This window comes from Archocentrus centrarchus, chromosome 22, assembly GCF_007364275.1.
Source record: "Archocentrus centrarchus isolate MPI-CPG fArcCen1 chromosome 22, fArcCen1, whole genome shotgun sequence".
In the NCBI taxonomy this organism is placed as follows: domain Eukaryota; kingdom Metazoa; phylum Chordata; class Actinopteri; order Cichliformes; family Cichlidae; genus Archocentrus; species Archocentrus centrarchus.
Genome location: NC_044367.1, coordinates 1,783,402 through 1,924,109, shown reverse-complemented (window position 1 = coordinate 1,924,109; position 140,708 = coordinate 1,783,402). Strand labels below are relative to the sequence as shown.

At 41.0% G+C, this 140,708-nt stretch overlaps 9 protein-coding genes and 1 long non-coding RNA gene across 16 annotated transcripts; 5 read left to right on the top strand and 5 right to left on the bottom strand.

Moving 5' to 3' along the window:
• Window positions 1-2,827: 2,827 nt before the first annotated feature.
• On the bottom strand, window positions 2,828-5,618 carry mrps26 (mitochondrial ribosomal protein S26). The gene is made up of 4 exons (XM_030719026.1): window positions 5,255-5,618; window positions 4,481-4,627; window positions 4,237-4,360; window positions 2,828-4,150 (listed from the first exon to the last, which is right to left on the bottom strand). The coding sequence occupies exons 1-4, from the start codon at window positions 5,473-5,475 to the stop codon at window positions 4,019-4,021; spliced, it is 624 nt and encodes a 207-aa protein (XP_030574886.1). The 5' UTR covers window positions 5,476-5,618; the 3' UTR covers window positions 2,828-4,018.
• Window positions 5,619-7,482: 1,864 nt separating this feature from the next.
• On the bottom strand, window positions 7,483-10,091 carry neff2 (neuronal intermediate filament family member 2). The gene is made up of 3 exons (XM_030718252.1): window positions 8,961-10,091; window positions 8,318-8,442; window positions 7,483-8,196 (listed from the first exon to the last, which is right to left on the bottom strand). Exons 1-3 carry the CDS (start codon window positions 9,966-9,968, stop codon window positions 8,136-8,138), a joined length of 1,194 nt encoding a protein of 397 aa, XP_030574112.1. The 5' UTR covers window positions 9,969-10,091; the 3' UTR covers window positions 7,483-8,135.
• Window positions 10,092-12,909: 2,818 nt separating this feature from the next.
• On the bottom strand, window positions 12,910-14,834 carry LOC115772213 (nanos homolog 1-like). The gene has a single exon (XM_030718253.1). It carries the CDS (start codon window positions 14,703-14,705, stop codon window positions 14,022-14,024), a length of 684 nt encoding a protein of 227 aa, XP_030574113.1. The 5' UTR covers window positions 14,706-14,834; the 3' UTR covers window positions 12,910-14,021.
• Window positions 14,835-35,578: 20,744 nt separating this feature from the next.
• Window positions 35,579-39,645, top strand: LOC115772820 (uncharacterized). The gene is made up of 5 exons (XR_004019051.1): window positions 35,579-35,872; window positions 36,522-36,592; window positions 38,242-38,313; window positions 39,292-39,355; window positions 39,435-39,645. It is a non-coding gene; the product is annotated as an uncharacterized LOC115772820 (long non-coding RNA).
• An 87-nt stretch (window positions 39,646-39,732) lies between these two features.
• LOC115772819 (uncharacterized) lies at window positions 39,733-41,913 on the top strand. Its single transcript, XM_030719218.1, has 4 exons — window positions 39,733-40,427; window positions 40,510-40,671; window positions 40,752-40,847; window positions 41,023-41,913. The coding sequence occupies exons 1-4, from the start codon at window positions 39,822-39,824 to the stop codon at window positions 41,329-41,331; spliced, it is 1,173 nt and encodes a 390-aa protein (XP_030575078.1). The 5' UTR covers window positions 39,733-39,821; the 3' UTR covers window positions 41,332-41,913.
• A 4,243-nt stretch (window positions 41,914-46,156) lies between these two features.
• LOC115772582 (hsp70-Hsp90 organizing protein 1) lies at window positions 46,157-57,229 on the bottom strand. Of its 2 annotated transcripts, none has more exons than XM_030718915.1 (18): window positions 57,088-57,229; window positions 56,778-56,830; window positions 56,012-56,087; window positions 53,826-53,959; window positions 53,486-53,569; window positions 53,335-53,394; window positions 53,032-53,235; window positions 52,637-52,831; window positions 51,304-51,358; window positions 51,118-51,208; window positions 50,893-51,034; window positions 49,763-49,867; window positions 49,379-49,487; window positions 48,875-49,112; window positions 48,602-48,676; window positions 48,359-48,461; window positions 47,303-47,409; window positions 46,157-46,905 (listed from the first exon to the last, which is right to left on the bottom strand). In XM_030718915.1, exons 1-18 carry the CDS (start codon window positions 57,107-57,109, stop codon window positions 46,761-46,763), a joined length of 1,998 nt encoding a protein of 665 aa, XP_030574775.1. In that variant the 5' UTR covers window positions 57,110-57,229; the 3' UTR covers window positions 46,157-46,760. The 2 variants fall into 2 exon arrangements, with proteins under 2 accessions (XP_030574775.1, XP_030574776.1); XM_030718916.1 differs by having other exon boundaries at window positions 48,875-48,974.
• A 1,621-nt stretch (window positions 57,230-58,850) lies between these two features.
• Window positions 58,851-86,743, top strand: rab3gap2 (RAB3 GTPase activating protein subunit 2 (non-catalytic)). 5 transcript variants are annotated; one of them, XM_030718193.1, is made up of 36 exons: window positions 58,851-59,208; window positions 63,355-63,446; window positions 64,412-64,529; window positions 66,491-66,572; window positions 67,045-67,092; window positions 67,171-67,246; window positions 68,290-68,391; window positions 68,552-68,651; window positions 69,309-69,329; window positions 69,853-69,951; window positions 70,392-70,540; window positions 70,630-70,709; window positions 71,489-71,581; window positions 71,680-71,819; window positions 72,284-72,479; window positions 72,597-72,740; window positions 75,171-75,253; window positions 75,334-75,398; window positions 76,034-76,124; window positions 76,263-76,384; window positions 76,476-76,686; window positions 76,775-76,872; window positions 77,659-77,767; window positions 78,082-78,242; window positions 78,398-78,572; window positions 78,910-79,086; window positions 80,238-80,344; window positions 80,751-80,817; window positions 80,905-80,975; window positions 81,075-81,110; window positions 81,222-81,311; window positions 82,041-82,256; window positions 83,002-83,091; window positions 83,180-83,386; window positions 83,625-83,789; window positions 86,189-86,743. In XM_030718193.1, exons 1-36 carry the CDS (start codon window positions 59,100-59,102, stop codon window positions 86,339-86,341), a joined length of 4,143 nt encoding a protein of 1,380 aa, XP_030574053.1. In that variant the 5' UTR covers window positions 58,851-59,099; the 3' UTR covers window positions 86,342-86,743. The 5 variants fall into 5 exon arrangements, with proteins under 5 accessions (XP_030574053.1, XP_030574056.1, XP_030574054.1 ...); XM_030718196.1 differs by lacking the exon at window positions 69,309-69,329 and having other exon boundaries at window positions 63,358-63,446; XM_030718194.1 differs by lacking the exon at window positions 69,309-69,329.
• iars2 (isoleucyl-tRNA synthetase 2, mitochondrial) lies at window positions 86,731-101,072 on the bottom strand. 2 transcript variants are annotated; one of them, XM_030718198.1, is made up of 24 exons: window positions 100,662-101,072; window positions 100,195-100,317; window positions 98,360-98,513; window positions 98,132-98,280; window positions 96,173-96,222; window positions 95,973-96,082; window positions 95,797-95,884; window positions 95,479-95,594; window positions 95,180-95,349; window positions 94,907-94,997; window positions 94,303-94,454; window positions 94,009-94,169; window positions 93,778-93,880; window positions 93,383-93,476; window positions 92,431-92,508; window positions 91,171-91,279; window positions 90,984-91,086; window positions 89,988-90,110; window positions 89,771-89,902; window positions 89,584-89,690; window positions 89,363-89,508; window positions 89,084-89,274; window positions 88,745-88,889; window positions 86,731-88,218 (listed from the first exon to the last, which is right to left on the bottom strand). In XM_030718198.1, exons 1-24 carry the CDS (start codon window positions 100,935-100,937, stop codon window positions 88,073-88,075), a joined length of 3,117 nt encoding a protein of 1,038 aa, XP_030574058.1. In that variant the 5' UTR covers window positions 100,938-101,072; the 3' UTR covers window positions 86,731-88,072. The 2 variants fall into 2 exon arrangements, with proteins under 2 accessions (XP_030574058.1, XP_030574059.1); XM_030718199.1 differs by lacking the exon at window positions 92,431-92,508.
• Window positions 101,073-117,235: 16,163 nt separating this feature from the next.
• Window positions 117,236-118,671, top strand: LOC115773036 (transcription factor 7-like 1-B). Its single transcript, XM_030719533.1, has 6 exons — window positions 117,236-117,355; window positions 117,595-117,656; window positions 117,741-117,803; window positions 118,016-118,166; window positions 118,282-118,389; window positions 118,511-118,671. Exons 2-6 carry the CDS (start codon window positions 117,625-117,627, stop codon window positions 118,604-118,606), a joined length of 450 nt encoding a protein of 149 aa, XP_030575393.1. The 5' UTR covers window positions 117,236-117,355; window positions 117,595-117,624; the 3' UTR covers window positions 118,607-118,671.
• Window positions 118,672-132,568: 13,897 nt separating this feature from the next.
• On the top strand, window positions 132,569-134,338 carry LOC115773067 (transcription factor 7-like 1-B). The gene is made up of 7 exons (XM_030719574.1): window positions 132,569-132,688; window positions 132,928-132,989; window positions 133,074-133,136; window positions 133,349-133,499; window positions 133,615-133,722; window positions 133,844-133,886; window positions 134,143-134,338. The coding sequence occupies exons 2-7, from the start codon at window positions 132,958-132,960 to the stop codon at window positions 134,178-134,180; spliced, it is 435 nt and encodes a 144-aa protein (XP_030575434.1). The 5' UTR covers window positions 132,569-132,688; window positions 132,928-132,957; the 3' UTR covers window positions 134,181-134,338.
• The last annotated feature ends 6,370 nt before the right edge of the window (window positions 134,339-140,708 follow it).

The following is a 140,708-nucleotide window of genomic DNA, read 5'->3' as shown; positions in this document are numbered from 1 at the left end:
TCATTGTTATGCAGATGATACTCAGCTTTATCTATCAATGAAGCCAGATGACACACATCAATTAGTTAAACTGCAGGAATGTCTTAAAGACTTTAAGGCCTGGATGACCTCTAATTTCCTGCTTCTAAATTCAGATAAAACTGAAATTCTTGTACTCGGCCCCACAAATCTTAGAAACATGGTGTCGAACCAGATACTTACTCTGGATGGCATTACTTTGGCCTCCAGTAACACTGTGAGAAATCTTGGAGTCATTTTTGACCAGGATATGTCCTTCAATGCACATATTAAACAAATATGCAGGACCGCTTTTTTGCATTTGTGCAATATTTCTAAAATTAGGAACATCCTTTCTCAGAGTGATGCTGAAAAGCTCATTCATGCATTTATTACTTCTAGGGTGGACTATTGTAATTCATTATTATCAGGCTGTCCTAAAAGCTCCCTGAAAAGCCTTCAGCTGATCCAAAATGCTGCAGCTAGAGTACTGACAGGGACTAGAAAGAGAGAGCATATTTCTCCCATATTGGCTTCTCTTCATTGGCTCCCTGTTAAATCTAGAATAGAATTTAAAATCCTTCTCCTCACATACAAGGTCTTGAATAATCAGGCACCATCTTATCTCAAAGACCTCATAGTCCCGTATCACCCCAACAGAGCACTTCGCTCTCAGACTGCTGGCTTACTTGTGGTTCCTCGGATACTTAAGAGTAGAATGGGAGGCAGAGCCTTCAGCTTTCAGGCCCCTCTTCTGTGGAACCAGCTCCCAGTTTGGATTCGGGAGACAGACACCCTCTCTATTTTTAAGATTAGGCTTAAAATATCCTTTATGATAAAGCTTATAGTTAGGGCTGGATCAGGGGACCCTGAACCATCCCTTAGTTTTGCTGCTATAGGCCTAGTCTGCTGGGGGGCTCCCATGGTGCACTGTTTCTTTTCATTCACCTCTTTTCACTCTGATTATACCAGATGGCACTCCGTTTGGCACTAGTTCTTGGCCCTGTACAAAATCAGATTTTTTTTTTTCTGGATTTCTTCTCTTTTTTTTTCTTTTTTTTTTAACCTTGACTTTGACCCAATTAGGGCAAAAATGTAATAAAGTGATCTAGGAGTCACTGGCCATCTTTCGTGCTAATTTGGTGTCGAGGAGCCAAAAGCAGTCACAAAGTGAAACTTTAAAGCAGTCGGAAGCCTGAGCTTCACAGGGGTTACTTGTGCAAACTTCACTATTTGAAAATGTGTCCATGTTTCATGAGCATTAGAGATGGGAATCACCAGACACCACACGATACGTCACTCACAATATATTATTGAGAATTTTTGCAACTACAAATTGTGTCCTCAAAGTTAAACTGTCAGTAAGATAAAGTTATCTCATTCATTTGCTGCAAAATGAGATTGTCAAGTGTACTGTCACTAAAATCTGCCACTGATGTTGCCATAAGATGGAGTCAGTCTGCTATCAGTCTGACATCAGTCTGCAATTGAATGGGGCCAAGCTGGCAATTATCATGCAATCTGTTTCTGATAATAAAGCAATTAAATCATTGAAAATCGCATATCAGTTGCTGTCTACACAAACAGAAGATTAAACTTAAAAGAAATTCACACCAGAATACAGCCAGCTGGCAGCCATTTGAGTCATGTCCCCTCAAGTTAAGCTCATTGACAAAGACTCATGCAGACTGATGGCAACATGTTGGCAATATATCTGCATTTATAAACAACAAATCCTGCCCCCAGAAAAAAGTTTTAGCTGATTTGAACATTGTCCATCTCACAAACGCGTCGTTGTCCACTGAATGACACATAGGTCCTTTTGTCCATGCCTATAATTTTCCTTTGACCTTTACCTTGAGGTGAAGGTCACTGAGATTGAAACTCATCCAAGATTTTTAGTAGATGCATCTAATGGTGTGAATTTGAACATCTCCAGTGGCATCATTCTCAAATTATCATATTCACAAGATTTTCAGAAAACCTGACCTCTGACCTTGACCCAATTGTGGCAAAAATGAAATCAGGTGAATCAGATTGGTATGAATCAGATTGGTAGTTTTGCTGTAATATTGTTAACAAATAGACAGACAGACCAAAAACAATACTCGTTCCCTCTCCGGGAGCAGGGCAATGAGATGGCAATTATTTGAAAACCTTTGACCGTCTCTCTGAGAGGGATTGCTCTTAGTCCAAGTCAGACTGCAACTGTTTGCAGAAAGGTTACCCCCCATCAGGTGACCCGTGTAATCGCCCTGTGATCAAAAGTGGTCGTGAGTGTGCAACACCCTCAAGCTCAGGGCAAACATTTAGTCACCATAAATTCCAGTCAGTCACCAGGCGGCCACAGTTTGGGTTTGTTTTGTTTTTCTGAGATGGAAGGAGGTCCTATTTTTATTTGTGTGACTGAGCCATTAGCTTGCTCTGAATTAGGAGCAGCTTTGTCAAGCCAAGCGTGTCCAGTGTTGGATGGTTTTTTTTGGTTGAGCCGATTTAATGTAAGTTTGCTCGGCTAATGTTATCTCAGTATGGTGATGAGCCCTCTTGTTAGTAATATTCCCAGAATATTTTAATATGTTTAATAAAATATCGATAAATAGATATTTCGCGTTCCTGTATCGATACAATATAGCCACACAATATTGTGATACTATTGATTCTTTTCCCACCACACCCCTAATGAGCATCTCCCACTGTAATAGTGTATAGACAAACACACCACCTACCCTTTAAGGCAGATGTTTTTAATTCTGTAGGTATGTCTTCTCTGTCTAGGCCAATCTGCACATACTCTGAATAGAAAGCATAAAATAAATGAGCCTCAATATTATCTATTTAGCATGTTTTAGAGACTAGATTCCCACAATCTGATGCCATGTTGTAAATGAAAAGCTATTCCAATTTCCAAGCAGCTGTCATTCAGTTTTGGAAACCATTGTACCCACATCATTTATCAGGTTAAGGCACAGTGCGTGTCAGAACAAACAGAGACAATTTCAAGGTTGGAAAATTTACATGTGATCAAATCTTAGTAGTTGCAAATGTATTTACCACCTAACTTCTTACACTAGTGGTGGAATACTACAAGTACTCAGAAATAAAAGTAGCAAGATCACCCTGCTGAAATACATTCAGTTGTTTTTGAAATCAGTGGAGTACAAAAGTAGATGCATTAAAATATACAAATTCCTAAAAGTGAAAGTACTCATTATGCAGAATGCATCATTGTAAAATCACACTGATTATTTTACTGGACTACAATGACTGAAATGTGTGCATCACCATAGTGATGAAGCTGCCTGGAAATGTAGAGCTAAGTTGAATTATCGATACTTTGTACCTCAGATGGTACTTATATAGTTCAGGGTTTTGGGCCTTTAGGGTGTCAGTACCCACATTAGCATAAGTTCACATACAGTACAGCCAATGACTGTTTTAACTTATTTTAATGTATACATTTTAATGAAATTTTTAACTGATTAAAAACAATAGAGTCCTAATAGCAACTTTACTTCCTCAGGCCTGTGATGTTAACTGATTTGCATACTGGGATCAGATTAAATGTCATGCACAGTCAAGGTACCCACAAGGCATTTTAATACCATGGTTCAACATAAAGAGCCATGGCTCAGTTATCATCATGTGGCCGACATAACCAGATACTGACCATGTAGGTGCAGCTGTCCTTAGCCTCCAAAATGAATAAGAAAAATGAAGTCCAGTTCTTATATCATTTTTATCCTAAACTGTTCAAAAAGCTTCAACACTGTTTACATTAATTTACTCTACAAATCAAGACAAATGCCAGTAATGATTTACACGTTGTGGTGATGGCACATGACGGGGACACTGTCAGGTCCGGGCGTGAGCAGGCTTTCTCGTGCCACACTGGAAATTTCAAAATCATTTCTCAGTTTCAAGGTTTTAAAACTCCAGAGCGAGTTAGACCACTGAAGCCAGATCACAGTCCGGGCCGCAACAGAACGAAGTCGTCCTTCCACTCACAGATCGACCAGTCGTTTCACTGCAGCGCTGTCTGTTTGACTACTCTCCCTTCTTTGTCAACAGCAAAGTTGTAATTCTTTGGATTGTCCAGTGCCTCCTCAATTCGCTGATCCAAGTTCTCCACAGTGATGAAGTTCTTTACTTCCTCCTGTAAGAAGATGAAAGCAAACATCAGTTTACGTCAGCGGATCGGGATCAGTATTTGGAGGCAGCAACGCTTGGAGCAATCCCCACCTGCAACTGCAAAATCTCCCTCTCTTTTTCTTTGATGAATTCTTGCTGTTCCTGTTCCCGCTGAATGGCAGCTTCGATCTTCTTACGCTGAGCTTCCTCTGCTTCCTGCTGAACCCTCAGGATTCTGAAAGGATATCCCAAATCACTTTTAGAATAAGACAAATTCCATTCTGCAAATCCCACGCATGGAAATAAGACACAAAAAGAGATTTCTTGTCATTCTGCTTTCATTTAGTCTGCTCACCTGGCTTTGAGCATGCGCAGGTTCTCCTCATTGTTCCAGGCCATCAGGGAACGGTGCTCCTCCGCCTCCTGCCTCACTCTCTCCTCCGCCTGCGAGCCTGTCTCCTCCTCGTACTTCTTTCGCAGAACCTCCTCCTTAAACTCCAAACTGACAAACGCAGAGAAAACTAACTATTCCAGTCACACCTGTGTGCTGACTCCAAATCTAAACATATAATTTATAGTCTTTAAAAGAGGACAATCAGCTGAAACCAAGCATCACACAAAGCATTTATGTTTTTATGTTTATGAAGCAGCCTTAGTCACAGAATGGTGTGTAAATGGTAAATGGACTAGTTCTTATATAGCGCTTTTCTACTCAGTCAGAGCACTCAAAGCGCTTATACAACACGTTTTTTACATTTACCCATGCACACCCATTCATACAAGCACTTCCATGTTTACTAAGCTAAGTGCTTTTTAATTATATACCATCCACACACATTCACACTCCGATGGAACGGTCGGAGAGCAACTTGGGGTTAAGTATCTTGCCCAAGGATACATTGGCATGTAGCCTGGAGTAGCCAGGAATCGAACCCCTGACCTTCCGATCAGTAGGTGACCTGCTCTACCTACTGAGCTACAGCCAGTAGGTAGGTTTAAAATGAACTGTGCAATTACGCAATAATTAATGTTACAAGGAAACTTACATTAATTATTAAGTGTTTGAAGTAATGTTGGAGAAATGGTTTAAAAAGCTGCAACTTCATTTGTTCGGTGAAACAACACGTACCGGAGCGCACTCATGATCAGCTGGTACTCCGTGTATCTCTCCTTGAGAACCACCATCTCCACTGGATCGACCGGGGGAGGCACTTTAATTCGCCCCTCTTTGGACTTGGCTACCGGGTCGGTGCGGGACTTTCGGCCCCGGACAGCCTCCACGAGCACGGCGCTCCTGGGCGCTAAGAGCCGGGCCGCCGGGACGCTCCTCCCGCCGAGCACCTGGAACATGTCAGCGTCGAAATGTGGTAACAGGCGGCGATTCCTAGTCGCTAAATGTGACGTTTAATAAAAAGCACCTGCGGTCTGGGTTAACATTGAGGTATAAATGTTATCGACATAACGCGGCAGCCATTTTGTTGCCCTGTGACCAGCGGAAGTGATTAGCAAAGACTGAGTTGCGCACAGTTTACTGACACCTGGAGGTCAGCGAGAGGCGTTTGTAGCAGGGACTTCTCTTCATGGAGGTTTACAAGCAGAGTTTTCACCGTCGAAGTCTCGTTTACTCTTGTAATATTGTAGTACAGCGTATATAGTACTGGTGAGTAAATTAGGTAGGTACAAAATAAGCTATTGTCAGTTATCTATATAGCTAAATGCCATCTGTGAAAATATTTTATATTATTTTATTCATTTGTATTAATTTCACATTTTGTAAGTTTAACTTCCTCATAAATGTTTTCACATAAGAGACCACCGGCTTGTTACATTTAAATAGTTTAATGAAAATGTAAATTTGCATGAACTGAAAAATAGTATCAGGTAAAAACACCAAAGTAGTGCTTTCTGCAGACTTAATATTTCAGAGCCAATTCACTTTAGAAGCCACTGAAACCATTATACACATAATCAGAGCCCAGGAAGAGATGCAGGCTCAAAGGCGTATTATTTGATACACATGTTGTCTTCATGATATGATGGTAATCACCTCTGTACACCCTGCCACTGATTTCCTCTTCAGATAGAAACAGATTGATGATAAACTTAAATATTGGCTGTTTAATGTTCCTCCTCTCTGATTCTTCCACTTTAAAATCATCGGGGTTTGTTTTGGTTCACCGAGTGAAGTGCATGAAATGTTTAATGTTCCAAACAGATGCTTAAATTATAGAGTCCCACTCACAGTTTTTGCTGCATTTTAAAAACTATGCGTATTGTGGCTTTTTCAGAGCTTAGCAGCAGGATGCCCGGTGACATCCTGGTGACTGATGATCCTGCTGAGGCAATATATCAGCCGGGAACCGGGAACATGGAAGAATGGGAAATGGTGCAGTGCGCTGTGTGTTGGTGGGTGACATTGAGAGCTGTAAGTAAAGAGAACTTTGGCAGAATGTGGCCTAAAGTGTGACACAGATGAAAAAAACACCTGCTGTCAGGTAACAAATGGTAGTTGCAGTTTCTGTTTGGTTTCCTTAAAACTGAAAACCTTCGTGTAAATCTTTTCAGTTTCACAGTATGTCTTTCATTTTTTTATGAAACCTAAAATAGAACTGAACGAGGCATTATTTTGGGCACATTTCTGTCACTAATGAATGATGTTTAGCTCAGTAAATTGTTGTGAACTGATTAGAGTCAAAGAGTAAAATTCCACAAAGTAAAATGTCCTTGAAATGGCATTAACACTTCAACCAATGAGCCTAAACAATATATGAGTTTTGGTCTGTTTTTAAAATCTATTTTGGACATTAGAAGGTGTCATTCAACTGCTAAGTTACCCTCTGAACAAATAAGCATTAACTTGCATCTGGGGCTAAAGTGAGGCTGTAATTGATCAGAGTGTGTGCCTCAGCTTTTCATGCCCTAAATATCCTTATGGGTGTGAAATGAAGCCAAAAACATCTGAAACGTGCTGCAGGTGTGTTATATGTTTATTCAGCTTGTTGCCGGCTGTTACAGGTACACCAAGTGTAATGGTGCAGACTTTGTATTACTTTCACAGATGTAAAGCACCGTGTAGATCTACGATCAGCAGACACACAACAAGGAGCTCCTGCAATTATCTTTCAGTTTCAATGTTTAGCTGTGAATGAACTTACAGGACAAAAGAAATTTAGTGTAGACAGGCTCAGAGACACACTGCATGATCATAAGGAGGAACCAGTAACAATTAGTCTTCCACAGCATTTAAATGTCCAGAAGGGTTTTACTGAAAAGCAGGAAGACCCAAATTCACTCTGATTTGCTGCTTACAGCTTGTAGACGTCAATGCAGAGGAAGACGAACTAAAAAGGACACAAATGGGTCTCTAACGTAATGAAAAGAAATTTTTAAGGTTACTGGTTCACTGACTACTACGACTACTACTACAAAACCAGGGATGCAGGACAGTAATTGGTTGGAAGAGTTCCGTGTGGAAAGTCGGCTCAAACACAGAGGAAATCCAAGCATTGAGAGTTGTAGGAGTGTTTTTTTAATCCTCAATCACAAACAATTGGTCAGGTGTTTGCACAGTGAGGGTTCAGAAGGGGTCAAATGGTTAACTCTACCTCTTGGACTTCATATGTGTCTGGCAGAGAGGAACTCCGCCAAAACAACGTTGTTGTCCGGCACGTCTATGTAACTAATGCAGTGCAGCCACTCTGCCCTTTGCAGTTTGCCTTCTATTTGATGTGTGGTGTCAATGTGTGTAGAAGAAGGGGGACTTCTGGTGGACCTCTTGTTTAGCACAAGGGCACAGCGGTCTTGAGAAAGATGAGCTTCGGTTTGCAGTTTGGTTTTGGGAAGATTAAATGAATTTTGTGGGGAAAGAGGGGAAAAGGGAAGGGAAGAGTGTTAAAGAAATGAGGGAGGGAGAGAGGTCATGTTATGGAGGGATTCTCAGGATGTTCAGTTCAAAGATGAACGGGAAGGGAAAATTTAGATTTATGCCCGGATTGGTGGGATTTAGGTTTTTAATTTAGAGCAGGAAGGGAAGGGTACGCCAGACGAATCTCCTCCCCCTCCAGGAGTTTCCTGTGAAGTAAAGGAGAACAGATTGTTACTGTTTATGTCTGAATATGTATGTAGTTGAAGTAAGGGGGGAAAAAGCAATATTAAGAGAAACAGTGTTGGTGTATATGAGCCTGTGTCTCACCTGTACGCTGCAATTTCAATGTCAAGGGCCATCTTCACATTGAGAAGGTCTTGGTACTCTCTCAGGTAGCGCGCCATCTCCTGCTTAGCTTCAGCAATGTCCCGCTCCAGTTCACTTATCCTCACCTATAAAACAAACAAACAAAAACAGTTCAGTTCAGTTCAAATGTCACAGTTACTAACAATTTGTTTAAAACAGGGAAATGATAAACAAGAGCTTTTTGTGCTTTGTGTGTGTTTGCAGCTTTGACGTGCTCTCCCATTCATTTTATTCTGACTTTAACCTTGCAGATTTTCACCTGTGCTGTGAGCCTGCCATTATTTCCTGCTGAGCAGCAGAGCATGAGGAAGGTTAGTTGCTGCTAAGAATACACGTACATGTCATTTTGTAGATGAAAGAAACGTTCTTTCTTCTTTCTGTTTCTCTGCTTTCTGAGAGTCTCCTTTAATTTTAGCTGCACTAGTTGACCCTGTAACTGTAACACCGTCTTTCTGTTGCACTGTTTCAGAAGAAAGGCTCTAAAAATAGCCAAAGGAAGAAGAAACTAAAATGCGTTTTGGAGAATAAGGCTGGCCACAAGCTACATTCCCCCTGTGCAGGCCAAAATCCAATTGGCCCTAATTTCCCTGGTTCTTTGCCTCACCTGGTACTTTGCAACCTCCTTCGCCTGCGTTTCTTCCAGATCCTCCAGTTGTTTATTCAGGGAGTCGATGACATTCCGAAGGGCCTCAATCTCCGAGGAGCGGGACTGAAGCAGTCTCCGGTACTCCATGGTCTCCTCTCGGATGGCGTGTACGGCCTCGTTGTTTTTGCTGGCCATCTCCGCCACACTTGCAAACTTGCTCTGGTACCACTCCTCGGCGGCCTGCATGTTCTTGTGTGCCAGCCGCTCGTATTGAGCCCTGATGTCTCGCAGCGCGGTGGACAGGTCAGGCCGGGACACCTCCACATCTATGCTGATGTTAGCCACCTGCAGCTGGGCCTGCAGCTCTGCTTGCTCCTCTGCAAAGACTTTCTTTAGGAACACCATCTCATCACACAGGGAGGCCACAGTGGCTTCTGCATCACAGTTGTAGACCACAGCCCTGCTCGCCTCCTCTTTAGCCCCCTGCAGGGCCTCCTCAGCATCCATACGCCGCCTCGCCTCCTCCTCATAGCGCTCCTTCATCTGCTCATACACATCACGGAGGTAGTCCCTCTCCGCCTCCATCCTCATCTTCTCCCCGTTCTCTGAGTCGATCATGGCCCTCAAACTCCGCGCCTCTCCTTCATAGAGTCCTTGCAGACGGGATGGGTCGTTCTGCCGCCTCTTTAGCGCATCTAGCTCAGCCAGCAGGGCTCGGTTCTGCAGCTCCAGGTGCCTCACCTTCTCGATGTAGGTGGCGAATCGGTCATTCAGATCCACAAGCTGTGCCCTCTCCTGTGAGCGCAGGCCCAGCAGCTCTGTGTTTAGAGAGCTGGCCTGAGCCAGGTCCATCCTTTGAGATCCATCTGGGAGGGAAGAGGAGGACATTCTTAGTATCCTCTTCCCAGATGGAGGAGCTCGTGAAGAAGAGTAGAAAGAGGAAGACATGGAAGATTTGGTGGTGGTTCGGGAGCCTTTGTAGCTGTCCCAAGGGCGGCGGATGGAGTAGAAGGAATCGTAGCTCATGATGACTTTTTGTTGTGGATTTTTTGTTTGTTTTAGAAAAGGAAATGTATGTTTCAGTTTCAGAAGGTTTTTTTTTATGTCCCCCTTGTTCTGCACACCATCGGTGTGGGTGAGCGAGCGTTTTGCACTGCACCAGTTCAGTGATGCTGCAGATCCAGTGCTTTTATAGAGTCAGGTTGCTCCCCCCCCTCCACCACAGAGAAACATCAGTGCTGTCAGCATTCACCAGGCCAATAGCAGACTGCTGCAGTGAAGACAGAGCAGCTTGGTTTTGAGATTCTCTCTCAGCCCTGGCAGGCAGTGAAGGTGTGGTAGGGTGGATTTTTATTAATCTGCTCCCAAAATGGCATTGAAATCAGTTACTGTTAGCCCAAAGGTATTTTACTTTACTTTATGCTGCCAGTGCAGGCGCCATTGCATTTCTCACTTGCACTTCCAAAAGAAACCTGGGATAAAACATATGAAAATGTCTTGAAACAAAGACTTCTCCCCAACCCAGTCAGAGAATAAGCATTAACAGCCAGGCTTTTAAAGCATTTAAGGGTCCAGGGAACAATATGTATTAATTATTATAGAGGTTAATATACAGATTACAACACAAGGATCTATGGTAGATTTGTGCCTACTACATTTATCAAAATAATATGAATTTCTTGCAAACTGAACAGCGGACACACGAGTCATTGCTGGTTTACTGCTTTTTGAGATGTTTAACAAAAATGATTTATCCACTTTTCCTCTAGATTGTCTTCTTTCTTAACTGCCGTCTGCATTGCTGTGAATGACCTTTGGTAGATACACACCCTTCTACAGTGTCCTGATACCGCTACTGTTTCCAGAATATCTTTAGACGTATCTGATCTAATTAGATCGCAAATTGATGAGTCACGGATGTTCTTCAGCCGTCCTGGCTCTGACGGCGTGTGTGGGAGATGTCACTGAAGAAGAAGGTGCTACGGTATTAGTATCTGCTGACACACAAAAACCCTCCTGCTGTTTAACACTCAGAGATGAGTCAGAGTTTGTGCCTAATCAGCCTTAAGATTTGCTTTAAAAGAGACATCAAGCTGATCCAGTGAAAGGTTATGATTCCTGCTCATGTTAAGTGTTCATTAAAGACAGCCAACATGAAAAATGTAAACAAAAGTCCCACAAGCTGCTGAAATTTCTGTTTGGGAACAAAATCTGTTACAGCTGGGAGAATGCATCCAGCATCCTGATAATGACAAGCACCCAGTTATTGAGTGCACACTGTTTTTCTATTTTAAGTATCATTGACCTTGATTTTAACCCCATATGCAATCCCAACCTTGCTCTGGTCATAAGCTTTCTAACCATGAAGTTTGGTGAGTGTAGGCCGAACAGTTCTTGAGTTATTGAGCAGACATTTGAATGGATGCCGCCTGGACGCCGGCCTGCCGTGGGTGTATACGTACCGTCTTTCAGCACAAAAACACTGATAAGCTACATCGTGTCTCTAGGTGACAGCATTCGGCCTTCATCGCTGAGGAGCAGAACTCTTGATACATAGCAAACTAAAAGATTAAACCTTTTCTGTGTCTCTGATCTACTTAATTCTTTAGACTGTCAGTAACATTGTTGGTAAAGTTGCAGTTGATAGTAGATTCTATTGGATGCTGATGAAGCTTTGCTTTACAAGGAGTGCAAACCTAATGTCCAAGTCCCAGCTGTGGTTAGTGTGGTAGTTGGATTATCAGTATATGATGTTCAGATTGATTTGTAAAAATTTAAATTATACATTAAAAATGTTACTGGTGATATTTTTCTTAAAATTTGATACAGTTATTATGGAAATCTATAGATTTGACTGCAGGAAGCGTTGGGGTTTCTGTCAGATACCTACCAGCTGCAGGTCTTTGCACTTTCTTTGCAAAGAAAAAAACTCTCAGCTTAAAGGTCTGTGAGTAATCGTCACATCAGGGTTTTTGTCCTGTCATGGGTCGCTGGGATGGTTGAACACAGACATTCTCAGTGATATTATCAGCTTTCTCAAAACACCAAAGTCAAGAGGACTTTTATGAGTGTTTTTTTAAATTAGTGCTGATAAGGTGGAGGTAAAAATCAATACAATCAATTGATTTCTTAATGATTACATATTTAAAGTTGTCACTTAACCGACAAACAAAAGTCCTAAACTGCTGAAGATTCCCTCCACACCACCCGAGTCCCTGGATTCATTAGTTGGATATATTTTCTCAAGAACATCAAAACAGTGTCTCTCAATTTTTCTTATTTCAATTTAACCTGTTTGTGAAGAAATTATACAGAACATCCAATTTTATTCTATCACACAACAGTAAAGAATCCTTTCAGAAATTCCTGGATCCAAACTCAAAAGTTTCATACAAATCTGTCCTTCATCTTTTTGACAAATCCTGCTAACAAAAAGATGTCCAGGCAGACAAACTGAGCCAATCACATAACTTCCTTGGGGGAAGTGAAAAGCACAATAATATTCTCCCCTTAACCCTGCGACAGGCTGGCAAACTAAGGGTGCACCCTGCCTCTGCTATGGCAGCTGGGATAGGCTCCAGCACTCCCACCCCCACACACCCCAGTGACCCTGAAAAGGATCAGTGGAAGAAAATGGATGGATATCCTCCCCTTAATCTGAGTGTGATCAGAGAGATTTGGTGCGACTGCCTGATTGTTTGTAGTACATACTCCATAATGAACATGGAATGACTTTAAAAGATGTGCATAGAAAATCATCATAGATCCAAAAAGAAAAAAAATGCATGACTCACGTTTGCATAGTGTTGCAATACATCACACAGTTGTATCCATTTAGTGACAACATTTAAAAACTTTTTGTGCTGTGGACATTCAAGGCTTTGAGCACTAGGTGGCACCGTCGCATTGCTTGTCAGTGTGGCAACTGCAGATGGTTCCGTGGTTGCGAAAACATTTATTTTTTCCCATATCTTTGACAACTTAAGATGATGTTGTCATCATCTGCTGCAGGCTCTACCTGCAGCCACCATAATCAAGTGACTGACTCACGGATCAGGTAAGCTCAAGTCTCATATAGTCAAAGAAAACTGCAAATTACATGTTTATTCAGAGGTCATTTACAGCCAATATATTTCCCAGTGGTACATAAGGTAAAAATAAGTACATAAAACATTTTAGTTGACAGATAGAGACTTTGGAATGTCAGGCTTTTCATTGCTAAAATCGTTTATACATTTACAAGAATCGTGGGTGCAGATTTCCACGCGAAAAACAAGTCAGCGTGTGTTTTTTTTTTTAACTATGAGACAGAAATGAAGGAGCTTGGAGCGACCTGCGGTGTTCGTAGCTGAAAGGCGAGTCAGATCTCCCCTCCAGTGTTTTTACATTCAGTTGAAATCTGTAAGATGCGTATCTACACAAAATTACATAAAGAATATCAGACATCAGCGACGTATAAACAATACAGAAATTTACCTTTAGGCTAAGTTGCAATACAAAAGTGTATTCCTTTGGTAGAAAACATTTATCTCTCAGGACAAAATGTGCAGGATATAAAGAAGCAGAACTTGCATCTTGCACGGCCTGGCACACCTCTTACATCCATGGGCCAATGGACTGTGGGACTAAACATTCACCTCAGATCAGGAGTGCTGCATATTCATTTATGTTGGCAAGTCATGAACCCAGAGCAGCCATGCTGGCACACTCTGGGCTGTTTGCACTGGCACTGCATTACTTGAAACACAGCAACTTCTGATTATATCATGAAGGCGGTCATTCACGGGTCGATCTGTACAGTACTTTGGTTCTTTATTTTTATTTTTTTTATTTTTTTTAATCACCAAGTCATTAAGAGTGCTGGGGGTGATATTACGCGCAGTGCGTCCAAGTGTAAACTATGTGCCCACAGTTACAGCAGAGACAGAATCGTTAGGAATGAAGCAGTGACATACAAAAGAAATCTTGTTTTCTTCAAATCGGTTTTTTCCAGACTTGTCTTGTGCGTGAAACAGAGCAAAATTACTGCCATACATATTAGTAATTTCAGACAGTGCAACTCAAACTTCATCTGCTCGCTTAGAAGATTTTCAGCCGTTTGCCAATCGCTCTGCCTCCCTTTGCCACTCTCTGGCTCGACTGGTCTTTAGAAAGCGGGCAGTACTTGATGGTGTGCGCATTGTCACCGTTGGCACTGCAGAGGGGGCAAGTGTATGCCCGGAGGATGGGGCAAAGGACTCTGCCGTCCGCTGTCTTCAGGATATGGGTGCCGTAAACCTCCTCGGGTGCGCCGTTATTCCGACAAAAGACGCACACTTTTGGCTCCGGTTTGCCCCTCTGAGTCTGTTTGCGTCTTCGCTCCATGGTGAGCAGGTCGAAGCCAGCGAAGCTTCCCTTGTACGAGGGTGAATCTCTGTTCCCCACCTGCGAATCACCAGCGAGGTGTTCGTATGGCCTGAGAAGCGAGATGCGCTCCTTGAGATCATAGATGGAGATTGGCGGGGAGCCCGGGGCCGCGCAGTAGCAGTCCAAGGGTCCGTCGTTGTCCCTGGCGTGCCCAATTACGCAGGAGCAAACCGGGGAATCATCCTCCAGCCCCAAAGTCGCTTTGAGAGACTCGGTTATAGAGTTGGGGCTGCAGGACGGACTGTTGATCTTATTTTTGGCGACAAGTGTCGACAGCCCGAGGTAGTCATTCCAAAAATTAAAGGTGTAATCATAAGGAGACCGCGCTTCCAGGTAACCGCGGTCTAAGAAATCCATCCTGTCAGAGCTGCTGAGTTTAACGTCCACAAAAGTGAAAAGGCGTTTTGGACTGAATGTTTGTCAGCATGGGTTCCTCTTTCTCCTCCTGCTGGGTCTACTTTGCAGAGCATTGAGCTTGCAGGCGCTGATAAGTTACCCAGAATAAAACATGGGGGCGTGGTTTGGTTCAAGTTGATTTTCTCTGTAGCCCCATAGGAGGGTGTGCAGAGCAGGGAGTGACTGAGCTGGGAAATCATTTCCCCTCCCATCATATAACGATTAGCACTGAAATGTCTTTGTGTTAAAAGAAAGTAATCTACCCCGTTGGTTTAAAAAAAAAAAAATCAGCTGTTACTCTATTGATTTTACAGTTGGGATGTGACAGGTTTTTATTTCTGAGTTTAAAATTTGCTTTCAATAAGAGTAAAATTAATAAGATTAGATTGTTATTAAATGCTTTGAATAGTTTTGGACCAAATATTGGTTTGTGCTCAGCTCATAAAACCCCGATTTAGATCGATACAACCAAGAAGCATCACTCAGAGTGGATTTGAACTGCAGTGCACTCTTTGCATCCTCAACTTGTATTAAACTGCTGTTTAAAATTTTACTTGATAGAGGATCAAAGAAGGTATTAAACAAATTCATTTTGCACTGCTGAACTCTGTACCATCCTCCTGAAGGGAGCAGCTCATACTGAGAGAACAGACTGTGGGATGGATGACTAATGATTCTCTCCGGCTCTTTAACTCCAGACTGGGCGAAAACAGTTTGAATGATGTTTCTGACCTGTTTCACATTTAATATTAGGTGGTCTGTGTCACACCAGTGGACAAATTGCCTTATATCTGAATGATACATACTTGTATTGTCATTCCTGAAGAGCAGGAATGTTCTTCTGGGTTATTTTCTCAGACTTAACTCCTGCACGGCCACAGAAAACATTAAGCGAGTCTATTTGCAGGCTCAGTGGTGCTCACCCTGACTCATAAATTGAGCTTTTTGTTTGAAATTGTGGAATGATTTGTGGATAATTGGGCAGAACGGTGGCAGGAGTTCAGATTTTCCATCAGCGGTCTTTTGCACTTTTGATGACATTAAATAAGATGATTTGTTTTACTTCTGTTCTTTTTATCTTTGTCTTGTCAAAATCCACATAAAACAGTCTGAAAAGGAAAAGTCAGAGAAGGTTTTTTGTTTTGGGGGTTTTTTTTGGTGGGGGGGTCATAAGCTAATTAAGGTTGATAATCATTGCCCTCAACACTAGATAATGAAGAGTCTCATCCCATATTGGAATCACATTATGAATGAGTCTTAGAATCGGCAGTATGGAGAGAGGGACGACTGCAACAACCAAAGCCTCCTCCTGTGTGCACGTATGAGAATTGTTTTAATGTTTGTTCCTTAGACTAAAAATCCCAAAAGTTTATTTTATTACAAAGCCTTTTACAGCTTCAACAGGGATAACTTTCTGGTTTGAATGAGTAGGAATATATCAGTGGCTGAAGAGACAAAAAAAAAAAAAGAGTGCCACCTAGTGAAACAAAAAATTAACAGAAAATTAAAAAGGTCTAGGACACAGTGATGTAACGCCTCAACAACAGTGACCTTTTAATAATAAACGAATAAAAATGATCATCTTGTGCTTTAGCAGAGTCCATCCTTCACTGATGAACCCGTCACTTCCGCGTGAAGCTGCACCTGTTCTGCTTCCCCTGAGCCCACGGCTTTGTGCTCACAACCAGCCTTCCTCTGCTCCATTGTCTCCTCTCTGTAGCGGGCCGTTTAACTTCATTAATATGCATTAAAACGGAGTGTGCCACATCTGTGTGTGTGCGGGTGTGTGTCAGTCAAAGCCCTGTAAGGAGGGCTCCCAGAAAAAGAGCTTGATAACTGGCCCGACTGCTGGGACAATGACTGTGTTACTATTTTTGTCACACCCTCAAGTGAAATATTAAGGACAGCGAAAACTGAGACAAAAGTCATTTGCATGTCTTATATTTTAAAATTGGAGCTTAGATTAATTTTCTGTGATTGTGGTGCTTTTCATGGATGAAATAAATCAGTCTGCTGCAGATTTAGACTTAGTCTCTGGATATGATTCTGTGATGCATTTACAGGGAAACATGAACAGTGTTGCTTTGTAAACCGGTTTATTGCACCTTTTAAATGGGTTTGTTTATAGGTTTGTGCTCGGCGGCTATGAATATACATGCTGAAATAAGACCTGTATTTGGGTCACAAAAGGGGTGAGTTTCACTCTGAATCATGCTTAAATCTTCAAGAAAATATGTGTGTATCCAAAATTTGCATGGGCCTATAAATCCTGTGAAGGATTCTTTTAAACGCGATTACATTTGCTGCTGCTGTGAAAGTTTCCAGTGAGTGTAGACGGCACAAAGCATGAAGAAAATCATGTTAGCGAGACAGTTTCTTGTATGTGAGAATAAATTATCATCAGAATACGCCACATGGTCTCTTTTCAAGGTCACCTCCAGCTCTGCATGCACAAAGGAAATCATGAGAGAGCATTTAAAAGATGAATGGCTGCCATATCACAATGGATAAATTGCACGGGAGCCAATATGACATGTGGCTCTGCTGCTTTGGGCCTACCCTTTATTATTCGTAATGCAAAACGTGTTTGGCAGCAACAAAGGAAGTATCGATAATGAATATGAAATGTATTTATTTTTACATTTGAAGATTTTAATTCAGTAGGACAACAGCAGAAGGATTTCTGGCACGAGAGTAGAGTCGGCAAGTTTATTTGTAAAATGCCTTTAAAAGGTCAGCTGTACATAATTCAAAGACTATTTAAAACACAGGAAAACAGTAAAAAAGAAAAATATTTGATTAATTATTAAGGTATGGTGCAGTAAACTCCATCCATTTTCTTAACTGATTTTCCAGCTTAGGGCTACGGGGCTGCTAGAGCCTCTCCCAGGTGTCATAGGGCACGAGGCAGGGTACACCCTGGACGGGTCGCCAGTCCATCAAGCCCACACAGAAAGCGAGACAAGCACACACACTCACATCCACACCTATGGCCGGTTTAGAATCACCAATTAACCACTGAGCCTTTGTACTGTGGGAGGAAGCCAGGGCAGGCACAGGGAGACCATACAAACTCCACACAAAAGCAGCTTGACTATAGTTGTCTGCTGCAGCTTTACTATTAGTACTGGTACTATGCTGTTTGTTCCCCAAAAGATGGAAGAAACCTACAGTACTAGATTTATGTTATCATACATATGACAAAGTCACTGAAAGTCAGGGTAAAGTGCACCTTAAAGAACAGAAGTAATGGAATCAGCAGTTATCGTAGCATCATTCTGTACGTGCAGTTAAATGATGTATGTTTTACTTCATATTAACAAATATTGCCTACATGTAAAATTAGACTCAATTTTACTTTGCTTTTATTTTGATTCTTAAGATGCTCCAAAGAAGGTAAAGAGGGTAGCCTTTATTACGGCTATATTTTACATTTAAATGCTGTTCATCAATCATTATGTTTTTCCCAAATAAATGTGCTGGTGCAAATTACTAAACAGTTTCATTTGCTGGAGACAGAGTTGATATTTGAGACATAAGTTTTAATATTTAAATGTTTTTTGACTTTTTGTTTAGAATGAACAGGTAACAACAAGAAATAAAATGGGTCATTTACATTTTAAGCACTAAGAGTCACTTGAAAACACTGCGTGATAAGCTTAAACTGGTAACTAGCCAAGATAACAATAAGTAATCACTACTTCCTTTGTAGGCAAACAGCAGTAACAAATGTTGCTTTGTTCACACAAAATGTGGCCATTGTTTAACTGTGTTTACTTCACAGCCCTGTCTGGCTTCCACACAGGCTCATTACAGAGTGCAAGCCACATCTAGTGGGTTTTTTTTTTTTTTTTTTTTTACATGGACAAAGCTCCAATAAATGCAGGGATTCTGACTCGCAATGGGTTAAAAAAAAAAAACTCTTCATGCATAAATATGGCTTCATAGTGTGATGATGGTACCCAGAGGCCTCCTAGGCAGTTCTGTCTGCTCTACAGCCGAGGCTGAGACGGGCAGCAACTGCATCCCCATTCATCACTGTCAAGTTGAATAGAAAATTAACAAATCCGTTAATTAAAAGACCTCTCTAGACTCCTGTGTGTGTGTGTGTGTGTGTGTGTCTGTGTGTGTGTGTGTGTGTGTGTGTGTAGCACGTGCCAGCTGCACTGCTTCATTGTGCAATCTACAGCAGCCTGGCACAAGAGACACACACAACACTCCCTTCAATTCTAACGTACACATGCACACAAACACCCACCGCTCCTACCGACCCCTGCCATTCCTGCCACTGCATTAATTACATAAACTGCATAATGTGGCCAGCCTGTGCTTCATTTCATTCTGAATCTGTGTATGTCCCCAGACACAGACTTGGGTAGGGAATCAGTTGGGGCTTTGATCCCTGACCTCTGCCTCCTCTCATGGGAATATAACCCTGTGCCCCTAACGGTCGTCCATCTGCACATACCCCCAAGACCCCAGCTCCCAGATTCAGCCCAGCCCCAGACACGTGTCACTGTCACCAGCAGCAATAGGGAAGGCTAAACAAGCCAAGGTCAACCTGAAATTAGGGGGTGTCTTTCGGCCTGTCAAGTGCTTTGTCATGACCACCAGCTCGCTGAATGCCGCCTGCTATTACTTACCCCAAGACTCCACCTATTCCCCTTAGCAGCAGACATTCACATATTCACACACGTATACTTAATATCCTCTTGACATGGCTTAAGTAGAACGACTGAAAGGAATGCTCATTCGCATGCACAGCTAGAAATTTGTGGACTTTTTTTTTTTAAAGCTGATTCCATGATACACCTTTTAAAATGATCCATTTCTTAAAATTGAGAGCTGGACCAATAAATCAGCAATTAAATGGATTGTGGTTTAAAGTTCACAACATGTCTTTCATGCATCTACAGCCTTCACAGGTTCCAGCTTTACAGCCTTCACAGGTTCTAGCTTATCCAATGTGAGATTTGGCAAGTTTCTTTGTTTTATATCTGTTTATATAGCAGATAATTCATTGATAAATAAAAAAAAAACATTCAGCAGATCAATGGACAGTTATTAATTTTTCTTATTTTGCTTAAACACATTTTTGCAGATTTGCTGTTAAACAAGAAAAAGTGTGATTATTGCTAATTCCAGGTAATTGCTCTATTAAGAGTTTGTCTGGTGACAATTGTGATGCCCTCAGTTGTTTTGTTTGCTTGTTTTTTTGTCTGACCAACTGTCCAAAAGCCAAACGTGTTCACATTACTATAACATGAGATTTAAAAAAAAAAACAGTAGCAAAAGCAGCAAATACTCACGCGGTGCATGACTTTTTGACATGAAAATGATTTCAAGACTGTAGTAGAAACTATTTTCATTTTGTGCCTGCTTTGCAAAGTAGCTTCCATGATTGGTTTAAAAGTTACATACTTGTATTATTACTGTTGGGGACTCACTGCTGTGGCCAGTTGCTGTAACTAAACATGGCACCACAAGGAGAGCAGAGGAGGAGGGAAGTTGTGGGGCAGGGATCAGAAACTTGTTTAACTCACCCAAATCTGCAGAGATTAGAGCGGGAAGTGGTCAGAGGGCTTAGAGTGTATCAGTACAATGGGGCCGAGAGGATTAGAAGTGGATTCACTGAGCCCCTGCGATGCCCTTCATCTCTGGGGGTCCACAGCCAGAGCACCTTTGTTGGGTTAACTAACGGCACTTCCCATGAACGCAGTGAACACACCAATCCCTTTTTAATGATGCAGGGAAAATTCCATTGGCCCTGATTATCACAATGCATTCGAGAGCCACCATTGTCCCACACACCATGTCGAGCTTTTAAACTGTGCAGCCAGGCGAGTGGGCTGCATGGTGATTGAAGTCTGCTTGTAGCATTTTAGCCAGGGTGGAAACAACCGCCGCTAAAACAATGCTGATACGTACATCTATTTTATGGTTGGAGCATAATGCCTGGGCTTTAATTGCCACTGTGGCCACCGATGCTTTAAATAAATGCAGTCGTCTTGAGTTTAATGGTTTGTAACAAAGCGTTATAAGATGGTGAGACTGTAAAGGTAAAAGGTTTAATATCCTGTGGTTCCAGCGCTGTGCAGATTGAAGTCTTAGTGATGCATTCCTCAGTTGCAGAGCCGATCTGCAGAGAAACTGTCTACGTGATTGACCTGAAACTTAACAAGTAACTGCACAGAGATATTGTTTTCATTTGATTCAGTCATACTTTTCATGTAGATTAATTTCCAAGAACAGGCTTCCAAAACAGAGACACAACAATGAAAACGTATTACTGATGCCTCAGAAAGGGATGGAACTAGAGAAGAGAAGGCCTGTTTGTGTTGCACCTTCCTTGCTAATGGTGGCTGCTGTACTGCCCAGTGGCAAAGCTGGTTGGTTAGCCAAGTCCACCATTTTGGTTCAGGCTGGAAAACATCAACAGCTTTTGGATAGATTCTCATGAAATTTCATACAGACTTTTGTCCTCGTCTGCAGAGTATGAATATTAATAACGTTGGCAATTTTCCACTAGGAAAACCAGCAGGTCAGCGTTTTCCACCAGTTTCTTACCAGTTGCCAAATCTTGACATGTACTGAACACAGACTGATCCAAGGTGCCCAACCAATAAAAGGTATTGAGAGCTGGTGGATGATCCATTTAGTGCCATCATTTGGTTTAGGCAGTCTAGTATTTCTGTGGCATTCTCATTACATCTAAACGTGGTTACACTGCTAATAATGCCACGTGTATGGTTGATAATAGTGTCCACAATGTGAAAGTAAAGGGTTTATTGTAGTATCTATGAAATGTGACATTATGTGCTAATTGCAAGTTAAGTGTAGTCCTTTGTTTGCGCTGTACTGAACTCCTTTAGCTCTAAAATGCTGTAAACTCCACTCTCTTCTACCTCGTAGCCCATTAGCTCTCTGAGGCAGATGTAGCTCAGCTCTATCAGCACACGCTTGGCTGTCTCTTGTGATCTTTCAGCTATGCAGCTGCTGTCATGTCAGCGCTCTTTCTCTCTCTCTCATCTTGCATTTGGTTTCCTGAAAGTGAATTACAAAGAAACTGTAAACTTAAGGGGAACAGCTTTGGGTTCATTTGGGGTTGTGGCTTAAATAGCTGAACGGGAAAGCAACTCTCAGTTTGTACAGCTATTCTGTGATACTTTATAATGACATTTGTTTTAGCTTTTGTATTGAGATGGAGGTGTGGGACCTGATGGAGTTGATCTGAGGAAAAAAAATGCACAAAGAAGGAAGTTGTTTTGTTTTTAACTTATTTTTATTGTTTATGAACACAGCCCAGCTACACTTCCTGTCTATTCTGTTGCTGTTTATTCTTAAACAGGGAAATATAATTTGATGAAGCTTTGAATTTTTTTTTTTGTTTGTTTTAGTCTTTGTGCATAACAAAGTGTGAAATTATGTAACAAAAAAGAAGCTCATGACCCAATGTTTGAGGAACTGACACTAATCCTTAGATTTTCTGATGTCAAACTTTTCTATAGGTGGTGCAGATATGCCAACATGTTGGCTGTTTTTGACAGTAATAATGAAAATCTATAACTAAACTGTAGAAGAGTTTAGAACTACAAAATACTTACTGAATATTTACCTTTTCACCGTGTTAGATAAGAAGATAAGTTTATCTTTTTTGTCGATGAGCATAAATAACTATCTATTAGCTATACTGAAGCTCACTAATGAAAGTGTCAGATCACAGGAGTTAAATTAATTAATTAAGTTAAACTCCTTGTTTAATTCAACCCAAATAAAATGTAAAAACAGCTATTTGTGGCATTTAAATGCATCAGTCAGCCACAATATTAAAGCCACCTGTCTGTAGGTATGTCTACAGAATATACAGTCCATCAGGGTGGGGTGTTGTTGGGGTGTCAGGTACACAGACACTGACACCTTTAGGGTTCTTTGGATAGATCAGGCTGTTGTATCCCATAGATTCTCCGCCAGCCTGGGATCCTGGACGTTTGCAGTCTTGAATACTCTCCTCGTGTTCTTCAGGACGTGCCTATGGCAGGCTGCACTGTCCTGCTGAGGGAGGCCACTGCTGTCAGGGAGTGCTGTTGCAGTGGGGAGGGGTGTGTTTTGGTCTGCAGTCATCTTTACGTTGGTAGTACTTCATCAAAGCACCATCCAGATGAATGCCAGCACCCCAAGGTCTTCCAGCAGAACGTTACATTGTAACTAGTTAATCAATGTTATTCACTTCATCTGTGAGTGACTTTACGATTATGGCTGATTGTTGCCCCAAATGTGTACCTTTAACCATTTTAGTAAATGTTATCTTTAACCTTGTTACAGTTTAAGTTTTACCCATTTCATTTTCATTCATCTTCTGACATCTCACCTGAGTCCGTGTTGCTGCTGTGACTCTCAGCCCTCAGGTTAAAACAGTTACTAAGAGTGATTTGCTGCTATTAGTTTACCTACCATCCCATCTGCAGCACACACATATATACAGACCAGCGGCCCCATGTGCAGATGAGGACAGCCGTGGTGGTGTTATGGTCGATACCACACAGGACCACAGATGGGTCCCTCCACGGTGGAGCCGGTGGCTGGCGCCGAGGCTTGGGCGCTGGCCAGATGGGCCACCCTGAGAGAGGCTCAGCCTGTCAGGCCCAAACAGGCTGATCTTATTACTCTGGGCCAAGACTGGAGTCTGGTTCTGCAAACACACCCATACACACATCATCAGGGGAATCGACATTATCATGACAGACTGTCACCGGCTGGCTTCGCTCTGGTGTGTGTTTTCACCTGTGGTTTCATTCCTGTTTAAACTGGAAATATCAGATTTCATGTTGGTTTCTCATGTTTATCTGACAAAACTGTTTTCTCATCTCAGGAGAATGGCTCCCTCCCTGCTTTTTCAGAATATGGGAATAGTGCCTGTGCGAGCAGATGCATTATACAGTCCATATTTTCAGCTGGGTTTTTGAAGGCTAGTGGTGAAATTTATGTGATGTGTGATGACACAGTATTATATCTGGAAATTCATATTAAGTCCACACTCATTTCCACTGTTGTGTGAAATACAGTTTAGAATCATGCATAATCCTGACGAGGCTAGTTAGAATGTCAACTTTTTTGTAGGCAATGTTAAAATGTTAATACGCAGAGCCCAAAAAAATTAATTTGCTCTTGAAGCTTTTCGGATCAAGGTTGCTGTCAGAATCCCCACATATGGATGAGTGCAGCTGAATGTGAGGCAGGGTGTTCGTGAAATTATACTCAGTATGCTCTCCAAAAGATCTCCCAGGATAAATAAATGTTTAAAAAGCTGTTTTTTTTATAGGTCTGACAGCAGTGCTGCATTCCTGCCAATGTGGAGTATCAGGGTAACAAGAAAATGACTGTCCATATGGAGTCCTATCTGCTTTCACCTAATGGCTCAACTCCGTGTGTAGATTGTGTGTAGTTGTTTTCTGTTGTGGTGTTTCTGGTCATGTTAGCAGCGGCAGTGTCAGACCGAGATACAGTATTTCTGTTCATTTTTATTAGGATCACAGACTTTGACTTTAGTGACTTTTCCCATACAAAATGCTTCAATAGCAATTTGTTGACTGGCCATGAAATTTGTCATATCTGTGCTTGGTGCCCACATGTGCAATCTTGGTCACTTGTCCAACTGCCACAAGCAGAACACAAAAAATGTGAGCATTTATTAGTGATGTGTCCTAATGGCTTTGAGAATTCCTTCATTTTCATTTAGTGCAACCTGTATATCAGCTGTATACTGTGTTTGGAGCCATTAATGAGTGCTGGCTTGCTGCTGAATATCGTAAATATTTTACCTGCTAAAAATGTATTTGCATTGTCATTGTGATTCATACTAGCATTAGCCTAAATACAGTCTCACAGAGGCACTAGTCTGGCTGTTTTGAAAGGGAAGAGTTTTCAGTCTTTTAAAAACCTGTCACATTAATGGTGTGTGAGATCATTTACAGCGCTGTGCAAAAGTCTTGAGCCACCCCTCATCCCTTTCCCCTCATTTTACTAGAGAAATCAGAAATAGGTGTTTCGATTTACTGAAACGTACACAATAATGATATGATGATGGAAATGCAGTATATAAATTAAAAATAGAGTCTGCACAACTCTGAAAAGCTCCAAAGTTAATATTTGCTATGACAGCCTTTATTCTTTAGCACAGCCTGAACTCTCTGAGGCAGCTTCCTTGTAATTTCTTTAAGTAGTCTTCAGGAACAGTTCTTCAGGCTTCTTGAAAGCTCTTCTTTGGATGGTGGCTACCTTTCAGTCCATTCTCTGTGAAGATGATCCCGCTCCGCTTCAACAATGTTGAGGTCCAGGCTCTGGGGAGGCTGATCCATGACTGACAGTGTTTTTCTTCCATTGTGTGTTTTTGTATCCAGGTATGCATTTTTGATTCAATTCAATTTAGTTTTATTTAGAGAATGCAATATTACAACAGTTGCCTCAGGGAGCTTTGTACTACTATAAGGTAAAGACCCTACAGAATTCTAGAGAAAATTTGGATTCATCACTCCATAAGACCACTGATTTTAAGTCTGGTCCTTGTAGAGGTTGGCATACCTCAGCCTTTTCTCCCTGTTTCCCTTCCTTAAGCATGGCTTCTTGAAGCCACCCCTCCATTAAGATGATTTCTGATGAGGCTGTGATGTAGCTGAGGGTCCAGATTAATCTCTCAGCTCTTTGCTGGATATAACTTTCAGAGTTTGTTTATCTGCTGTAAATAGTTTTTTTGGTCTGCCACGTCTTTTGATTGTTATGATTATTGCTCACGATCATTTAAAAAAATTCCAACAAATTCTGTAAAATATGAAGGAATGATAAGAAGAAATGAGGGGTGGCTCCAGACTTTTGCACAGAACTATAAATGAAGGCAATAACTGAAAAATAAGTTGAACTAAAGCAGTTTTCTGGATGACTTTTCAGTTGTCGAATAAAAAAAAGTTCATTTATGGACATGTGAGAAGATAGTGTAAAATGAATGTTTTAATCTGTTCAATTATTTGAAACAGTGGTGACTAAGCTTGTAATTATAGTGTATGGAGGCTTGACTGGCCAATTTATGATGAAAAATGTGAGCGGCTGTAATCAGTGTTTTATTTTGCCACTGCCAAATCAGCTGCATTGAGCTGTCATTTACTCCAACCTTTAATTTTCGAGCTGCCAAATGATGTTTCTACATTAACAATGATAGACTTGCATCTGTGGAGCAGAGCTTAATGTTGCATGCTGCCAAAAAGAAATGGGTTTCTACTGCCTTAGCATCACCCACAGTAATATAAACCATCCTGGGTTTTGTTCTCACACTGACAGCTCTGAAACAGGATGAATGGAAACCATCTCCCAAGGTCAAGGTCATGGTTTGGGCTGATTTAGGCTCCAAGGCCCTTCTTATTGTCAGGAAGCATCTTCATTTGAAATTCACTTGAAATAAAGTCAGGTTTGACTGGCAGTGTGAACGGGGCATGTGGGGGTTGTAATAACCACAGAAGCGGAGCTCGATGGATGGGTAGGTTTTCTTACTGCACATTGATTTCCACATTCGGGTGATTAAGTTTATTATTTGGCCCACGGCTACATTAGCATGTAATTATCCCGGGTATCCTACAGAGAGAAGAATATTTAACTTCTGAGAACAAAGAGAGGATCGCGGCGGTCACCTGAGTCTCTTTCAGAATGCGGGAAGAAAAACAACATGGACGCGTTCGGCCTGGTTGCTTTGGCCTGGGACCGTGTTCAGCCCTGCGGTTTCTCTCTGTCTGCCTCCTTCCCTCTTTTCTCCCCTTTGCTTTCCTTCCCCCAGCAAACATTTCTACCCGACTCTTTTGTTTGCCAAGATCCAGGTTACCATGGCTACCAACTGGCGCTTTATGAGCACCTCATCCCTCATCTAAATATTCCTAGTTATCTATGGTAATGAAATGCACACACCATTATCTGGCTTAATGAAATACACTCTATTGTCTATGATTAGAAGGAGAAGGCTTTATACCTCAGCAGTGTTGTGCTGCAGTGTTGCCTGGCTGTGATGACTGCAGAGCTGCTGGAGCTATGGAGCTCTTTCGGGCTCTGTTCTGTTGTGAGCGTCGCACAATAAGGAAACAATGTCCAGCTTCTGTGAGCAGCCCTGCTCTCCAGCCTACTCTACGAGCTCCAGTAGCTGTTTGATTGCACTAATTGGCTTGTCTTCACTCTTTTTGCCTCGTGATGGACTCACTGGTGCTTTGAGTTTTGCTTCCAAACTAATGCAGCCTATTAAAAAAAGAGCGATTACGACAATAAAATCTTTACATGCACCCTGTTTTGACAAGGCTACCGCATAATAGGCTGCAGATGAGCCGCACCGAGCAGAAATAGAACATCATTATCTAACAGTATTCAAAATCCTTGCCTCTTTTGTGTTCCTCTTTTTTTTTTTCATGAAGAAGAAATAGCTAAACCTATACAGCACTACTTATCTCTGCTGTAGTTTCCCGTGGTTCTGAAATGCTTTGAAATATCAACAACACTGTAAAACAGATATACCAGAAAAAAATGTGCATCTAATATCACTTGTTCCTCCTCGGTGATTAAAAAAAAGAAGAACCGAGCCAGTGTGTATTTCTCTAAGAGCGCATCTGTGCAAGCGTGTCGGTGTCTATTTCCAATTGAGGCCAGGGTAATATCTGCAGATTGCATGGTTAAGCCGCTGCATTTCATGAGCCAGTCCTGTCACTAACAGTTATCTCCTCACTGCCCTCTGAGGAGTTGTCTAGGTGAAATGATTCTCTGAAGCTCTGAATAATGCATGAAATTACGTAATGCAAATGGAGGCTTTATTTCCCTTGCCTCTTGGAGACACCAGGGCCCGGGCCACTGCATTAGAGCAGCAAAGGAGAAACAGTGGGGAGTCCCCAGAGTAAAGGAACTACAGCAGAGAGCGAAAAGGTCAACAGTAAAACCCGAGGCTTCTCCTCACGTGCAGATTTATCAAGTACGAGTCGGAGTTATTGCACACTGCATGGCAGAATTGCACAGCAGAATGGGACCTTATTCACAGGGCTACCATGGGAGGCTTATTGTGTGGAGGCAGTGAAATATTCATTAAGCAACAGCCTGGCTGAATTCCACACTGCCTCACTGTAAACAGAAGCCCAATCAAATATAAATAATAACAGGGGAGGAGAGTGGTGCAGAATTTTATCAGATCATGAAATGTCACTTGCCTTATATGCACCAAATTAGGCTACACTAAACTGTTGTCAAGTTCCTGCTTCAACAAGTAGATGAACCTTCCCACCATCTTCCTCGCTCTCTCCCTCTGTGTGCAGACCTGAATGGCATTAATTGCCCCCTAAGATGACGGGCAGATGAAAGTGAGGCAGTGGTTTGCTGTGGGACATGGGGGCCGGTTACAAAGAGAAGCTGAGGACGGCTGGCAGGTCTCACCGACTTCAAAAGCAGATAAAGGGCCTTTTTACACAAAAGATTCCCCTTTTTTCCCCCCTTAATCTTCAGATTCGGGGTTTATTCGTGCCAGCCTCTTCGCCTTTGTCCACTTTGTGTCAGGTTTTAACGCCGGAGGATTAAATCGCTGTTGCGGAAATCATTGTTTGTGTTTTCTTCCAACCCACTGCCTCCTATTGTCATGTGACATAATCGACCGCTCTCTAACAATATGAGAGGTTCATCTCTTTCCTTTGGTGAGAAATGAACAGCGGATGGATCTGGTCACCTTGTTTGTCTGAGGAAACAGTAGGATAATATGTTGTTTTGTTTGGGTAGAGTGCTCTTAACTCTTAAGTAGCCTTTTTTTTTTTTTTTTAAATGAGGACAAGGAGGTCTTACTTGGAGGAGCCGAGTAATACACAGACCTGCCACCGAATATAACAGAGGTGAGGTTTGTTTGTCTTGTCTCTGCAAACAAAGAAGGACTAGGTGGAGAAAATTGGAGCAAAACCACATTGGCCTGAAGGAATATATCAAACATATTAAGGACTGGGAAAAAGACCTCTTGCACACAGAGAAAAATAACACTGGAAATAGCAATGTGAGGAGGAAATATAAAACAAACAGGTGCAGCTTCCTCTTGTTTACTCTTCTTCTCTGAGGTCCTTTAAAGTCTGCCCGGATCTTCACCTGCAGTCCAGATTCCTGTCATTCTCCAGTGAAGGTATTGGTCTCCAGCCGCACAGCCAGCCCTCCATCTGCCCATGAATAGGACCAGTCACATTTCTGATAGCATTTAATGAAAAATCCACCCGGGCTTTGGAGGGGAGCGAGGGGAGGGGTTGAAGGGTGGAAATGGAGAGATGGTTGTGGGTGTGTGTAGGGTGGGGGTGGGGGTGGGGGTGCTCAACAAAGAGAGCCTTTCACTGGAGTGGAAAGCCTAGATTGCTCCCTCTCTCTCCCTCTCCCCCCTCGTTCACTCATTTTGTCTTTTTTCTTTTTTTTTCTTTTTTTTTTTGATTCAACATCAAAAATGTGCCAAATGACTGGGCAGAAACCCCCACAGGGTTCAGCGGGTATGCGCGTGCACAGCGTGTGCAGAGTGCCACACAAAGGGACAGGTGTCTCGCGGTTTTAGGTGGCAGCACCGAGGACACAAAGGTAAAAGCAAACAGTCGGCGAGGGCCTCACTGAGAAAGGCGTTATCTTAACTTGTCCTTCCTGTAATGCTAAAGCCTGAAATCAGTGAAAGAAGCTGGAACTGCATTAGATAATCATCACTCAAACTAATGCCTGAAGATAATGTTTCTATTTGCTACTAATCTCACTATTATTCTCTATCATTTACATTTTAACAGATGTTATTCTTTATTACTCCTGCTGAACAAATCCCACAAAACATCTGTCTTTCCACTTTGAGCACTTTGAAACTGTGGATCTATGAATTTGGTGGGCTTGTGAGGGTGTAGAGGAAATGAAAGAGCGTGTCATTTAGTGCACCGCTGTGGCTAATTCACCTTTTTGTCTTTGTGTTTCAAGAGGCTTCATGGTTGGTGTTCATTGCTTTATAAAGTTTGTTGACATAAATTTCCTCCTGGGAAGGACTTTCCACTCTTTAAAAAAAAACCAAACATTTTAATAACAAACAAGTACAGCATGTCAGCTCCAAACTGACTCCCTTTCTGGTGTCAGGTCGGCGCGCCTCATCATAGCGATATCACTGGCGTTTACTGATGTCAGTGGCCAATATTTATGGGACTCATTCGTAATAAGGATTGTTTTGTTTAGGCCAAATTGTTATTCTTTCAATCGGTGTGATGATAAAAGAATAAGAGCATCAATATATTTGTACCTGGCTAGGAGCCATTTCTGTTTTTTACTATTATAAAAGAGGAAGTTTAAAGGGACAGTGGCAGATATCAACCAGGATGTACTTCCTGCGGCAGTTGAAGAAATTCAACTTGCCAGCAAGGACCATGGTGCATCATTGAGTCCATCCTTACCTCCTCCATCACTGTGTGGTACGCTGGAGCCACCACTAGGGACAAACAGAGACTACAGCGCGTTGTGCACTCTGCTGAGAAGGTGATTGGCTGTAAACTCCCATCTCTCCAGGACCTGTACACCTCCAGGACACTGGGGCGTGCAGGTCGGATCACAGCCGACCACTCTCACCCTGGGCACAGACTTTTTGACCCTCTCCCCTCAGGCAGGAGGCTACGGTCCATACGGACCAGAACCTCCCACCATAAGAACAGTTTCTTCCCCTCTGCTGTTGGACTCATGAACAATTACCCTAAGACTGTTACCACCACCCTCCACAAACGCTGATGACCCTATGTCTATGCACCTGTCTGATTGCACTGATGTACATATTAGTGGAATATAGCTTACATTCTTTTATCTTTTAATTAGTCTCTGCACTGTATATTTTGTAATTTTGTAATATTGTGTTATAGTTATAGCTCTAGTATCTCTGTATATTTGCAATTTGTATACTTGTATATTGTCTTATAGTTTTTATACTTATTTGTTTTTTTCTGTAAGCACGAAGTACCGCAGCAATTTCCTAATGCTGTGAACCTGTTCACCCATATGGCAATAAAAACCTTCTGATTCTGATTCTGATTCTGAGTTTGGACTCTAGACAAGAAAGATGTAACGAATACAAGAGCTATCCTTTAATGGGCCTGCCTGCCAAATTGTAGCCCTTCTGTGCAATCTGATGTGACCCAGATCTGGCAAGGTTAGTGGCTCTATGGGACAGACTGTCAGAAAATCTTCAGCTTCTTCCTCCTTTGTATACAACACACACACAACCCAACAGGTGTGAAACAACCCTGACAAAAGCCTTTTTTTTTATCTTATAATGGGGCCCTGTCTCCTTCGTGTCATTTCCAACAGACGGAACCTGAATGTCCTCAGCCTGCTCTGCCATCATTATGATCTCAGGGGTATTTTTGTGTGTGTGTGTTTTGTTTTGCTTTGTTGTGTCTTATCAAGCAAAGCAAGCATCACGGTCTTCTTTGAGTTAGTCTAAACTCACTTTTGTTCCCTTGAAGGAGGTCAGCCAGTCTGAAACGATCTCATTTGCTGCTGAAGAATTTTAATCACCAAGTTTATCTTCATTCAAATTTCAAACAACAAACCATTTGGGGCATGTTTTACTGGCAGAACAGCGCGCACTGCTTCTCTTCTTAGCTCACATCTAAAATGTTAATCAATACCCTGAGAGCTTGTGGCTTCTCTTTGGAGGAATATGTGACAGCTGATAAAGAGTCTTCGGAGGTTGTTTTTTTTAAAGCCTTTGAATGGGTGACTGACTGGATATTCTTTGGGGAATGTGCACCATTTAAGGGGGTTTTGTTGTAAAATAATAAAATAATAACCTTTCAAAAAAAGTGACTCCCAGAAAATGACTCATAGCAGAACAGGAAACGTGATTGGCTGTATTGTGATGATGAAGAATCTATCTTAAAGATGTAAAGATAACAAATACATCATGCATTGGCTTCTGTATGTTGCTTTACTTGGATTTTAATAAATAAACAGGGCTGATGACTAAAATGTCCACCACAGTGTTCCAGGTTAGAAGTACATACATTTAAACAGACCAACCAACAGACCTAGACCCAAAGATACATTTAATGAGGATTTAAGTATATAATCAAATACCAAAGTGATGGATCAGTTTTGATCTGAGGATAACCAGAGTCATCACAGTGCACCCTGAGAGAAACTGGAAATAAACTTGGTTAACACGCACAGAGATCACACAGAGATCACACAGGTCACAAATATTATTGTGATGATGCAGGTCAAGGTAAAATGCAGTCCTGGGTTTGAATCCGCTGGCCAAGTGGGGCTGAACCGGATGAGAAAATGGATTATGTGTGTATCAGCTGGCTGAGTAATATACATATGAGCATGCCACCCCCACATATAAACACAGTTTAATCTACCAGGTTCTCCCAGTTTTCAGAGACGGCGATAATGTTGAATGATGAAGTTATCAGCATGTCCTTCGACTGCGGGAAGCCAAAATACAGATGGCCTCTTTCTGCTTGTTGCTCCTAAAAAAATCATCCTTCTTATAATCCGTCCATTAATCACAATCATAAACGGCAGGTGAGCAGTGGGCTCCAGTAACCGTGCAGCAGTGACAGCTGGGTAGTGTATATATATTTGGAGGGGGGCGGAAAAAGCGGAGATGGGATGTTTAGTGTTGCGCGAAGCCAAATCTTACTGGACACAATTACTAAAACTCTGGCGATTCGGTTACAGGAAAAGCAAAGCGCTGCAGCTGAGTGCGGGCTTACAGTTAAAGGCAGGTAAACAACAGTGAGGAGAGATTCGCTCCTCCGCTGAGGCCACTGAGGATTCCGTGGTCCATGTGCATGTCTGAATGATGATTAACTGTAATTACCTAAGCAGTACCTGGCCTGCATGCCAGGAGGCAGCCCGAGATTAATGGGGCTCTGCTGAAAACGGAACAAAAGCTCACATTTCCAAGGTAATGAATCGCTCTGGTACTAAGGCGTCTTCACATGGTGCGCCCGGGCCCCCAGGGAGGTTCATTACAACGGGAGGAATAGATGGATCCTCTGCAGCATTTTCAAACAGGCAAAGCGGGCAGGCGGGCAGGAGGAAGTCTTAAATCGTCCCAGACATCCTGGTTGCTACACAGGCTCTATAACCAGAAGAGAGATAAACAGCCTCCTCAGTGCTTCTTAAATGGGTGGTAAACATTACACAGCAAACCGCCTTGTTCGACTGTTCTCACTTATACGAGGTGTTTAAACAATAAAGCTTGGTGTGGTGGTGGGATAAATTTGACTAGATTGGTGCCTTAGAGGGATGAGGGCGCAAAATCAGGAGGGAATTACTGCTCTTCACCGGTTTTATAAACACAAGTTCTCTTTAATGAAAGCCTTTAACTGATCTGACATGCCACTCAGGATTATCTGTATTAAAGGAAGCAGGTTTCATTTGCACAGGATGCATGCAGTTTAGTAAAAAGGAGCCTGCAGGGCGAAGTTTTATTACAAGTGTCTCCTGTTATAAATCACTGTCCGAGGAGTAACCCGCAAATGAATGGTGGCGTTATTTTTGCTCGGCGTCGTTCACGTTAATCTACGGGGTGTTTGAGGACTGAGTGACAAAAACAGGAGACAGCCGTGCAGCGGACGATGTGTGAAAGGGGTCGATGCGAGTCTTGGCATTTGAGTTTCGTGGGACTGAGAGCTGGTGATGTATGGAAGTGGGCATCAATTATTGGAAGTCAAACTCCTTCAGGCCACAATGAGAGGATTTACAGGCCGTGACATTTTTCGTGCCCTTGAACATGCTACCTCCAGATATGTAGGTCCATGGCAAGATGAAATACAACCTGACTGCATGTTTGAATGATTGCATACAAGCCACATATTTCTACCCCCATTAAGTCACGTAAATACTTGAAGGAAACGCAGGTGAAGGCATGCCCAGCTTTACGTCGCTCAGACTGCGGTGCCTTGAAAACCCAGAGGCCTTCTTTGTTTACAAGCCTCTAATCGTATTAATGCCGCTCTGCTCCGTACCTGCCATTTCCCGATCGATCACATTGACAAAGACCAAAACGCAGTGACGGCGCTCAGAATTTGTGCCTGTGCACGTCTGAAAGAGATGTGAGATTCAACCTTTAAACTGTCATTTATCAGGCGAGACAACAAAGGGAGTCAGTGCCATTATCCTCCCTGTCAACCTGTAGTCTGTGTGTGTAAACATAAAGATTATGCACATATACACATAAAGCCTCCACGCTTGAATAATTTATTTAGATGAATAAAACAGGAAGGGGCATTACAGATGCGAATGCAGAAACATAAAAAACACGGGGTTATAAAAAACCACTGTTGTTGTTTTTATGTTATCCATCATCAGCCTGTGTTAGAATTACTGACCATCGTTTAAAGAATTGTGTTTTACATTGTTCTTCTTAAAATCCAGGAAATTTGCTGAAAAAAAATGGAAATCCAGTTCATTTTTTATTTATTTGGCACCAACTCACAAGAACAGCCGCATGAAGGCACTTTATATTGGAAGGTAAATACTCTACAATATTAGAGATAAAAACCCCAACAATCACATGATCCCTATGAGTGCGCACTTGGCAAGGAGGAAGAACTCGCTTTAAACAAGAGGCCTCCACTGACAAGGGTCGGGGAAGCCATCTGGTTGTTGGTGGTGGTGTTGATGGTGGTGGGTCATTATATGCATAGGATGTCAGTGACTTTTTTTTTCAATTTCTCTTATTGTCAGGAGTTCCCATGAAAAGGCCAAAAGCAAACACGGAGCTCCACTGTAGTCCAGACACTGTGCAGCCACCTCTACCAAAACCCTGTGGTCCTCTAACACTGCTACTGCGTTTTCATCGTCCTTGCAATTTTACTGCCTGAACCACATTAAATAAAGAATAAGTAATTTTATTTACACATAAACACGGAGGTATACACAGCATGTAACTTTTGTAAAGTATGTTAAAAGTAATGTATGTAAAGTAGGTAATGTCTTTGTTGAGCCGATGGCTGCCCCTCCCTGAGCCCGGCTCTGCTGGAGGTTTCTTCCTGTTAAAAGGGAGTTTTTCCTTCCCACTCTCACCACGTGCTGCTCATAGGGGGTCATTTCGACTGTTGGGTTTTCCCTGTAATTATTGTGGGGTCTTTACCTTACAATTTAAAGCATCACGAGGCAACAGTTTGTTGGGATTTGGCGCTATAGTGTTAAAGCAGAATAACACAAGAACTATGCATGTAACACTTTTAACTGTTTATTTATCACAAGTTTTATTGTCATACAAGTACTGAACAATGTGTTTTGCCCTTCACAGATTTTCCTGGGCAGGTATCAGTAGAATCAGAGCAGAACTGTGTTTTTATTTTTTATTTTATTCTCCTTCCTTGTTAAAACTAGAGGCAAGCATGACCAAACAAATGCATTTGTTACTTTCTAAAATCTACAGTCCATGACTCCTTCAGGAAATAACTGCCTGTTTTTTAAAAAATTAAAGCCTTATCCAAAAGTTTACATAATTTATAGGCGCTAATGGGCTAGAGGCCGAGTGCAAAAGACAGAGGAAAGAGTGTTGAAAAATGGACAAATGTGTTGTTTTTGTGGCAATGCGAGAAGGTCTTCTTTAAGCCTCTTCTACCTATAAATCTCCTTTGAATAGTCTCATGATTAATGTTTGTGGATAAGCTTTAAAAAACAATCACAAAGGCTCATATTGTCTTTTAAATGATCCATCAAATTGTCCGAGCATTAAAATTCGTGGGGACCTTCAGGCTTCAGCACACTGTAAAACCCAATGGTGCTTCTTACAAAAATAAGTTAGTTATTTGTACTCAGATCAGCTAAATAGTTAGAGTAACTTTTATAAACTGATTTAAGTAGATCCAAAATGAACAGTTTGTTGTACTAACTCACTTGCAATAAGTACACATCTGTTTATCATTCATTTTGAGTATTGTTGCTTTGACCTGTTTGAGTTGTGATCACTGATTCAGCCCAAAGAAATAAAACCCCTCCTTTTTCTGATGTCATCACTGAGCTTTGTGCACGATGCAAGGTGTTTTGCCCGGACTTGTCCACCATTAGAGGCACGCGACACAGAAGAATTTTAGCGGCTACATTGTGAAAATTACAAGGTAAATGTTTTTTCTTTAATTAATGTAAATGCTTATACACAACTTGCAGGTGAATTTATCAGACTTGCTGATATTGCTGATATGCAGAAAAAAGATTCTTGCAAGCACACGGAGGTAGCTAGCTAGCACACGGAGCTTGCTAGCACAGCTCCCGCCTGGCTTTTTTTGAAGTCCGCCTGTTTTATACAGTGTTTGGTGAAATAGTTGTTAAGTAACCTACCTTTTCAAAGCTACAAAGCATAATGATAAAATAAAGTTCAATTATTTTTAACTAAACTTTCACTAGTCCAAATGTTTAAACAACATGTGTGAAAAACTCAGTGTACAAGCCCAACTGTAAAAAAATTTTAAATATAAGGGTTGGCGGCTTATTTGGATAAAACTGTTGGAGTGGTGAAACGTACTTTTTCAAAGCTTCATGGCAAAAAACTTAAAGTTAAAATTAATGTTTAGTCATAGTTTACCAACCTAAATTGAAAATTTGCTCTTACATAAAACCAAAACTTACTGTTGATAATGTTTTTGAAACTTTTATTATCCAACTTTAGCATTTTTGGGTGTAGTAAGAGTGTAAATGTAAAAATACCGCACTGCTAGCTTTCTGTTCAAATGTCAAATATATTAACATATTTTTTATGTGACATTACAGTGTTTGATAAGAAGCAGCACACACGGAGAGATCATCCACTGCTCTTCTGCCTCTAAAGACAGCCAGTAAAGGTGATATAAAACATTTGACATCTAATTGTGACCCTTTGATCTATGACAAAATGTGGAATTGCAAGTTGTGCAGTTTTTCTACTGCAATAAAAGTCATGTTGCTGAAGCATTATCGGCTTAACCATAGTCAGTACTCTACAATTTCACCTTTGCCCTGTCTCTACAACACCTGCACGTTTAGTACATTCAATTCATTAAAGATACATCTGTCAAGAATACACACTGCTACCCAAAGGAAAGACAGCTCTTATCCAGCTTTTAATGAATATGGATTTTGTTGCCCTGTGTGTAACTTTAAGCAGCCATTCACTGAAAGACAAGTGTTTATCCATCTCAGGGGGCATTTAAAACAGAAAGAAACTGTCCTATGTCCTTTCAAGGACTGCAATTTTAAAACCAATGTATACTCAACATTCAACGCCCACAAATGCAGAGACCACCAAAGTTCAACAAACTATGATGAAGGCATTGTACAATGTGTCATGAATGTAGACCAAAAAGATGAAATGCAGCTTGAATCACTAGAGTCATTACATGAAAATGAAGTGGCATCCACTAGCAGTATCGGTAGACCTGAGGACTTAAAAGAGCAGTTGCAGTACAATCTGGCTGGCTTTTTCTTGAAAATGCAGAGCATTCTCCATGTGTCCCAGAGAGCAACACAGGAGATCATTGAGCATATTGATCATCTGTTTTTGTTATCAGAACCTCTGATTAGAAAATCAGTTGTTGATGTTCTACAGAAGCATAACTGTCCATATACCGACGAACTGGTTGGTGAGATTTGTCAGGTAGTTTCTGATAGCAATGTTTTACACAAATGTGTAACATCTGAAGGACCACTGTCAACAGCTAAGATGAGAAAATCTTACTATGAAGCAAACTTTCCATATGTCAAGCCTGTGGAGTATTTAATTGATTCATCAAAGCACACCTACATATATGTGCCAATTCTTACATCTTTGCAATTGTTGCTGAAAAAAACTGATGTGATTGAAGAAGTTAAACAAGCACCCACACAGACACCTGGACATTTCATGTCATTTTGTGATGGATCCCACTACCAGGAAAATGTTCTACTGTCACAAGAGGGAACAAAACTGTCAATATTACTTTATGTGGATGATTTTGAAATCACAAACCCACTTGGTACCTCAAAAAAATACATAAAGTTTTTGCAGTTTATTGGACACTGGCAAACTTTCCAGTTAAATCCCGTTCTGCTCTCCACTGCACTCAGCTCGCTCTCTTGTGCAATTCTAATGATGTATGCCTTTTTGGATATAAGAAAGTGTTGTCACCACTCTTGAATGATCTGAAAACTCTTGAAGAAGTAGGTGTCTACATTGATACCCTTGGTGAATGTCTTAGAGGCACTGTCTACTCTGTTGTGGCAGATAACCTTGCTGCCCATGGGCTTGCTGGTTTCAATGAAAGCTTCAGGTCTACACATTTCTGCAGGTTTTTTCATGCCACACAAACAGAAATGCAAACAGAAAATGCTGTAACAGGAGATTACGTGATGAGAACAAAAGATTTTCATGATAATCTTGTACATCAGCTTCAGAGCAATGGCAGTGAGGAAAATTATGGTGTGAAAAACAGTTGTGTTCTTTCTGACCATCTCTCCTACTTCCATCCTGTCACAGGCTTCCCACCTGACCTCCTGCATGACCTGTTTGAAGGTGTCATTCCAGTGGAGTTGGCGCATTGCTTAAAAGGTTTGATTTCTAGAAAATATTTTACCCTAGAAGACTTGAACAGAGCAATATTGCGCTTTCCATACCAACATTCTGACAAAGTTGATCGCCCTCATCCAGTACCCTCAAATTTTGCCAGCCGGGGAACCATTGGTGGCAATGGACATGAAAATCATGCCCTGCTTAGACTGTTTCCTCTTCTCATTGGTTCAAAAGTCCCAGAAAGAGACAAATTTTGGGAAGTGCTAATGGACTTAAAGGATGTCGTTCAACTTGCCATGTCCCACACTTTTAATGAAGAGACCATTCAGTACATGGCTTGTAAAATTTTGGAGCACCAACATTTCTTCAAGGAAGTTTTTCCGAATGTTCGATTCAGGCCAAAGCATCATTACATCGAGCATTACCCACACTTAATAAAGTGCTTTGGTCCCTTAGTCCATCTCTGGACAATGAAATTTGAGGGAAAGCATAAGGTTTTCAAAAAAATAATTCATGACACTCACAACTACAAAAATGTGTTAAAAACTTTGGCAGAGCGACATCAGAGCATGATGGCATTTTACTTGTCGTCATCAAAGTTTTTCAAACCACCTGTACAGACATCCAAAATGGAGTCTTTGTACATTGCATCACTACCTGCAGATAGACAATCATTTATCTCAGGTATTGCTGACAGCGACACCATATATGGAACAAAACAAGTAACAATTGATGGTACAAACTTTGTAATTGGCATGTTTGTATGTACTGGTGCTTATGCTGCATTGCCAGAGTTCAAAGAGATTCTAAATGTACTACTCATCAGAAACAACATTTATTTTCTCTTGAAAGACTATGACACATTGTATGTTGAGCACTTGAGGTCATATGAACTAGTGGAGCATCAACCGAAGGGTCATAGTATAAAATCTCTGTGCCAGCTGTCTGACCACATGCCACATTTTGCTTATAAGATTGCAAATGAACTTATTCTAACAACAAAACATTTCATTCCAGTGTCTGACTAAAGAAGCAGAACTGAAACATCAGCAGATCTCCCCAGCCTTCCGCCAATGTAAAGGTAATACATAAGTGGCATTACATGACAACTCAATGTGTGTTGAAATATCACTATAATATTTGAATCCTGTATGTTACAGAAACTACAACCTCAGATGGAGCCAACAGAGAGATTGAAGCTAAGGGTCATCCTTGATCCTGATAATGCTGAAAGACTAATTTTACCATCTTGCCCAAGCAGTGTACAAGCCCTCATAGATGAGATCAGAACTAGGCTAAAGTTGACTTTTGACTTTCGGCTTCAGTTTCACGACCCAGATTTTGGTAATGCATTGTGTAATTTGGTTGAAATAGAACACCTGCCAAGCACAGCATCTGTCAAAGTTGTCAGATTAGTTGAGCTGGACCAGATTTCAATCAGCACTGATGACACAATCATTCTGACTGATAGTACTGATAGCACAGATACACCAGAGCGTATTAGTCGGTGGCCAGAGGTTTTTATTGTTCCAATATTTTCTTATGAGATGGAACATGTGCTAAGGGAAGGTAATGCAGCATATGAAAAAGATGGGACAGTAATTAGACTCCCTAGAGATCAAAAACACAACATACTCGAGACAATGGGGGAAGAAATCTTTAGACTGAAGGCATATCCTAGTAGCACACAAATTGGCAAGGCTGCAGAACCTTTAGTTAGAAAACATCCCTGTTTAAAGGAGAGAAACTCTGACACCGGGTGGGAAGGATGGAAGAATAGTCTGAGACATAAAATAGGAAACCAAAGAAAGAAGTTTGCTAAAGCTGGCATCAAAGATGTAGCTGTAAATTCTGGGAAGCGCAGCAGAACAAACCCAGAAGGAGCTGCACCAAGGGCCAATATTAAAAGACCTAGGAGAGGTGAGGTCAACTTCCTTCCCAGTTATCCTTCTGGAGAAACAAGGGAGTCTCTGGAGACCAGGAGGGTTGAGATGGTTGAGGAGTTCCAGAAGACCTCTGGTGAAAGAGCCATCCCTCTTATTCATCAACACATGATGCGCACCTTTGCCCTCCGGCGTGAAGAGATCATCCCAACTTCTCCTCCTGTGTCAGAACTTAAGGAAAGATGGCCAGCACTCTTTTGTGAGACACAGGTAAGTGCAATAATTTAAATGTAGTGCTTATCAAGTATGCAATGTTTTTTTCATTTTATCCCTTTGTGCTAATTCTCCTCAGCTCTACTGTGAATTTCACCGGATTACCAATCAGCATCTGCCACACGTGTTTTATGCTGCATTGGATGAATATGCTCCTAAGCTGATTGGACTTTACAAAAAAAAGAAAACTGGACGGGTTGGTGAAAAGATGGACCAGCTTATGTTGGCATATGAGAAACAGGTAGTTAAAAAATACATTCACTTTACTGTTAGCATGATAGTTCCCATTGTCATGTTTTATTTATTTTTTTATCCTTTAAGGACAAAAACGACATTCATGCAACAAGAACAGCAGCCCTGGCTGGCCTACCCATTTACCTCAAAGAGGATTCTTCAGGCATTTTCAAAACATGCAAGGTATGTTATACTTGGGGAATACAATAATTTGCCCATTGGAATAAATAAAAAGGTTGTAATGAATAAAGTAAAAAAACAAAAGTAAAAGGTAGCTGACAATGTGTATTTATTCTCACCTTTGTCTTTGACATGGATATTATTGATCAATAATTTTGCAAACTGTGTGACATTTCAGGATGAAATGGAGTTCCATGAAGGTGCAGTTGCTTTGGTTGCTGATGTGGATGAAGAAGAGGCGCCTGCTGGAGTTCCTTTCTCACCACGCCAAGTGTTCATTGTGCTTGAGGATCAGGTTGTAATGACTTATCACTCATGGACTGATGCACTGGTGTGTTTGTTTGGGCTAATCTATGCTCTACATCTGAGCTATCCTGTGAAGTGCATTAGCTTTTTTGAGTTCATTCAAGTAGTGTTGCTGAAGCTCAACGATGAGAGAAAGCAACTTAAACCAAAGTTGCAGACACTGAAAAATGAGCTGGTGTAGATGGGGTTTGTTGTTCACAGGTTAGTACATTCATGCTTGTCCAGGAATCAGTGGTGAATATCTTCAAGTCAATAGTTCTATTTGTTCAGGTGATAAGCTTTCTAAAGTAGGCAATATGCATAAAACTAAAACTAAGGAAAAAGTTCAAACGAATACTTGACATTTCTGTTGTGATTCTGATTTTAAGGCAAACAACTGAGAAGCCACAAGTATCTGAGTATTTTTTTTTCCATGCAGTCTATATTTTTTAGCTAATTTGATGCATTCTTAGCATTTAATTATTGAGATCCTTGTACATCTTAGCTATATTTGTATTTACTATAGATTCATGTCAGTACATTTGAAAGCAAAAAAATAATTGATAATTAGTCAAAATTTATATTTAGAATCCTTATTTTTGAGTTGTGAGATAAGTGCTTGCCATTTTGATTTTGAGGTTTGGGCAAAGCAGTTGAAAAGCCACATATCTTCGTGCAAACTGTTTTACATTTACATTGTTCATCTGAAATGATGCATTCTTACATTATGCATGGATAATTGTTGTTACAGACATCCTTGTAGTTCAGCTGTACTTCCATTTGCTGTAGGTGTATGTCAGTACATCAGAATATTGTGCACAAGTAAAGTAACAATCGTTAATCAAAATTTATCTTAAACTTGTGATGGTTATGGCTGATAGTTAATGACAACTAAACTCATTTGCTTCTAAAAAATTTAAATTATTCTCACTTTGTACAGTATTCAAATTTATTGATGTACACCTAAAGCAATGTTTTATAATCATTTAGAAAATTGAATAATAAACAAATGTTTTATGTATTATTCAAAGTGTCAGGTTTAAAAGACCAAGTTTTGTTTGATAATGGCTTTTGTAGCCTTATTTTATGTTTGAAGCTACATTTTTCCGTTAATAAAATCTCAATGGAAAAAGTCAGTTTGTTGTGTTAATGCTACTCATACAGTTTGGTGCAATCGGTTTCCCCAGTTGGATTGAGTAACTCTATTAGACTTTTAAGTTGTTTAAATAAGAACCATTCAAGTTAATTAAACTTAATTTGAATATGAACATGTAACACTTTTAAATAAGTGTGAATAAATACAGTATTTTAGTCCAACATAGTTAATGATTTAAGTTGCAACATACTAAATAAAATGAGCTAATAAACATATCCAATTGAGCTACCTTATCATAATTGCTTAGGGTTCTTAATACTCTAATCACGTAATTAAATAAACTCAAATATTTTGAGTTACAAAACTTAAATCTATTTGTGCAATCAGTTTCCCCAAACCATTTGAGTTAACTTGACTTGTCAGGTTTTACAGTGCAGGTCTTTCCTTCTTTGGGTGTTTAACTGAAGATTATCACCGATGAGTTTGTCAAGGGGAGACAAAAGACTTTTCCCCTGCTCATTTCTTAGCAATAAATAGTCTTCAAGCAGGAATGACAGTGTGGACAAAAGACTAGGCATTAATTTATCTTCCTTATATGACCCTGATGCAAATGAGGGAAATGAAAGCAAGCAATCAGTTCCCTAATTGGGTTTGTGCTATTTCAACTTGTTAAGGGGGCCTCTGTCTAGATTAAAAGAAAGGTCAGTTTCTCATTGTGGCAGTTACTGTATTCATTTCAGAGTGCGATAAAGGAATCTGCTAAGGGTCTGGAAAAAGTCTGCACTGCAGATGGCTCCCCACGGTGTGAGTCTACCATCACAACATTTTGTTGATCTCAGAATCATGCTTATTACAAAGTCCAAAAAAAAGTAGTCCAAAATTATGTTATATGTCATCGTTTTTAAATGACTTTTCAGTGTTTTAAAATATGTCTCTATGAGTATTGCAAAATCTTCGAATCTTGGGTGTCTCTCAGAAGATGGTTAAACTTGTCAGCAACAACACTCAGGTTGTGACATTTAATCAATGCTCAGTTGGTACCAAGGGGCCCAAAACGTCAAGAAAATATCCCTCACACCAATCAACCACCACCAAACCAGTGATACGAGGCAGGATGGATCCATGCTTTCATGCTGTTTATGCCAAATTCAGACCCTACCATCTGAATGTTGCAGGAAAAACTGAGACTCATCAGACCAGGCAGCTTCTTTCCAGTTTTTTATTGTCCTGTTTTAGTGAACCCATGCAAATTGTAGCCTCAGTTTCCTGTTCCCATGTGGTCTTCTGCTGCTGTAGCCCATCTGCTTTTAGGTTCAGTGTCTTGTGCATTCAGCTGCAAACCTCGGCTGTAACGAGTGGCTGTTTGAGTCCCTGTTGCTTTCCTATCAGCTCAAAGCAGTCTGACCACTGTTCTCTGACCTCTGACAATCAACAAGGCCCAGAGAACTGCTACTCACTGGATATTGTTTCTTCTTTATTGAGCTATACTCTGTAAATCTTAGAGATGGTCATGTGAGAAAAGCCCATCAGATCAGCAGTCGGGCACCAACAACCATGTCACGTTCAGAGTCACTTAAATGTGATGCTCGGGTTGAGCAGCTACGTGCCTAAATGCACTGAGTTGTTGCCTTGTGACTGGCTGATTAGATATTAGCATTAACGAGCAGTTGAACAACTGTAATATGGTGGCTGGTGAGCATATATTGCTAAACCACTAAAAAGGAGCCATCCCTAATCTTTTTCACCAATGTGTGGGTGAATTGTGTTCACACTTGGCAGAATGTAGTTGCAACCCTTCAACTGTCATCAGATATTAATTCATATGTTGCTAAGTCCTGGTTGCTGCACAGACACGCAAGGCATTTCCAACAGAGCCTTAAGCCAGGAGCACTAACAAAGAAGAAAAGCAAGAAACTTGAGCAAAAAAAAAAAAAAAAAAAGTTTCTGTAACCCTTGCAGCAAGAAGCTGACTGAGCTAACTGCAAGGACTTGATGTAAAAATGCAGTGAGGAAAAGTAGGATTTGGACTTTGGTGGGTTGTTCCAAAATCCACACACTGATGTGTTTGTAGTGTCGTTCCTTTAAAGAGGACAAGCACACAGCAGCAGCCTTGCTGGGAAGGTTACGAGGTTCAGGCAGAGGACAGAAAGCTGACTGCCTGCAAAACCTGCAGTGGAGCACTTATTTTGGGTCCCTGTGAAGCAAATCAGAGGGTTGATACACGCGATGAGTCATCTGCTTCTGCGTGCCACATCAATAGTTTATTTACAAGCAGCAATAAACCGCAGAATTAGAATAAAAATTAGATTATGTATCCCTGTGCTAAAAGCAACGCATTCAGTTACTGCAACTGAAACCTCCCCTGAAGGGGAGTGAGGAAGGTTTTTGCTGCATAGCCGTATATCAAAAAGTCGAGTGGGAGAGCAGCGCGTCCTGTGTGCTGGTTCGGTTTGTTACCGTGTTTTCTTGTTCCCTTTTCCTCCTGTTGGGAGGGAGTGAGGTTTCTGTTAAAAGCTCTACAAACCGCGCTGTCTTAACAAGATGCACTTAATCTTCCTGGTGTTTGCTTTAGTTAAGTAAGGGATTGGCTCTGTCCGGACCCGGAGTGGCGGGATGTTGATTCCAGCCCGTTTGTGAACCCTGACCTCTTATCAGACTTTATCTGCATTTAAACAGATTTCTCACGGGGCAAAGCCAAGCGCACCAGTAAGATTAAATATAGACCCATTTTGCAAGTTGTTAATGTATCAACTGCATGTCAGAGTGCTGCTTAAGGGTTCAACCAAAGTTCATGTTATTGGTATTTCAGGCCTTTCATGCTCCCAAATCTCACACAGATCAAAAGGGCTTCGTGAGGTATGCCACCATCAGCCAATTAATGCCCACGAGTGCAGCTGTTCTACCTGCAAGGTCGAGACTAAGCACTTTTTTATTAAGCAGCTAAATGCCTTAAACTTTTTTTTCCTCTATTAGTTTTTAGGTAATTCCTCAGCTCTTTGGGAAGCTTTGAAGGTTTTGTAATTCACACCCCAAACATTGTGTAACAGGAGTCACAAAAGTGACCTTGAACTGCCTGAGTCAAATAACAAACATACTGGGTCTTAGCAAAGCGGGATCTACACAAATCCCACCCACATTATAAGCTCAGGCAGCCTGAAGTGAGGTATTTTAAGCTTAGAAGAATCTTGCTTTTGATAAAAACTCAAGGACAATGGTTACTTATCATTTCACTGAAACTCAGCGACTTAGGCTGACTGAGAAGGGCTTCTAAACACAATAAAAATGCAACAGGATGCACTGCTGCTGTGGCTGGAATTGAAATTTATGATTCTTTAACAGACAGTGAAAGATCACTTGGACTCTAATCTTCTAGTCGTGGCTTTTCCCCCTTCCTCACATCCAAAACTAGAGGGGGAGTGAGACAACCAAGATCCCGGTCAGATAGACTGGTACCTACACAGGGCTTTCCTTTGAACCTGAGCACACAAACTAAAAGCGCCATTCATGTATTCATACAGCGCTTTATTCTTTATCCTTTAAGACCTTTCCAACTACCCCACACACACACACACACACACACACTGAGGGGTGCATTTGGCACAAGTTTGGGTTCAGTATCTTTCCCAGAACATGGCAACGTGTGGAGTTAGGGACTGAAGCACCACCCTTCCAGTCAGTAGATGTTTCACTCCATCTCCTGACCATGATCATGAATGACAGTGAATCAGAAAATTATTATTGTTTGTGTCTTTTTTTTGGCATTTCTTTGTTATAATGTTATAAAAGTGTTATTTAGAATATGCTCTGTGAAAAAGGGGAAGCTAAAGTTTAGTCTACAACTTTTTGAGCTTTTGTGTTTTTTCTATTCAGCTCATTCTTTGATATAATTTACATACTTACCTTTATAGACATGTTTGATTATGTTTTTTCCTTTTTTTTTTTTTTTTACAACAATGCTCCTATACAAACATAACTATACTTAAACAAATTCTCCCACAGAAGGGGCAACACAAACCTTTTAATGTTCATACCAACAGAATCCAACCGTTGATCAGTCCACACACACACACACTCACACACAAACTGCTGCCCAGCAATAAGACATTTACAAAATGAAACGCAGCACATTAAATGTGCCAGTAAAATAACCATGCAGGAATCACAGCCTTTAAAACGAAAGCAAAGAGTTTGCAGCCCTAAAGTTCAGAGCTAAATATAATGCTGCCACCTAGTGTTCAAACCAACAGAAAAATCTGTTAAATCTAATTTAAATAATGAAAACACAACAAACTAAAAGTCAAATCTATAACCAGATGGAATCAACAATTCCCAACAACACCCCATTGCCAACGAGTGCTTAGTGCTAGAGGCACATTTTATATGCAACCCTAAGAAGGCACATGAATAATTACAATAACTGCAGCACTATATAGACTGATGTCTCATTTGGACACATACAGTCATGGTGATGCACAGAATTCCCAAAAATTCAATTCCAAACTCTTTTTGTTGTCGTCGTTTATACGTTTGTGTGATCATTTTTGATTTGCTGCATGCAGTCCCAGCCTGCTGGTGAATTTGTCCCTGTCAATGTTCTTGTGCTCTGGGACGTGTCTGAAGGTGCAGTCCTGCCTCGTACATCCTGTTGTCCTCCAGAAAAAGCACTCCTTCTTGTAGGTGCTACGACATGAAAAATTATGTCAGTCAAAGATTAATTTTTAGGGAATTATGAAATTTATTGTAGATTATGCTTTTCTTTTAAGTTTTCTTTAAAAGGCCAAAAATGACAGAAATGAAAAGGCTCTTTTCCGTGTCTTAATACATAAAATAAACCATGCATGGAATTAGTATTATTTTTTTTTTATAAACAGAAATGTAATGGCATTCTGGTACTTTGCCCAAGTATGCTGTAAAATAATCTCATCACAAACCTGTAACTGCAGGAGTTAATAAATCACCAGTTCTCATTTGTCTCAATCCATAAAAGCAAAGTAAAATCAGAACTTATAACAGAAGTGAAATGGTGCTTTGTTTTTTTTTTCTTTCAATAAGCAGGAGAACAATAACTTGCTCTTACCTGGGGCGTGGGCAGCGGTCAGTAGCTGCTGATTTGGACACACCGAGCTCGGGGTGGATTTTGTAGGGGTATCGCACCGTCAGCGGAGCCCCCTCGAAAATAATTCCCTGAAACGTGACCAGAAGGTTAACCATTAATCATCGATTAATGGGATCATTTTCTTGAGTAGTTTATAAAGGATTTATCATTTGGCGTGCCAGATGTCAGAACAGGTGACGGAGCTGATCAGAAACAACACCAGTATGCTCACTCTGAGTTAACGGTTTACTCTGGTAATGAGGAAAAAGCCATCAACGGAGATCAGATCCTAGCATCATATCATAAGCTTCATCATATCAGCAAACCTCAACTTTTTTAATCTTTGTGCCCGAGTTTACCGCCTGTTATATAATGTCTGTGGTGCAACTTAAACAGTAGCTAAAATTAACATGTAACCTATGATGACCATTACTATGTTTTCCAGTGTAATCAATAAAAAAAAAAAAAAAAAAAAAATACACCCATTGCACTGAGTTAACCCTGTTTGCTGTTTGTCACATGAAAAAACAAAGATTTAACATTTCTGTGACTTTGACCTCTAGGAGTTGATCTCTGCCTAGTGTGTTGATATGGAGAATAATCATGCAAGGTTTCAACAAAATCCTTCAAGCTGTTTTTTTTAACTATGGACATGAAAAACTTAAACAAATCCCAACCATGCTTTGGTCATAAGCTATCTGCCCACGAAGTTTGGTAAGTGTAGGTCGAACGGTTCTTGAGTTATTGAGCAGATACTTAAATGCCTGCCATGGGTGTTCACATAATAGTCTTTTGACGGGCGTACAAAAAAGGCTACACCAACAGGTGAGTGCCGTGTGCACGTGGTGTGTAGCTGCCATAGAGATATACTCTGTAATGCAGCAAAACAGACCAGTTGTATTTTAAGTATTCATATCTTTTAAAAATAAACTAAGAGTGTACCAGAGATGTCTGCAGCATCTGCATTCACTGGACTTCAGATTGACACGAGTTAAATGCCTGAATGTAAATAATGACTCAGTGCAAATGGATACATACATTAATACACTGGATAGCTTTATCACAGTCCTCCTTTCTGGTGTAGTTCACAAAGGCACACTGCTGCTCCAGCAGCATCTTGATGCTGTAGACGGTCCCAGCTCTGAGAGGGAGAGAGTGCTGAAATGATCAATGAACTCACTCTTTTTTTTTTTTTTAAGCAAAGATGTCAAAAAAATTTCCTGTTTCAAGCTTACAGCAAACAACACGGCCAAAGGAGTCAATAAGACTGTCACAGCTCACCTGCTAAAGAGCTCGTGGAGTTTTACATAGGTGACAGTCGGGGCCAATAATCCAGTCCAAACAGGGAAAAGCGCTCTTTAAAGAAAACAGCAGGAATACAAATATTCAGTTTCAAATTCTTATGCACTTTGGACTCACATTAAAATAAGTTAACTCTTCAACATTATACATTTTTTTATTTGATCTTTACTCCAAGTACTTCTGCACAAACTGTTAAAGCACATCTTTTTGTTTTAATTTTTAATTTTCACGTGCACATCAAGGAGGACTTACGGTTTTACAGCACTCCTGGGGCGAGGGGTCGGCGACTGAGACTTCACTCTGCTTTGGCCCAACGCATCAGATTCTCTCGCCTGCTGCGTTCGAGGGCGGCCTGTTTGTAGGACAGTCCACTCGCCCACATCATCATTGCTATCATCATCATCATCATCATCATCATCATCATTATCATCATCATCATCATCTGCTGGCTGGTCTGCTTGGTCTCTACTGGTTGCATGAGCTGTACAAACTGAACAAACAGTACAGCTGTGCTCACACGAAGCTGAACTTTAAACATTTTGTGATTTCATTTCAGCAATTTTGGTGACACACTCTCCTCTTACATGCAGTATAGATTATCAACACTTTTTACAGAGCCAGCTGTTGAGGAAGCATTTATTTATGTGCTTGATTAGCAAAAACATTAACTGAACCCACTGAATCATGGGGATCTCTTTAAATACCAGGACATCGCTGTCATCATTATAACTTTGAGAAACATTTTGTGACATTTACCTCCAGGACCTGTGTTAACCTCACTGGAAAACAGAGCCTCCACAGCTTCCTCTAATGTGCCGTGAGTTTTCAGGGCCTCGGAGCTCTGTGCCCAGCTGAAGCCCATTTCCTGAAGTGATACAAACACACAGACACGAATACCTTTTCTTTATTAGTCTTACATATACAGACACAGGCAACACTGATGTATCCTAAACAAGCTCTGCATATGAAACAACTGAAACCACTGAGAAAAAAAAAAATAAGGAAACCAATGAATCAGACGTCTTCTTAAGCAGTGAGAGTGTTATTATTGTTGTGAAGTCTATGCTTCCTGTCTGCTTTGGTAGATGTCTTTTTTTTGTTTGTTTTTTGGCATTTCCATTTTTGCGAAGCTCCTCCTACCATGAGGTGCAAAGTCTGTGCTCGTTTCAGCTCCTGTGCAGCTTCGGCACTTGTACTTTCCAGCTTCAGGACCTCTTTGTAGATCAGCGAGGCTTCGTAGTATCTCTGGAAATAAAGCCAAGGAAGAATCACAGGCCAACGGTTAGGATTCAAAATACTAGACAAATGTGACAAAGTTGGGATTTTACGTCAAGTTACAGGTTTTGATTGTGTAATAATGCGATCCTACGAGTTTTCAGTTTGCAGTCAGCATGCTCAAGGAGGTGTTGGTTCAATTGCATGGCATTTTGGAGGATGCCGTTTATTACTGTTTAATAGCAGGGAGGGCTATAACACCTGAGCATAATGCAATGCCCCTGGGAAACCTGCAGTTCCTCTGTTGGCCACTTGAGGGTGGCTCGAAAAGTGAGTCCCTTCCTGAAATATTTCAATATTAATGCCCATCGTTAACATCAACATTAAAAATATATTTACAGCCTGGAACAAAAACCTGTTCTGTGTACACTGATAGTCCCCCCCCCCTCATAACAACTCTACGGTGAGTGACTGTTTTGTTTTTGTTGTGTTTTTTAAATGTAACTCATCTGGACTGAGGGTTGTTGCCATCTGACAGGTGTAGGGACGCAGGCTGTTATAGCCAATCCTTGTCAGCCAGGGCAATTTCCCCCTACATGATAGGGAATTTTTATATAACTCACCCATTTAATTTATATTAAGAATAATTTTATGTATATTTAAGGACTGTCAGCTACGTTGACAGGTGGGAGCTGACACAGATGGGTGAAGCTGCTAGCTGACGGTCTTTTGTGGTGTCGACCTTCATGAAGGTAAATGTTTTTGCAGGGCTGCATCAGTGAGTGCAAAACTGACAGCACACTGCATAGTTTATCCGCCACAACTATGAAAAAAAAAATCCATGACTTGAAACTAAAATAGGCAGCAATAATCTCACACTGTTCTACAGAGCTGATACTTTATTCATCAAAACGTCAAATCAGTCGAGACAAGCTGCAACCTTTATAACCACTAAAATATCACTAAGAATTCAAAGCATCTGAAAGCACTAATAACAGAAAGCATTAGAAGCAAAATATAAACTGTGTTAACTGGATAGACAGGCAACAATTTACCTTGAGGCCACAGAGAGCTTTTCCTTTCCTAAATAAACCTTTTATCCAGTTTGGTTCCATGGAGAGTGCGAGGTCAGCATCCCTCAGAGCACTTTCATACTGCTGCAGTCGTTCAAAACAGAGGGACCGATTTCCAAATAACCTGAAACACAGTCAACAAAATTTATGGCCACAGTAACGCCTACTGGGAGTTTTAATGAAGTCAATTTAAGTTCATGTTCTTACTTAAATTCCTTTGGGTTGAATTTAATAGCTTCAGTGAAACAATTCACTGCCTTCTCATACTGCCCAGAGGCAGCCAAACGATTTCCTATATCTGGAAAAGAGAGGAAGCGCCGTTGTGTCCTGTTCGTATTTTGACATTTTTGTTTTACATTAGGTTCTCAATGATTAACTGCTGATGCCACTTACTGGCAAGATCGATGCTTCTCTTTGCATACTCCTCTGCTATGGGAGCCACTGATTTCTGTTACAAAAGAAGTTTTAGACTGAGAAATATACTGGAAACTACTTTCTGTCATATGTGATCACTTTAAGGACTGATCAATAGATAAAGATTAAAAAGTCAGACTTTGAATTTTTTGTTTTAAATCTTCATTATTTCTAAACTGATGACATTTTCTTAAAGTTACTGATATATTAACAGAAACTAAAGAAACTCAGATTTAGTTTACTTCTGATATGACTTATGCCAAAGTTACACAGGCCTAGAGACTGGTTGACAACCACCTGGCAACCACTGGTCATTAGGGGAAAAGACTGGAGTGGCTACTGGAGCTTTCTGGCAATCGTAGAATTGATTGCTAAAGTCCCATTCATGCAGGCCCAGAGACCAATCGGTGACCCAATGGCAATCGCCAGTTGCTAGGTAAAAGTGCAACCGCGACTGCATGTGCAGGCAAGCCAGGGTTGCGAAACCCAGTTTCACAACAAAGATGGACCAACACCCTTTTCCACTGCAGTCTGCCCCAGCTTTCTCCTCCTGAGCATAGGTGCCTGCACACTTTGTCCAGTGAGGGCTTTAAGCATTTATACTGAAAGGACAAAGTCCTTCAAGAGGTCTGATCAGACTAATTCTATGCTCAGATAACAGCCAGTTGTTCAGATGAGCTTGTCTGGCAATATGGGAATATCTACATATCCCAATGAGATATAGAGACGAATGTTTGACAGAATTTGAGGTTGCTTATCTCGTAACCCCTGTTCTCTGATAATGATCGAGGCATCTTACCAGGTCAGTCTCCTTGTATAAACCAAGGAAGAAGTGATCTCAAATAAAGAATGACGCAGAGGGAAAAGTTCCTCATAGTGAGACATTCGTGTTATCAGAGAACAGAGGTTACAACATAACCTCAAGTTTGCATGGAAGATGCCAACTTGTCTCCAAACACTCAAACTACTCGCCAAGTGGTAATAAAACTGTAAAAAGTGCTTACTGCTGCCAGGCGAATCATCTCCATTTCCCGCCTGCATCACTTTTTCTAAGTTCCCCTGCAGCTCGGAGAATAAATGATGAGTGCTTACAGGCAAATCTGCGTTTTTGATACCAACTACAGGCAACCACAGTAATCTATTAGCAACCAAAGCATCACAAGGAGGTTTCTGGTACAGCACCCACTTTGTAGCTGATTTCACATGGTCGTTGCCAGGGATCACCAACTAGTCTCTAGGCCTGCATGACTGAGGCCTTAGGAGCAATGGACTTGAATTTTGACCTAAAAGAATATGTTTACAAGATTCCCACCTGTTTATTGGTTTCAGGTTTCTCTTTCTTTCTAACATCAGGCTTCTCAGCAATTTCTGGCTTTTCCTCTTCAGGCTGTTGAACAGCAAGTAATTTACTTTCCTCCTTTGTTCTTCCTTTTTTAGGATTCTGGATCCACGTTTCCTCAGGCACCAATTTAGCAGAAGAATCATATGAATTATTTAAATCCAAATCCTACAGAGGATAAAACAAGGTGGTTGTTTTGGGGACAGTCATCTGCAAGGTGTTGCTGTGAAGAGCTTGTCATTTTTAAAATTAGCATGAAAAATACTGTTATGTCTTTGCATATAATAAAATACTGTAAAACTTCTACCACTTGGTTCCCCAGTCCATTAAAAGAAAACAAAAAGCAGAAATGTAAAACTTTGACAGACCTTTTGGCTCTCTTCTTCGGTCTCTTTCATCTTCATAAGACTTTTTTCTGCAGTATTAGCACTGCTCTCCTCACATCCAGCTGCCTCAATTGCCTTTTGATTGTTATCAGTTTGTGAAGATTCAGTTGTTTCTGCATTACTTTCAATTATAGTGTTGTCGTCGTCTTCTTTTTCCGAGGAGTCTGACTTGCCTTGTTCTTCATCCTGAAATAACAAAAATGCCGTTAAAATCAGCACAGATTTAAAAAATGCCAGACTAACACTTGTACTTGTGCATGTATACAAGAATCAAAATGGACTCACAGGTGAACCATCTTTAACTACTGCATTCTCCTTTTCGAGTCGCTTCTTTTCTTTTTTACGCTGCAACAAAAGACAGAAAACTGCTGTCAAAGAAAAACAAAACGCCAACGTTGAGAGAATGTTAAATTCTAACAATTATGCATATGCGGACCATTTTTTTACGCTTGTTCTTCTTAGTTTTCTCCTTACGCCGTTCCTCTTCCTCTATTAATTCCTTTGCAATTTTATCAGCCTCCTGATGGAAAAAAGGCCGTGTCAACCAGTGTTCCAATAAATTCACAATACAGATTAAAAATCACACTAAGAGTGCACACAGGATAAATTGCTTGATGTAAAATTTTCATTTTGAGGATAAAAAAAAAACTATTGCTTAAAGTTTCTGAAGTTCTTCAGTGTAGACCGAAAGTAATGTCCTATTACAAACCACGGACCAATACTAAAGAGGCCTTCTCTTGTTTCACTTTCCAACAAATGCAACTGAAGGGTGATACCTCATCAGTGAGCTGTTTTATTTGTGGATGTGGTTCTAAAGTCCTGCTGGCAGTCCTGCGCGGATAAAAACGATCATCATCGTCATCATCGTCATCTGAATAAATGATGTCATTCTCCAAGGGGAAATTGAACCCTGCAAGTTATAAAAGACAAATACAAAAATGAGCATTCTTTAACTCTAGTTCTTTGATCGTCGGTCAGATCTAGTTTATCTCAAGTAGACTAGATTTCAGTCATTACTGCAAACAGAGGCAAGGATCTGTTCATTTCTTGTCTTCTGAAAGTTCTTCAATATCTGTTAATGCATCTATCAAACATTGGAGAACAAGTAGCATTTATACTTTGGACATGCAGTTGCAAGAAAACCCTTTGGAATTACCAAGATTTCTGCATTGATTAGTTATAAAAATATGGTCCAATGGTCATACAGACAAACACAATCTGAGTAAATTAATAACACAAACAATTTCACTTTTTGAGTCTTTATTACCCACCAAGGACTCTGATGTTCTAATTAAAGACATAAGACTGGCTGCAGTTTTGCTTCACATTATAAATAGAAGTCATACAAATTCAGAGTGGTTGGTTTGTAAGCCAAGCACAGGACATTAGACGAAGCATCTCATAAACACACAAAGATCAAAAAGGCTCCACTAGCCCCAGGTGATTGTCACTCCACAATAACACCAATAAGTGGAGAAAATTCATTCCCCTCAGGGGTGGTGGTTGTGCATCACACCAAGTTCCCAATGTTCCTAGGAGAGACAAGGTGAAGTAACAAAGCAACACAAAGTAAATCATGCCAACAACATGCTGAGCGCAAAAAAAGAAAAAAAACACATCAGACTCCTGAATATAACCAAACTGAGATGCTGCAGCATCACCAGAAGAGGGCAGTCTAATCAACACCTCCTGAACTACCGAGTAACTGAAACACTTAAAAAAAAAAAAAAAGTTCCTCCACGCTGCTGTGAAAGTCTCATAAGCAGCTACAGGAAACATCTGCTGCAAGAGAGTCTCCTATGAGTTACTAAATTCATCATTGCACTTAGTTGTTTCCTTTATTGCACTGAGTGCCTATACTTGATAAACACATGAAGTAACTGTTTTTGTGTTCTCAATTTAACCAGATGGGTTTTTTGGTCTATAATAGGAGTAGGTGATATGGTAAAATTATATCACAACATTTAAAATGTGTATCAAATACTTATTTTCCCCTCTGTATTTTCACCTCACTCTTTTTCAATAAGCTACTGTCACTGATGACAGCAGCATTATTGCACCATAATGCTACTGTCACTGATGACAGCAGCATTATGGTGCAATAACAGTGACACAGCATAAGCCAAAATTAAGCACAAACATGGCCTTAGGTAGTGTTTTCCTTAAAAATTGTAAATAAAAGTATAAAAAACCTGTTATAATACACTTTAGTTTAACAATAACTAAAGTTAATGTAACCTTTTAACGCTTCAGGAGCTGCACAATGTTGTCACATAGTATCTCCTCCTCCTTCTTAGCCTGATCGTACTCAACGGTGTGTTTTTGCCTTAAGTCTTGAACACGTTTGTTGTTTCCACCTTTAGCAGGAACAGTTTTCCTGCATTTTTTTTTCAAAAGCATTGTTTTTTGTTAGACTGTTGAAGTAGCTCCCTGACATGTGGCTCTAACTCTCAGACAGGCGTGTCTCATTGTTGTAGGGAGTATAAACACATGGTGTTGCTATAGCATTTACATTGTAATATGGCATTTTTATAGCATGTCAGAATTTATACCAGTATTATTGCAGACAATATAATAGGGCACAGCCCTATTCTATAATTGTGGCTTTGCTGTCAATGAGGTCACATTGTATTAAACACTCTAGAGATCCTGGCAATTCCAAAGGGTTCAAACTTTTTCTTGAAACTGTTTACGGTTCAACAAGATCAATGTCTGACATATCTTCCCATTTCTTCAATTTCTCTTCCAAAAAGGTAAAACTTGTATGTTCAGTGTTTGCTCGCACCTCTATTAAAGCTTAGATTATTCAGCACTGCACTTGCATCAAAACCAACCCATGACCAATCTCAGTATAAATATTTCCAGAACAGAAAGGCTTAAAATTACAGGTACAGTCATGTTTCCATACAAAGGCTTGATTTCAACGTAGTCTAAATCCTCTTTAAAATAGAAAATGTTTTACCAAAAAGGGCAGGCCCGATGGCGTTCAGGAAAGAGCCCGAAGAATCGCGTCCACTCAGGTAATCTACCATCGATTCCTAGAAAGAAGAAACAGTCACCATCCAACAATGTACAGTCTGCTGTATGACAGTTAAACAGCAGCTGTGTGTTCCCTTGTTTTATGTCATTATGAGTTTATTACCCCCATCAACGTCATCTTCATTACATCTGACTGTTGAGGCTTAGTACTGTACAAAAATCTTGAGCCACCCTTCATTTCTTTATATTTTTCTCTTGTACCAGACCATTTTCAGGCAAACACAGAAAAAAAAAAAAAAACTATCAGTCATGAATTGGCCTCCCTGGAGCCCGGACCTCAACATTACTGAAGCAGATGATAGAAAACAGACCAAAAGGCAGAAACATCCACAGAAGAGCTTTGAATGTCCTTCAAGAAGCCTGGAGAACTGGTCCTGAAGGCTGCTTCAAGAAATCACAAGAAAGGATGCAAAATAAAAACAAACACTTTTTTTTCACAAGCCAAACGTAAGGAAATGAGGAGTGGTTCAAGCCTTTCATACAGTACTACAGTACTTCTAAGTGAGTACTTGTTAAAGAAATACAATTATTCTGAATACAGTGTTCTCCTTCTGAAAGCCTGCAAAGTGTGAACATTCATCTGTTTTATTACGTGCTGGCTAACCAGCAGCACCACACCTAACATCCTAAATAACCTGTTCTGCCACAGCAGCAATAAAAGCGCGTTTTATCGCTTCAGTGATACTCACGTGTGTCCGCATCAGCCTCGAGTTTTCTCGAATTCTGGGTACGGCCGTCCCACCTAACAGACAAAGGGTGACACAAATACATGTTTAACTAATGCAAGACTAGAAGCAACGTTCAAAGTTAAAGTCACTGGTCTTGGTGATAGAAATCACAGCAGCGTCACTTTCGTGCTCCTGAAAGCCACAATATTATGCGGCTAGCTGGTGAGCTAAGCAGCGACATGTAAGCTCACACATGTTAATTTCCTGGTAAATGAAACTCCCTGGTGATGAGGATACCCTGCTGAGAAATCTGTCATCGCTGTATTTTTACCTTTAACAATTTTCCTTTGCATGCTATAAACTTATGTCTCTGAAGTGTCGTCCAGCCGCTGTGTTTATACGCGTCTCCGCATAAGCAAATTCTACAGTACAATGATCCCTGCTTCCTACTTGTCCTGCTTCTGCGCTTCCTCTTCTTTGACGTTTTTACGCCAGCTTTCATCCCTGATGTTACATTACTGCCATCGTGTGGTACCAGCTCTTTTTGTGTGTGTTGTTCAACTTGGGAGAGAAATAACATTATGGAGCTTATTGAGGTTAAGCGCCTCTACAAGTCACAAGCGTCAGCTCATAAAAATACAACTTAAAACTGGTTCTTTGCAGAGTTGTCTGTCATGTGTAGACCTAACACCAGTTCATTCTTTGAGTTAGGTGCCTTTTTTATGCTTGAATGAGTCATAGGTCTGTATTTAATGGCTTAACAAGCAATTTTTTCCTCTGTGAAAATGATCAAGTATAAGGAAAAACCTTTAACGACTTTCAGAATGCCTGGACAGCTACTAGTATTCGAAAAGGGCAAGAAAGCCTGGCTCCTTGGACGCAAAATAAACGAGGATGGCTCACAACTTGCACATTTGCATAATCTACTTTGTAATGTGAAAAGGACTGTATATAATTGGCTTTGTAATTTTATAATCTTTTCTTTTAGATACATGCATAACAATGTCCATTTCAGTGCTGGTCTATATAGTGAAATCAGTTCATGATTTCAGTTGCTCAGTTTTTAGAGGCTTGACTTTCCGTGACAAAAAGCCTTCACATACCTTCTAGAAACTACACCAACTAAAAGAAATATATGACATCGTTTGAATACAGTCAAGGGAAAATGAACTAGGAGTAAGAGAGATGTTCCTCTACTTTTCTCAGGTGAAGAATTGTGCACGTGTTTTACAGAGTTAATGAAAGGCCTGAAAAAACATGCAGGGCCAGCCCGAGGCACAGGCGACATATGCGGCTGCATAGGGCCCCCAGACCACCAGGGCCCCCCCAAGCTCACCTACATTTTTCATGAAACTTTTTTTTTACACACTTTTACAAAAACCCAAAAATCAAATATGAAAGAAAAATTGTCATAAGATTTTTTATTTTACAAATTTATAATATTAGGATTATAAAATCCTTTTTACATTGAAAAATATATAGAAATCACAAATGCACAGTAAAAACAAAATTGTTAAAATAATTCAAATGTATTTTTACAAATCAAAAGAAATACATAATAAAAGTCAGACATTTAGATTAAAAGCAATTAAAAAGAATACACTCACTTATTTCCACCCCCCTATATTTTATGAGAAATAAAGCTCACCAATTAACTGACAAAACTCACTAATTTAAGAGATTAAAACAATGTAACCGCTTAATTTACAACATTTCTGATTTTTTTTAAACAAAATCCCCAATTTTTTTATTATTAATGATATTATTTTTTTTATTTTTGTTGTAATAATCAAGAACTTAAAAGAAAAACTCACCAATGTATGAGAGAAAGATTTATATTCTTTAATATTCTTTATGAAATGTGACATAAGATTTCTGTCAGTCACCAAATCACAAGAATAAATAGGAAAAATACAGTCTTCATTGTTATTATTTAAGGCTTTTTAGAGATCATATTTGAGTTTTCTAGTCGTAATATTTTCCTTTTAGTGATCATTTAGCTTTTAAGTGATATATCTGAGTTGTTGTCACTGATCTTTTGTTGCTCTTTTATTGTGAAATCGGCGACGGAACTTTAACCCGGAAGCAGTGGAATGTTTTTATGCTAACGATGTGTCATCAGGACTGGGTGGGAAGTTTAGGTGAAAATAAGAGCGGCAGACAGTTATTTGTACTTGTTTAGGGGATAGTTTAGGAAATTTTGGAAATCTTTTCTTTGTGAAAAGGCTGTCATAAAGTTTTCGCGATAGTAGGGGCGTGAAACGGACGCTCTTCTCCCAGAACTGGACTGTTAGCAGCGAGGCTGTTTGTCATCTTCTCGGGTCCGTACGGGACGGGAGAGGGATGTCCTGCAGCTTGTTTGAGTTCTGCCGGCTTCAAGAGTTCAAAACGGTCCGGGACTTCTTGTTCCGGAACCAGAAAACCGAGCCGGTCGAGGAGAAGCGTCAAACAGGTAACGTTTCAGTAGGAGGATGGAGGTCTGCAGCTTCAAACTCAAGTGACAGAATCTCAGATAGCAGCTCACAGCATTATAAAAGTGACCTCAAGACTCTGTGGTCGCGTGGAAGGGCGGCTAAAGCATGCGAAAGTAGCTGGGAAGTACTTTTTGTTCACGTTAGAACTGAAAAATTAAATAGTCCGCCCTCTTAATGTGGCTGGTTTTCGTCTACAATTAATTAAAGCTGCATGCAGCGATTTGCAGGGATGTGGATGCTTGTGTGGTTGTGTTCAGGCCCTGACTGTTATTACACAAAAATATATATGTATCACTTCGTGTTTCCACTATGTAGCATTACAGAAATGCCTCTATTTTACAACCTGTTGATGTTAAACATGTAAGACGTGTCTAAAAGATGGATGTAGCTTCCAAATTTGAAAAGGAAATGTCTTAAACCTTACAGTCTTTCTGAACGGCCAGCAGGGGGCGACTCCTCCGTGTAAAACTTAGTCTGATTGTAAAGAAGTCTATGAGAAAATCAGCCTATTGCTCGCTTGGTCTATAAACTCAGTAAGCACTTTGCTGATGCGTTTTAGTGTCAGTTGCTAGTTTCAAATCTCGTTTGTAAATTTTGGTCCCATTAGAGGAAATAAAGGGATCATAAAGCAGGATATCATTTAGGGTGGGCTTGCCTTATGATTGACAAGTCGCTACCATATGAGTGTCCTTCAGTTCATAAAAACCTTTATAATAAAGCATCATCAGGGTCTGACCACACTGAAGATGTATGTGGTGAACTGCCAAGGAGTAAGTCATACTATACAACATGTCATTTCCTGTTGTGAGGCTATGACTGTGACATCAGAATTATTTTGGATGAGGGTTTTTATCAAAAAAGTGAAATTTAAGGGAGATTGAGCAGTGTGTATTGGCTTTACAACAACTTCCTGTCTCCATGGAGAAACAGTAAAGTTCACCCCACTGTTTAAAGGCTCACAGCCTTTGCTGTGTTGTATCGCTAACATCTTTAGATCAAGTGAACCAAAGCTGATGTAAATTGCATCAATTCTATAGGAACAGTTTTTCAAATGTAGCTTTTTAAAATGAAACACCTGCTGGGAGGGGAGATATTTAGTTGAAATGATGTCCACAGATTTACAAGACTCATAACCCAGAGACCCAGTATTTAAGCGGAAAGAATGAATAGGAAAGAGGAAAGAATAATGGGCCAATTAAGATTTCAGTGAGAACTTTTCCCCCTTGGATGCCTATTAGGGAGTAACCCTTGTGTCTGTTTTCTGAACTGAGTGATTTCGGTCATATTTCAGGCCTGTTTCCAGAACAAAATGACTGGGTATGAATGTGTGATCTCTACCTATACAGCTTACTGGAACTACTCTTGGAAATTCCTGGAACCTATTCTTATGGTTCCCAAAACACGTCTTTACTGATAATTAAGGTATCAAAACTCATCATTAAGAGTACAGGGGAGGTCATCAAACTTTGGCATTATGGGGGAAACAGTCAAGCTTAGGATCAGGACTTCTTCATAGTGAGAATGGTCACATCTCAGATGTTCTCTTGGCTGATCCTCAACATTTTGAGAACCATTTAACCTCTTTTTACAGCTTCCATATGCAAATGTGTTTATACTGGCATAACTATAGCTCTGTAGCCAGCCTCCTTATATAGCAACTAGCCCAGGCTCAGTAACCCGCCCAACATCGATGGTATTTAGTTATTTTTGAAATGTATAATTCAGAACATGGTTTTATAATCTCGATCTAGATATAAGGTATCAACCTCTTTACTGTGGATGTTTGAACGTTAAAACTTTATTACAATAATAATAACTTAGATTGATATAGCTCCTTTCAAGAAATCCAAGGATGCTGTACAAAGAGTGTAAATAAACAAAAACAAATAAACTAGAGCTTAAAGGCCCTTTTGAACAGGAGAGGGACAGAGAGCAGACCCGTGGCTGAGGAACGAAGTGTCCGAGACGGTTTGTATGGTTGAAGGAGGTCAGACAAATACTGAGGGGCCAGAGCATTGAGGGATTTATAAGTGAGAAGAATGATCTTGTAGGTAATGCGTGACTTTGCTGGGAGCCAGCGGAGATTAATAAGGGTGGGGGTGATATGTTGCCAGAGCTTAGTGCATGTTAATGCCTTATTACCATTGCCAGTACCGTTTTATTTTTGGAGCTGAAAGAATTTGGACTTTTAACTCTCATCACTGCCTCAGTGTTTGTTTGCATTTGGGAAATGAAGGAGTATTTTGGACCTGGTCAGATATATTTTGAGAGTTTAGTTGTTCTTGTGCTTGTTCTCACATTAATTCAGCTCTGTCAAATCTCCCATACTGTGGTCAGACAGACTCCAACTCCACCATCTTGGACTAAGCTGACGACCATAGTTCTTGCTCTGCTCGGGAGTTGCGTCGTGTCTGTGGTTGATGAGATTGACAATGAGTAATTGCCGGCACAGTCTGTTAGTTTGAAGTTAAATTAGAGCTTAATGTGACATTTGTCAAATGTGCATTTGCAGAGACGTTTAGTTTGTATATTTGGATGTAGATTTTACCAAAGGTAGGGCTGAATTTTTGAGCTAGTTTGGATCTGGAACCAGTATTTTTTTTTTTTTAATTCTTTATCATTATGAGGATGAGCAAAATTAAGCACTTTGCATCATATCTTCATCATATTACCCCACTCTGCATTTAACTACTAGTTATTATTAATCTCTGGCTCTCTTCCACAGCACGTCTTTTGTCTCCCTCCCCTCAGCCACAACCGATTACAGGCCTGGTTCTGCTGGAGGTTTCTTCCTGTTAAAAGGGAGTTTTTCCTTCTCGCTGTCACCAAGTGCTGCTCATAGTTGTCATTTGAACTGTTTGGTTTTCTCTATAATTATTGTAGGGTCTTTACCTTACAATATAAAGCCCCTTGAGGTGACTGTTTGTTGTGATTTGGTGCTATATAAATAAAATTTAATTGAATTATCTTCACAAATGCATATTAAATTTAAGGGGAAAAATCATCGTGATTTTCTCACAAAAATATCGCGGTTATGTGGATACAGATATCTTTCTGGATCTGGGGCTCAGTTCATGCGTGGTGTGAAGCTTAGAGCTTCATCTGTAGCTCTGGAAGAGGAGGAGAAATCTGCAGGTCTTTTTTGCTATGAGTCATCACACATGAGGCACCTGAATGTGTTACTGTAGGATGCTCAACAGAAGAGAACGGACATACAGAAAGGGCACCTGGATGTGTTGCATTCATGCGTCATTTAATATTGATGCCTGCAGAGACACACACCCACTGTTGTCATGGGGACACTGAAGAGCCCAGGCATAAAAGCAGCAGGATTTCCTCCTGGATTCCAAACCTTGCTCTGTCACTGTATGATTAGTTAATTTCCCTGTGGCGCAGAGCTTCTGAAACTTAAGCTGTCACAGTTATGTAACTACTATCATTTGAGCACCCATTCTTTACATTTCAGTCAGTTACTTAGGATTTCTTAGTTATTATCTTTTGATTAATAGTAATGCCAGGAACTTTAAACGATTAGATTAGATTAGATTAGATTAGATTAGATTTGATTTAGTACCAAAAAAATAAAGGTCCAAAAACTGCAGTTCCTCAAATGTCCACTTGAGGCTGCCTCCAAAAGTGAGTCAAGCCCTTAGGGAGTCCTATGTTAAAATGCTCAACTTTATAGCAGAACTAAACATGTTTACAGCCTGCTGCACGTAACAGTTTTGGACTCTTAAACTTTCTCCCTTCATAACAATAGTACAGGGGGTGAATATTTCTATAACTCACCTGTTTTAAATTGTGGTAAAGCTTAAAGTTTGCTTGCTGTGCAGTTAATTGTATGAACAGATTATCCAAAGCATCTAACTCAAATTCTAGTACTTTATTTGGATTGCACTTCTTATTAATCAGCAGGTATCTGTAAATGCAGCTTGTTAACCAAGCTAGCTAGTGTATTATTATACAGATGTTTTGAAAATTTACAGTCCAAAACTAATGGGTGACATCATAATCGCTGCATCCATCTTTTATATACGCTCTGTATTAACCACTGTACAAGCTCCACAGTCTGCCTAAACTCATAAATGTGAACCATTTTTTTCTGTTTCCTGTTTCTCACCCAGAAGATAATGAGCTGTCTTGGGACACGTCTGACTGGGAGTCGGCATGGGATAGTGGCGATAATAAAGAGGAGGAATCCAGCTCTGATGCAAAGGTTTATTTTTACGATCCCTTATTGGTTTGTTAAATTCATGTCTATTCACATGGAAAGAATGTGCCACTCTGAATTCATTCTACAAAACCTTAGAATGAGCACAAATCCAATTATCCAAGTGGATCCTACTTTATTAGGCTTACAAATTGATGTGAGACCTACACAGACTGTCCTGCACTGTTTTGTTGCAGTACTGTATGTCATGCATGTTGTATAGTGACTAAGAGACCAGTGTACATGCCAGTGCCAGATATATGCTGTATGGGTAAGTTATAGCTATCTGTCTATATATAGATTGATACCCAAGCGAGTTAGCTGGTTAGCCTCAGCTTGCGTGCTAACATCACTAGCAAAATCCTATCTGAAGCCACATTGGTGTTGGTTTTTTTCCTTGTGTGGAATTTGTTTGAGACTTTTCATGATACAATGAGCATTTTTTCTCCCCTCCCCTCTTATGACTCCCCATGTGTTTATACAACACTTCACTTTCACTTTTCTTGCCTCTCCCTGAGCCAGTTGTTTGTTGACATCACTGATTAGTGGACTTGATTTCTAAGCTAACGTTAGCTAGTGTTGCTCACTGTTGATGCTGGGAATGAATGAAATGCACTTGGGAAAAGAAACATCCTCTGGATTTTAATGAAAAATGTATCCTCCACTCAGAAAAAAATCCACACTCTGAGAGACGCAACAGAGAAACCAGGAAGGTTTTTTAAGTTACGCTACAATGTGTTCAGACAATGGCAATAAAAAAAAACATTTAATAATTTTTTAAAGATACCTAGTATACATTTAAATAAACAAATAATAGCAAACTGCTTATTAAAAGCATGTCAAAGTGTCATTGGTATGACACAGGCTAAATGCTCATATTGTTGTTATAATATCATATGGTATTGGGATATTAGAGCTCAGTGAGTAGTTCTAAAGGTAGTGTGGCTCTGAATGTCCTCTTTGCTCTGCAGGTAGAGGAAGATGCTGGCGGGCAGGGTGAACCGTGGCTGCAGGATTGTGTTGTGTCCCTGTCACCTTGCTCTGACCTGCTGGTGGTGGCCCGTGAACACAAGGCGGCCTTTCTCTCAGGTCAGATTCTCAGACACACACAGACACCTTTTTTCACAGAAGCCTGTTCACAGTTCTACTGTTGGGTGCTAAGCTAAACCATCCACAAATTAAAGCAGTAGCAGTATTGTCCTGTAGCTAGTGCTGGTGTTGAGTAGCAATACTTTCACCCTGGGAAGTAGCAATATTTCCTGAAGCAAAGTAGCAACAAGTTGCTAACTGCTAGCATTACCATCAGGTAGCAATACCCATTACTACTGCTAGAGTTGTTGGCTTGCTTGCTAAACTTGCTGGCTAGTGAGTTGACATTTCTCATCGGTAGAAAGGGCTTATACCTCCACGTGCTGGGCTTTAGCTTAGCCTTTAGCTTAGCTCCTGCTCTGAAGCTTTGGAACAACTTAATTAGCTCTAGTGGTATCAGCTGTCTGACCCCATATCTGGTTCATTGCAGCGCTAGATCAGACCTCATGTTACACTACTTTGGAGAACTGCACAGCACAATGAAATACTTACCACTTGAAAGTGACACACTCTCTGAGCCATGGGCAGCTGCATAGTGGCAGAGACCAGAGTGTAGTGGTAGTGGTCTTTGCCACTACTCAGAAGCCTGCTGTCACAGCCACAGGGGGAAATATTCCACCCCCAAAGAGGCTAGTTTTATGTGCCTGGCACTTCAACCTGATTGCAGCCTGGCTTCTTCATAGTGTTACTGACACTATTCAGTGTGCTAGTGTCGTCTACCAGGATGCTATATGAGCAAAAGTGGCACGAGTTTGAAAACTGGTGCTTAGAATCACAGGGCATCCTATTTCAGCAGTCTGCAGCAGTGATTGTCAATTCCTCAGACCCTGATTGAAAAAGATAAACCCTTCTCAACCAACAAGGTGTATTTGGCAGCAATTTCAGCCTGCCATATTGGTTTTGTGGTGAAGGGCAGAAACCAGCATTCCCTGGTATGCCATTTCATTAAGGGTGTGCACTGTAAATTACCCATATCTAGGCCACTGCCTCCATTGTGGGGCCTTCCCACAGTATTAACTGCCCTCTCCCGGTCCGTGCTTCAACCCTTGGAATAGGTTGAGATAAAATTGCGGTCCTTGAAGACAACCCCTATTGTGTGCTTTAGTCTTGGCTAAGCTTGTAGGACTGAGCTTGTAAGCTTGCTCTCTCAGTGGATCAGACATTCAGTTTTCCCAGACAATACAAAGGTCAGTATGTGGCTTAACTACGTCTTTATCCCGAATGCTTTGTGCATGTGCCTGCCTTTTGCCTTTCACCTCTGAGGAGCAAGAGCAACTGCATATCTTGTGTCCAGTCTGTGTGCTGCAAATGTGTGTGTATATATATATATATATATATATATATATATATATATATATATATATATATATATATATATATATATATATATATATATATATATATATATATATATATATATATATATATATATGGACAGAACTCAGGGTTTTAGATAGTGTGACCAGCATTTGTGTCCTGGGCTAAACAGTGTCTCTCCCACTAGGAGGAGAGACACTCTCCCAGTAGGAGCTGTTGCCCTGACTTATACTTGGAAGGGTCTTCAGCCTTTTGCTGTCCTGTAGGCACAGTCTACATACCTCATGAGCTTTCTTTAAGGGAGTTTCCATCCAAGAAGTGCATGTAACTGCATACGGGGCCTCACACACACACTTGCTCACTCATGCTGATCAGAGAACCAGTTATATCCATATCCTTAAGTTTTAGATTTCTGTTAATGTTCTACTTTCTCCTTTTTGTTTTTAACCATGCCATCATGCTGAGTGGCAGCCAACTGCAGCAGCTCCTGTGTGTTTTTATGTTTTTTGCAATTTTCTAATTACTCCATGCACCTTTTTTCATGCTTGTGGTGTTTTGTTTTTTAACCAGTGAAGAGACAAATTAAAGAGCTTCCCAACTTTGGAGTGAATAAAGTATACCTTATCTCATTTTATTTTTTACAGCTAAATGGCGCACAGACAACAGCGGCAGAGAAGAGATGACTCTGGCAGTATCTTGGACTGGAACTCTTAGCACAGAGGAAGGGTGAGAGAAAATTATATTTACATAAAGGCAATAAAAGTGTTTTAAGAGATGATATTGGCTAATGGGGATGTTCCTGGTGACTAATTATCCAGGTGATTAAATAGAGGATAGAAATGAGACTAAATGCCATCATTATCCTTAATGTAGTTGAAACAGTTGAGGTTTAATAAAATAACACCCCTACAGTTCTGTTGCATGGAGGAATTAGCTACAGAGACCAAAACCGTTTCTTTGTACAAGGCTGTAAACATGCAAATTTCTGCTTTAACATGAACGTTTATGGGTGCTTGACTCACTTTTGGAGCCTCGAGTGGCCATTAGAGGAACTGCAGTTTTTGGCTCTTCAGCACTGGCCTCATTTTTCAGACCAGCTTCATTCCTGTTTAAAAAGAGCAAGTGATATCGGAAACTGACAGAGAGAAGATATATGTGAGAAAATGCATGACTGAGTATATTTTCTGTTTTCTCGCAGAGAATGTGTGAGCAGTACCATCTGTATTCCCTTGGCAAGTCAAAAGAGGTGAGATTTGTTTATGTGTGAAGTAAATAATGGGAAGTGCTTGTGTGTATCTTCACTATGTCTTAATATATTTTTCAGGAGCTCCACCGGGCGGCCTGACTGGACATGTGTAGTTGTGGGTTTCACATCTGGTTATGTCCGCTTCTACACTGAGGTACCTCTTTGCTCTGTGACTTTCTCTGTAAATTTCAATAATTCCTGTAATTTTAGACAACAAAGTGTGATGTGAAATTGATTAAAACTGAAAAAAAAAATGTCCTAAAAATGGTGATGCATGATATATAGGTTATTTTCTGTGAAATGTGTTAGTTGTGGCACACTTTTGATTTCATAGGTCACAAAAACATTTTCAAATCATTTTGTTCAATTTGTGAGGAGCTGCTGCAGTTTTCAGGAAACTTATTAAATCATTTCCTTTCTGTCTTTGTGATATATAAAATAAACTGTGCGCACTCGGTTTGAAATTATTGAGGGTTTGAGTCCAGATGAAGCTCCTCCTCCGTCCCTCTCTTGGCATTAAAAAGGAGTTATTTTTGTGGCTAAACTTTTATATGTATTTGCAGGAGTTTCCCCTGGAAGGAGAGTATTTAAATGAGTCACACAAATTGATTGTTTGCAGTAGGTAATTTACTGGAACCAAAACATGAAACATATTGTAACTTATGTGATGTGGCTGTGGCAGTTTCTGCTGGCAGTGTTGATTTAGTTGGAATACCAGGAGGAGATGTTGCAGGAGTGGTTGGTTCAAAACTGAGTAGTCTGTGTAGAGCTGAGCCCCACACATTATTTTAATGCTATGTTGCAGAACTTAACTGTGTGTTGCGTTGGAGTAGAATCCAAACACAAGATTCATCAGGACAGAGAAGCTCTGTGTGAATGTGTGTCCGTGCACTTTTAGCTCTTTGGTCAGTAATACTGGAGCAGCTCTACTATAATAATAAAATACAGCCTATTTGAAATGAGGTGGGAAAGCTGGTCTCTCCCTCCATGTAGAGGAGGCTGCTCAAATCTGAGAATGCAGTGAGAGTTACAGACACTAACAGAGCTTTACTAAAAAAAAAAACTCTTTATGTAACGCAGCATCAATCTGTATTGATTAAAAACCACATATCGTCTAATTCTCTGCTGAAATTACATTGAAATATTTTTGAATATCGATGTTTTACCCGGCCCTAAATCTTGATTCTGTCCCATCAGAGCGGCGTTCTGCTCCTTGCCCAGCTGCTGCACGAGGATCCCGTACTGAGGCTCAAGTGTCGTACTTATGAGATCCCTCGCCATCCTGGAGTCAGTGAGCAGGTAAAGCACACCTAAGCAACACTTCCAGTTCAGAAGTGTGCGAGGATTAAATTCAGATTCAAAGTAACAGTCTGTTTTATTTGTGTGATTATTACTGAGCAAGAAGATTATAATCCTGATCTGTGAGCTAATGCTGATTGTTGATGTTTTTTGTCTGCAGCATGAGGAGCTGAGCATCCTTTACCCCGCTGCTCTGGTCACTATAGACGGCTTCAGCCTCTTTCAGTCTCTGCGGGCCTGCAGGAACCAGGTGGCAAGAGGTAATGCTGCTTCTCTGTGGGAAGAAAGTTCAGAGTTTCCATAACATCCATGCTTTTTCTAAGTAAGGAGGGGCACATAGCAAAGGACCAAGGGTCAGACTTGAACCCGGGCCGGCTGCATTTTGGCCATGAGGCACATGGTTGCCTGCTGATCCACAGAGCTGACCCAGCACCCCTTCTGTGTGTTCTAAGTATATATTATGCCCCTCTGCAAGTGCTTTGTGACAACTGAATGACTGAACAGTATATTCAGTTCCCTCTTTAGTGATACTCTCATCAAAAGTTGAATCGATGTAGATAAGTTTTTGGTGTTCTTACAAAGAGGTTTTATCTCAGACCACTGGAAAATCAGCTGTTCTGTAATTAAAAGAAAAACAAAACAAAAAACAATAGCTTAACTACTTTTTTTAATTTAGATTTCATGTACTTAAAACATAATGCGCATGTTTGTGAGAAATGAAAGGAAAACACACAGGTACTTGATAAATGAGGTAACAGACTTTTTGGCCTAACCGTATGTGGACTGATTGTGCTTACAATTGTAGTTAACCCCTGAAAAGCCTAATCTGAGCTGGGAAATCATGTGTAATGTCTCAGTGTTGTTTGCAGTGTGTTAATAGAAGATGTTTTTTTTCCACTTGCTGGCTGGGTGGAAAGTGTTTGCCACAAAGCACTCAGGTACTAAGGAGAAACCAACCTGTTTATACAGCCCCCACCCCACCACCACCGGCATAAAGTATACACACATTAGAGGGTAGTACCCAGATAACAATGAATGTTTGGCCCAAATGTGGCCCACATCTGCAGTTTTCTTTGGGCCACGTTTGGCCTTGATTTAGTGTCATTGTGGCTGCCTTAACACACCCACAGGTCTGCCTTTCATGGGCAAAATGTCATGTGACTTTTCAGTGAAATCTGGCCCAAAATTTGCTAGTGCCAAAAGTGGCCCCAGGTCGGGCCCAGATGTGTTTGCTATCTGGGGAGCCAAGCTTCAGCTTCGGATCTAGTGCTCTGCGTGTTTGTGTTCTCCTATTGTACCCCTGAATACATTGTGTGGCCCAAGGCAAACCTTGTTCCTACTAAGAGCTCTTTCTACAGTTTTAAATCATTAAGGCTAATCAAAGGTAACTAATAGAGACCCAAAAAAATCCTCTTTTATTGAAGTTGTTGCTTCTTACTAATTTAACCTCCTTTTGATCAGCTACAGCAGCAGGTAGCGATGCGATCCAGCCTCCTCCTCTGGCCTATAAGAAGTGGGGTCTGCAGGAAATGGACAACATTGTGGACCATAGCAGCGTAGGTAAGAAACTGTCTTCACTAATAGTTCATGTTGGACGCTGCCGCATAATAGATTGACTCGTGATAGTGAAGAAAGGGTAAGAATCATGTGTGTGTTAGGTGTCAGGTGTGATTGTGTTCTTTACATAGCCGCCAATTCTCCCATATCTCCAGTATTTTAACACCATCTCCCGGTGCTGTCCTGTTTCTGTTCTCCCAGGCAGCTCCCATAATTTGCTTGATTCCCAAACTTTATTAGAGGCAGTAGGGGTATATGCATCTACAAGTTTTGTGTGTTTGGCTAACGGCATCTGCTTTTTGATTCCTATTACAGTTTTTCATCTGTCACAGTTCCTTAATATTTATACTTATTTAAAACCTCAGTCATCTTTAATAGTTTGTTTGCGTGTCTTCCTTCTCGCTCTGAAATCAGATCATTTACTTTCTTTTCTCGATATTTAGGCATCATGACGCTGTGTGTGTTTGACCAAATGAAGAACGCTTCTATCTTGGGGGGTTTCAATGCCTCAGTCAAAGGCAGTCCACCTGCCATGAGCCAGTATGTCACTGTAGGATCTGGGCCATACACAGGCTTTTACTACGCTGTAGAGGTAACTATGTTTGTGAGAGGGAGATTGTATAATGGCCTAAAGGTAAAAAAACAAAATCACCTTTTCCTTGTGTCTCTATTTGTTTGTAGGGGAGTTCCCAGCCTCTCTTGTCCCATGTGGCTATGGCGGTAGCCAGTAAACTCACTTCAGCCCTCTTCAGTGCTGCCAGGTGGGTGCGTGAGTGCGTTTTGCTTCACTCCTGACCCAATTAAGACCAGCAGAAGCCAAAAAAAAACAGGGTTTTAGGAATGAAGTCCAATCATTTGGTGTTTCTCAGGCTTCAGTTCTCAGTCCTGTTTTTCTTTTTTCCATTTATATACATCTTGGGTCTTATAATCCAGAAATACAGTGATGATTTCCACTGTTATGCACTTGCTACGCAGTTGTATGTGGTGACATAAATACACTGGGTTTGCAAAGTCTGAGATCATTAACTCTTTTTGGTTCCAGATGGTTTTTCAGTTCCCAAAAACAAACACTGAGGCATCACTAAGTTAAAAACAATCCAGACTATTTCAGCTCCAATAAATGAGCAAACAACTGAATAGTGTTTGGAGGGTTGTATCTATTCAGAAAACAGAGACAAAGCACTGCAGCACGTTAAAAAGACAAGAGCAACAGAGACAGAGAAGATGCTAACAAACAAGGTTGATATGTCAGCACTTAAGCAGATAATACTGACCCTTAGAGAGCGTGCAGAGAAGGTAGCTGCATTCTTCTCACTCACAGTTCTGTAATTGCATAATACATAAAAATTAGTTATTAGGGAACAGTGATGGCCCACTGTTATTCCATAGATTAGTTGTAGCGTTTGTACAGTTATTACAAAAAGTTTTTTACAAAATATTTTTTATCATAAACTTCATCCGTTTTTTTTTCTTTCTCACTCTCTTTTTTTCTTTTTCCTCTCTGTATTTTTTCCATCACCACGTACCGTTTCCCCCTCAGCGGGTGGTTGGGTTGGAACAAGAACAAGAACGAAGAAGAGGCTCCCCAGAAACAGAAGCCCAAGGTGGAGCCTGCCACCCCTTTAAACATCAGGTACCAGCTGGGACGTCTAAACACAAATCCAGTCGTCCTCGACTGTCCCCTGTTTAGACTGAACACCTGACCTGACCTCCGCTCTCCTTCCCTTGCAGATTTGGTCTTCCAGACTCTCGGCGGCATGGCGAGTCAATATGTCTGTCCCCGTGCAACACGCTGGCTGGAGTAACTGATGACTTTGGCCGAGTCACGCTGCTGGACTTGGCCAGGGGCATCGCCATTCGCATGTGGAAAGGTGAGGGGTAAACCAAAGGAAGAACAATATGCACACGGTGCTGGAAACATTTGTTCCATATTGATATAACATCACACAGTTGCTGCAGATTTGTTGGTTCCACATCCAACACACAACTGAGGCTTTTCAGACCATTTTCTGTAAACCCCCCCGAAAAATCCCTGCAGATCAGCATTTTCTGAAATAGCATCGTATTAAAATAAGTCAGTAGCTCAGGTACTTTCAGGTAGTTATCTTACTTCGAAGTTACTGTGTAGGGAGATTTCAGCCGTTGGCACCAGAGGCTGATGACTACACACCACATCTGCTTAGTCTGATGTTGGGATGAAAAAAAATTAGTGAGCTATATTTTTACACCTTCATCTGGATAGAAGTATTGTCATTAATGACAATACAGTATTTCCTTCTTATTTGTCACTACTACAGTAACAGTAAAAATTCCCCAATCATAAATTTATCTACAGGTTATAGAGACGCCCAGCTGGGGTGGCTTCAGGTTCCAGAGGAACGTAGCGATCGGGATTTATCCCCCTCGGCATCCCTCCCCAGACGCCACGCTCTGTTCCTCATCATCTACGCCCCCCGTAGGGGGATCCTGGAAGTTTGGGCAATGCAACAAGGGCCTCGAGTCGGCGCTTTCACTGTGGGCAAACACTGCAGGTATACATCAAGAAGCTTGCATGTTTTCTTACTGTAGAAGCATCAAAGAAACATCATGAAATTGGAACATAATAAAATGTGTATATATATTTGCATGGTGTTTGTGTGCTGTTGCAGGTTGCTGTATGCTGGCTACCGTCTGATGGGGGTGAACAGTGTGACCAGTCAGGGCTGGCAGCTCCACACGCAACAAGCGTGTCTGCTGGATCCAATCACAGGAGCTCTGAGGACTGTGAACATCCCTTTCCACCTAGCCCTCAGGTTGGTTCACAGACCGAAAGGACAGTGAAGATTTGCTGTGGTGTAAATGCTTCAGTATGAATGCATTTGCAGTGAGAAAGTCCCATTTTCAAAGAGCCTTCCGCACTTCCTTGGGTGAAATGTTCCCCAACTTTAAAAACTCTTAATTTGGACATGAAAAGTCATGAGTGTGTGATGTTAGTTTGGATCTGAAGAACCACAACTTCCAGTTTCTGTGAGGTTAAAAAAGCTCTTTTTGTCACAGGATCGGTGCATTCATGAGTAATTTCTTTCTTGAGACACGAAAGTCGACGGCACCAATGAAACGAGCATCTAGTTTGTGTTTGCTTTGTTCATATTTACCTGTTTAGACGGTGTCTATGGGGCTTTGGTTTGTTGAGTCTTCTGAAGTTGGTTTGGTTCCCCTGAATATGCTGTGCAGCTGTGTTAGCTGTGAAAATGACAGGTAGAAAAACCTGCTAATTAGTGTTAAGTAACATTGAGATAAAATTCTTCAATTTTATTCACCAAAACTGGAGCAAAAACATCAGTTTTTTAGTAGAGTTAACTGCACATTGAGACATATTACTGTCAAATAATTACATTAGAAATGCTCCAAAAGGCACTGATTAAAATTTTTCCTTTATACATACAAATAAGAGCCTGCAGGTACAAAGGAGTCAAATATATGGTCTATTTAAACAACATACTTCCAACAAAAGCAAAAAAACAAAAAAAACCAAAAAAAAAACCCCAGCAAAATAATCCCTACAAAGTAACCCCATTCACCCCTACCCAGGTCCCTGCCCCAGGCTGGCACACATCATTCTTACCCCTGACAACAGCGGAGCACGTTTTAATAAAGATGAATTCACCTGAAATATTATTGTGTATTTTGAAATGCGTCAAGAATGGGGCCCCATGTTTTTTTTAAATTTCCCAGTAGAGTGCTGAAGAGAACATCTTATTTTTTCCAGTTTCAAGCACGACATGAGGTCATATAACCACTGTTTGTGAGTTGCAGCACCCCTCCATCTGATTAGAACTGCACGCCTCGCTAACAGAGGACAAAACGACAACGCCTGCCTTTTAGAGGCTGGTAAGGGCAACTCCTCACCACTGATGCCAAAAAGAGCCAGGAGAGGGCCAGGTGAGGTACCTGGACAGGGTATGAAAAACATCTGTCCAGAACTGACCAAGACTGAGGCAGTCTTGTGGCCTCAGCAGTTTTGCATTTATCACAGTAAGGGGTAAGGTCCCAACAGGTACGAGACAGTTTGCTTTTGGAGAGGTGGGCTCTGTGTACCACTTTTAACTGAATAAGACAGTGGCGCGCACACAGAGATGTTGTATTAACAAGTTTAAGTATAAAGGCCCACATCTCTTCTGGAATAGTCATGTTCGAGTCTTATTCCCATAGGCCCAGTTTCCCATACAGGGATTATGTCTAATCCTGGACTAAATACTTTTTCCTATTTTGGTCTTCATTGACTTTTTTCCTTTTAGTCTAGGACCATGCTGAATCCATGACTGGGAAACCGGCTGATAGAGTTTTAAGTTTGGATCAGGAGGTCTGTGTCATGTTTAACATTTTATTGTAAAGCCAGGAAATCAGCCCTTTACAGGTCGGGTTCAATAGTAGGATGATTTTAGACTTTGGCAGAGAGACTGAGCCTGAAAGATAAGATTGATTGAAGTTTCTAGCTTTTAGATATCTAAAAAAAAAAAAAAAAAGTGCGATTGAGGTAGACCATATTTATGTCTAAGTTGTTCAAATGATGCTAATTTCTTCCCTCTGAAAAAGTCCTTAAAATGAGTAAGACCCCTCCTGTGCCACTCTAGGAACACCCCATCCTGAACAGATGGTTTAAAGAAATGGTTTAAATGCAATGGGGCTGAGAGGGGAAAAATCATGGAGTTTAAAGTATTTCCTAAACTGGCCCCATATTTTCAGTGAATGTTTCACTACAGGATTTAAAATAGAGTTAGGTGGAGAGAGTGAAAATGGGGAACAAAGCACAGCCAGTGTGGATATGTTATTGTTGTCACCCAGTGAGGGCAGTCACTCAGGTTATGGTAAAGGATGCTCAGCTCCTCGTGCTGTTTTATGTGCCAGGCTTTAAACATGCTGATTTCTGCTGGAAAGCCGGACATTTAACTCGGGAGTCTGTGGGGACGGATCACTTTTGGAGCCAGCCTCAAGCACACATCAGAGGATTTGCAGCTTTTAGCACACTTAGGTAGTTCATGCTAATGTGGAGAAATGTATGGCACATGTATTTTTATAATTTACTTCCACAGCCAAAAGTTTTGATTCCTGCTTCAAAAAACTTCCTGTTATTCTAAAAATATCACCTTGAAGAACAAATTTGAGTCTGTTTCATCTCCATACTGCATGGGGCAGCTAGACATCCACTCTCACGCCACTCTCCTCTATTTTTTCCATTTCAGCGATAAGAAGAGCGAGCGAGCCAAAGATATGCACCTGGTAAAGAAACTCACTACCCTTCTAAGGAGCAGGGACACTGAGCTTGGTAAGTGTGAGTGCTGAATAAAAATGTAAAAAGTGTGTAGGATGAGATGTGGGGTTTTTTGATTCTGTGTTTCTTTTTAGATATTTTGGAGAACGAAGCCAGAAGCATCCTACTAGATATCAAACACCCTGCTGTCAAGAAGCAGGTACGAACAAAATCTGATGTAGTTCATGTTTTAAAAGGCTCTGTTTAACTCAGATCATGGTCTTTTCCTGAACCTAAACGAACAGCAGCTGAAAACTGATTATAAACTGAATATAAATTGAATTTAAAATTAGAAGTCCATGAAGTCTATAAATGATAGCGGGACATGAACCCTAGTCTCCGTCTTGTCTCTGTTCAGACTTTTCCCACTGCCAGACGAGCTGTGCTTTAGTATTTTTCTGGTTGCATCACAACATTAAGGGTCAGTTGTGTTTCCTGCAGATCTGCAGAAAGTCTTTAAAGTAACAAACTCTCTCTGGTATTAAATGTCTTAAATCAGTCTTTTAAAAGTCTTAAAACTGCATGAACATGGGAAGCAGGATTTTATAGTATTTTTCAAATACTGGTCCAGTAGTTTAATCTCGGGCTCCTGTTGAAGTGTCCTTGGGCAAATGGGCCCCACAGCCTTTATTTTCCAGGTGCTTTCAAACTGGTTGCAACCAAACTAAACACCACTGGTGCCATTATTCACGTAAACTCTTGTATTGTCAGTTTAATGTGATGTTGTAGAAACATCAGTTGGTCCAGCTGTTAAAATTCTAACTCCAGTCTCCATTTTTGTTTTTTGTTTTTTAGGCTTTGGAGTCTCTTCTGTCAAATAAAAACACTCCAGTCTCTTGTCTTACTAACATCACACGTGCCTTAAATGACACTTTGAAACAGCAAGGTAAAGTATGTTTACTGATGACAGAAAGGTGATGTGAAACCAAAAGTGTCGGGATCTTAATGCTGAATCTTATGCTTTGATTTCATATCATAAATATGTCCCTGTACTTATTTGTGCTTTTCTTTTTCTGCACTTCAGACCCAGAGGAAGTGGACGCTGCATTGCTCCAGCTCTGCTCATCACAACTTAAACTGCTGCAGCTCTACACTGATATCCAGCAACTGCACTCTGCTGCAGATGTCGAACCCAGTGCTGAAAATGTGCGAACACACGCGCACACACAAATGTACAGAAATTAAGAGCTTCTTTGTAGGTGTGGACCTCCAGTATATATCTCCTCCCTCCTTACAGGACTCCCTGGAAGGCATAGAGGAGGAATTGTCTCGTGTTGCACCCACCTTGCAGCGCTATGCCCAGTTCACCCCAAGACCCAGTGTCTCCTTTGCCCAGGACTCGCTTGACTCACCTTTACCTGCCCAGGCTTTTCTCTCCCAGATGGAGTGCACAGAGGACGAGGAGGTGAAGGTGATGCGTGGGTCTGAAACTGAATGGAACCAACTAGGTAAGTTAGGCAGTGTGAGTAGGCACATTAATGCCTTTACACTCACCTGAAACTCAAGCTGAAGACTCTCCCTGTGTGTCGCTTGCAGGAAACTTTCTGTTCTGGAGATGTTTGTGTGGAAAAAGTCCACTCCATAAAGTCTGTTACACACTACAACAGGCTGGCATCAGCCCACAGCAGCTTCTGGTAAGATGGAGGAAAAGGCTGCGTAAAAGTCAGGATCAGGACGTGTAGCTGCTGTTGAGAAAAATATCATAAAATTTCATATATTTTTTAAATACAATTGCACAGCATAATACTGATAGTGATGATTTTTTTTTTTAACTCTTTGCCAAAGATATACCATATTTCACTCGTGTGTAGTCCATAATAATAATAATCACAAATGCATAGGCGTCTGTAAAATAATGCAACACAGACTCGTTGCTGGCCAACAAAAGGCCCGTTCTGAGCCAGGAAAACCCTGCATAAAAGGCATAAAGACATTAAAACACACCTGAAAACCAAAGCCAGTGCTTACATCTATTAAAAATTATTACTCACGCCATATAGAGTAGAAAAGGCTCTTGCTCAGCCAATCCTTGTCTGTCACCATTTTATATTATGGAATAGCTCTTATATAGCGCTTTTCTACTCTAACTGAGCACTCAAAGCGCTTATACATGTTTGCATTCACCCATTCACTCCATGTGTAACTAAGCTAAGTGCTTATTATCTAACATTCACACACATTCACACTCCAACGCTTGCGTCGGAGAGCAACTTGGGGTTCAGTATCTTCCCCAAGGATACTTTGGCATGCAGCCCGGAGCAGCCGGGAATCGAACCACCAACCTTCCGATTAGTAGGTGACCTGCTCTACCAACATGAATATCTCCAGATGTCCTCACACTCCTGGAATATGATAATACATTGCTTGTTTGTTATTAGCTGTTCTATTACACTGACGTTCACACTTCCTGTTTCTGTCAGGCTTTGCTGCTGAGTGTGTGGTTGCATCGGGAGAAGGAGGTGTTACAGAAACCAGAGGAAAGCGTTCGAAACCTCCACAGACTACTCGTCGCCCTCAGTAATATGAAAGGTACGTGTAAGCCTGGATTCATGGTCCTGTTTGTTTAGCTCTCAGGGCCACACTGATATTTTTTTCAACAATATCTTTATTAGTAATAAAACTATATGCTCATGATTGAAGGGCAAATTCATCTGATGTTTCTGAATAAATTTGCTGATGGCGAGGTGATGGTTGGCTTGATCGTAGTTGGTGGTTGTGGTCATGGTGGTTTTCTTAAGTTGAACACCAAGAAAGTGAAGGAAATGTAAACTTCAAGAAGTAAACATCAGATTTGAAAAAGAAGGATAAGAGCGACCACTGCTTTTTCCTCTTCCTCCCTTTAGGTGCCGTTGACGAGTCGTGGGACCCACAGTCTATCTCCCCCTGGTGGCAACAAGTTCGCACTACATGTGTTCAGTCCCACAATGCTGCTGCCGCCCTGCTGGCTGCGCTGGTTGCTCACCGTGCTGCTAAAGCTAGCATCACAAGCCGCGCTGACAGAAAGGTAGAAAAGCTAGGAGCATAGGAAAATAGGAACATACTCCCTTTAAAGTCAGCCAGCACTAATATAGAGTTTGTGTGTGTGTGTGTGTGTGTGTGTGTGTGTGTGTGTGTGTGTGTGTGTGTGTGTGTGTGTGTGTGTGTGTGTGTGTGTGTCAGTTGCAGACAGAGTGGGAAGCAGTGTCGCTGGAGTTGGAGCAGTGGGTGGTGTGTGTTCACCAGCTGGAGGACGTGCTGGTGCTGCAGACTCTGCTGTTGGTGCCTCCTCCACCAGGAGCAGCAGGGGGCGCTACAGTTCAGTGTTCCATTAAAACGTTGCTGGAGGGAGGCACAGGTAGAGAAGAATATACTCAAGAAGACTTCATTTTTCACTTGTAATGTTTCTTTTCTTGGTTTCATGACTTTGTTTTAAATGTATTATTCTTGATTAACGTCTCTTTTGTCAAGTTAGCTAACGTGAACCAGAAGAACAAACAATCCTTCCATGAATTGAATGTCCTGATGATATTAACCATAGTTTTCCCTTGATGGTCAAATTGTTGTTTGGCCAGAGGAGCATCATTTGAATGGCTTAGGGCAGTCATTCCTGACTCCCATGCTCCATAGTCTGGTTAGTAACTTAAAACACACTCCCTTTTATTCTTTTTGTTTGCCTGTGTCTCTCTGTTTAGGCGGTATTGCTGACAGTGTCTCTAAGTGGGTGTTTAGGCAAGATATTTCCCCAGAGCGGCTGAAGGAAATTCTCCAGATGAGGGAGAATAAAGAAACAGATGATAATGTGGAGCAGAGAGAAGAAGCAGAAAGAACTGAGGAGGAGGAGACCCAAAAGGACACAGACAGGACAGCCGGTGAGGACGAAGACATTAACACATTTCTTTCTCATTAAAGAGCCCTCAAAAATCTGAAGCTATAATAGGCATTTTGACATATAGTTAGTTTGACTTGAAAGTCTTTTATATGATGTGGTGTCTTCAGTTGTGTCACTGTTTGTGGTGAGTTTCTGATTAAATTTTAAATAGATAAAGAACCACATAATGGAAATGGACTGGTATATTTCTTAAACATGCGCCAAGCAGTCTAAGACTTAACTTGAAAATAAAAGTATACTGCATTTATGTACATTACTTTTTGTATTCCACTGGATTTTACAGTTTTCATTAAGGAGCCCCCATATTACTATGATTCTGGTAGATTTCAGAGATAAGTCTCCAAAATTTTTAGGTCAAGTCATTTTTCCACTGGTAAAAGGTGTTCCACAGGGATCCATTCTTGGACCTCTTTTATTCGTCATATATAGAATATATAATTATACTGTTCTATATAACAAAATATACATTTTTATGCAGATGACTGTGTGAAATTTCTCATCAAAAATTAGCTTGGTAAGTGCATGCTAGTCTGGTGACCTAAAAGTATGTAGTCAAACCCTTTTATGGTGATAAAATTGAAACTGTTGATTGCTATAAATACTTTTACTTTTTAAAGTCCACAAATATGGAAAGTAGAAATTAGACATTTGTAGAGAATGATCGTTATACAATCTACATGCATGGTGTTATTATTTATACTTGCTTCTCTGTCAGCCTTGAACCGTCTTGGTTCTGGGTATCAGTGCGCTGCATTTGCAGTTGATTGTTTAATAACTCACTCACTCATCCTATACAAAAAAGTGTGATGGTCCTCCTTGGCTAGCAGAAGACAGTAGCATTGTATGGTATTTATTCATAAGGCTGTCTCGAAGTCCGTTGTGGCCTTTTCAAACACTCAAGATTACCATGACCTGAATGACTGAGAACCTACATAGACTGTACTCTGCTGCAGAGATTACCTGGTTACTTGTGCTTTTTGCTTAGTGATGAAAAGTCAAAGTAACATAAAGACAGGCAGACTGGATATATATTGCTATCATATTGCCTGTTCAACAGTACACATTATTTCGTGGAACCTTTCATGGGAAGTCAAATCCAAGTCCGCTTCTGTCGTCTTCTGTGTTTCTCAGAGCTGTTGTTAGCGGTGTGCCAGCGGTTCCCACACTCCCTTTCACCTGATTTGCTCTTCGCCCACTGCTGCTGGGAGTATGTGGTGCAGTGGAACAAAGACCCAGAGGTGTGCAAACACAAACACATACACAGGGTGTTGTCTTCTTGTGCTCGTCTGCACTATTTGAAACACTGCTGCTATTTTTAGATTACTGAGCAAGTTCTTTTTTGACCATCTGATTTTGGACAGAGTCACAGGGAGTTTGTCCAAACAGGATTTCCAGAGAGCAATCTCAAACTAGATGGACAAACTTGAAGGGAAGATTGTCCAAATTTACAACTGTTTTTTGCCTTTTATGGGTACAGCTGCAGCACATTTTTAAACCTATGACTGCACAAACTAACCTATACTGTATTTCAAAGTGCAAAGTAAAAACTTGCAACAAACCATTTTTTAAAGTGGGGAAAGTCAGCTTTTCACAAAGATCTGAACAGGTTCTTAAATCTGAACTCACGCCTGCTTCGCTTCGTAGGAGGGTCGATATCTCTGCTGGGCTGTGGAACATTTGAAGCTGGTCTCCAGTCCTCATATTCAGCAAGGTTAGTATGTTTCATCTATCCAATAATAGAATTTATGCTTTAGAAACCAGTACCTTCCTATAGTAAGCATGTCTTAACTCGTAACAGGTGTTTCTACAATGATGTGGAGTACATTCATTGTCAAGCGTTTCTCAGCAGCAGCCTTTCTCATGGAGAAGGTAAGCTCTGCACATGATGGGTCCAACAGGTCTCTGCAACTGTGTCAGAAAATCTATTTTTTATTATTATTATTCTTATTTTTTAATCATTTTAAACAGGTGGGGAAAGCACCCAAAGATCGCTTATGTCGACGGGTAAGTTTGCATTTCAGCACAAGTAATTCATCTGTAAATTTATTAGTCTACACTAAATATTCATATTTCAAGTATTTCCATAAAAGTAAAGATCTGTGAATTTGTGTGCAGGATGTCGGGATGGGAGACAAAGCGATGACGTCCTTCCTGGGCTGCTGCGTCCAGCTGCTGAATATCCTCATGGAGGTGACTGGAGTGTTGGTTAGGAATCAGTGCCTTTTTTCTTTTATGAAGTTCTACGTAAGTAAAGGAGACAGCAGAGCCACAGCATGGAGTGTAGCCAGCATGGACAGTGAATCACTGAACAGCAATAGCAGGATGTTGATTAAGCTTTTAGAAATGGGATTTTAGGCTTATAATGAGAAAGCATCTGGAGATGTTTGTTTTCTCGCCTGCTGCCTGATGAAAAGGGCTACTAATACCACCGTCAGCGTCCATACCAGAGGCCTGATTTATTCTAAGCATGTGCAAAAACCGCTTCTTCCTGTTCATGCCTTTCACGTTAAGAGCCCTTGACATATAAACTGCATGACTGCTGTACTCTTGTAGTAGTAAAGGAGACTCTGCTGACTCCAGCTGAATAAAATGTGTTGAAGAAATTTATCACAGATTCTAGGATTATAGTAAAATCTGATCTTTGGGTTTTCTGGAAGATTTTTTTTTATTAATATGTGTAAGAATGTCTAATATGTGGCACTAATGAAATAGAAACTTCTTCTTTTGGTCAAATAAATTTGTGACCCATGAACAAAAAAGTTGGTTAAAAGAAAAAAAACAGCTTACTGTACTGTTACTGTAAGAAAAAAGAGAGAGAAAACATCATTTGTGTAATTATTCAACTATGCAAATGCAATTTTAAAGACTGGTTTCTGTTATCAGCATAAAGGGTGACCTCCACCTCATAACCCGATTTGTTCCTTTTCCATGCAGGCGGACTCGGCCGTTGAGGAGGTCTCTGCCCCAGAGCTGTCCATCGAGGAGGCGTGGTGTGGAGCCGAGGGCCCGGCGTCCATTGCTGAACTCGCCCTGGAGCAACGAGGTGTTCACTACCCGCTGGTCCAGCACCACTGCCTGTTAGCATCCCTGCTACATGCTGCTATGACCTTCAACGTCAAGGTCAAACCGTTCGGCCTTTTTGATAGCAAGGTGAGATAGAAAACTGTTAAAGTTTAGAACAAAAAAATAAAAATAAACTGCCATGGAGGGACCCTAATGGCTGCCTTTGAATCCATCCGTCACCCACTGGAGGTTTTGAAGTCTCACTTTTAACATTTTGGTTAAACCTACATGTTGTTTTTTTGGAGCATGATGGACCAAAGTGTGGAGCACTGAGTTATCGGCTATCGCTAGTTAGCAAACTGCATCCATATGTGTGGGTGCATCACACAGAGACGGACACCAGCTAGTGAAATTTCCCTCTTCTTGGATGTTGTGTTAGCACAGTTAACATTATAGAAGCTATAATGTCAGATAATTGCATTAAAAAGACTCCAAACCACACACATGGTCAGAAGTTCCAGTTGACAGTTAGAGGGGAAGCCTTGCAGACAGTTGATGGCTACAGCCACCTGTGTCAGCATCCACCTGCCAGTCAAGGCAAACTTTAAGCCTTAATATGATTTAACCAGAGAGTTTAATTGTACAGTTGTTATGAAGGGAGAAATTAGCTTTAGAGACCCAAACCATGTCCCCACCAGGCCATAATCAGGTGTATTTCTGCTTTACAAGATTTAACATGGGAGGCTGTGGGCTTTGTTACCAGCCTCAAGTGGCCATTAGGGGAACTGCAGTTTACATTGGCTGATACAGATCACAAATATACAGTTAGACATATTTGATGTTTACGACATCTATTTTTGCCTGTATTTTTTACGTGTGGTTTTTTTTGCAGGGTAAAAACGCTTTCTTCAGAGACCTGGCAACCATCCAGCTGATGCCCAGCGGAGACATGGACCCAGGTTTGATCTCTGTACGACAAGAGGTAAGAGGTGGAACCAAATGCAGACTAGAATCAGAAAATGATGTTCTGTACCCATCGCTCGATCTCCTGCTGTTCCTCTTTGGCTCAGTTCCTCCTGCGGGTGCTGACCGGCTGGGTGCAGGCTATAGACGATCCCGCCAGCTCCACCTCGCTGCCTTCAATCGGACCCAAAGCGGACTGGTGGCCCTCGCTGTGTCTGGAGCTCGGCTCCCTGCTGCAGGTCAACCCTGACATTCTGCGGCGGCATCTTGTCTGTGAGCTTTACAACCAGGGACTGGATCTCCGGGCAGAAGAGGTTTGGAGTTAAAATCTGTTTCCTTGTAGATCACAAAAACTCACCTAAGTCTGCTTATACACTAAGACTACTTGGTTAGGTTTAGTTACTGAAAACTACACTCTTATTTTTAGGCATTAAAAACTACCTTTTTAGGTTTAGATTTAAATAGATTTGTAGTCACAAACTGTAGATTGTGAAAACTCGTCTGGTTTTCTCATTTTTCTGCTCAGAAAGCATTTTCTCTCTCCCTCCTCAGGTGATGTTAGAGGTGGAAGATAAGGATGTTTTGGGCTCCCAGTTGTTGGTGCTGACGGGTCAGAGGCTGAGCTACACACTACTTCATAGCCAGGACCAGACGCAGGCTGCCATGGAGCTGCTGGCCCGCCTGCCCCCCACCCTCTGCACGTGGCTGAAGGCGATGGTGAGAAACCCAACACAGAGTTAGAGGCTACGTGCAGGATAAAAGAACTCAACATGTAAACATTTGTCCTTTATTGAGTAAAAAATAATCCCTAACATGCATTTTCAGAAAAGAGAGGGAATTAGAGGGAACATTATGTGTGGTTATGTGCTGGTGTTTTATACGCAGTGCCCGCCGACAGAAACAAAAAATGCTGGGACTTTTTCCCTCCTGGGTCTTCACTCTTTGTGGTCAGTTTTGTGGGTCGTTATGTTGATGCTTTAATTATTATTCCTGATTGTTATTCTCTCCCTGATAAATTCAAACGCCGTTGGAAAAAGTAGCCTGAAATCCACGAGAGGACTCAGCTGTGCTGAACAGGCCAATCACAGGCCTGATGTGTACTTACGTTTCTTGAGAGGCACAGGTCAGGTTACTGCGTAGGTTCAGAGTTTCCCTCCTCAGGTGGATTTTGATGTTGGAGGTTTCCCCCTTGAGAAGTGCTCTACACATTTTGCGCTCCCAGCTAAAAGTGCTAGAGCGGGAAAAAAATGATTTCATATCAGTCCACAAGGCTTTAAAATTAACTGAAACACGAAAACGAAGGCATTTTATCTATAATTTCAGTTTTTATTTATTTCAGTTAACAAAAATGTTTTTTTCAGTTTTTGTTATTTCATTCATTTTTGTTAACAATAATGACCTTGGTTAGGAGCAGCCAAGTTAGGGGGTGAGGGGAAATAATCAAAGTAGGCATGGGGAGATGAGGGCAAAACACAAGAATAGGAAAAAATGTAATTACATGTAGTATTGTCATATAAACCCATCAGTGTGTGGAAAAAGGGGCATGGAGGAGCAATGCTTAATGCATCATGGGAAATCTCCCAGCATCCTCAGTCTGTAACACCATGGGGTGATTCAGTCACTTGATCCAGTTCTAAGAAAGACGAATGGAAGTCCACCCAGAGCAGGATCTGGTTACCATGTTTAAGATTTTTAGGGCCAAATACCATAACCTCAATTTTTTTTTCATTTTTTTAGTTAACAAGATTAACAAATTAACTCACCAAGAATGAGATGAGCTGTCTTATTAGCTGTGTGTGTTACAGATATAAAAACTGAGTGAAATGATTGGTGAAACTGTAATAAAATTTTAGGAAAAAAAAAATTAGCTTTCGTTTTTTTCATGCTTTGTCAGGTGCAAGATTCAAGGTGCAACAAATGTATCCATGCTTGCTCCCACATCCTGTGTATTAACTAGCCAGCAGTTATTTTTTCAGTGGAAAATTATGGTTGTCAGTCCATTATGGTTGTCACCTTTCTGCATGGCTGCGATGGTTCTCTGTTGGAGCTGCTCAGAGATGCTAGCTGCCATCCATCCAGCCGGCCATCCATTTTCTTCTGCTTATCCGGGGCCGAGGCGTGGGGCACAGCAGCCTAAGCAGAGAACCCCAGACCTCCCTCTCCCCACCCACCTCCATTAGCTCATCCCGGGGAACACCGAGGTGTTCCCAGGCCAGCTGAGAGATATAATCTCTTCAGCGTGTCCTGGTTCTGCCCTGGGTACTCCTCCCAGTAGGACATGCCCAGAACACCTGACCTTGTCCACTGGTGAAAACTCCAACATACAGACAGTAAGCCGAGGGGATACAAGAATGCTCATCACCTCTCTCCAAGGGCAACTCTAAACTGGAACGAGTCCAGCCCCTCTCCAGGAGACTGGCTCCAGAGCCCAGGCTGTGTGTTGCGGTGAGCTCGACTACATCCAGCCAGCATCTCTCAACCTCACGCACTAGCTGCTCAGGCTCGTTCCCCAGCAGAGAGGTGACGTTTCATGTCTTGGTAGCTGGTGATCGGTCCGCCAGGGCCTCCACCCTTGGTGACCGCCTGACACCCAATGTACCCAATCCCTACAACGCCTCCTGTGGGTGGTAGGTCTACAGAAGGGTTGACCCATGTCTCTTCTTTGGGCACCACGGATTAATGCCCGGCCACCAGACGCTCTAAAAAAAAAAAAAAAAAACTTTTACCTTCAGTCATTCAGCTGATTTCTATCTAGTGGGCCTAATTACTCACTGAGGTGGCAGTGAGTAAAAAAATTAAGACCCATCCAAACTGACAGCCACCCTGCTGTGGTGGTGTAAAAGTTAAAGGTTGGCATTTTTGCCCCAAATTGTGTTGACACACAGACCTGAGACCAAAACCAGTTCAGACAGACTGAATATAGCTCAGACCCGGTCCAGTTCAGATCCCAGGTTGGTGTACCTGTAATACAGGTTAAATAAATCTGTGCATGTTTAAACACATTATTCTGTGCAGGGATTAGCTATTTTGTCTCTCTTCAAACTATTTTAGAACCATTTTTCTCTGAATGAATTTGCATGTTTGTTTTTTAAGTGGATGTGTTGTTTATTTTACAGGACCCCCGTGAGCTGCGGTGTCCCCTGGTCCCGCTGCCCCAGACCAGCCGGCTAGTCGGCCGTCTGATTGAGATACTGCCAGAGAACCACGCTCAGTACAGCCTGGCCCTGCACCTGCTGGAGGCTGTAGAAGTCCTCATCACAGAAGACTGAGGAGGTTTTAACAGATGCAGCAGGAAGTTGGAATGTGAGACTGTCACAGAGGAAGAGGATAAGAACTTTCTCACCCCCTTTTGGAGGTTTTGTTCTTCTGCTCAGTAATCCTAGGTTGTGTTAAACACAGTGCATTAAGAGGCTTTTAACCTTTTTTTTTTTTAAATCCATATTTTCCTGCATGTGACAGAAAATGAGATTAAATATTTGTGTTAGTACTCGCATTAAAGTCAGACACCATGCGTGTCATGTCCCTCCTCTTCCTCACAGATCGAAGATGCATCAGAAAGAAAAATGGACCTGATTCTTTTTTTAACTTATATGCAGACTGAACTTTAATAGCTGTGCCTGTACACCTGCTGCTTCCACGCAGAATAAAGAGGCTTCTCAAAGCTTAGAACAGAGTCCATGAAGACCCATTTATTTATTTCATATTTATAATTCAGACAACTTTGAATTCTTTGAGAAAGTTTACAAGGAACACGAGTTATTATACAGAGGAGTGCCCACCATCATCTGTTTTGCTGTCACACAGTGACTCATTGCAGCGAATTCTTTTCCCAGACAGTAAAGGGACATTCCACCTCAAAATCAAATATTCATATTTGTCCTCTGGTTTGCAGCACTGTTTAACATCTGGATTGTTTTCGATTCCTCGCTGCCCTGGAATACTATGGCTCTAAATGGCTAAATACATTTTTAAAACTTAGTCACAACAAAAAATAAATAAATAAAAAAAAAAAAATCAAATAAAAATAAATCTACATATCTTATGAGCAGTTTCATGTAGGAATCATCTAAATCCACCAACCAAAAGAAGCATGCAGTGATCGGACATTACGTTTATGGCCTGTTCGGGTGTGCGAATGCTCGTTTGTGCATAGATATATGTAGATTCCAGGATTCCTGCCAATCCTTAAATTACATTAGGAAAAAAACTTGAGACTTTAGAATAATTAATTCAATACATTTTGAGACTTTTTTATATCAAAATACGGCGGCCAAGACGCTCATACGAGGAGCACCAGCTGCTAGTGAACAGTGAAATACAGAAACCTAAATTCAATAAAAATGAGATCAACCAAGATTCTACACCATGGTTGAAACCATCAATGCATCTGAGGCACATTTTATCTGATGCTGAATGTGTTAAATACTTCACACGATGGGAATCAAGGACGAGAAATCCGCTAACAAAGACATGATTGTCTTCAAGTGCAACTGGAGACTCAAAACAACAACCAAACAGCTTGTGTTTCTAACACATCTTTGAATTTGTTCTGTTTTGGTTATTATATCATTATTAGAGAAGATAAACATCTCTACAGCTGGCATCTCCAAACCCTGGCAGCTCACACCAAAACAACCCAGACTGAAAAAAAGAAAAGGGGGGAAACTAAAACACTACAGACCAGAGGGGACACGTGCACATTTGATTTTGGAGTGAAGTGTAGCTTTTGAGAAGAACACACACACACCCACTCGCTCTCTGAATGGAAAACCCCACCTGTGGACCATTTTTCTACGACTGTTAAAACACACTTCAGAGACTGGGTGTTTTGTTGCCTTCCTGTACAAAGCTGAGGCTTCACTGTTCTTCCAATAAGCAGTCCTCAGACAGAGAACTAGAACACAAGAGCAGCTGATTTTAGTCCTTTTTACAGCCTCCAAAGGGAGCATGAAACTTGGTCGCTGGTCAGCCCTTCACCCAGCGAACCAAGCCAGAGGTCCTCAGTTAGCCTGGGAGACGACACTCTGGCAACGCGGGCAAAGGCAGCCTGCTGAGTCTGCAGTGTAGCGTCGACAGCGTGGGCAACGGGCGGCAGAGGTGGGCATCACTGCGATACTGTAGGCGCTCTCCTCACGGATTACACCACCTGACAAGACACAAACACTCTGGTGTGATATGGAAAGTTAACAGGCCTGTAAATTTATAGAAATGCAAACAAAAACCTGTTGTCAGTCTAAAAAAAAAAGTTTTTTAAAATCAGTAATTTCAACAGCAAAGTCTTTATCTGACAGAATAAAGATTTACTGCAGCACATGCTGAAAAGCTCGAGCCTCAACCTCCTGCACTGAGAAGCAGATTAAAGTACCAGAAACCTCTAATGATCACTTGAGGCTCACTCCAACATGCTCCCATGTTAAAAACATCTGACTTTACAGCAGAAATAAACATGTTTACAACCTGGTAGGGAAACAATTTCAAAGTTTGGCATTACCAAGCCAAATAGGATCACTTCTGGCTCTGAAAAACCCAAGGTAGCATCAGCCAAAATGCTAACATTAGCATTTAAAATGGGTGATGGTTGTAACAGTGGGTCTGTCCATCTTTTGCATACAGTCTGACTGCTATCAGCTACAGTCACTCTTATCTGGGACTCTTGGCCTGAAGGTCCTCACCCTCCAGGTTGATGAGGAAGGTGCCATGGTTCAGCAGGGCCTCCGGGTGCAGGTCTCGAGGCATCTTGGTGGTCAGGTTGACCCGGGCTGCCATCATCAGCTCAACCAGCTGGGAGGTGGTGGAGGTGGACTCCTCCTGGAGAGACTGGAAGTGAAGTGGATGATGACAGGCGTTTATAAAAACATCGTAGATGACCTAAATACAGCATCTCTGTGTGAGTTTAACACACGTAAAAAAAAAAAAACACCACGGGAGTTTCTAAACAGCCTATGATACATGAATATGGCCCAGTCCTTGTATACTGTAGTATACAAGGTTTATGTGTAGATGCAGCTTACTTCCATGAGTTCAAACAGGAGACCAGGCTCAATGGCGATAGTCAGGTCGTACTGGGCAGCATTTTTGCCAGGAATGGAGGACAGGAAGGAGTCCCTGATGGCACACGCTCCTTCGACAGCCTCCTCTAATCCTGGTCGCCGCCACACAGAGCTGCTTTTGATCCAGCCGCTTTTAAATAATGTCTCCCCTTCTGTAGAAACACAAAACATACAGAGGCTGTGTGGCAGAGCGCGCATGCAGTCGTAAAGAGTAGCCACAGAAAACCGAAAGACACGTACCGTCATGTCCTGGTGCATGTAGGTAGACCTCTTCGGCCAGATGTGGCAGGATGGGAGCGACGGATCTCGTCAGGCCATCCAGAATTTCCTCTAAAACTGTCTGACAGGATCTTCGACCCAACGAGTCTTCTGGATCGCAGTACAATCTGATCAAAGGAGGGACAGACATGTTTAGAGCTACTCGAGGCAAAGGAAACTCTTAATCTCATATGACATGTTACCTGTCCTTGATGATACTGAAGTAGAAGCTGGAGAGTTCTCTGGTTATGAAAGCCTGCAGCACACGGATGACTCTGCCGGCATCAAATTCACTGTAGGCATCTGTAACCTGTGAACAAAGATCAGCATCAACAGGAGTCACTGGCATGCTTGTTTCATCTGTGAGATGCAACTCCACCTTAAACACACCTTGATGCTGTACTCGCGCAGCAGGTGCAGCATGTACTGGTCAATGTAGTGCATCTGTTTGGGGTCCACGACCTGGTGTCGCGGGTCGAAACCCTGCAGGTTTCCGAGCAGGAACTTCAGAGTGTTCCTCAGCTGTAAGGTAAACAAACGCCATGAGAGGAAGTACAGCAGGTGAGACGAATGTGGCGAGCAGAAGGTAAACTGCACCTTACAGTACCTTACTGATACTGTCGTGGGCTGAGTTGAGTGCAGTGGGGCCAATCTGGACCTCAGAGAAGACATTTGACTCTGCCACCCACCAACGGAGGACATCTGCCCCGTAGGCCGGCTCACTGGCGTCCTGACAAAGATGACAGATTTGAACATTTCTACATAGAAATACAAATTGATCTTGTTGGTTTCAGCTTCATTTCAAAGCTTGAAAAAATGGGTGAATGAGGCAACAGAAATCAAAGAATCCTGATTAGAAATCTGTGGAAGAATTCTGAAGCACTAAAGATGGCGGCTCAAAGAAGCCAATCACAGACTGTCTAAAATATGGGTGTCGCTCCCAGGTCTGACAAGTGAAGCCAAAGCAGAAGTGTCTTAAAACTGCATTCTTTTTATTGGCCACAAGGTGGCTGCAAAAAGACTGGGGGCTGGCTTTATGGACTCTGGAACTTTTCGCACACACTTTCATTTTCTCCTGCCTCGATTACTGTAACTCACTTTTCATGTGCATCTCTCAGTCCTCCATAGCCCATCTCCAATTGGTGCAGAACGCAGCAGCGAGGCTGCCAATAAAAACTAGGTGGGGTTCTCACAGCACACCCTTCACTGGCTTCCAGTAAAATACAGAATCCACGTTAAAGAATCCTGTTATTAACATATAAAGCACTACATACACAGGCCCCTGCTTATTATCAGAGCTGAGACCTCATCACTGCAGCTGGCTCCGATCCTCTAACCAGGGTCTCCTCTAACTGTTGCACGCGCTCATTTTAAAACCAGAGGCGATCGTGCTTTTGAGGTTATGCTGTGATTTTGAGTCACAGATTTGTGACTCATTTGTGATTTGTTTTAAACGACTGCTATTTTGTTTTTTTACTGAAAGTCACAAAAAATGAAATACATTTAAGAGGAGGCTGAAGAAAAATGATCTCACTGAGACATTTACATCCGTTTAAATTCCACTGAACTGAATTTAAATCTGGAACAGGCTCCTCTGTCTTACCTTCCCTCCATTAACAACCACATCAGGATCCACAACGTTGCCCAGAGACTTGGACATCTTCTCTCCCTTCTCACTGACTGCAAACCCGTGGACCACCAGAGACCTGCAATAACATTCATTTTTCAGACACTTTGGAGTATTTCTTCTGTGCATCATTATCATCTGTGTATGTGGATGGGACGCTCACTTGTAAGGTGCCTTGTTCCTGACGGCCACGCTGGTGAGCAGCGACGATTGAAACCAGCCTCCAATCTGGTCCTTTCCCTCCATGTAAACATCAGCCCGGGGGTCCGACTCTGTTGCAGGAGAAAAGGGTAAAAAAAAAAAAAAAAAAAAATCAACCTTCTGGACACTTCATAATAGCGGCAGCCTAAAATATTTAGTGTTTATTCCAGAGGACTGAAATGTCTGAAATGCCGCTGTTAGTTTCCCATGAAGGCGTGCGCCTTTAACGTGGTTAAACTGGGAGGTTAGAAGTTTTGCACAGACAGCATCAGGAGCAGCTAAAAAATCCACAGACAACCAAGAGAAAAGAAGAGCAGACTTCAGCCCAATCCTGGACAAATTAATAAAATAAATAAATAATGCAGCCAGCTAGCATTTAGAAATCCTTCATGCAAAGAGGCGAAATAAGAAGATGCCAGTTAAAACCCAGTCTCCCTGCAACCAAATGATGGATGCAGATGCAATTTCAGAACAGAATTCAATGATTTGCAAGTCACTTTAAGCTTCACTTTAATTGAATAAACAGCACAAATACAACACATCAACAAATCAAACAAAACTGAGAAATGTGACCATCTTTAAAAAAAAACTGTCCTCATTTTGAATGTGGTGCAGCAACTTGTTTCAACCCTCCCTGAGAAATACCTCCTCTGGATGCAGTATATGTTACTCAGCACAGTCACAGTCAGCCATGCCCTGTGACAAGAGGTTTCTCCCAGAGGTTTTTATCAGCAGCTTCCTGTTCTGTTGGTACCCTGCTCCCAGCTGGTATCAAATTCAGAATGTCTGTTATTTGTTTTTAGCTTAATAAAATATATTAATTACATTTAGCAAAAAATAAATAAATAAATAAATAAATAAATAAAAAAAAAAAAAAAAAAAATTTTATATATATATATATATATATATATATATATATATATATATATATATATATATATATATATATATATATATATATATATATATAAACTGACAGCCATAGTTTTAGATATTAACTTCAAGCTTCCACCTTATTTTTTCTAAATGTTCATCAAAACACATTCAAATGATGCTGGTTAGTCTGTATTGAGGCACTCTGATGAAGTGAAAGGAAGGCATAGGTACCCTGATATGTAAGTGAAGATAAGATCATTACAAAACACCCCAAAAACATCTGAAGCCAAAAAGAGGACAGACACAGAGAGACAAAAACATACAGAGGCTACAGTGATCAGACAACCTGTAACCAGAGATTTGTGTAGTCCAGCTGAGAGCCATCTGAGGCGTGACTCAGGCTCCTCAGAGTCTTCCTGCATCTCTTGTAGAAATGACAACACAACCACACAGATGATGGAAAAAAGCTGTCACTTCAGCAACTAAGCAACTACATTTACCATGTGCACAGTGAGCAGGATCCAACCTTTATAGCAATTCAACCCACATTAAAGACATTAACGCCATTCGCACCCCCAAGCAACTCCTGTCCCAAAATAGCCCCCCCCCCCCGAACACGACTCTACAGCAGCCTGGACCGTCGATATGAGGCAGGATGGTTCCATCCTTTCATGTTGTTTACATCAAACTCTGACCCTACCTGAGATATTTGTGTTAATGAGTGTTAATAAAGTGGGTCATTTCTACTACTTTAACCATTTATCCAGTATGTTTAGTGAACAATTTCACTTCTTTATCCAAACTTATTTATATGCAGTTTCCAGCAGATTTAGACAGTTTCCATACTGTTTGCAGGTTTAACTGTTAGCCCCCCCCAAACTTCTGACCACTATGCCACACTGGCTCTTATGTGATCAGTTTAAGCTATTACACCCCTGACAGTAAGCAGACATTCCTCTGATTTAACTGCAGTTCTAAAGGCAAAAAAATCACCTTGTCCAGTATCCCTGCTGTGCTGAGACTGCAGGCTTTGCTGATCCAGGACTCTGACTATCCCACTCTCCCTAATGACATGGTATGTTGGACCAGGTAGCTTTAAGTAGCTTTCTCTCCTATAAAACTAATTGCAGGATTTTTGATTAGAGGCGCTTTGAAAGCTCGCAGTCACAGAAGCGCACCGCTGCTCTGAGACCAGTCCTTCTACGTGTCACTCGAGAGCTTTTTACAAAATTAACTAAATCCATTTATACTTTGCACGATCTGCACAGCAGGACAAACTGAAAAAGTTTCAAATGCACCTTCGAGTACTGCTGCCCACGACGCTCCACTGTCAAACCAGATGTCCAGGACGTCTTCTCCACGAACATAATCACTCACTGGGCCTGCTTTACTCTGGAAAAAATATATATTCACAGGTTAACATCTACAAACTAAGGTGTCCATAAGGTGCAAAACAAAATACAACATGCCAAAAAGAGACTTTTCCATGGTGTATAGTTTATGAAATCCTAGATCCGAACGTCCTTTCTTAAAGCATTTCCTGATTCAATCTCCTCTTCCATCCTTTCAGACTCACTTTAACATTCAGGCAAAGACGCAGCTGAGAGACATCAGTGATGACATGGATCACAGCCAGAGCCTATTAGTATTAACATTTGGTATGTAGCGGTTTACCAGACATGAACTTATTCACCTTCTTGAGCACCTCGGGAGGCAGCAGAGTCTCAGTGGGAAGCTCCCACCAACAGTCGCTGCCCTTTTCTTTGAAGAGATTTACGATGTGGGACACGGTGTATCTGGAGAAGTCAGAGCAGGATGTTTACTAGTGTTTAAAAACTAGAAAGAACAAAATGCGTCTACAGTAAATATGTGCACGACCCTGTTGGTGTGCATGTTTTTTCATGTGTGCGTTTGTTGGCTTTACTTGTTAATAAGAGCCTCTCCGCTCTCTCTGTGGTAGAAGACGGGGATCGGGACGCCCCAGCTGCGCTGTCTGGAGATGCACCAGTACGTCCGTCTGTCCAGCATGGCGAGCAGGCTGCTCCTGGCTGACTCGGGCAACACACGCACCTTCTGCAGGGCCTCCTGCAAATGCACACGTACGTACTTTAGACAAAAACCGGAACCATAAAGCACTCAGTTAACTGGAAGAAATGAAGCGCTCTCTAGGAACCAGGAAGAGAAGAAAAACTAGCCTAGCAAAGATCATCCACTTTACCTTCGCTTTGTCTTTGAGCGTCTCTGTGTTGATGAACCACTGTTTGCTGGGTCTGATGACCACAGGCTGCTTCGTCCTCCAGTCATACGGGTAACTGTGGACGCACTGCTCCTCCTGCAGCAGAGCACCGCACTGCTTCAGCATTGAAATCACTAAAGGAGGCATCAGATACGTCCATCAGACAAAAAAACCAGAAACCGACACTGAAATGAACAACAACACACTCGAGCTGCTGTTACACGGTCTCTGCAGGGTTCAAGTTCAATCTAAAAGTTTAACACTTGTTACATTAACAAAGGCAAAAGTCAAAAGGACTAATCATTAAACACGTGTTGGGTCTCTGTTAAGCAGACAAATTAAAAGTTTCTTAAAGCCCCAAAATACTTGTTTGCAATTATAACAAAAGGAAGCAGATATTAATGTTTAAATGTTCTGTGTGGGCTTTCCCAGCACTTTTTTTAATTATTGTAATTTTGTTGAAACATTTTTTAATGCTAATTTTCAAAACATTTTTCTATCTTATTCTAAAACATTTTAATGTCTAAAATTACCCAAAGGGACCTGTAGAACCCCCACGTTCTGCTCTCTTGCCACATGTTTATACCTTTATCATTTCCTTCTGTCATTACAGACAGCCTCTGGAGCTCAGGTCCAGCCAGTTCATTGAACTTCCCGTCTTCATCCACCATACACTCCTTTGGTAGAAGAAAAACACACAAATGAATCAGGGTTTTCATACATAAACCACATTATTCAGCAAACATTATCAGAAGTATTAAAGTCTCTATTTCATTTATGTATATTTGGCTATACTGAATGAAAATCAAATGTATTCTATTTGCTTTTCACAGATTTCTGCTTGCCAGACAGAACGTACCACAGACAGTTTAAACTGCGAAGCTACGCTGTAGTCCTCCATGCCGTGCGCCGGCGCCGTGTGAACCAGTCCAGTTCCTTTTGCCATGGTCACGTGATTAGCAGGCAGTAATGGCACTTGCTTGTCAGGAATTGTGGGATGTTTGCAGATTCCGCCTTCAAGGAGGGAGCCTAGGAGGAGAAAGAGACGGGGAATATGAGCGGAGTTATGGCATACCAGTAGAAGTAAAGGGACCGGTTCTTACACAGTGCTTTTCTACTCTAGCTGAGCACTCAAAGCACCTAACTGAGTTCGCAAACCTGTGAAGGTGCCCACAGTCTGCAGTTCGGTGCCCAGCAGAGCTGCCATGCTGCCCACCCGCTCAGTTGCTACCAGAAGCTTCTGAGAGCTGTCTGCTCTCCTCACCACAGAATATCTGCAAGCCAGACAGAAAAGCACTGATTAAAGAAGTTTAGAGAATAAAAACTGATGTGTTGGGTTTAAATAATGAAGTCATGCTGAAATCTTAAAATAGAAAAATGTGTATCCATGAACAGAAACAAATTGATTGCCGTCTTCATGACTGTTTCACATTTTTGCCATGAGACCGAGCTGGTCGTGGTGGTGCCATTCCTTACTGAGCATTGGGCATGAAGCAGACAGCCTGGTTGGCGGGAATGGTCCAAGGTTGGGTGGTCCACACCAACACAGAAACACTTTCCAAACCTGTACACAAACGAGTACACACACACAGTCAGGAGATTTCATACTAGATCAGAAATGACTAAAAGCTTTATCCACACGTGTGCTTCACCTTCTTGTGCAGCGATCTTTGGTGGAAGCTTGACAAGGGGGAACGTGGCATAGATGGCTCTGCTCACATGCTCAGGGTTGTACTCCAGCTCTGCCTCTGCCAGGGCTGTTCTATAAAAGTTGCAAAAGATAGATAAAAGTTTAAAAGAAATTGTTAAAAAAGATGCAAACCATATGCATATCCACAATAAACTGCAGTACTTGGAGGAAGGAGACCAGAAGACAGGCTTGTAGTCCTGGTATATGAGCCCCTGAAGAACAACAAAGAGGGACAACCATGTTAGACCATGCACCGGAAACCTGATCACAGTCTGCTGTTCAGCATTAAAGGTGATCTTTAACTCTGAACAGGATTACAAGATTCCCTGCTGGTTTTAGAGCAACATCTCTTTATTTCCTGTCATACACATCCTGTCACAATGGTGGACAGTCACATTAATCATAACCAGTATTTCAAAATGAGTTCCATTAATCAACTGCAATTAACACGTCAGGCATCAGACTATTCTAACACTCTGTTTCAGCCATTCTGTCTACTCTTGGATCTTTGTGATGTCACAGAGACATATATACCGTATTTTCCGGAGTATAAGTCGCACTTTTTTTCATAGTTTGGCTGGGGGTGCGACCTATACTCCGGAGCGACGTATATGTGACATTTATAACACATGAACCAAAATACTCCAGCCACTTGACATCTCCGTGAACTGCAGCTTTAAGGCAGTCTTGCGTAACCTGTGGGCGCAGTGGATGATGGATGGAGAGCACAGCTTAACGGCAACTGGGAGAATGCGCCACCCAACTTTCCTGGAAGTCATTGGATGGATCAAGAAAACATGGGCTTCAGTGACAAACCATCCTGTTGGGATTCAGAAAGGCTGGAATAATTGGAACTGCAGCTGACGACGAGTCTGACTAACGCGACACAGAAGAGGAAGCGGCGCTTCGTCTACGGAGTGTACGGAATTGTTTAGAAGTGACACCGAGGATGAAGAATTCAATGGATTGATGGTTTGGTTAACTTGTTAGTATGTTCTTTATGCTATGGTTATCTGAATAACTTAATGTTACGTTAACATACTGTAGCGATTCTCTTAGTTAGAGAGCGTGTTGATGTTGTGGGATTTCGGACTGTTCGGGAGGTTCGTGAAGGCAGCATGGAGAGAGAGAAAAAGACCGAGAGCTTGCCTGTGTGTGTGTTGCTGTTCCGCTGTTGTAGTTGTGGTTGGCGTGGCTGTGGCCTACATGCAGCCGTTTTTCTGTTAATAAAGACGACCTTTGTTGTGAATATCGCCGACTTTGGAAGTGTGTTTACAACGTTAACATACCGAACACGTGTTCGTTGTGCGTCATGTAGCTGAATGTGCTACGTTAGCATAACGTAGGTGTAACCGTGTTCGTCCTGTTCTTTAATCCATTATTATTTTAAATTACCGTTCAAGATGGAATTTGTGCTCTGAGTCTCGGATTCTATCAAACCCCCCCCCCCCCCCCCCCCCCCCCCCCCTCCAAAAAAGTGCGACTTATAGTCCAGTGCGACCTATATATGTTTTTTCTTCTTTATTATGCATTTTTTGGCTGGTGCGACCTATACTCCGGAGCGACGTATAGTCCGAAAAATACGGTACTCCAACCACTTTCCTTTAAAGGAGGGGCACCCAATCAGAAGAAAGTTGGTTGAAAGGGGGAGTATCTAAGAGGCCTTCTTTCAGAATGGGGATGAACTGAGGGTCTGCACATTATGATTAATATCATAATGTGCTCCTCTGGCATCAGTATAGTTCACTGGGTTGAGCAGGCAATTCATATGCTGTAAGCTACTGCAGGGGTCCGGGTCTGTTTTCACTCTTCTTCACTATTCTATTCTTTATAGATCACTGTTCATCTGATAATGTCTCCTACTGCAGCAGAGGGCACTCAGTATTTTGTAGAAGAGTCAAATTCCCTGTTTTGTGTGAGCACGCAGAGATCCTGGAGCAGAAAGGCCAAGTTTACAGAGAAAGTTGATGACCACTGCTGTGATACCCAATTTCTCAGACTGGGATTTTGGGTTTCATAAATCCAGCTGATGGAAAGAAAGCTCGGTCATGCTGAAGACGCTTTATAGTTACACCCCTCTACTGTGACATTTGCAGGCATTAGAATCAGATCAGCACCCACCTTGCTGTGCATCTCCTGGAAGACTTTCAGCTGAGCAGCCTCGTAGGTGCCATCAAACGTGTAGTAGCACTGATCCCAGTCAGCCATGACCCCCCAGCGCTGGAAGGCAGCTTTTTGACGAGCTATCGCTCCCTCTGCGAACTCTCGCGCTGGATGAGAAAAACAAAACTGTCAGCAGCTGCATGAATTCTGAATAGAACTCACTCCCCTGCCCCTCCTTCTTCTCACCTTTCTGTCTGATTTGCAGAGGACTAAGCCCGCTGGTCCCCATGTCTCCCAGAGCCTTCAGCTCGATGGGGAGGCCATGGCAGTCCCAGCCTGGGATGTAGTGCACCTGCCGCCCTCTTAGCATCTCAAAACGGTTACGGATGTCCTTCAGGATCTGAATGCAATAACAAGAAAGTTAATACCTGCAAGTTATGAGGCCTCAAAAATGCATGGAAAAAAAGAATTAAAATACACCAAATATGTAACTACTGATGGTATGAAGGGAAAATTTTGTATGGCTTCATTAGCTATACTAAAATTATTGCACAAAAATAATAGCTTATTTTGACAGTGTCAGATGGGAGGTACTCACTGATTTTTCATGAACTGACCTACAGGTTAAACAATAAATGTTCCAGAAAGATTGAAGTACAGCTTATTTGGAAGTTATTACAAGATTCTATTTAATCCTGTGGGAAAAGTCACATTTTTCACGATTGTATGAAACAGACACTTAAATGGGCTCATCAAAAATATATTTAAACTTCTATCCCTCTATTCACTTCCACTTATCCTGTTCAGGTTCATGGGGGGGGGGGGGGGGGGGGGGGGGGGGGGGGGGGCAGAGCCTATCCCAGCTGTCACAGGGTAAGAGGCAGGACACACCTGTCCGGGTCGCCAGCCTGTCACAGGGCCAACACAGAGAGGCAGACAACCATTCACACCTATGGGCAATTTAGAATCACCAATTAACCAAACCCCAGTAACTGCATGTCTTTGGACTGTGGGAGGAAACCCATGTAGACACGAGGAGAACATGCAGACCCTGGCCAAGGTGGATTCGAACCCAGACCTTCTAGCTGTGAGGCAGCAGTGCTAAGCACCACGCCTCATTTAGATTAGATTCAACTCATTGTCATTGTGCACACAAGGCACACAACGAAATGATGGTTGAAATGATGAACATATTAAGTACAAAAATAAATAAATACCTGAAAGGATTTAAAGGCCTGCACCTATTCATCGTCAAAGGTGGAGAAATTCAGTCTTTTTGGATTTTTAGGAGGTTCCTGAAAGACTTCACCAAATATATAGTTGAAAACCCCCAATCTTAAGAATTTGCTAATTGGGAAAATCTTTAAGTGGAAGAGTAAGCAAAATATACTTCCTCCTTACTAACCTTCCCGACCTCAGATTTCAATTACATTTCCTTTTAACTGGGTTAGAATAAATTTCCTTTATCTGAATGTTTCTGATAACTCTCGTTGGTTCCTGCTTTGCAGAGCTGTCCAAGAGAAATCTTGGAGTACAGAATGTACAAAAAGGGGCTAGCATGGCTTTAGAATTGTTTATTCAGTCTTAAAAGTATAGAGTTTAAGTTTCTCTTTGAACATCTCATGCTGCAACAGATTCCTTCTGTCATCTAAAAAAAAAATAAGCTGAAACAGTGAAATCCAACTGGAGATCCATTCATCTACAGTTAGGTCCATAAATATTTAGACAATGACACAATTTTTGCAATTTTTTAAATTTAGAAATCAAGCTACCAAAATGGGTCACAGTTGGTTAGCACATGGCGTTAGCCCTGCAGTAGACTGGTGACCTGTCCAGGGTGCAACCTGCCTTTCACCCTGTGAGAGCTGGGATAGGCTCCAACCCAACTGCAACCCTGAGAGGAAGGAAGGAAGGAAGGAAGGAAGGATAGATGGAAGGGACTGTATGTACATGGGGGTTTTTGCCTTGTATTATATACTTGTTGTTCCACATGTGTTCTGTGGTGTAAAAGTTATGTTCACAGATCAATTTCCAATAGAGAAGGACTTCCTGATAGAAAGCTGAAAAGGTGGAACGCTCACCTTATTGAGGGCGTGTCCAACATGAGGGTCTCCGTTGGCATATGGTGGTCCATCATGGAGGCAGAACTCTTTCTTGGCCTTCCTCCCTCGCTGCCATGAGTACAGCTCTGCAAAACCACACTCCTGCAAAAGGACGCAGTATTTACATGTCAGAGTTGTTACATTTGCTCCTTTTAATTTCTGTCTAAATGTTTTCATGTCTTGTGTTGATCATTTTACTTTAATCCAGTTTGTCTTTTAAGTGAAGCACTTTAAATTACCTTGTCATTACATGTAGCTGCACGTTTGAGCTCAAAATGAAATCAGGACTAGTGAAAAGTAATGATGATATAACTGTATGCCTGAACAGTAACGCCGAATTAAAGACTGACTCCTAAACAATAGTTACGTGGTGAAATTTATCTGAAGCACTAAAAACGTAACATAAAATTTAAAAGTTGACAGTTTTTGAGTGGAGCTTCGTTAACCTGCTGTACTTGAAGTTCTCGGTCCAGAAGCTTCTGTCCGGCCAGCTTCATCGGGAACTCGGTCCGGGGCAAAAGCACCGAATCCCGGTACAGTGCGTTACTGGAGCTGGCCTTTGCGGGATGAGCATAGCCTTCTCCCGAATCGGCACCGTGACAGCGGCTGGAGGTGCAAGACAGAGCGCGGTGTAGCAGGAGGCCACCTCCCCGATATGACCTCCGTCCCCATCGCGCTAGCGTCTGGCTCACCGCCGAACTCCGGCACAGCAGCTGCAGCATGGACAGACGAACAGCTCTGCGACCGAGCTGCTAAACCACAAAAACTGAAAGCGTTACTTATCGCCCCCGCGTCAGATTTTCGTGTTGCTGTAGTCCGAACTTCTGTCTGAGCGTGCTCGATTTCCCTCGGAAGAAATACTGGGAAGGACAACTACGGAAACCCAGCGGAGTCTTGAGTGATACGTTCGCGTTTTATCCGCAATGACAGCGGGATACTGCTGGGGGCGCTGTTTATAATATAATATAATATAATATAATATAATATAATATAATATAATATAATATAATATAATATAATATAATATAATATAATATAATATAATATAATATAATATAATATAATATAATATGATATAATAAACAAAGCAATATGTCATTTGGACCAGAGTTGTAAGTTGTAAAATTGGATTAAAATAAAATACAGTATTATCCTTCACATAATCAATGCCATAGCCTTTGTTTATTGTTTATTGTTTACTGTTTATTTCGCGAGTGAGAAAATAAACATTTGAGCCCACCTCTGAACTTTACTGTCATGTCCCACATTGTCCCATACAAACATACTCTTTGCCCTACATTTAATTTATGGGGATTTATGGGGATTTGGTCACCCTAGGGAGGACCACGACTTCCAGATCCTCAGCAAAACGTACACCTTGCATAGGTAACACTGCAGCTCTCACTGGACCTTCTATTGGTCGGGTAATAACTGGGTCAAAAATCATTTTGTATGTATTTGTCATCTTTACACAATGTAATCCCTACATATGAGCTCTCAGACATGTATAAGGGACAAATGTATTGTTCACAGTGACCTACAAAAATAGAAATGGGGAGACTGGACAGCCTTGTTTTCATCACTGTGCTGTGAGTTACTGCATGCTTTTCAGTGTTTTGTAAAATATGCATTTATTAAGGTGGTCTGTTTGTAATATGTCTTTGGGAATTAGCGCAATGTTTAATTTGAATGATTCGTTGATTAGTAAGAGAGAAGCTTCTCACTGGTGAGACCATCATATCCAGGCAGACTTATTTTTGGGACATTTGACGCTTTCTTTGCTTTCTGCCAAACTAACCTGATATTCACAAACATTTTTAAACTGATGATCAGTTTTGTTAACACTCCGGAGATGTTAGAATTAATGAATGGGTTTCAGAAAAAGTCCCCGGTGAGTATTTGGACAGTGCTGCAGCGCGATGGAGGCAGGTGTTTTTGAGGCGGTCGATTACGTCACTGGGGAGGTATAAAAAGCACGGCCTCGTCTCCGGCTTCATTCACCTTTTCTCTACCAAGAAGAGCAGAACAACCTCCAACCCAGCCAACATGAAGACGCTGTGCATCGCTGTCCTCGGAGTGCTGCTGCTGCTGGCGCTCCAGCTCACGTCACAGGTCAGTTTGAGTCTTGCATACTTTCGTCAACCTTTTGGGGGGCTACGCAGGAAAGGCTGTAAGACCGCAGGTGCGCTAAATTAAATTTTCAATTAGGGAGCTTGAAACTTTGTGCTGAAAATTAGGCGAGGCTGGGGGTTGCACGCGGCATTGAAGTGCGATTCAAAATTGCTGCCCAACAAGGACCCCTCTGATACCGCCTTTGTTCCTGAAACCTGTACCAGAGGATTCAGCAGTCCATAATCGCCATGAAAATCCTGTAAATGTGTTTCAGGTGGCCCAGGCGAGAAACCACACGACCACGGACAACATCACCGTCGTGAGGCCCACGGGGGCGGGCTGCGGGAGTACCGCCGCCTTCACGGTGATTCTCCCCCCGCTGGCTCTGACTGCTCTCCTCCTCCGCCGCTGGTCCTGACTGAGCGGACACGACAGCCAACACGGCCAGCATTGTGTCCACAGTGCAGCGAAGTACAGAAAACTGACTGCATTTTCAGTCTTGAGTGGGGAAAGTCTTTTTAAAAAGCACCAGCCTGGGACCCTCTTTGTCCTCTGCTCATGCACTTCATGAACAGATGACCTTTTGGCATGATCTGGGAAGCACGGGTCCGGCTGTGGGGAGTGGGATGAAAATGTCTGTAGGGACCTCAAACTTGTCATGTACTCTGAATGTCCTCGATTCCGGTTTCATAGACCTGAAAGTGACTTGTAAACCAGTTTTTGTGACTACTGTGGGTTTTTAAGTCGTAAATGATGTAACCTGAATAAAGCTTTCACCTCTAAGACCACATGACTGACCAGCACTTTCCTATCGGTGTTTTAGATCAAAGCTTCCAGGCTTGGATACTGTGGATGCATCAAGTTAAATGTGCCTGAGCTGCTGCATAAAGAAAGCAGATCAGCTGGGAACTAAAAGTACAAATACTTCATTACTGTACTTTGAAAACATTTATTCCCTACTTGAGAAAAATTTTTATTTTTTTTTCTCTCTAAAGCAGGCTTTTTACTTTAGGTTTGAGATGGGAGGGAAGTCTTTATTTCTTAGAATTTGACAGTAAACTGGCACATAAATGAAGGAACCAATCAAACAAAACAATCTTATTGGCATGTCCATAGGGGATATCGCACACATGGAGATGAGTATCCTTCAGTTGGGGGGGGGCAAGCAGTAATCCTTAAAGACAAGGACTGCTGAGACATTTAAAGCTTACATGTAATGTCATTTTCTAAATTAGATATTAGATCTGTATGATGTGAAGCTATGGTTTTTCATATGGTGAAACATCCTGCAAAATGTGAATGTTGACTTTGTTATTCAAAGGTTGCGTAAAAATACTCTGCATTTTATTGCAGGATAAACAGGTCAGTTTGTCGCACTGTGAATTTACAGTAAGGCTCTGTGGTGTTTGTGGTCATTATTTGGTTAAATCATGGGCAGCAGAGATGAACTTTAAGTTGATGCTTAGATTCATTCACTGAATTCCAACTTTAAAGATGGTATAAATGCATAATTAGGGTGGGGGCCGCTCATGAAACATCTGCTGGGAACCCCCCAGCAGCCTGGGCCCATAGCATAACTAAGGGAGGGTTCAGGGTCACCTTATCCAGCCCTAACTATAAGCTTGATCATAAAGGAAAGTTTTAATCCTAATCTTAAAAATAGAGAGGGTGTCTGTCTCCCGAATCCAAACTGGGAGCTGGTTCCACAGAAGAGGGGCCTGAAACCTGAAGGCTCTGCCTCCCATTCTACTCCTAATTATCCGAGGAATCACAAGTAAGCCAGCAGTCTGAGAGCAAAGTGCTCTGTTTGGGTGATACAGTACTATAAGGTCTTTAAGTTAAGCTGGGGCCTGATTATTCAAGACCTTGTATGTGAGGAGAAGGATTATAAATTCTATTCTTGATTTAACAGGGAGCCAATGAAGAGAAGAAAGTAAGTTCCCACACCAAAGAAGCTCCTGGAAGAAAATTTATTAACAAAGCCTCGAGGAAGCAACGCTTCGGCACAGCTGCCCTTCTTCAGACTTGAGTAAGTCTGTCTGAAGAAGGGCAGCTGTGCCCCAAACGTTGGACCTTTTGTCCCGCTTTCATCATTGTCATCCCGCGGACGAGGACCTGGTGTACAATGGTTGCCCGTATCTCATCGGTGATGACAGTTCTCGGTTGTCCTTGTCCTCCTCGTCCGCCACCTCTCACACGCACTTTTCCTCCTCTGCCTCTCTGTAGGTGTCTGTCCATTACAGATGCACATGCGGCACCTGCACAATAAACTGACTTTTATCCTGCCCGGCTGGTCTGGACACTTCATTTGACAAATGTGTGTTCAATTGGGAGTTGCTGTGTGTAACAGCTGACAGCAATGTTGGAGTTTTGTTCTGATTCTCCTGCCATTGTCAATGATTTTTCAACACGCGTGTGAAATGACTGAGACTGTTTAAGGTTCAGCAACACATATGTGAAGTGTGTTTAGTGACTGAGAATGTGTTTGCTGTTGCGCAAAAGAGAGTGATTGAGTTGCACTGGATGTGTCCAAGTGGCTGAACTGTGTTGGTGGTTTGGCAAAAAGAGTGTGTGATTCGAGAAATTCATTTAGGCTTCTGTGAATTTGGTTTAGGGAATGGAGTTTAGTGTTTTGGCGACTGAGAAACGCTGTAAGTGTTTGATGGACACAGAAGTAGCTTTTAAAACTAATAACAGTGTTTTCTGATTTCTGATAGTTACTGTAACACTTTGCAGTGGTTTGTTTACTTTCAAGTTGTGAATTTATTGCACTAAACTTTTTGCTGTCTAAAAAGTTATCAGCTCTTTTACTTACAATGTAGCAAAAGTGTAAAATTAATGAATTAAAAGCAAAATACGTAGATTGCACTTTTAAAAAGTATAAAATTACTTTCAGGCTCAGTTCACAATTTTTTTAATTCTGTCAAATAACAATTGTCAGATGCCCAAATCAGAAGTAAAACAAAATAAAATCCTCAGAAAATAATTCCTCGTGTTCACGAAAGACACTAAAAATGCAATTTTTGTTTCTCAATAACCACCGTGCCGCTGTAAAAAGAAATCTACTGTAAGTAGATTTAATGTGGAATTCTGTTGTCAAAACAATTTTTTTTTTTGTTGTTAAATCCTCCTGCCACAACTCAACACTGCAAACGAACAAATTCAGCATTGTAAATTTAACAGTTATTAACTTAATATAACAAACTCAGACTAACCCACATTTAAAACACAATGAAGGGGGATCTTTCAAGAGAGATGGAATGACCTGATTGTTAAGACAGGTGTGAAAAATTAATAAAACCAGGTGTTCTGTTTGGTATAATTGATCTCTGTGTCTCAATTTTTAGACAAAAGCATTTTCTGTGGCCCACAACACCAATATTTTAGAGCGGATTGAATGACATACCAAAGCCTCTGCTGCCATCTGGTGATAAAATGTTGAACCACAAGATTTTTTTTTTTAAGTGAAAGCATATCTTTAGTTGAAAAGTAAATAAGATAATAAAATAAGAATTCTGCAAAACATTTGAGCACATTGTTAACATTGTTAGTTACTGCCTTCTTGTTAATTCTATATAACAACAGCTAATGGTAAATGGCATTTCACGAAAAGTCATAAGAACCTTGTATTTATGTTGTGAATGCTACTAAATGTAAAAAAAATTAGCATACTCTCCTTGAAAAATACAGTGGCTTGCAAAAATATTCATACCCCTTGAACTTTTCCATATTTTGTAACATTACAACCACAAACATAAATATATTTCACTGGAATTTAATGTGAAAGACCAACACAAAGTGGTATACAATTGTGGAAAGAAAATTATACATGATTGTTAAAAACATGTTTTACAAATAAAAAAACTGAAAAGTGCAGTGTGCAAAAGTATTGAGCCCCCCTGAGTCAATACTTTGTGGAACCACCTTTTGCTGCAATTACAGCTGCAAGTCTTATGTCTCCACCAGCTTTGCACATCTAGTGACTGAAATTTTTGCCTGTTCTTCTTTGTAAAACAGCTCAAGCTCAGTCAGATTAGATGGAGAGCGTTTGTGAACAGCAGTTTTCAGATCTTGCCACAAATTCTGGATTGGTTTTAGGTCTGGACTTTGACTGGACCATTCTAACACCTGAATATGTTTTGTTTTAAACCATTCCATTGTAGCCCTGGCTTTATGTTTAGGGTCGTTGTCCTGCTGGAAGGTGAACCTCTGCCCCAGTCTCAAGTCTTTTGCAGACTCCAACAGGTTGTCTTCCAGGATTGTATTTGGCTCCATCCATCTTCCCATCAACTCTGACCAACTTCCCTGTCCCTGCTGAAGAGAAGCAGCCTCAGAGCATGATGCTGCCACCACCATATTTGACAGTGGGGATGGTGTGTTCAGAGTGATGTGCACTGTTAATTCTCCGCCACACACAGCATTTTGCATTTTGGCCAAAAAGTTCAATTTTGGTCTCCTCTGACCAAAGCACCCTGTTCCACATGTTTGCTGTGTCTCCAACATGGCTTCTGGCAAACTGCAAATGGGACTTTTTATGGTTTTCTTTTAACAATGGCTTTCTTCTTGACTCTTCCATAAAGACCACATTTGTGCAGTGCACGACTAATAGTTGTCCTGTGGACAGATTCCCCCACCTGAGCTGTGGATCTCTGCATTTCATCCAGAGTCACCATGGGCCTCTTGGCTGCATCTCTGATCAGTGCTCTCCTTGTTCGGCCTCTAAGTTTAGGTGGACGGCCTTGTCTTGGTAGGTTTACAGTTGTGCCGTACTCTTTCCATTTCCAGATAATGGATTGAACAGTGCTCTGTGAGATGTTCAAAGCTTGGGAAATCTTTTTATAGCCTAAGCCTGCTTTAAACTTCTCCACAACCTTATTCCTGACCTGTCTGTGTGTTCTTTGGACTTCATGATGCTGTTTACTCCCCAATATTCTCTTAACCAACCTCTGAGGCCGTCACGGAGCAGCTGTATTTGTACTGAGATTAGATTACACACAGGTGGACTCTTTTTAGTCATTAGCAGTCATCAGGCAACTTCTGAATGCAACTGGTTGCACTCAGAGAAAAGGGGGCTGAATACTTTTGCACACCGCACTTTTCAGTTTTTTATTTGTAAAAAATATTTTGAATCATGTATAATTTTCTTTCCACTTCACAATTGTAACCACTTTGTGTTGGTCTTTCACATTAAATTCCAGTGAAATATAATTATGTTTGTGCTTGTAATGTGACAAAATATGGAAAAGTTCAAGGGGTATGAATACTTTTGCAAGCCACTGTAACAGTCTTCATGTACAGCAACGATTCGTCTTTTAAGATCCTCAGAGAGTTCTTTGCCATTATTTGCCATGTTGGAACTTTCAGTGACCAGTATGAGAGAGTGGAGGGGAAATGACAAGCAGTGCTCAATCTGGACATTTATGGGTGTCGTCTCTTGGGGGTGTACTCACTTTTGTTGCTGCTGGTTTAGACATTAATGGCTGTATATTGAGTTAGTTTGAGGGAAGAATAAACTTACACTGTTATATAAGCTGCACACAGACTACTTTTCATTGTGTCAAAGTGTCATTTTATCAGTGTTGTCCCATGAAAAGATATACTTAAATATCTGCAGAAATGTGAGGGGTCTACTCACTTTTGTGATACATTGTACACTTATTTTCCTTATATGACTCAGACAGTTTCTGACATCATTCTATAGAGTCTTTATTTTGGCCTGATGTTTCAGGTGTATTAAAAAAAAAAGCTTAAACAGTTCATGAATCTGAACAGAAAGTCAAATCTCACTAAGACATTTGCTGTAGCTGTCCTTTGTCTTCACACCGCTGATGCTGTCAGCTCCATCATATTGAAATGTGAATGCAAAAGGTAAAAGGTGGGATTCTGTGTGAAATGTGAAAAAAAGAAAAAAAAACCCCAATGCAATAATTTGCAAATCTCATTCACTCAAATTTTATTCACAATAGAACATAAAAAACATAAAATGTTTAAACTAGGAAAATGTACCATTTTAAGAAAAAAGTAAGGTCATTTTGAATTTGATGGCAGCAATATATGTTTTTCCTGTTTTCTGAGAGCTGAGCATTTGACATGCTCTGAAAGTGATGAACATTGTGTGAATGACATTTGAAATACTCCTCATTCTTCACTGAAGGCTCTGACAAAAATCACACTGCCGTCTAACCAGTGCGACTCCAGTTTGGTACCTGCCCACTCGCTGGAGGAGAGGTGTGTTTCAGGGGTCCTCTGAGCTCCAAGACACTGAGATCTTGTTGCAAAGATGCTGAACTTGAATGTTTCTGCTTGCTTGTTTGTTTTATCGTGTATTATTGTTTGTTGTTCAAAATGCATTTGATTCTAATTGAAAAGTTAGTCTATAGAATGATATTGGAGCAGTAGGAAAACCTACATCTGTTTGTATATTATAGTATCTTTACAGCATTTGCACCCTTTGTGATATCATTTTTTTATTTTTTGTAAGTTTTGTATGAAAGTTATCAGTGTTTGATGGTTAAACTATTGAAAAAAATGAGCAGCATTATATCTATTGTGATATTATCTATTTTGTTATTGTTACTTTAGATGAATGTGTTATGCTCATTGGCTTATAAGATATGTCATTCCTTAACAACATTTATCCAATGAACCCACTCTCTCCACTAACTAGTGTATGTGGACATTGATTAAAGATTATTTTTTAACTGATATCTTTATGCTCGAGAATGAACTGAGCTGAAAATAAATGCAGGCCTTCAGGTATTGCAAAGAGACTGTAACACATAAGCTTCTAAAACCTTTTTAATTGAATGAAAAGATGATGCAAATAGAGGCAGAGATGCATACATGTGCACTACATACATGGAACAAATATCACTAAACTTGCAAATCACTGCTCAGCTCAGGTGTTGATACACAAATAATAAAATCAAAAAAATTGAATCAACCAAAGCAATTACATCCCAATAATTTGGACAATAAAAAAATGTGAGCATAGTTTTGCTTGACCTCATTATTATTTAGTTATTCAGTTTGAAAATCCATAAACATTCATTCTCACAGCTGGATTTTTGTAGCTCTCAAAAGTGTCACCATCAGGCTAAGGAAAAGGTTAATAAAAACAAATCAAAGTGCAGCAAAGATGGTTTGCAGTTTCACGTTGAACGCCAAAGATCTCCCTTAATGTAGTTACACCATCAGGATGTGTTTGCTGCTGATTTTCTGCCCCTAAGTGAAAGAACACCGAATCTTGCGGAGCGTGTCTCTGTCATTGTTTCATTTGATAGCATCATAGAGATGTGGTGATAACCAAATCTGCCAGCAGGTGTCACTGTGGAGATGGGTTTCAGGTTGTTTCAAAGCTTCGATTCAATTCAGTGTTTCACAAATCCTCGTTTTGCCCATCACTAGTAATAAGACTATCAGTCTGATATCTGAGTCTGATTACACACCTGGTTGAGCTGATTATGTCTGGGCTACTTAAGGCGGAAACTTTCCCACAGTCGACACCAGATCATTGCACTGCGTGTGGTAACCATTTTGGCTCCTTGCGGTGTTTGTGAGTACAACAAAGAAATTACTTGGACTTACCTTGGTGTTCTGTGTGCAGAGGCCCACTGCCTTTAGGAAAATTGTGCCAGAGAGAGTGTTAAAGACAATGATTCATATAAATACTGATTTAAGTTTGATTTTCTTATGGTTCTGTTCAGTCTGATATAAGGAGAGAAAATCCCCCAATTTGCTGGGAAACTGAATCATTGAATTTCTGAGTGAAACCTTTAACAAAGACACACAATAAATACATTTCTACAGACTCACTCAGTTTGAGCAAACTCTGAAGCCTCCCCAGCTCTTTGGTCTTTTTGGTGATGCTGGCATTTAGAGAGTGTGTTATTCACGGCTGACGCTGTGATCTTGTCATCTTAAAATGGTAAAACATTTTTATTTTTTGAGTAAAAATGTTAACATGAACATTGCCGAGATTCTCAAAATTTCATTAGAAAAACACCGGCACTATTCACAAAAAGACAATCAAACAAACCAAAAAAAGAAGCAGTTTTACTCATTGATGTGGGGGCTGGTGATCCTTAAAACAATGAGTGATAAATCCTCAGAAGGTGTTTAGTTAAGGTGAAGATGTTTCTTACCTGATAATAAAGGTTGGAATGAGACCACTGTCTCTTCACTCTAATCTTTCCATTTAAGGTGAAATCACATTCAACATTAGTCTACATATTACATCGTAATACTATGCAAGGTTTAGTACTGAAATTTGGTTAAACATATGGTTAACATAAAAGATTAATATGTATCTAAATTTTCCTATCATGTCCCCACATCATTTGATCACACTAAAAAAACAAAGGAGGGGGAGATGGGCCTGTTTGATGTCTGGAGGGGTCTCCATATTAAAGAAAGAGAATTTACCCATTTCTCTTCTACCCACAAAGTCCACTCCAGGATTGACCTGTTTCTGATGAACACCATTGATAGATCTAAAGTGAAGGAATGCTTAATTGGAACATCTGATATTTCAGACCACAATATTATCTATTTGTCCATCTGTCTGACTAGTAGGCCTAAAACAACATTATGGCGCTTAAATATAGGTATTCTTAATAATGAATCCACAACAAAGGAGATTAGAAAAGAAATAACGGAATGTGTAAAAGACAATAATAATGGGCAGGTAAATCCCACCTTAGTCTGGGACACGGGCAAGGCAGTAATGAGAGGGAGACTAATTTCTAGAACTGCTTACCTTAAAAAAATAAAGAGGTTAAAATACGATGAACTGGAAAAAACATTGAGGAACTTAGAACTAAAACAGCAAATGACTAACAATGGAGAATTTTTAGAACAAATAACAAAAACTAAAAACAAAATAAACGATATGATACTCGAGGAACTTGAGGAAAATTAAGATTCTGCAAACAAACATTCTACGAATCAGGCCCAAAAGCTACCCGGATCTTAGCCAGACAACTTCGTAAACACCATTTGAAGCATTCGATTACCAAAATTAGAGAACCCTCTGATGGTAATTTAACCTATGACATGGATAAAATACATAAGACCTTTGAAAATTATTTTAAAACACTATATTCTGCCCCAAGATCAGTTAACATAACTGATATTGATAATTATTTGGCATCTTTGGATCTACCTTCACTAGGTCTAACCCAAAACAAAACTCTAACTGCCCCCATCACACAGGAAGAATTAGATACAGTTATTGGACATTTGAAAAGTAGTAAGTGCCCAGGTAGCGATGGGTTCCCAAATGAATGGTACAAGACGTTCAGGAAGGAGCTATCTCCTGTCCTGCTTGAATCTTTGAACTGGACATTGAGCAGAGCTGAGACCCCACCATCTTGGAGAGAGGCTGTAATATCGGTCCTCCCTAAAGAAGGGAAAAATGTTGAATACTGCGAATCATATCGCCCAATCTCAATTCTGAATGTCGACTATAAAATTTTTACATCAATAATTTCTCGGAGAATGGAGTATTATTTGTTAGACCTAATACATGAAGACCAGACGGGATTCATCAAAGGCCGACAAACCCATGACAGCATAAGACGAACATTGCATATACTAGACCAAGCTAAAAAGCAGGGCCTCAGTGCCGCATTAATTAGTTTAGATGCAGAAAAAGCCTTTGATAGGGTCAACTGGACTTTTCTATATAAGGTACTAGAGCGCCTGGGCTTTAATAACCAATTTATTAGGTGCTTGCGATCACTTTATGATGAACCACGGGCCAGGGTAAAAATCAATGGGCACCTAACAAACAGCTTCCAACTACACAGAGGAACCCGTCAGGGATGTTGTCTAAGCCCATCGCTTTTTGCAATATTCATTGAACCCTTGGCACAGGCCATTAGAGAGGATGATGGGATAAAGGGAGTTAGTTTTGCAAATATAGAACACAAGATTGCCCTCTTTGCAGATGATGTAATCACATACCTCCAAAATCCAGATACAACGCTCCCCAGAGTTATGTCAGCATTAACTGAGTTTGGTCAACTGTCGGGCTACAGTCTAAACATCACAAAAACACAGGTTCTGACAATTAACTACTCACCTAGTAAATTTATAAGAAAGACATATGGACTTAGGTGGGATGCCAAAAAGCTAAAATATTTAGGAGTATTCATTTCTCGAGACTTGGATGAGTTATTTAGTTTGAACTTTGATAATCTTACTGAAAACATACAAAAAGATTTGACAGCCTGGGCAAGGTTATTGTTGGACTTCACAGCTAGAATGGAAATAGTGAGGATGAATCTACTTCCTCGATTTTTATATCTTTTCATGTCATTGCCTACTAGAATATCTAGCGCACAGTTTCATGCCTGGGACAGATTGATCTCCAGATTTATTTGGTCCGGGACCAGACCAAGAGTAAAATTTAAAACACTCCAAATTAATAGGGACCAGGGGGGTCTGGCTCTTCCAAATTTGAGAGAATACTATTACGCATCTCAGATGAGATTCATGGTCTGCTGGTGCTCCTTGGAAATGGAGACTAGATGGAAACAGATTGAACTTAGCCAGGGTGGGGTCCAACCTCAAACACGTCTGGGAGGTAAAATAGTTACAGACAAAAATGGGAATGGTATAGTTGAAGATACGTTGTTAATCTGGAAAGAAGTGGTTGATAGGTACAGATTGGCAGATGTCACTGGACTTCTGATGTGGCCCTCCTGTAACTCAAATTTCCGACCAGGAGAATTAGATTCTTCTTTTTTAGATTGGAAAGATAGAGGGCTTGTGGCTTTGTGCCAGTTTGTAGAAGGTAACACTTTTAAAACATTTGAGCAACTGAAAAGGGATTACAACCTTGAGAATAGAGATTTATTTAAATATTTCCAGGTCAGGCACTTTTACAATACAAAAATTAAAAAAGGTGTTCCTCCAGAAGGTAATACTATTGTGAACATTTTTGCAAATGCTTATACGCACCTCCCATGCAAAACTGTTTCCAAACTATATAAGGGGTTGCAGAAACATAATGGAAATAACACCTTGAATATTAAGTCTAAATGGGAAAGGGAATTGGGAGTAAAAATTACAGAGGATGCTTGGCTTTCTATGTGTGTGGCACAACAGACGTCTACCAGTTCTAAAAGATGGAGGGAATTTGGATGGAAGTGTTTAATTAGATACTTTATTACACTGCAAATTACTAGTAGATATAGAGGGGAAGAACAGCAATGTTGGAGACAATGTGGATATCGGAACGCCAATCATTCTCATGTATTTTGGTCCTGCCCAAAGTTGGCAGCTTACTGGGATGGGATCTGTCAGACTACTGGGATAATTTTGGGGTATGTCATCCCCAAAGATCCTAGAATTTTTCTGTTGGGGCTGATATCTGGAGAATTGTTTCAAAAAGAGGATGAGTACCTTTTTAAAATTCTATCAATTGCTAGCAAAAAAGCAATTACACGATCTTGGCTAAAGAAACTCCCCCCCCAGCTGGACCACTGGAGGGACGTCGTGGAGGAGATTCATTCTATGGAAAAACTGACATTTCTTTTACGTATGAAAGGACATTCTTACAATAAACGTTGGTCTAAATGGTTAACATACAAGAGCAAGGAAGCATAACTAGGTGTAATATCTTGTAATGTATATATATACTTAACTAAGAATCAGTGCCCCAAGTTCAGTGTGTGTTGTATGTTTTATTGTAATGAAAAATGTTAAATAAAGAGTATAAAAAAAAACAAAAAAAAAAAAACAAAGGAGGGCTGATGATCCCTCCTGAGGGCGCAGTAAAGGTGATCAGCTGAGCGTTTTATATGCCAGTCAGCATCAGGGCAAACTGAGAAAGAGTCCTTGATTTCTTTCTTGTGATTTGGTGCAATACCAGTAAAGACTGACTGATGTAATCATAATAATATTTCTACATTTAATTTATAAAGAATTTTACAAAAGTTGGAAATAGCTCTTTTTTTGTTTTACCTTTTTTAACCCTATCAATTTTATTGTATGCAATAAAACATGGAGCTATAATTTTACTGTAGTTTCATGAAGTGTCTGCTGCAGTCTGATTTTAATTTGCAAACTTTGTTCATTTTTTTCTTAAAGATTGCCATTGATAATACCTAAAAAACGAACAGCTTTTAATCAATTTAACAAACCTGCAAATATTATTTCTGCATGTCAGGATCTGATTATTATAGACCTCTATTTATTTATCCATCCATCTATAGCACAGTAACAGTGTTGTAAACACTCAGAAGCACAAAATGCAGGTTTGATGCCTGTACCCTAAACATACATGAAGTATTTAACATTTATGATTATCAGAGAAAGTTATTATTATTTTTGGTGCCTATCAGTTTTCCAATGTGTTTTAATGAATGTGTGAAAAAGACACATTAACATAAAGAACTATATATATATAAAAGCGAGGCTCTCGATTTACCGGTCGATCTACGTTCCTACCCTCACCTATGGTCACGAGCTTTGGGTAGTGACCGAAAGAATAAGATCGCGAATACAAGCGGCAGAAATGAGTTTCCTTCGAAGGGTGGCTGGCCTCTCCCTTAGAGATAAGGTGAGGAGTGCAGCCATCCGGGAGGGGCTCGGAGTAGAGCCGCTGCTCCTCCACATCGAAAGGAGCCAGTTGAGGTGGCTCGGGCATCTGATTAGGATGCCTCCTGGCCGCCTCCTGGGTGAGGTGTTCCGGGCATGTCCCACCGGGAGGAGGCCCCGTGGTAGACCCAGGACATGCTGGAGAGATTGTGTATCTCGGCTGGCCTGGGAACGCCTTGGGGTCCCTCCGGATGGGCTGGAGGAGGTGGCTGGGGAGAGGGAAGCCTGGGCTTCTCTGCTTAGGCTTCTGCCCCCGCGACCCGGCCCCGGATAAGCGGAAGAAAATGGATGGATGGATGGATGGATGGATGGATGGATGGATGGATGGATATGTACTGTAGGCTCAGTGGAGGCCCACCAACTGCCCTGGGGCCCCTCAGGAGCTTGATCCAGCCATGATGAAGACTGTGGGTGAGGAGATGCTGGAAACAGACTGGAGTGGAATGGAATGTTCACAAGTGATGTTACCATGTAACCACTCTGCAACATTCTATAGAATTCTCAACTGCAAGAGATTCACTTCACCTATGAAATTCAGCCTGTGAAGACGTACTCTCCAGAGCTCGAGGCTTTCCAAGCAGTTTTGTAAAAACATTTAACAGTATAGACCAGAAGAACCTCTGAACATCATTGGTAAGTACTTTTAGAGGCAGTTTTAAGGTAATTTAGGTTTATACAGTGGAATTCTTCATCCACAATTTGAGTTTCTACATAAATATTTTCTCTAAATCTTGTCGTTGGCTGTTGAACACAACCCTTGAACACAAACTGTCAAAAGTTCAGTTTGAATTGTTGAGATGTTGTGTGATAGAGCAGTGAATGAAGTCATTTGCAGTTACCAAATGATAGATGTCAGTATTTGTATTAATGTTGTGAACTGGTTTAGCTAAAGCTGAACTAAAAAGAAAGGAATTTTTTGAATCAAATCAAAATACAGATACTAACAGGTACCTTGTTAGTATTATTAAAGTAATAAAGATTATGTATATAAAAAAGAGGGGTGACTATGTATGTCTAAAACAACTGAATTGAACATACATATATGTAAAAAACAAACTGAAAACAAATCACTATATTATGTATACCTGGGTAACGGCATGTGTCACAGTGCATTATACTTGACTCTGATTGTGTTACAAAGTACAGGTAAGAACTAAAGCTTGGTTTCAGTTCATTCATAAATACAACACTTTTACAGGTATTTTACTTCTTTATAGAAAGTTAAATACTCAAATAAAAGTTTTTGCTTAATACTCTAAAACTAACTGATTTAACTGGTAAGTTGTAGCTTGTTCCCACAAAATACTTGGCCGTAGTTTAACTCTGTAGGACGTTTAAGATGTTGGTCCCATTCTAATAGGACCAAAACCTCCTATGAATGCGTGCCACAGGATCTCAGACAGTTTGTCATTCTTTTGTTCAGACACACAGCACATCATCGAGATGAAATCTTTAAGACAAGAGCTCGACAGTGCCATTGATGAACTGGAGTTGGAAGAGATGAATTTTATGCTCGAGAGTCTCATAAATGACCTGTGTGGTGAAACAGCACCTCCACCTGGTTTGCCTGCTGAGCCACCCGCCTCCCCTCAGCCAGCAGCAGACAGTGCCATTGATGAACTGAAGTTGGAAGAGATGAATTTTATGCTCGAGAGTCTCATAAATGACCTGTGTGGTGAAACAGCTGATCCTTCACCTCCACCTGCTTTGCCTGCTGTGCCACCCGCCTCCCCTCAGCCAGCTGCAGAGAGTCCTCCTGCAATTGTGCAACAATTTCCCCCAGTGACTGCTCCCCCCACCACAGTGCCAGCTCACCTCTATAGTCAACCAGTGACAGGTAGCCAGGAACAGGTAAGACCTGCAGAGGTGGTGACCAGTGTCATTAGACTTTTATTGATAAAGGTACTTAAAACTGTTGGATGCTTCAGGCCGAAGGAAAAATGTCTGCTGTCCCCTTCCTTGTATTTTAGCCGTGTATAACTGTGGTGTGACTCTTTGCTGATCAGTAAATGTAATCACTGCCACTGAGTCATAATTCAAAAGTAATAATTGAGGAGAGCAAAGTGAAGCTGTCAAGAACAATAAAAACTATGGATGAATCTAGTTTCATGAAGATGTTCTCCTCCCATTGATCACTGTGCTCTGTGTTGTTCATGTAATCTTCTCTGAATCTGGTGATGATTAGATTACCAAGGGTTCAGTCTCTCTACACATACTGAATGTTTCTATGGTGCTCATCATGTGGTCTTTGAAAGGCTGTACTAAGTGTCAGTATTACGGATTTTGAACTTTCTCCATCCCTCCACAGAACCTGCTCTATCATTGGCCTGTGAGCAGCATTCCCATAGCAGCCACTGCTCCTCCTGCTGCTCCTGTTCTCCCTGCTGCTCCTTCTCTCCCTGCTGCTGCTCCTGCAAACCCAGTAAGCTCCTGTTCTCCCTCATATTACTGACCTTTATGAGCCTCAGCAGAAACATTCAGGCACATTGTGATTATTCACCTGCATATTTCAGCCCCCAAGATGTGTTTTCATCTCACAGATGTCACATGTTCACATTCAGTGTTTACATCTAAAAGAGGGGGTAAATACTGCCATCTGGCGGATTGATGATTCTGTTGCATCTTGTGTGATCACCTGTTCTGTGGTTTTAATGTTTCCAGAATAACAACATACTGCAGATTCCAGACAGCATGTTGCCATACCTGCGTCCTGTCAGTGTATTGTAAGTAAAAGACGCAAACACATATAATTGAACACAGCTGCTGAACATCTGTTATCTCATACCCGTCTCTCTGTGTCTGTATAGGAACGGTGTGTTGGTGTGCGACTTCATTCCACCCTGTCCTGCAGTCAACACACCCACTCCAAAGTAAGTTTGCTCTGCTGCTTTTAGACTTTATTGAGTGGGACTGGATCACGATCTGCAGCTGTCATTTATCTGCAGATGCCTGCATGAATGTATTCAGCCTTCTTTGATGGAGCTTTGATTCAGCTATACAGCTTCACTCGTGTTTTTAAAATCCTTTCCTCAGAGTTGTACACAGTGTTAACATGTGCTCTTACTCTGTGTTACTCCTATAGAAAGAGGAAGCGTCAGGACGAGCAGGAAGAGCAGCACATCAAGAAGCCACCAAACGCATTCATGATTTTTCTGAAGGAGCAGAGGGCAAAGGTTAAAGCAGAAATGGACATCAGTGGGAATGCCACCCTTAATGCAGTCATGGGAGAGAGGGTAAGTGCATGCATCTGTTAATGTTTTATGCTCATGTTTGTGCCTGTGTACCAGCTGTCCTGTAGTTGTGTGTAGTAGCAGTGTGGACGCTGACAGTGTGTTCTTCTGTCCACAGTGGAAATCGCTGTCGTGGGACCAGCAGGCAAAGTATTATGAGCAGGCTGATCAAGAGAGGAGGCTCCATGCCCAGAAATACCCAAACTGGTCTGCCAAAGCTAACTACGTAAGTCCAAAGTGAAAACATACAAGTCCTAAATGTCCACATCACTGCACTGAAGCTGATGAAACACTGTCACTGCACAACTTGTATCAGCTCATGAAAAGTCTAATGTGTTTGTTTTCAGGGCAAAAAGAGGAGAGGAAGGCGCAGCTCCACCTGCAGCTCAGGTAAGAGGAGATTACTGGGAATCACAGTGACTTTTTCATGGGAAACGCCATGACAAAACAACTTCCTCCAAAACAATCCAACTGACATACAGAACCTCCTCATATCCTGAAGAACTGACCTCGTTCTGATTTCATATCAATTTATTCAATTTATCCATTAAATGTTGCTCACTGCGGGTTTAAGAATCAACATCTTGTCTTGAAGGTGGTTTTAAAAGTCTCAGAAGACTCACTGCGTTCTTGTTTGTGTTGCAGTGTCTGCATCTGAACCGGGAGCCATTCGACCCCTTTAAACCATTGCCACTGCAGTGCTGTCACTTCTGTCTGATCCCTTAGTCTGCTTGATGTATAATTTTCTGCTGCTCCTGCTCTCCCTGCTGCTCCTGCCCATTATTTCCCCCCTCAGACCCCTGCAGACCTGTCCCCATTCACCTCTATCCACTTCTATCCCCTATCCATTTCTTAACTGAATGTTGAAACTTTATTTAATTTAGTTTAGCTTTTTTACTTTTTATTTGTTAATTTTTATGAACTTTTGAATGTTTTACTTGTTAAGTTTTCTTTTCTTTAACTCAACTTTTTTGTTTATAAAGTTCATATTGAATTATATTATTGTTATTTTTGTTCATATTGTTTTTTTTGTTCAACTTTATATGAATAAATAATTGCAAACTAAACAAAAGTGTTTTCTGTCAGTATGTACAGCAGGATGAGAGGATACAGGAAGAACTCATGGCCTCATCGCTTCATGAACTCATTTGATTTATAGCTGTTTATCACAGTATTTTACTGATCCTATGAAGTGCCTCCACAAAAATTGGTTTGTGCATTTTCTGAACACTGCACACCTTATTTAATTCTTCTGTTTTCTTTTCAAACATATTCCACATATACCACATATCGTCTCTCAGTGTCCACTACGTGTCAGGGGAAAGCTAGATAAAAACACTCAGGTCTGTGGGGACACATTCTCATCGGGTTTAGAAGTCAAAATTGGTGTGACTGTTTCAGTTGCTCAGTAGTTCAGTGGAAGACACAAGAAATCAATTCATAAACTAAAATATAATGAGAAAAGATGCTATGTTTATTGTGATAGCCACACAGTTGTTCAGTCAGCTTTGGTTTTTGCCAGCCTTGGAAAAAACAACTAAATGAAAGTTTGGATGTGTTTGGTTGACTTTTAAGCTTTCTGGGTGTTCATGTCATTAGGTTTGTTCTGCACACTGTCAAACAAGCCTGGAAGCTTTTGGCTTTATTTAATATGCATTCAAAAATAAATGTTTAGATAAAGAAAAGCCCTAAACCTTTTCCTTCTTTAAAAAAGGGCTAACATTAAAATTCAATTCAATTCAATTTTATTTGTACAGCACCAAATCACAACAAACAGTCGCCTCAAGGCGCTTTGTATTGTGGGTAAAGACCCTACAATAATACAGAGAAAACCCAACAGCCAAAACGACCCCCTATGAGCAGCACTTGGTGACAGTGGGAAGGAAAAACTCCCTTTGAACAGGAAGAAACCTCCAACAGAACCAGGCTCAGGGAGGGGGGGGTCATCTGCTGAGGGGGGGGCTGAGGGGAGAGAGACAGAACAAAAGACATGCTGTGGAAGAGAGAGATTAATAATAACCAGGGTTATAATAGTTTTGGATTTTACATTATAGTTTAGTTTTAGTTAGTTTTACTTTTTTTCTCTAATTCAGTTAGTTTTAAGTAGTTTTCAGAGAGGTTTTGCTCATTTTTATTAGTTGTTATTTTTGGTTCCATGCTTAGTTTCAGTTAGATTCAGTATTAGTTTTAGTATTTTCATACCTGATCAGGTGCAAGATTCAAGGCGCAAAAGTGACTATTGTGTAATGAAAACTTGACAAAAGATACAGTTTAAAGAAATATAGTCAACAACCAACTGTTCACAAGACATGCTAAATGTGTGTAATATTAAGGACACACATGAACATCAACAGGGAGAAACAAAGAAAAACATGAACTCCCAAACTCAATAAATTCTACAATAAACTCCACAATAAAGTTCAGCATCAGTGCAGCAGATTAATAACGCCTACATGTGGTGTTAAACAAAAACAAACTCTTTGAAGGAGTCAAAGGTCAAATCCATCTGCATCCTGATGTTCTCACCACCTGAAGCTGCTTCTGTTTTGGAGCTAGCTTGGTTAGATGCTGCTAATTAAACCTGCAGGGTCTTTGTATATAACCTACGGAAGTGTCCGACCTCATGTCCGCATTTATGCTTGTGTAGCTGGATTGTGTGTGTTAATTACCTTGTGGTCGTGTGCAGGTGTTTGTACTCAAAGAGCCTCCATACGGGACTCTGCCGCTTTCTCTGCAGACCGCAGCCATTACTTTGCGGACCAGCGCGGTGAGCGCACGCACATGCGCACTCACACAGTTGTCCTGTGGCGCTCCCAGCTTAAACTCGGAGAGCGGAAACAATGATTTCATATCAATCCACAAGGCTTAAAAAAAAAAACCAAAAAAACAAGTAAATGAAAGTCAGTTTATCGATAATTTCAGTTAGTTTTAGTTAGTTTTGTAAACTCACAATTCAGTTTTAATTAGTTATCGTTTTTTCCTTTTAATTATAGTTTTTATTTATTTCAGTTAACGACAATGTTTTTTCAATTTCAGTTTTCGTTATTTCGTTCGTTTTCGTTAGCTATAATAACCCTGATAATAACTAAAGACTCAATACAGAGTGGTGTATAAACAGAGTAAATAAGGTGAACGAAAAGAAACATTGCATCATGGTAGAAACGTCCTCCAAAGAGCTGCTTTTACTTTCTTACTTTGAGTACATTTCAGAGCCTGTTCTTTTTCACTTGAGGAAAGAAGTTGAATCAGTACTTCAACTTTTACCACAGTATTTTTTTAAGTATCTGTACTTCTAAATATTGTGTCCGTTTGATTCTCACAAATCCCAACAGTTCTGATCCTCTTCCAGATGTTTTGTCATCTTCATCCTGACACCCAGTTTGGTGTCCCGTTACATCAGTGAGCGCTGAATCTGACACAACGGCGCCCTCCAGTGTTCGCTTATAAAACAGACAAGGAAAAAGAACCGAGCCAAATGACGCCTCCTGTGAATGCAAAAGGTAAAAGGTGGGATTCTGTGTGAAATGTGAAAAAAAGAAAAAATAACCCCAATGCGATAATGTGCAAATCTCATTCACTCAAATTTTATTCACAATAGAACATAAAAAACATAAAATGTTTAAACTAGGAAAATGTACCATTTTAAGAAAAAAGTAAGGTCATTTTGAATTTGATGGCAGCAATATATGTTTTTCCTGTTTTCTGAGAGCTGAGCATTTGACATGCTCTGAAAGTGATGAACATTGTGTGAATGACATTTGAAATACTCCTCATTCTTCACTGAAGGCTCTGACAAAAATCACACTGCCGTCTAACCAGTGCGACTCCAGTTTGGTACCTGCCCACTCGCTGGAGGAGAGGTGTGTTTCAGGGGTCCTCTGAGCTCCAAGACACTGAGATCTTGTTGCAAAGATGCTGAACTTGAATGTTTCTGCTTGCTTGTTTGTTTTATCGTGTATTATTGTTTGTTGTTCAAAATGCATTTGATTCTAATTGAAAAGTTAGTCTATAGAATGATATTGGAGCAGTAGGAAAACCTACATCTGTTTGTATATTATAGTATCTTTACAGCATTTGCACCCTTTGTGATATCATTTTTTTATTTTTTGTAAGTTTTGTATGAAAGTTATCAGTGTTTGATGGTTAAACTATTGAAAAAAATGAGCAGCATTATATCTATTGTGATATTATCTATTTTGTTATTGTTACTTTAGATGAATGTGTTATGCTCATTGGCTTATAAGATATGTCATTCCTTAACAACATTTATCCAATGAACCCACTCTCTCCACTAACTAGTGTATGTGGACATTGATTAAAGATTATTTTTTAACTGATATCTTTATGCTCGAGAATGAACTGAGCTGAAAATAAATGCAGGCCTTCAGGTATTGCAAAGAGACTGTAACACATAAGCTTCTAAAACCTTTTTAATTGAATGAAAAGATGATGCAAATAGAGGCAGAGATGCATACATGTGCACTACATACATGGAACAAATATCACTAAACTTGCAAATCACTGCTCAGCTCAGGTGTTGATACACAAATAATAAAATCAAAAAAATTGAATCAACCAAAGCAATTACATCCCAATAATTTGGACAATAAAAAAATGTGAGCATAGTTTTGCTTGACCTCATTATTATTTAGTTATTCAGTTTGAAAATCCATAAACATTCATTCTCACAGCTGGATTTTTGTAGCTCTCAAAAGTGTCACCATCAGGCTAAGGAAAAGGTTAATAAAAACAAATCAAAGTGCAGCAAAGATGGTTTGCAGTTTCACGTTGAACGCCAAAGATCTCCCTTAATGTAGTTACACCATCAGGATGTGTTTGCTGCTGATTTTCTGCCCCTAAGTGAAAGAACACCGAATCTTGCGGAGCGTGTCTCTGTCATTGTTTCATTTGATAGCATCATAGAGATGTGGTGATAACCAAATCTGCCAGCAGGTGTCACTGTGGAGATGGGTTTCAGGTTGTTTCAAAGCTTCGATTCAATTCAGTGTTTCACAAATCCTCGTTTTGCCCATCACTAGTAATAAGACTATCAGTCTGATATCTGAGTCTGATTACACACCTGGTTGAGCTGATTATGTCTGGGCTACTTAAGGCGGAAACTTTCCCACAGTCGACACCAGATCATTGCACTGCGTGTGGTAACAATTTTGGCTCCTTGCGGTGTTTGTGAGTACAACAAAGAAATTACTTGGACTTACCTTGGTGTTCTGTGTGCAGAGGCCCACTGCCTTTAGGAAAATTGTGCCAGAGAGAGTGTTAAAGACAATGATTCATATAAATACTGATTTAAGTTTGATTTTCTTATGGTTCTGTTCAGTCTGATATAAGGAGAGAAAATCCCCCAATTTGCTGGGAAACTGAATCATTGAATTTCTGAGTGAAACCTTTAACAAAGACACACAATAAATACATTTCTACAGACTCACTCAGTCTGAGCAAACTCTGAAGCCTCCCTAGCTCTTTGGTCTTTTTGGTGATGCTGGCATTTAGAGAGTGTGTTATTCACGGCTGACGCTGTGATCTTGTCATCTTAAAATGGTAAAACATTTTTATTTTTTGAGTAAAAATGTTAACATGAACATTGCCGAGATTCTCAAAATTTCATTAGAAAAACACCGGCACTATTCACAAAAAGACAATCAAACAAACCAAAAAAAGAAGCAGTTTTACTCATTGATGTGGGGGCTGGTGATCCTTAAAACAATGAGTGATAAATCCTCAGAAGGTGTTTAGTTAAGGTGAAGATGTTTCTTACCTGATAATAAAGGTTGGAATGAGACCACTGTCTCTTCACTCTAATCTTTCCATTTAAGGTGAAATCACATTCAACATTAGTCTACATATTACATCGTAATACTATGCAAGGTTTAGTACTGAAATTTGGTTAAACATATGGTTAACATAAAAGATTAATATGTATCTAAATTTTCCTATCATGTCCCCACATCATTTGATCACACTAAAAAAACAAAGGAGGGGGAGATGGGCCTGTTTGATGTCTGGAGGGGTCTCCATATTAAAGAAAGAGAATTTACCCATTTCTCTTCTACCCACAAAGTCCACTCCAGGATTGACCTGTTTCTGATGAACACCATTGATAGATCTAAAGTGAAGGAATGCTTAATTGGAACATCTGATATTTCAGACCACAATATTATCTATTTGTCCATCTGTCTGACTAGTAGGCCTAAAACAACATTATGGCGCTTAAATATAGGTATTCTTAATAATGAATCCACAACAAAGGAGATTAGAAAAGAAATAACGGAATGTGTAAAAGACAATAATAATGGGCAGGTAAATCCCACCTTAGTCTGGGACACGGTCAAGGCAGTAATGAGAGGGAGACTAATTTCTAGAACTGCTTACCTTAAAAAAATAAAGAGGTTAAAATACGATGAACTGGAAAAAACATTGAGGAACTTAGAACTAAAACAGCAAATGACTAACAATGGAGAATTTTTAGAACAAATAACAAAAACTAAAAACAAAATAAACGATATGATACTCGAGGAACTTGAGGAAAAATTAAGATTTTGCAAACAAACATTCTACGAATCAGGCCCAAAAGCTACCCGGATCTTAGCCAGACAACTTCGTAAACACCATTTGAAGCATTCGATTACCAAAATTAGAGAACCCTCTGATGGTAATTTAACCTATGACATGGATAAAATACATAAGACCTTTGAAAATTATTTTAAAACACTATATTCTGCCCCAAGATCAGTTAACATAACTGATATTGATAATTATTTGGCATCTTTGGATCTACCTTCACTAGGTCTAACCCAAAACAAAACTCTAACTGCCCCCATCACACAGGAAGAATTAGATACAGTTATTGGACATTTGAAAAGTAGTAAGTGCCCAGGTAGCGATGGGTTCCCAAATGAATGGTACAAGACGTTCAGGAAGGAGCTATCTCCTGTCCTGCTTGAATCTTTGAACTGGACATTGAGCAGAGCTGAGACCCCACCATCTTGGAGAGAGGCTGTAATATCGGTCCTCCCTAAAGAAGGGAAAAATGTTGAATACTGCGAATCATATCGCCCAATCTCAATTCTGAATGTCGACTATAAAATTTTTACATCAATAATTTCTCGGAGAATGGAGTATTATTTGTTAGACCTAATACATGAAGACCAGACGGGATTCATCAAAGGCCGACAAACCCATGACAGCATAAGACGAACATTGCATATACTAGACCAAGCTAAAAAGCAGGGCCTCAGTGCCGCATTAATTAGTTTAGATGCAGAAAAAGCCTTTGATAGGGTCAACTGGACTTTTCTATATAAGGTACTAGAGCGCCTGGGCTTTAATAACCAATTTATTAGGTGCTTGCGATCACTTTATGATGAACCACGGGCCAGGGTAAAAATCAATGGGCACCTAACAAACAGCTTCCAACTACACAGAGGAACCCGTCAGGGATGTTGTCTAAGCCCATCGCTTTTTGCAATATTCATTGAACCCTTGGCACAGGCCATTAGAGAGGATGATGGGATAAAGGGAGTTAGTTTTGCAAATATAGAACACAAGATTGCCCTCTTTGCAGATGATGTAATCACATACCCCACAGTGCCCCGCGCTGCACTCGGCCTCTCTGACCACGACATGATCCACCTGATCCCCGCGTACAGACAGAGGCTGAAGCTCTCAAAACCTGTGGTGAGGACAACAAAGCAGTGGACCCGTGAGGCTGTGGAGGAGCTCCGCACATGCTTCGAAACTACAGACTGGGACTCAATGAGGGCTGCCTGTGACAGTCTGGATGACTACACGGACACTGTAACCTCGTATATCCACTTCTGCGAGGACAGCATTGTGCCATCACGCACCAGGGTGTGTTATAACAGTGACAAACCCTGGTTTACTCCCAAACTGAAGCAGCTGTGGATAGAGAAGAGGGAGGCTTTTAAAAGTGGGGACAAAGACTGCTACAAAGAGGCCAAGTACAGGTTTAGCAAGGAAGTGGCCACTGCTAGATCACATCACTCTGAGAATATACAGCAGCAGATCTCAGAGAACGACGCGGCCTCTGTATGGAAAGGTTTTAGGCAGATTACCAACTACAAGCCTAAAACCCCCCACTCCACAGACGACCTACAAACTGCAAATAGACTGAACGAGTTCTATTGTCGTTTTGATGGTCAGTTCAGCAGCCTTCACACCTCCACCAGTCCCAACTACAATACAGCCAACACAAATATTCACCCCCCAACCTCCCCCACTCCCCACACCTCAGAGAAGCCCACATCATCAAGGACTCCCACCCCAGAGTCCCCCTCCTCCCCCACCCCCACAGTCTTTTGTATTCAGGAGGACCAGGTGCTAAAGCAGTTCAGGAGTGTCAAAGCTCGCAAAGCTCCAGGTCCAGATGGTGTCTCACCTGCCACACTGAGACACTGTGCTAACGAGCTTGCCCCATTGTTCACGAACATCTTCAACTCCTCACTGGAGGCTTGCCACGTGCCTGTCTGCTTTAAAACCGCTACCATTGTTCCTGTCCCCAAGAAGCCAAGGATCACTGGACTAAATGACTACAGACCTGTGGCACTGACTTCTGTGGTCATGAAGTCATTTGAGCGTCTGGTGCTGTCCCACCTCAAGTCCCTCACAGCCCCCCTTCTGGACCCCCTGCAGTTTGCCTACAGAGCCAACAGGTCTGTGGACGACGCCATCAACCTGACTCTGCACTTCATCCTACAGCATCTGGACTCCCAGGGAACCTACGCCAGGATCCTGTTTGTGGACTTCAGCTCTGCCTTCAACACCATCATCCCTGATCTCCTCCAAGACAAGCTGTCCCAGATGAACGTGCCAGATCCCATCTGCAGGTGGATCATTGACTTCCTGATGAACAGGAAGCAGCACGTGAGGCTGGGGAAGAGTGTCTCGGACTCCCGGACCATCAGCACTGGCACTCCTCAGGGCTGTGTCCTCTCTCCTCTGCTCTTCTCCCTGTATACCAACTGCTGCACCTCTGACCACCAGTCTGTCAAGCTTATTAAGTTTGCAGATGACATGACTCTCATCGGACTCATCTCAGACGGGGACGAGTCGGCCTACAGGATGGAGGTCAAACGTCTGGTGTCCTGGTGCAGCCACAATAACCTGGTACTGAACGCCCAGAAGACAGTGGAGATTATAGTGGACTTTAGGAAGCACACAGCCCCTCTACCCTCCATCATCCTGACTGACACCCCCATCACCACAGTGGACTCTTTTCGCTTCCTGGGAACTACCATCACCCAGGACCTCAAGTGGGAGCCCACCATCACCTCTGTTGTCAAAAAGGCCCAGCAGAGGATGTACTTCCTGCGGCAGTTGAAGAAATTCAACTTGCCAGCAAGGACCATGGTGCAGTTCTATACTGCCATCATTGAGTCCATCCTCACCTCCTCCATCACTGTGTGGTACGCTGGAGCCACCACTAGGGACAAACAGAGACTACAGCGCGTTGTGCACTCTGCTGAGAAGGTGATTGGCTGTAACCTCCCATCTCTCCAGGACCTGTACACCTCCAGGACACTGGGGCGTGCAGGTCGGATCACAGCCGACCACTCTCACCCTGGGCACAGACTCTTTGACCCTCTCCCCTCAGGCAGGAGGCTACGGTCCATACGGACCAGAACCTCCCGCCATAAGAACAGTTTCTTCCCCTCTGCTGTTGGACTCATGAACAATTACCCTAAGACTGTTACCACCACCCTCCACAAACGCTGATGACCCTATGTCTATGCACCTGTCTGACTGCACTGATGTACATATTAGTGGAATATAGTCTACATTTTTTTATCTTTTAATAAGTCTCTGCACTGTATATTTTGTAATTTTGTAATATTGTGTTATAGTCATAGCTCTAATATCTCTGTATATTTGCAATTTGTATACTTGTATATTGTCTTATAGTTTTTATACTTATTTGTTTTTTTTCTGTAAGCACGAAGTACCGCAGCAATTTCCTAATGCTGTGAACCTGTTCACCCATATGGCAATAAAACCTTCTGATTCTGATTCTGATTCTGATTCTGATACCTCCAAAATCCAGATACAACGCTCCCCAGAGTTATGTCAGCATTAACTGAGTTTGGTCAACTGTCGGGCTACAGTCTAAACATCACAAAAACACAGGTTCTGACAATTAACTACTCACCTAGTAAATTTATAAGAAAGACATATGGACTTAGGTGGGATGCCAAAAAGCTAAAATATTTAGGAGTATTCATTTCTCGAGACTTGGATGAGTTATTTAGTTTGAACTTTGATAATCTTACTGAAAACATACAAAAAGATTTGACAGCCTGGGCAAGGTTATTGTTGGACTTCACAGCTAGAATGGAAATAGTGAGGATGAATCTACTTCCTCGATTTTTATATCTTTTCATGTCATTGCCTACTAGAATATCTAGCGCACAGTTTCATGCCTGGGACAGATTGATCTCCAGATTTATTTGGTCCGGGACCAGACCAAGAGTAAAATTTAAAACACTCCAAATTAATAGGGACCAGGGGGGTCTGGCTCTTCCAAATTTGAGAGAATACTATTACGCATCTCAGATGAGATTCATGGTCTGCTGGTGCTCCTTGGAAATGGAGACTAGATGGAAACAGATTGAACTTAGCCAGGGTGGGGTCCAACCTCAAACACGTCTGGGAGGTAAAATAGTTACAGACAAAAATGGGAATGGTATAGTTGAAGATACGTTGTTAATCTGGAAAGAAGTGGTTGATAGGTACAGATTGGCAGATGTCACTGGACTTCTGATGTGGCCCTCCTGTAATTCAAATTTCCGACCAGGAGAATTAGATTCTTCTTTTTTAGATTGGAAAGATAGAGGGCTTGTGGCTTTGTGCCAGTTTGTAGAAGGTAACACTTTTAAAACATTTGAGCAACTGAAAAGGGATTACAACCTTGAGAATAGAGATTTATTTAAATATTTCCGGGTCAGGCACTTTTACAATACAAAAATTATAAAGGTGTTCCTCCAGAAGGTAATACTATTGTGAACATTTTTGCAAATGCTTATACGCACCTCCCATGCAAAACTGTTTCCAAACTATATAAGGGGTTGCAGAAACATAATGGAAATAACACCTTGAATATTAAGTCTAAATGGGAAAGGGAATTGGGAGTAAAAATTACAGAGGATGCTTGGCTTTCTATGTGTGTGGCACAACAGACGTCTACCAGTTCTAAAAGATGGAGGGAATTTGGATGGAAGTGTTTAATTAGATACTTTATTACACCGCAAATTACTAGTAGATATAGAGGGGAAGAACAGCAATGTTGGAGACAATGTGGATATCGGAACGCCAATCATTCTCATGTATTTTGGTCCTGCCCAAAGTTGGCAGCTTACTGGGATGGAATCTGTCAGACTACTGGGATAATTTTGGGGTATGTCATCCCCAAAGATCCTAGAATTTTTCTGTTGGGGCTGATATCTGGAGAATTGTTTCAAAAAGAGGATGAGTACCTTTTTAAAATTCTATCAATTGCTAGCAAAAAAGCAATTACACGATCTTGGCTAAAGAAACTCCCCCCCCAGCTGGACCACTGGAGGGACGTCGTGGAGGAGATTCATTCTATGGAAAAACTGACATTTCTTTTACGTATGAAAGGACATTCTTACAATAAACGTTGGTCTAAATGGTTAACATACAAGAGCAAGGAAGCATAACTAGGTGTAATATCTTGTAATGTATATATATACTTAACTAAGAATCAGTGCCCCAAGTTCAGTGTGTGTTGTATGTTTTATTGTAATGAAAAATGTTAAATAAAGAGTATAAAAAAAAACACAAAAAAAAAACAAAGGAGGGCTGATGATCCCTCCTGAGGGCGCAGTAAAGGTGATCAGCTGAGCGTTTTATATGCCAGTCAGCATCAGGGCAAACTGAGAAAGAGTCCTTGATTTCTTTCTTGTGATTTGGTGCAATACCAGTAAAGACTGACTGATGTAATCATAATAATATTTCTACATTTAATTTATAAAGAATTTTACAAAAGTTGGAAATAGCTCTTTTTTTGTTTTACCTTTTTTAACCCTATCAATTTTATTGTATGCAATAAAACATGGAGCTATAATTTTACTATAGTTTCATGAAGTGTCTGCTGCAGTCTGATTTTAATTTGCAAACTTTGTTCATTTTTTTCTTAAAGATTGCCATTGATAATACCTAAAAAACGAACAGCTTTTAATCAATTTAACAAACCTGCAAATATTATTTCTGCATGTCAGGATCTGATTATTATAGACCTCTATTTATTTATCCATCCATCTATAGCACAGTAACAGTGTTGTAAACACTCAGAAGCAGAAAATGCAGGTTTGATGCCTGTACCCTAAACATACATGAAGTATTTAACATTTATGATTATCAGAGAAAGTTATTATTATTTTTGGTGCCTATCAGTTTTCCAATGTGTTTTAATGAATGTGTGAAAAAGACACATTAACATAAAGAACTATATAGATAATATATAATATATATATATTATATAATAATATATATAATTTGTTTTCTTTAAGGATTTTGATATGTACTGTAGGATCAGTGGAGGCCCACCAACTGCCCTGGGGCCCCTCAGGAGCTTGATCCAGCCATGATGAAGACTGTGGGTGAGGAGATGCTGGAAACAGACTGGAGTGGAATGGAATGTTCACAAGTGATGTTACCATGTAACCACTCTGCAACATTCTATAGAATTCTCAACTGCAAGAGATTCACTTCACCTATGAAATTCAGCCTGTGAAGACGTACTCTCCAGAGCTCGAGGCTTTCCAAGCAGTTTTGTAAAAACATTTAACAGTATAGACCAGAAGAACCTCTGAACATCATTGGTAAGTACTTATATAGGCAGTTTTAAGGTAATTTAGGTTTATACAGTGGAATTCTTCATCCACAATTTGAGTTTCTACATAAATATTTTCTCTAAATCTTGTCGTTGGCTGTTGAACACAACCCTTGAACACAAACTGTCAAAAGTTCAGTTTGAATTGTTGAGATGTTGTGTGATAGAGCAGTGAATGAAGTCATTTGCAGTTACCAAACGATAGATGTCAGTATTTGTATTAATGTTGTGAACTGGTTTAGCTAAAGCTGAACTAAAAAGAAAGGAATTTTTTGAATCAAATCAAAATACAGATACTAACAGGTACCTTGTTAGTATTATTAAAGTAATAAAGATTATATATATAAAAAAGAGGGGTGACTATGTATGTCTAAAACAACTGAATTGAACATACATATATGTAAAAAACAAACTGAAAACAAATCACTATATTATGTATACCTGGGTAACGGCATGTGTCACAGTGCATTATACTTGACTCTGATTGTGTTACAAAGTACAGGTAAGAACTAAAGCTTGGTTTCAGTTCATTCATAAATACAACACTTTTACAGGTATTTTACTTCTTTATAGAAAGTTAAATACTCAAAAGTTTTTGCTTAATACTCTAAAACTAACTGATTTAACTGGTAAGTTGTAGCTTGTTCCCACAAAATACTTGGCCGTAGTTTAACTCTGTAGGACGTTTAAGATGTTGGTCCCATTCTAATAGGACCAAAACCTCCTATGAATGCGTGCCACAGGATCTCAGACAGTTTGTCATTCTTTTGTTCAGACACACAGCACATCATCGAGATGAAATCTTTAAGACAAGAGCTCGACAGTGCCATTGATGAACTGGAGTTGGAAGAGATGAATTTTATGCTCGAGAGTCTCATAAATGACCTGTGTGGTGAAACAGCTGATCCTTCACCTCCACCTGCTTTGCCTGCTGTGCCACCCGCCTCCCCTCAGCCAGCTGCAGAGAGTCCTCCTGCAATTGTGCAACAATTTCCCCCAGTGACTGCTCCCCCCACCACAGTGCCAGCTCACCTCTATAGTCAACCAGTGACAGGTAGCCAGGAACAGGTAAGACCTGCAGAGGTGGTGACCAGTGTCATTAGACTTTTATTGATAAAGGTACTTAAAACTGTTGGATGCTTCAGGCCGAAGGAAAAATGTCTGCTGTCCCCTTCCTTGTATTTTAGCCGTGTATAACTGTGGTGTGACTCTTTGCTGATCAGTAAATGTAATCACTGCCACTGAGTCATAATTCAAAAGTAATAATTGAGGAGAGCAAAGTGAAGCTGTCAAGAACAATAAAAACTATGGATGAATCTAGTTTCATGAAGATGTTCTCCTCCCATTGATCACTGTGCTCTGTGTTGTTCATGTAATCTTCTCTGAATCTGGTGATGATTAGATTACCAAGGGTTCAGTCTCTCTACACATACTGAATGTTTCTATGGTGCTCATCATGTGGTCTTTGAAAGGCTGTACTAAGTGTCAGTATTACGGATTTTGAACTTTCTCCATCCCTCCACAGAACCTGCTCTATCATTGGCCTGTGAGCAGCATTCCCATAGCAGCCACTGCTCCTCCTGCTGCTCCTGTTCTCCCTGCTGCTCCTTCTCTCCCTGCTGCTGCTCCTGCAAACCCAGTAAGCTCCTGTTCTCCCTCATATTACTGACCTTTATGAGCCTCAGCAGAAACATTCAGGCACATTGTGATTATTCACCTGCATATTTCAGCCCCCAAGATGTGTTTTCATCTCACAGATGTCACATGTTCACATTCAGTGTTTACATCTAAAAGAGGGGGTAAATACTGCCATCTGGCGGATTGATGATTCTGTTGCATCTTGTGTGATCACCTGTTCTGTGGTTTTAATGTTTCCAGAATAACAACATACTGCAGATTCCAGACAGCATGTTGCCATACCTGCGTCCTGTCAGTGTATTGTAAGTAAAAGACGCAAACACATATAATTGAACACAGCTGCTGAACATCTGTTATCTCATACCCGTCTCTCTGTGTCTGTATAGGAACGGTGTGTTGGTGTGCGACTTCATTCCACCCTGTCCTGCAGTCAACACACCCACTCCAAAGTAAGTTTGCTCTGCTGCTTTTAGACTTTATTGAGTGGGACTGGATCACGATCTGCAGCTGTCATTTATCTGCAGATGCCTGCATGAATGTATTCAGCCTTCTTTGATGGAGCTTTGATTCAGCTATACAGCTTCACTCGTGTTTTTAAAATCCTTTCCTCAGAGTTGTACACAGTGTTAACATGTGCTCTTACTCTGTGTTACTCCTATAGAAAGAGGAAGCGTCAGGACGAGCAGGAAGAGCAGCACATCAAGAAGCCACCAAACGCATTCATGATTTTTCTGAAGGAGCAGAGGGCAAAGGTTAAAGCAGAAATGGACATCAGTGGGAATGCCACCCTTAATGCAGTCATGGGAGAGAGGGTAAGTGCATGCATCTGTTAATGTTTTATGCTCATGTTTGTGCCTGTGTACCAGCTGTCCTGTAGTTGTGTGTAGTAGCAGTGTGGACGCTGACAGTGTGTTCTTCTGTCCACAGTGGAAATCGCTGTCGTGGGACCAGCAGGCAAAGTATTATGAGCAGGCTGATCAAGAGAGGAGGCTCCATGCCCAGAAATACCCAAACTGGTCTGCCAAATCTAACTACGTAAGTCCAAAGTGAAAACATACAAGTCCTAAATGTCCACATCACTGCACTGAAGCTGATGAAACACTGTCACTGCACAACTTGTATCAGCTCATGAAAAGTCTAATGTGTTTGTTTTCAGGGCAAAAAGAGGAGAGGAAGGCGCAGCTCCACCTGCAGCTCAGGTAAGAGGAGATTTCTGGGAATCACAGTGACTTTTTCATGGGAAACGCCATGACAAAACAACTTCCTCCAAAACAAATCCAACTGACATACAGAACCTCCTCATATCCTGAAGAACTGACCTCGTTCTGATTTCATATCAATTTATTCAATTTATCCATTAAATGTTGCTCACTGCGGGTTTAAGAATCAACATCTTGTCTTGAAGGTGGTTTTAAAAGTCTCAGAAGACTCACTGCATTCTTGTTTGTGTTGCAGTGTCTGCATCTGAACCGGGAGCCATTCGACCCCTTTAAACCATTGCCACTGCAGTGCTGTCACTTCTGTCTGATCCCTTAGTCTGCTTGATGTATAATTTTCTGCTGCTCCTGCTCTCCCTGCTGCTCCTGCCCATTATTTCCCCCCTCAGACCCCTGCAGACCTGTCCCCATTTACCTCTATCCACTTCTATCCTCTATCCATTTCTTAACTGAATGTTGAAACTTTATTTAATTTAGTTTAGCTTTTTTACTTTTTATTTGTTAATTTTTATGAACTTTTGAATGTTTTACTTGTTTTCTTTTCTTTAACTGAACTTTTTTGTTTATAAAGTTCATATTGAATTATATTATTGTTATTTTTGTTCATATTGTTTTTTTTGTTCAACTTTATATGAATAAATAATTGCAAACTAAACAAAAGTGTTTTCTGTCAGTATGTACAGCAGGATGAGAGGATACAGGAAGAACTCATGGCCTCATCGCTTCATGAACTCATTTGATTTATAGCTGTTTATCACAGTATTTTACTGATCCTATGAAGTGCCTCCACAAAAATTGGTTTGTGCATTTTCTGAACACTGCACACCTTATTTAATTCTTCTGTTTTCTTTTCAAACATATTCCACATATACCACATATCATCTCTCAGTGTCCACTACGTGTCAGGGGAAAGCTAGATAAAAACACTCAGGTCTGTGGGGACACATTCTCATCGGGTTTAGAAGTCAAAATTGGTGTGACTGTTTCAGTTGCTCAGTAGTTCAGTGGAAGACACAAGAAATCAATTCATAAACTAAAATATAATGAGAAAAGATGCTATGTTTATTGTGATAGCCACACAGTTGTTCAGTCAGCTTTGGTTTTTGCCAGCCTTGGAAAAAACAACTAAATGAAAGTTTGGATGTGTTTGGTTGACTTTTAAGCTTTCTGGGTGTTCATGTCATTAGGTTTGTTCTGCACACTGTCAAACAAGCCTGGAAGCTTTTGGCTTTATTTAATATGCATTCAAAAATAAATGTTTAGATAAAGAAAAGCCCTAAACCTTTTCCTTCTTTAAAAAAGGGCTAACATTAAAATTCAATTCAATTGAATTGAATTGAACTGAATTCAATTCAATTCAATTTTATTTGTACAGCACCAAATCACAACAAACAGTCGCCTCAAGGCGCTTTGTATTGTGGGTAAAGACCCCACAATAATACAGAGAAAACCCAACAGTCAAAACGACCCCCTATGAGCAGCACTTGGTGACAGTGGGAAGGAAAAACTCCCTTTGAACAGGAAGAAACCTCCAACAGAACCAGGCTCAGGGAGGGGGGGTCATCTGCTGAGGGGGGGGCTGAGGGGAGAGAACAAAAGACATGCTGTGGAAGAGAGAGATTAACTAAAGACTCAATACAGAGTGGTGTATAAACAGAGTAAATAAGGTGAACGAAAAGAAACATTGCATCATGGTAGAAACGTCCTCCAAAGAGCTGCTTTTACTTTCTTACTTTGAGTACATTTCAGAGCCTGTTCTTTTTCACTTGAGGAAAGAAGTTGAATCAGTACTTCAACTTTTACCACAGTATTTTTTTAAGTATCTGTACTTCTAAATATTGTGTCCGTTTGATTCTCACAAATCCCAACAGTTCTGATCCTCTTCCAGATGTTTTGTCATCTTCATCCTGACACCCAGTTTGGTGTCCCGTTACATCAGTGAGCGCTGAATCTGACACAACGGCGCCCTCCAGTGTTCGCTTATAAAACAGACAAGGAAAAAGAACCGAGCCAAATGACGCCTCCTGTCTCTGCCTGTGTCCAGATATTTATAAAAGCTATTACATAGATGTCATATCACTAGTTTTACAAGTACTGTGTGGACTGCGTCATTTTACATACTGCTCGGTGTTATTCTTTTTAAATCTAAAAGGGGAACCCATGGGTGTCCACATCTTTGCATAAAAAATAATACTGTTATGTTAATTATTAATTTTAAGGGCAAACAAGGCCAACACTGGTCTAATAGACTTGGTGGTTCACTCTTTATACAGTACTGTGGCAAAATCTTTCATTTCTTTATATTTTACAGGAAATACAGCCATTTATTGAAATGTGCAAACATACAAACATACATGAATGCAGTTTATAAGGTTAAAACAAAGCTTGAAAGTCAACATTTGGTATGACCGCCTTTATTCTTCAGCACAGTCTGAACTGTCCGAGGCAGCTTTCTGTCATCTCTTTAAGCAGTCTTCAGGAATAGTATAAAATAAAATGTATAAATAAATAAAATGTCCCTACTGAGCACAGTTCCAAGCCAAGTAACACAATCGCATCAGTAACATCACAACTCTCTCCCCAGTTTGGTTCCACTTTCCCTCTTGACCCCAACATTGTATCATAAAGACAGACACCATATTAGTTAGTTCAAGATTTATTTATTACCGTCACAAAAATCATTTATTCTGTTCAGAGCTTCACGCACCATGCCTTTATCCACACCTCATCAGGTGCAGTCAATAAGCAATTAACCTGAAGCTGTCACTGCCACTGCAAAGAGAGTGGGAGTTGCAGAGCGGTGTTAACAGGAGCTTTTCAGCACAGATTCCTGTTTCAATCAGTGGAGAGTAAAGGCGTTAAATTCAGTTCATGAGGAAAATGTGTATCCTGGATAAATAAAGTCAGGCTTTGGGTCAGAGGATAGAACCGTGACTAAAACACACAGAGGAGCTCTGATCACTTGTGTGTTGCAGGTCCCAGGTGTGCGACCACACAACAGTTATCTGATATAACGGAATAAATGAGCAGACAAGACAAGGTTTGGCTGTTGCTGCATCGCTCTCTCGTAGCAGAATCTTTTACTTACATATTTCCATATTTCAGACAGTCCCACAATTATTCTTTTAACCATATCAACAATATTAAACCATCTGTTGGAATCATTTTCTTTAACTACAGTAGCCAGAACAACAAATACAGTTAACCATTTAAATACTATCCTATGAACATCAGCAGACAGGGTGCAAAATAAATATATCTGTGCGTATGGATATTCAACTTAATATGCAATGGGAGTTTGGGTATCAGAACATTTGACTTTACAGGTACACACATCAACATGCTAAGCTACCATGCTAGGTAAGCTTGGTGGGTCTAACGTTTACCATCCAAAGACATAAAAGTGATCAAAAGGCAGCTGAACTTGCTCACAGACTCTTACAACTACATTCATATGTTCTCACGATCATTCCTCTGTGTTTTACATGCTTAAACATTGTACAAACCTGATATAACGGAATAAATGAGCAGACAAGACAAGGTTTGGCTGTTGCTGCATCGCTCTCTCGTAGCAGAATAGCGCGAGAGCAAAACAGCGTATCAGACAGCCGCCTGATGTCCAACTGCCACCTACTGACGGTTTTTTGGTATTGCCCCACAGAAAAGTCCATAAAGACTAAATCAAAGTCCCTTAAGGCTTTTTATTATATACATATCTCAGCGAGAGCTGGAATAATTATCCTGAAACTATTGACCCTTATAGTATGTAATGACATAAAAAAAATAATGTGACCACATCTTTTGTGGGTCACACACTCCCCCTCAAAGAAAAATGGCTCCTGACATTGCACATAACCAATTCCATACTTGCAAACATTTGACACTCAGCTGAGGCATAAACACTAAATAAAACAGTTTACATTCCCCTCAATACACCTGTGTAGGAGTTACATACAGCATACAGGGAACACAGGGCAATACTGGCATGGTAAAGCAAAATGGGGCGATTGATAAGGGATCAAGTTTGAGTGAAACTGGGGTGGTTGTATTCCCCATACTGGCGTGTGCACTACCCCATAGGCCCCTATAGTATTCACTGTGGGTTTTGGCTGATAAGAGGGTTCACCTAAAGACTCATATGTTAACATTTGAGCAGGTTTCCTCTCACGACTGGATTTTCTGGTTGCACTACTGAGTTCGACTGACTGCTGGATCCCCGCCTGATGACCTGACAGGATACATTCTGTTTGAGGTGCTACAGGACTAGGCATATACCCTGCCTGGTTACTAGGTGATGAGGGCATAAGAGGCCTATCCTCCTCCAGCAACTCCATTTCCTCAAATTCTGGGGCAGACTCTATCGCAGGCACTGGCACGGGGCCATTTGCTAAGTCCTCCCGGACGTCCTGTAGAGAAATGAATAGATCTTCCTCTGGTTCTGGTCTTAGAGGATTATGGATGGAGCCTCTCCTGACTGGTACCTGGAGCCAGTATCCATCATCATCCGTTCCTGACGAATCGTTGTCTGCAAACAACTCAGTCTGATGACCATTGTTTGATCGTTTGTACCTTGTGTTTTTTTTCTTTTCAGGTAAACTGATGTCAGTTGGTGCAGGTAAGTGGAGAGAGAGGTTTCCTTCATTTGCAGGTAAGTTGAAAGGTAAGTCATTAACTAGATGTAACAGGTTCCGATGTAGGGTGCGGGTTCTGCTATCTCCACTTTCTCGACACACTTTGTACACGGGTCCACTGTTCACCTGCTCCTTAACGATGTAGATAGTGTCTTCCCAATAAGATCTTAGTTTTCCTGGGCCTCCCCTCTCACTCAGGTTACGGACTAGCACACGGTCACCTGGCTGAAGATTAACTCCTTTCACATGACGATCATAGTATTGTTTTCCTCTAGCGCTTGAATGACAGCTGTTCTTGGAAGCAAGCTTGTATGCCTCTTTCATCCTTGCTGCCCACTTTTCTGCATATCCCCTTGGAGACATGGGTTCTTCCTCCTCTGCCAAGCCAAATAGAAGATCTACAGGCAACCGAGGATGGCGTCCATACAGTAAGTAGAATGGTGAATACCCCGTTGCCTCATGCCTTGTACAATTGTAGGCATGGACCATCTGGGGCAAGTGCTCTTTCCACTTTCTCTTTTCCTTATCCGTCAGGGTTCGAAGTAGTTGCAAGAGGGTTCTATTGAACCTTTCTGCTGGGTTTCCCTGAGGATGGTAGGGTGTAGTTCGGGAGTGTCTAACTCCAGAGAGTTGTTGTAAGGTCCGGAAAAGGCTATTTTCAAACTCACGGCCCTGGTCGTGATGGAGTTTCTTTGGGTAGCCAAACCGGGGAATAAAATCATCAAACAGCTTCTCTGCAGCTGTTTTCCCTGATTTATTCCTGGTGGGATAGGCTTGGGCAAACCGAGTAAAATGGTCCACAACAACCAAGATATACTCAAAACCTCCCGCGCTTGGCTCCAAATGCATATAGTCAATCGAAACCAGTTCAAGGGGTGCTGTGGTGGTAATAGACTCCATTGGTGCTCGTACATGAGACACAGGTTTCTTGCGTTTGATGCACGAACATTTCCTTGTCACATAGGCTTCAATTTCTTTCTTCATGTAAGGCCAATAGAATCTGTCTCGAGCCAAACTGATGACCCTCTCTGTGCCTACATGACCCATTTCATCATGAAGATACTTCAGTGCAATGGATCTGAACCTTTCGGGTAAGACTAGTTGTCGTCTCTGCATTGTTTTTCTGTAAAGTAGCCCATTCTCAAGCTGAAGCCTTTCCCACTCATGCAGGAGTCTCCTCACTGGGCTGCTGGCACTTTTTCTGATGTGACTTGTTAGGCTGGTGTTTTTTTCCTTTAGTCGGATTACTTCCCTTATTACCACATCCTCTCTCTGTGCTTGTTCAAGCTCTTCATGGCTTAGGGTTGACAGTGGTCGGTGTGCACAGGGCGTAGAGCTTTCCTGTGCCAAGTTTAAAACAGCAACATAGGCCACATCATTCTCCTTGGCAGCCTGGCTACCTTCCCATGTTGCCTTGATTGTGTCTTTTGAAAGTTCCTCTGTGCAGGCAGTAACATACTCAGCGATATCAAGTGGCAGTCTGGAAAGGGTGTCGGCATCAGTGTTGGCTTTACCAGGCCTGTACCTGATGTCAAAATGAAAGTCTGCCAACTCCCCCACCCACCTGTGGCCCACTGCATTTAATTTGGCAGTGCTCATTACATAAATCAGAGGGTTGTTATCTGTATACACTGTAAAATGGGGGGCGTAGTACAGATAGTCCCGAAATTTCTCACACACAGCCCACTTCAGAGCTAGGAACTCTAGCTTTCCTGAGTGCATGTGATAATTTTTCTCTGCAGGTGACAGCGTCCTTGATCCATAGGCAATAACCCTTAGTTTTCCCTCCTGGCGCTGGTACAACACCGCTCCAAGGCCTTTTGCTGATGCATCTGTGTGCAACACAAATGGCAGGTCAAAGTTGGGGTAGGCCAACACTGGTGGACTAGACAAGATGTTTATTAGTCGGTCAAGGACTCCTTGATGTTCCCGAGTCCACTCTATTGGAGCTCTCGAGGACAGCTGGCCCTTTTTTTCCTTACTAGTGTTGATCTGAGAGGGTGCTGCAGGGTTGCCTTTCACTTGCAGGAGGTCATAGAGTGGCTTTGCAATTCTGGCGAAGTCCTGCACATAAGCCCTATAGTAGCTTAGAAATCCCAGCAGTCTTCTGACGTCACCAGCAGTGTTTGGGGTTCTTTCCCTCAATGCCTGGATAGCTGCTATGTCTTTGGTG

What these genes read in the sequence shown, in the direction of transcription:
- LOC115773067 (XM_030719574.1), top strand. Translation starts at nt 132,958, where the DNA reads ATGTTGCCATACCTGCGTCCTGTCAGTGTATT. An exon ending in CTGCGTCCTGTCAGTGTATT is followed by an intron (nt 132,990 to 133,073) that starts GTAAGTAAAAGA and finishes GTGTCTGTATAG; the next exon opens with GAACGGTGTGTTGGTGTGCG. An exon ending in ATGCAGTCATGGGAGAGAGG is followed by an intron (nt 133,500 to 133,614) that starts GTAAGTGCATGC and finishes TTCTGTCCACAG; the next exon opens with TGGAAATCGCTGTCGTGGGA.
- LOC115772582 (XM_030718915.1), bottom strand. Translation starts at nt 57,109, where the DNA reads ATGCAAAGGAAAATTGTTAAAG. An exon ending in AGAACAAGCGTAAAAAAATG is followed by an intron (nt 53,395 to 53,485) that starts GTCCGCATATGC and finishes CTTTTGTTGCAG; the next exon opens with CGTAAAAAAGAAAAGAAGCG. An exon ending in AAGCTATCCAGTGTATTAAT is followed by an intron (nt 47,410 to 48,358) that starts GTATGTATCCAT and finishes GTCACGTTTCAG; the next exon opens with GGAATTATTTTCGAGGGGGC.
- neff2 (XM_030718252.1), bottom strand. Translation starts at nt 9,968, where the DNA reads ATGAGCTACGATTCCTTCTACTCCATCCGCCGCCCTTGGGACAGCTAC. An exon ending in AGGAGGTTGCAAAGTACCAG is followed by an intron (nt 8,443 to 8,960) that starts GTGAGGCAAAGA and finishes TTTGTTTTATAG; the next exon opens with GTGAGGATAAGTGAACTGGA. An exon ending in ATTGAAATTGCAGCGTACAG is followed by an intron (nt 8,197 to 8,317) that starts GTGAGACACAGG and finishes TTTACTTCACAG; the next exon opens with GAAACTCCTGGAGGGGGAGG.
- LOC115772213 (XM_030718253.1), bottom strand. Translation starts at nt 14,705, where the DNA reads ATGGATTTCTTAGACCGCGGTTACCTGGAAGCGCGGTCTCCTTATGAT.
- mrps26 (XM_030719026.1), bottom strand. Translation starts at nt 5,475, where the DNA reads ATGTTCCAGGTGCTCGGCGGGAGGAGCGTCCCGGCGGCCCGGCTCTTA. An exon ending in CTGATCATGAGTGCGCTCCG is followed by an intron (nt 4,628 to 5,254) that starts GTACGTGTTGTT and finishes TGCGTTTGTCAG; the next exon opens with TTTGGAGTTTAAGGAGGAGG. An exon ending in CTGCGCATGCTCAAAGCCAG is followed by an intron (nt 4,361 to 4,480) that starts GTGAGCAGACTA and finishes ATATCCTTTCAG; the next exon opens with AATCCTGAGGGTTCAGCAGG.
- LOC115772819 (XM_030719218.1), top strand. Translation starts at nt 39,822, where the DNA reads ATGGAACATGTGCTAAGGGAAGGTAATGCAGCATATGAAAAAGATGGG. An exon ending in CACTCTTTTGTGAGACACAG is followed by an intron (nt 40,428 to 40,509) that starts GTAAGTGCAATA and finishes AATTCTCCTCAG; the next exon opens with CTCTACTGTGAATTTCACCG. An exon ending in GCATTTTCAAAACATGCAAG is followed by an intron (nt 40,848 to 41,022) that starts GTATGTTATACT and finishes GTGACATTTCAG; the next exon opens with GATGAAATGGAGTTCCATGA.
- iars2 (XM_030718198.1), bottom strand. Translation starts at nt 100,937, where the DNA reads ATGCTGCAGCTGCTGTGCCGGAGTTCGGCGGTGAGCCAGACGCTAGCG. An exon ending in GACAGAAGGAAATGATAAAG is followed by an intron (nt 94,455 to 94,906) that starts GTATAAACATGT and finishes TGCCTCCTTTAG; the next exon opens with TGATTTCAATGCTGAAGCAG. An exon ending in TGGTTGTTAATGGAGGGAAG is followed by an intron (nt 90,111 to 90,983) that starts GTAAGACAGAGG and finishes CATCTTTGTCAG; the next exon opens with GACGCCAGTGAGCCGGCCTA.
- rab3gap2 (XM_030718193.1), top strand. Translation starts at nt 59,100, where the DNA reads ATGTCCTGCAGCTTGTTTGAGTTCTGCCGGCTTCAAGAGTTCAAAACG. An exon ending in TCGAACCCAGTGCTGAAAAT is followed by an intron (nt 76,385 to 76,475) that starts GTGCGAACACAC and finishes CCCTCCTTACAG; the next exon opens with GACTCCCTGGAAGGCATAGA. An exon ending in TGGAGGTGACTGGAGTGTTG is followed by an intron (nt 81,312 to 82,040) that starts GTTAGGAATCAG and finishes TTTTCCATGCAG; the next exon opens with GCGGACTCGGCCGTTGAGGA.
- LOC115773036 (XM_030719533.1), top strand. Translation starts at nt 117,625, where the DNA reads ATGTTGCCATACCTGCGTCCTGTCAGTGTATT. An exon ending in ATGCAGTCATGGGAGAGAGG is followed by an intron (nt 118,167 to 118,281) that starts GTAAGTGCATGC and finishes TTCTGTCCACAG; the next exon opens with TGGAAATCGCTGTCGTGGGA. An exon ending in GGTCTGCCAAAGCTAACTAC is followed by an intron (nt 118,390 to 118,510) that starts GTAAGTCCAAAG and finishes GTTTGTTTTCAG; the next exon opens with GGCAAAAAGAGGAGAGGAAG.